The 119,285-nt window shown below is 41.3% G+C and overlaps 6 protein-coding genes across 9 annotated transcripts; 4 read left to right on the top strand and 2 right to left on the bottom strand.

Moving 5' to 3' along the window:
- The first annotated feature begins 5,509 nt into the window (after positions 1–5,509).
- hpse2 (heparanase 2) lies at positions 5,510–59,603 on the top strand. The gene is made up of 12 exons (XM_071904493.2): positions 5,510–5,796; positions 8,234–8,388; positions 8,899–9,060; positions 36,856–37,029; positions 38,409–38,580; positions 41,675–41,722; positions 47,786–47,879; positions 49,436–49,542; positions 49,807–49,921; positions 54,210–54,355; positions 56,650–56,796; positions 59,441–59,603. The coding sequence occupies exons 1-12, from the start codon at positions 5,510–5,512 to the stop codon at positions 59,601–59,603; spliced, it is 1,770 nt and encodes a 589-aa protein (XP_071760594.1).
- A 5,681-nt stretch (positions 59,604–65,284) lies between these two features.
- Positions 65,285–74,329, top strand: hps1 (HPS1 biogenesis of lysosomal organelles complex 3 subunit 1). 3 transcript variants are annotated; one of them, XM_071904447.2, is made up of 18 exons: positions 65,285–65,360; positions 67,702–67,892; positions 68,067–68,201; positions 68,738–68,880; positions 68,981–69,089; positions 69,614–69,774; positions 69,967–70,069; positions 70,166–70,256; positions 70,492–70,547; positions 70,669–70,836; positions 71,143–71,322; positions 71,601–71,677; positions 71,774–71,914; positions 72,150–72,215; positions 72,530–72,674; positions 73,220–73,333; positions 73,450–73,532; positions 73,616–74,329. In XM_071904447.2, exons 2-18 carry the CDS (start codon positions 67,776–67,778, stop codon positions 73,776–73,778), a joined length of 2,052 nt encoding a protein of 683 aa, XP_071760548.2. In that variant the 5' UTR covers positions 65,285–65,360; positions 67,702–67,775; the 3' UTR covers positions 73,779–74,329. The 3 variants fall into 3 exon arrangements, with proteins under 3 accessions (XP_071760548.2, XP_071760541.2, XP_078144864.1); XM_071904440.2 differs by having other exon boundaries at positions 72,524–72,674; XM_078288738.1 differs by having other exon boundaries at positions 65,304–65,367; positions 72,524–72,674.
- A 448-nt stretch (positions 74,330–74,777) lies between these two features.
- st3gal7 (ST3 beta-galactoside alpha-2,3-sialyltransferase 7) lies at positions 74,778–77,024 on the bottom strand. The gene is made up of 7 exons (XM_071904505.1): positions 76,876–77,024; positions 76,654–76,777; positions 76,226–76,563; positions 75,905–76,091; positions 75,644–75,784; positions 75,003–75,152; positions 74,778–74,864 (listed from the first exon to the last, which is right to left on the bottom strand). Exons 1-7 carry the CDS (start codon positions 77,022–77,024, stop codon positions 74,778–74,780), a joined length of 1,176 nt encoding a protein of 391 aa, XP_071760606.1.
- Positions 77,025–78,698: 1,674 nt separating this feature from the next.
- ankrd2 (ankyrin repeat domain 2 (stretch responsive muscle)) lies at positions 78,699–81,939 on the top strand. Its single transcript, XM_078288613.1, has 8 exons — positions 78,699–78,767; positions 80,260–80,409; positions 80,526–80,633; positions 80,791–80,889; positions 81,018–81,116; positions 81,335–81,433; positions 81,526–81,624; positions 81,814–81,939. The coding sequence occupies exons 1-8, from the start codon at positions 78,699–78,701 to the stop codon at positions 81,937–81,939; spliced, it is 849 nt and encodes a 282-aa protein (XP_078144739.1).
- A 1,588-nt stretch (positions 81,940–83,527) lies between these two features.
- morn4 (MORN repeat containing 4) lies at positions 83,528–90,333 on the bottom strand. 2 transcript variants are annotated; one of them, XM_071913979.2, is made up of 5 exons: positions 90,299–90,333; positions 88,618–88,694; positions 86,304–86,418; positions 86,108–86,217; positions 83,528–85,995 (listed from the first exon to the last, which is right to left on the bottom strand). In XM_071913979.2, the coding sequence occupies exons 2-5, from the start codon at positions 88,682–88,684 to the stop codon at positions 85,847–85,849; spliced, it is 441 nt and encodes a 146-aa protein (XP_071770080.1). In that variant the 5' UTR covers positions 88,685–88,694; positions 90,299–90,333; the 3' UTR covers positions 83,528–85,846. The 2 variants fall into 2 exon arrangements, with proteins under 2 accessions (XP_071770080.1, XP_071770079.1); XM_071913978.2 differs by having other exon boundaries at positions 88,618–88,691.
- A 1,801-nt stretch (positions 90,334–92,134) lies between these two features.
- Positions 92,135–111,187, top strand: LOC139923252 (ligand-dependent corepressor). Its single transcript, XM_071913981.2, has 7 exons — positions 92,135–92,231; positions 102,806–102,871; positions 104,377–104,456; positions 105,162–105,294; positions 107,094–107,414; positions 107,563–107,659; positions 109,835–111,187. The coding sequence occupies exons 1-7, from the start codon at positions 92,135–92,137 to the stop codon at positions 110,871–110,873; spliced, it is 1,833 nt and encodes a 610-aa protein (XP_071770082.2). The 3' UTR covers positions 110,874–111,187.
- Positions 111,188–119,285: the final 8,098 nt, after the last annotated feature.

Raw genomic sequence — 119,285 nt, 5'->3', positions numbered from 1 at the left:
ATCATGACCTGCTATCAGGAACATGGACTCAAATAACACACAGGAAAACAACTCCAGTAATCCAATAATACATTATAGCGTCGTTTATAGAAGGATATTCTACAAATATCACATCATAAAGAGTAAGATTGTAGGAAAAAATAATACGATGGGAGATAACAAAAAAAAATACCATAATTTACGATAAGGTTACTACAAACGCACTATTTAGTACCACAAAAGCACTAGAATTCACTATAGGGGTGTTATAGTGATTTTTCATTATAGGGAAGGGAGTGTGATTGTGTGTGTGTGTGTGTGTGTGTGTGTGCGTGTGTGTGTGTGTGTGTGTGTGTGTGTGTGTGTGGAGATGCTGACCTTAGATACACACAGCACAACATGCATACAGAGAGAAACAGAGAGAGACTTGCCTTGCCTTTTTTTTTTTTTTTTTTTTTTTCTGTTTGAAGTCTCCACAAGATGGCAGTATTGTCACCTGTTTCAGTCATGGAGGTATTACAGCTTCTTCTGAAAAGTAGATGTGGACTTATTTACCACAAACGGGCCAACCTGTGTTTTTTGGTCATACTAGACCATTTTCATTGTTTTCAGTACTTTTATCCCTTATAAAAATAAAACAGCTTAACTATAGTGATCCCATAAAACATTTTAGAGGGATACTACTACAGCTTTAAAATGTTAAATAATTAAAACTTTAAAATATCATAAAATATCATATACAACATAAAATGAATACGACTGACTAGGAATACCATTGGAAATAAATGTAGCCTATGACATTAAGTACGATAAGGTCAGTAAAAATTATGGTGTAAAAAACTTTGGTATACCACCGACACACAAGTCGGAGGAATATTATAGTGATTTTTCATTAGCGATCACTTGGTATGCCAGCTATCTTTCCAATTATTATTATTATTAGTATTATTTGTATTATTATTGTGTCCGGAAAAGTTGTATTACTCACGAGGGGAATTGAACAGTTAACCTTCCACAACGTTAAAGACATTCACAATCTGCTCTTAAATTCCTAGCCGTCATATGTCGGAGCTGCAGCTGAGTTTTTAGTTACATTGGGAAAGTCCGTTAGATTTACGAGGAGGAAAACCGAAGGTGAGAAACGTCTTGCCAAGTCTTAAACACTTAAACACTCTCCTCTGCTCTCCATCACCCCACACCTCTATAACTTTTGGAGAGGGAGAGCACACACAAAAAAATCACTTCCCTGTGCCTCAACCCACATGTCAATTGCATAAGCCAGTGGCTCCCAAATTAGGGTCCGGGGACCATGAGGGGCCCTTGAGGGGCTCTCGGGGTCTCCCCAGCAAAATGACGATGAGTTTATTTTCACTTTTATTTCTCTCCCTATCGAAAAGCACAATGGGAGAATGTATAGGATGCTATTTTGTTGGCACCCGACCTACACGTGTGTAATGGAGTCATATCCGAAAACAAAAATCTTCTCAAGAGTTTACTTTGGGACAAAATCAGATGGGGGTCTGCGGTCTAACGTGTGCCCGTTTGCGGGTCCTGGACTTGAAAATGTTTAGGAACCTGTCATAAGCTACAGTTTCAGAAAACAGCGTGAACTCTGCCAAGTAAACTGATTTTTTGGTGGGAAGTTGTGTTCTCCTGAAAGTCTTCTACTCTCCCCCCATGGTTTCAGCCCGTCTGCCCAGATATTGTAATAACTATTTATTTAGCCTAGATATATTATTGAACCTATTTATACTGTTAAATAATGCGCCAGATGAATTATAAAGACTTAGAAGTAGACAGTTAAAATTTACTGAAACACTATAGGCCTAGTATTTCCCCAACGAAAGATCGCTATAATATTAATAATGTTCTATAATATTCCTGTAGGGACTTGCAGTGTGTCTGTGGTTTTCAATACTGAGTTTATACTGATCTTATCTTCCTTTACGGTATTTTTTAATCCCCCACCCTATTATACGTTCTTTTGTAGTATCACTTTTTGACCCGTAGTAGCTGCGTGATATTTGAAAGTTTTGCTGTGATATTTGTGTCGTATCTTTCTAAAATCTATTATTTCGTATGGATTTATTTATGAGCTACAGAATTTGCCCAAGCCAATACGACAATCACACACCGATAGCCTATATTTATAGGTTATATTTATAAATAAAACAAATATTTTTTATTATTTCTATTTTATCATTAAATGTATTTGTATTATTTTATTTTATTTGTATTTTATAAATATAGGCGATTTAGGTAAAACCATAAATTCGCAGATTGAATAGCATACTTATCAGGTAAAGGTAATCATCGTCAAATCAAAATTCTACTTGCAGGTATACACAGCAGGCCTACCTGGGAGCTGCATATGAAAAGTTCCAAAGTTTGCCTTCAGGTTCATTAGGCCTCATTACCCTGCATGTTAGCGCGAGGAAACATTCCATCTTCAGAGGATTAACTGTTAAAGGTTAAACGAAGCACCGTGGTCTGGTTATTCTTGCTCTACTTCACTTGTTCACTGCTTTGGAAAGTCCATCGTTTTAGTTCCTGCTCATGTTTTGTCCGCTGAGCTGTTTCATCAAGATAAAATCAGCTCTTTGGTAACTACAGGGAGTTTTTACTCAATACGCCGCTGGAATAAAACATCAAAGTTGCCTGAAAGTGAAATACTCGAGTAAAACATGCCGACAATAATAACCTCGGTGTTTATTTGACTTTGTTAAGTTGGCTTTTTCTCCATCCAAGTTATTGTTAAATTAGACCTTACTGTGCATAGACTAATAAACTCAGTGTGTTGTTGGACTTTGATAATTCCTCCATTCTCAATAAGTTATTAATCCCTGCAAAAGAATTAGTGATCCTATAATAAGGTTTAGAATATCACAGCAAAACTTCAAAGTACAAATAATAGGAATATTATAACAATAGTGTAGTGATTGCATAGGACATCAAAAATACCATCAAGCACAATATGGTCACTGTAAACTCACTATTGAGTATCACACACACACGCTATAATTCACTTAAGGAATATTATAGGAATATTAGATTGATCTTTCGTCGGGGTAAAGTTTTTTTCTCACTTCAAAGAGAAGAGTTTCAACATCCAAAAGTATAAGTGACATTTAAGATGGCCCTTAAATTGGAAAAAATAGATTCAGAAAATAAAAGAAACTTCGAATTTAAACAAAAACAGACTGACGATATGGATTTGAGACAATATGAGTGACGCACATAAAACAAGGCATATCGTTCATACATGCAGTGAGTTTCGTCTGTGTATCACAACAATATTCATATAGGGACTTACAATGTGCCTGGTATTCAATAGTGACTTTAGAGTAACATTGTGTGGTGTTTTTTTTTATCTGCTGTAGTATGGCTATAATATTCCTCTCTGGAGACTTGTAGTTTTGTTGTGATATTTGTATAGTGTCCCTCTAAAACAGGATAAATGTAGGACTTGATTTACTATAGTTCTTCCTCGTCAGGGGGAATTCACCGGCTTCAACGTTTAGCTGCACAGTTGCGTTTCCATTTTGTTAGAATAGATTTTACAGATGCATCATGACAAAATAGGCCTATAGCCTAACTATGGCATGGCCTTTAATGGGGGGTTTTGTGCGTAAAACCTAAAATTTGAAGAACATCTTAAATAGGTTAGAGTTCAGGTTGTATTTATTTGTAAAGGCCTGTGGTGGCTGTACTAAAATAGGTTAACTATTATCGTACTGAGAATAACTTTTTCCCCCTAAATGTATTCTGATGTAGCTCGGTGTTCATCTGTGAGACAGCAGTGACCTTAAACGACCAGTTCTCGCAACACTGACCGCCTGAGGAGACTTTGGCGCACGGAGCTCTGGCGAAATCATCGCTGAGATAATAGCCTGCGCTTTGTTTTCTGACTTTCTAACTCTCGACTCGCCTCCAAGAACATCTGGACAGAAAAGTCATATAAAGAGTTTATAGGTGAGTTCCATGTGTAGGAACTTATGTCCCAAATTGGTTTTGAATGTTTTTGAAAAGGGGCCAAAATGTTCATGTTGCCATCTCCAGGTTTCACTCGCCTCATAAAACGAGCAATGAATCAGTTGTTTGTCAAAACAGCTTCAGCATCTACAGTACAGTTTCATTAAAATTAAATATGGCGTTGGTAACTATTTTTTCAAGGTTGATGGTTAACTGTCTTCCTAGTTATCAGGCCTCATTCCGTCCTCTGGAGTTGTAAAGCTCGAATATCCTTTTGGGCCTGTTAGTAACATTCATTTCAGTTACAGTCAGGACGTTTAACTTGAAATATAGGCAGTGATGTAGGAGTAAAAGGTGGGTAAATATGTCCTCCAGTCAGTGATCACTACTTACTATGATATACACTATGAATTTATATCATCAAGATTTAAAGACTGGGTAAACTGAGCTTAGGCTAAATCTATTCTAATTTCTCAGTGTGGTTGTATAGGATGTGGCGTTTTAATATCTACCAAAGGTTATATTTTTGTTATTTTATATTAGCCTATTGAACCTGGTTGTGCACAGTGCAAGACCTATAATAAACAGTTTTTCCTTAACAAAATAATTAAGCTTCATAATTAATTCAGTTTTAGTGGGTAGTTACTCAGTCAAAAACTACGCCTGTTTCTGTCCATTCTGAAGTGTAACTTAGTAGAAAAGGTGTCATCCTGGCTCCTCCCTATAAAAACGGGCTATTATATAAGTTATATAGGTTATATAAGTACAAAAAGAAAAGCCTACAGGAGTGTCAGCAACATGCAACTCATTCATTTTTCCAGCTTTTCATCGACATCATAACATATATAACACATGGATATGCCTTGATAGGGAGGGAGCAACATTGGGTCATCTTTTAAAAGTTGGATTCGTGTTTTGTTTTGTTTTTTTCGTGTTGCTATTGATTTCGACAGCTGCATAGTTATACATTATTATTACAAAAAATTATGTTCACTTTAACATAAAGGCCTGGCCTGTCTATTTGCAGGCAACAGCGCGCGTAATTCTGGTCTCCAAAGTAATATTTTGTGACATCCTAGGCCTGTTTGAAATTAGTATGCATCTATTTTATAATTACAGCATTTACAATTTTTGTGGGCTTTTTTTTTTTTTTTTTGGTCAACAGATCATACTGTGCTCACCTCTAAAACCTGGACTCCTCTCCATATGAGCTGCGATGACTAGTTCTGCGTTGTTTGCCCTCATACCTCAGAGAACCTTAGAGGGGCGGTGCTGCCTCCTCTCCTCCGCCCAGCTTCTGGCTCTCACAACCGGGAAGGCTGGCCAGGGGCGTGCGCTCTTCTCTGCAGCTCCCAAAAAATACTCTGAGGGGCGGGGGGCAGAGGGGTGAGACAACTAGACAGGAAGACAAATCCAGATCTATGAAAGTGAGGTAAAGACGCACCATCGAACTACGCCACAGCAGTGTTGTTTTTCTGCCTTTTTCCCACATTACCTCTAAGCAGCACAGCAGGGCCCCGTTACGCGCATAGATCCTCCTGCTCTCCAAACCAAGAAGATGCCCAAAGCGTCACCGTGCGTATTCCCATGGTCCTCCCTGTGGCTGGCATCTTTGGCTACTTTGGTAGTGCAGTCGGGGCTCTCTTCCTCCTACTCCTCCTCCTCCGCCTCCTCCTCCCCATATCAGAGACCTGTTGCCGGCGGGAAGCGGCCGGGCTTCATGGAGAGGACGCTGGTTCTCCTGGACGTCAACACCCGCAGTCCAGTCAAGGTCCTGAACGACAACTTCCTCTCCTTACAGCTGGACCCCTCGATCATCAAAGACGGGTGGCTGGACTTTCTGAGGTAGAAACGGCTTCTTATCAATTATATCGATCTTCAGCGGTGTCCACGTCTGACTATGCACAGCGGTATTGGTTCTGTTCGTTACGCACGTCGTAGCCATGTTGTTAGCATTTTCACAGAGTGGATCAAGACGTTTCTGCTTGAGTCAGGGAACTGAATGGTCTGATGAGCCCATATTACTGAAGGAAGGTTTTATTGAGAATGCCAAAGTCTAATGCTATGAGGTAATTTAATAAGGCGACCTCTGGAGACAGCGAGTGGTTTAAAGCAGACCCATGTGGGCTCTATATTGGTGTCATCATACAGTATGCCTGCTGTGAAAATATGCTGTGTCCCTTGCCTGTATAGGCAACACTGCAAAAAATGTCTATCTTGACTAGTGAAAATGTTGTGTTTTATCTTATATCTTAGAGTCATTAAATCTTATTTTTCTGAAAACAACTACATATCTTCCAATTGGGTGAAATAATTTCACTTGGTTCCTTTTTTTACCCAAGTGTCATTTTCTTGATAGTGGAGTAATTGGCTTATTTCTAGATATTTTCACTTGTTTCAGGACATTTCTCAAAACAGGTGGAGATCTATTGGAAACTTTTTTTTTTTTTTTTTTTTCAGATTTTTCTACATGTTATATAAGCCGAGAATTTTAGACTCAATGTTGGCATGAATTACTTGTTACATTGACATTTTTTGCAGTGTACTAAACCCTGTAGCTTGTAACAAATGAATTGTGTGTAATGTCAAGAAAAGGTTTCTTTCAGGGCTTCAGTACACAGGGTGACAGTTTTGCAATCAAAACGACTCTAGTCTTCATCATGTGCTGCTTTGGATCTTATTTTGAAGTAGCAAAAATTGTTACTCAGTCACATCGTAAGCCACACTATAACCTAACATTGTCAGAGAGTTGTAACTATGATGCAAAACAATAGAAAATGTAACACGTGACATGTTGTTATATAAGATGAATGGGCCTACTACATTAAGGAATCGGAAATCATTCATTGCCAAAAAGTGATGAAGGGGACGAGAACATGTTAGTATAATATTATCTATCCAACTCTATAGCCTATTCCTCTCTTCATAATAAAAGAAAGCAACAACAATATTTATACAGTATGGTGTAGGCCTAGTTCAGATCATCCCATACATCCATATGAGTATTTTTTAATTTTCACTTTAGGATTCACCGCTCACCTTTTTTCCTTTTCGGATTACTTGCATATGAACTGTTGTACTAGTCTATATGAATTAGGCAATGGTTTGTTATTTATTATAATCATTGTCTGCAATTATTCATTTGATATAAACACATAAATACAATTTAAGTTAATCCAATCAACTAGTTTTGGTGTTTAGTATACAATAAACAAGTTGTGCAGGCCTCTGTAGGCTCTACTGTATTTTATAGGCCTGTCACTTTCTATTTTTACACCTTATGTCATGGAAGTCAAGCCGGCGGCCACATAATTAAACAGTGATTTACAAAATATAAAAATAAAAAATAAATGAAACACCCTTTTTTCAAACTCCATGTCCTTTTTATTCTATTTCGAACCACCAAATTTTCCCAGTTGCAACCTTAACCCAAAGCTTTATCACCTCAAGCTATATTGCTCTTCTTAGCAAAATCACTGGGTGTAATTACACGGTGTTTCAGTTTGTACATTCAGCCTATTTTAAATTATGAAAAGTACAAATATAAAACAAACTAAAGAATCTCGATTTCACCCGTGGAATGAGCAAAGCGCAATAATTTATCTAGGCCTATTATTTAAAGTGATATTTGTTTTCAGCGCCAGGTCACTTGGGAAAACCCAGTATGAAATGTAATATCCATTTCATATCTAATCACGATCAGTGGGAAATAGCAAACTCCTTCAAATTTAAAATGTATTGCTCTCAAATCGTCTCTAAACAGTAGAGATGTGTGTTACGTGCCCCCTTCAATCCCCCGCTCTACAGGTTACACCACAGTAGCTGCTGCTTCCTAAAGCTCTTCCACTGGATAATAGATGATGCTGAAGTCATTCACTTGGTAGCGCATTTGTTGGGTCAGCTGTTGTCGCAGAGAATGGCAGGTTTTGCCCTGAATAAAGTTTTGTGATACGGTGTTTTGACGCTTTTTTCCCCTGCTATGGGCTTAAAAGCCGTTGCAATGCAAAAGTTGTCATTTGTAAATTCATAATTGAGTGAAGAGACAATATTTAAATAGATAATAGGCCTACCTATAACATGTTGCTGATGAAACAGTAAAGTAAAAGTTGTAGATAGAGGAATAACAGGCAACAGGCTTTTCTAAGTGGTTTCTGTGACGCGCTCTCTTTCTTGTGTTAGTGATTAAAATTTGGACCCAGACAATTTAACAATATTTATTACCACTCCATTTTAATTGTGAAGTAAATTCTGTCGATGTTGAGGGTGGTTTTGCTTTGTCCAGCTCGAAGCGGCTGGTGACCCTGGCGCGCGGCCTGTCCCCGGCCTTCCTGCGCTTTGGCGGAAAGCGGACGGATTTCCTGCAGTTTCACAACCTGAAGAACCTCGCCAAGTTCAGAGGACCCGGGCCAGACTACTATCTGAAGAACTACGAAGACGGTGACTAGACAAACATTCCTCTTTCACTCTGAAATATTGCGCTACGATACCGCTACATTTTATTTGGAGCTAAACTATGTAGCTATGGTGTTCCTGGTTGGTTTTGTGCGTGACGTTGTCTTTGTGTTGTGAGTCTGACTCTGTCTTTGTGACTATGACTTTATGACTTTGATTACAGTTCATTGCAAAACCAAATTCCTTTCCACTGAAGGTTAAATTGGTTGTTATTTAGTTTAAACAGCGGTCATTTCCAGCTGGAATATACTAGGATTGGACTAAGAATTTGAATAAAAATTGAAAAAATAAAAATAAAAATTGACCAGGTGTTTCTAATTTGTGCTTTGTATTAAATCTTGATGAAGGAAAGAACATAACAGTGTACAAATTGAAATATGTTGCCCATAACAATGCATCAGCAAAAATATAATTTCAGATAGTCTTCACTTAAAAGGTACTCCTATGATTTTTGATTGAAAGTTTGCTCATGGTCTCATCTGTGCCGTCCTGCAGACATTGTGCGCAGTGACATCGCTCTGGACAAGCAGAAGGGCTGCAAGCTGGCCAACCATCCTGACATGATGCTGGAGCTGCAGAGAGAGAAGGCTGCCACCATGCAGCTCGTCCTGCTCAAAGAGCAACTCTCCAACATCTACAGCAACATCACAATAACAGGTAGGAGATCACACACACACACACACACACACACACACACACACACGCACACACACACGAACACACACACGCACACACGAATCACAATTTGTGAAATTAGGTCTGTTTTGGCGTGTGCTCATACCCTAAACTTAAACAAGCGTATATCCCCACAGTTGACATAACACGGTATGCACAGTGTGGGTCATGCACACTGCACGTGCACACACACACACGCACACACACATACATGCACGCACACAAGGTTCAAAGCATGCCAATGTAAACCATCAGCTTTCAGAATGACAAATGTAATTTGTAAAGAAGGAATGTGGGGATGGATAGAGGGGTGCAGCAGCAGAGGCTAGTAAACAGAGCACTGACATTTTCACTGGTTACAGTTAACTCAACCTGACCGCAGAAGGAACTCTGGAGTCTTGCCTTTGGGTGGGCTGCATTTCTTATCTATTTCTGTCATTGACTAGTGTGGAAACTAGGAACTCTATAAAAAAAAACTGAATTTTTTGCCTGGTGAAATAACTGCAATCGGTAATGAATCAGCCATAAAACTATGCTTGGCTCAGTGAAGTCCATAAAAAGAGTGACTGTGTGACCAGAATTGATCGATTACCATCGACTGTGTGGCTTTTATACGACTGAGCATAGCCCTCTCAATTAAAAGTATTGTTAAGATAATCAAGAAGATGATTAAGCTACAGAATGGAGTCTCCAGAACTTACCACAAATAACATTTTTAATGTATTGGGGAAACGAAGAGAAAAAAATGCTTTTTTAAAGGGACATTGAATAATCTTATTGACCTCTATTGGCGACCAGTAGAAATTAAAACATTGATAGAACCATATCTCCTCTTACACAAGTCTGTGGTACAGGCTCCGCCCCCACCTCCCGTCGCCTTAAGTGTCTTGGGTGGGAGTTTTTGTTCCAAAACAGAGTACGGGCCAGCAAGTGAGTTTTGAAAGAAATCTCAGCTCCTGGTGAAGTAATGGTTGAGTCATTGGTTTTGATCAACAACCATATCAACCCCCCACATATATATCATGGTAATTTTGTGCTATGGGGCAGTAAAAATCTTACTTATTTCCCCTTTAAATAGTTACAAGGTCAGACATGGGAATGTACACTGCAATGAGGTAATTGTAGATCCAGAGAAACACTGAAATTTTAGACATTAAAGAATGTATGCAAATATTCCAATTCCACTTGTGGTGAATCCAGGTGAATGTGTCACCAATAAGTCAGTTCATTATATATGCAGCATCAGTGGACTTGCACGAGTGGCTCTGCTATGTGTTTTCCACATTTTCAAAAGGTCTTGCTTTCCTGGAATGAAATGACCCTGTCTGTGTTGCCGTATGAATTATAAAGGAGGATATGCACACTATGTATCGGCTGTGTATTCTCAACTAGTCTCAAGGGCAGCCATCAAAACATGCCCTTCTTGCATCTATCAAAGTAGGGAAATATGGAGGAGAACAATTTGGACATACCGAAAGGCAGTAGAGGGCCAGTTCACAAGTTCAGGAGTCACCTAGTATAGCAGCCTGTCATTAGTTTTGTCTTGGTGCGACTGGAAGTGCACTAAAGCCCTTCACTCTTTGTTGGTTGCGTGTAATTTTAGTGCTGTAGAAATTTAAATATGCTATATGTAGCATTATCTTGGTATAATTAACGAGACAATTGGTAGTCTCTATCTCACACCAGTGGTATAGTAGGCTACTAGTGCAGATTTCCCGCCAAATCCGACCTGGTGGCACACAATGTAAAATGCAGTGTAGAGGCCAGTAGAGACAAGGCCGCTGCTCGGGCGCGTGAAGAGTGCGGTCGCGCTTTAGGGGGCCTCACGCCAGACTGGGAATCTCTCTCTCTTTTTCCCTTTAATAAATGTATAAATGTTCACACATGTAATAATCATATTTATTAATATCAATCATATAGGACTACAATTTAGCATAATGGTGATTTTTAGCATAAAGCCTATGTGACGACATTAGATAGATTTGTAGAATTGTTTTTTTTTATATGTGACCTTACATGATACGTCTGTTTTTTGGGCACATTTGACACATGGTGTATTTGTGTGGTGCAATTGCGGGTGCTAAAATGATGAGAGAACAAGACAGAGGGAAGGAATTTGAGTCAGGGGCTAAAAAAAATAAAAAAGAGTAAAGGAAAGGAAGAGTTCAGGGCCTCGCTGAGAGGTTCCTTTGAGAAATTTCCTACAAAAACCAGCGAGGCGGCCTCCGAGTCTAAGACGTTAGCAAAGACGGCGATGAAGCTAACGCTACATGGTGAGAAGCTAGCACTAGCGTCAGCCGGGGAGAAGCTGGCACTACAGGCGCAGCCAGGGATTGTTGCGGCCCAGATCTTCGGGAGAGGTGATGATGATGCGGAGGCAGAGGAGGGTAACAGTAGCCGTCACGGTTGCCATCCTCTCAATTGAAAAGGACATTGTATCCAAATTGGATTACACAGACATTATTTCTGAGTTTGCTGCAAGGAAAGCCAGGAGGAAAATTCTCACATAATTCTGCTGCTCTATTTGGTGAGTAACATACCGTAACTGGATTCATGTCAATGATAGCGTGGCATTATTCAGTGTGGGGTATGACTGCTTTATAAATCATAAATCCTAATATAAACATGGTTGTAAACTAATCTAAATACTAGTAGCCTAACTAGTATTCTATGGCTCAATATCTGTCAGCAGTACATGTGCATGGTGCCAACTTCGCACTGGGCCTCGCATATCTCCCAGATGTCCCTGGGCAGAGGCTGCCAATGTTCTCAGTGATGATCTCGTTTGTTTACAGTAATTATACTAATGTCTCCAAATGAATGTAGTAATAATTTATTGATGTTAAAAGTCTACACATAGGGCCTTTAAGCTTATTCTACTGTTGCACTGATTGTAAATTGCTCTGGACAGGAGGGGTGGCTAAATGCCTGAAATTTTAATATTAAAAATTATTTTCCAGGTGGAAACAATGATGAAATATACAGTTTAAATGGTGCAATAACATATTTCTGCTAAAGAACCAATGAATGTTATTTTTCCCAGATGCTAGACATTTGTGCATCCCTGAGTTGATTGATTATGACCCTGCGGAGGGCTCTGTCTTCCTAAATGCTGGCTCCTGGTGTCATGGTTCCTATTAAGGGGCAGGAGTAGAGTTGTGAGACAGAGCGTGGCGGCATGCTGTTTTTGAGCAGGTGCCATAGTTGTTATCAGGCTAGATGGCGGGGAGGGGAGACGAAGCCAAGCAGAGGGACTTTATTTACCTAAAGCCGATTTACTGTGCAGTGTTCTCACAGAAAACCCCCATTCTTCATCTCAAAGCACAGACACAACCTCCAGGGCCGCCCTTGGGAAATGTTCCAGAAAAGTCTGAGGGAAATTTATCAAAGATTGTTTGTAAAGGTGGTGCTGCTGTTTTCATTCTGTCCTGCAAAATGTACATGAAAGGAAATGAAAAGTTATTACCAATAGAATTTAACACATACTGGATGTTTTAGAGGGCAAATAACTAACCAAAATAAGCATTAATAATGCTGATAGAGACATGGAAGACTAGTGTGGCTCTGGATGTGTGTTTAAATAATGGCCTCAGTATTATACTCAGTTGAACTTCAGTCCTTTCAAAAGAACTCTAAGCATGTTGCGTATGCATGTTGCATACTGTAGAAACCTGGATCTGTGCATGGACCTCTCATCTCTGAGAGATGGAGAGAGTAATAGGGCTACAGAGGCACTGGGGAGGTGTTTAAATAGGGTCTGGTAACAATCAGCCTAGACCTACTCTGTGTGTGTGCGCGTGTGCATGTGTGTGTATGTGTGTGTGCGTGCGTGTGTGTGTATGTGTGTGTGCGTGCATGTGTGTGTATGTGTGTGTGTGTGTGTGTGTGTGTTTGTGAAAGCAGGTGGTGTTTAAAGGTCCTTTAACAGTCTCACTCCATCCTTTTCCACTCACCACTGTCTGACCCTTGACCCAGGCTTGTTAGAGCTATCAATAATGGGGCCACTCCGAGCCAACACACACTCACACGCACACGCACGCACACACACATGCACACACACGCAGCGGGGGAATTACGCTGAGAAAATACCCCAAGCTCAGACAAGGCAGAGGTCATGGTCACCCTCATCCAATGTCTCTCCCCAGGAGTTTGCCTTCATCACAGGGGGATCAGTTCTTCATTTCTCCCCTCTCTTCCTCCTCTCTCCATCAGTTCCCCTGCTCCCTCTTCTCTGCAGCTCCAACACCTCTCCCTCTCTTTTTCTCTCTCATGTTTACTGTTAGCTTAGCTGTGTATATTGTGACTTCATGTGAAAGTCCTGTGTTTATTTGACACTTCAGAGAATGAGGCCGTCAGTCCGTTCAACTTGTGACCTCAAAGGCCTAATCCGTGTGTTTAAGGCTTAAAGGATAAACACCACTCAATTTAGGAATTCCTATATTATGTTATTCTTATGGTCTAAGACAGACCGATCAATATTTGTGAACACGAACAAAAAGAAAAATCTTCCCAAAGCAGAGAAACCGGAGAACCAAGATTCAAACTTAGGATGTCATCCGTTATAAGGCCCGGAGCCACTCATGAGACAATGAATTGGAGACTTGTTTTTGGACTCATAACGCTTGTTTGAGTTTTCATAGTGTTGTCAGTTCTGAACCAGAAATGAAGAATGTACCTTAATGCCCAGAAAATCCCCTGGGTGCTCTCCCAATCACTCTACCATCTTTGCCAATTCATTCTCTTTGGAGATGCTCAAGACTTTATAACTGATGGCATCACATGTTTGAACTTTCTACTCGAGTTTGAGCTTTACTCTTGGTTTTGGCTTTGGGAGAAAACTGTTCATGTTAAAAAATACTGATTGGACTGCCCTAGACTTTAATTAGACGTGTACATTTTAAGTTTTGTGAGATCTTGTTTTGCTATTTCTATACAAACCATCAAGTATTGGTCTTTGAGACGTTTCTTTCTAGACATTTCAGCGGAGAAGGACAGCAACACATGTGCACAACTGAAAAACAAATGTAGTGAGTTCAGCTGTAAGAGTGAGAGAATCAGTGTTTGTCAGAGTGTGTTTATGTGTCTGAAGCTTGCATACAGATGGGAATACCTGCGACCAGAACATTATGTTGACAGAATGTTATATGGTAGGAGAAATATGTAGAGACATATGTATGCACCAATACATTACTTTTAACATATTTTAGGTGAGCTGGAGCTCCTACAGACTGATGTAAAATAAGAAACAGAAGAATAACTTGCTGCTTATGTTTCATTGGAAATAGCCTTGGAATAAAGCAAGAGACAATGAATAAAATATAAGACGAATAACTAGGAAAGGATAAGAGATGGAAATGGTAGCTGCAAGGAACTGGTTCTAATCTGGGGTTTGTGGTCGAACCATAGTCTGGATGGTGAGGTTGCCTTGAATCATTGTTTGTGGGACCAGGTTTTTGAATTTTGGACACTTGCAGATACAGTGAGTCAATAGTGGGGAGGGAAGTTGGGAAGAAAAGCATTCTGGATGAGCTGCAGTGGCCGAGTAGAGTTGGGAAATAACCAGGATTTAAACATGGACCAGAGTGGAGTTCCTGGAGAAAAGAAGAAGGCACACCTTGTAAAGTGCAGATCTATAGCATTAGGCTCAGGCTAGAATGTGAGTTGTCTTGAGTCACGCTGATATTCTTGTCCGTCCGGAGGAGGGTCACCATCTTGTCGTCAGTGGTGATGGAAAGCCTTTAAGGTGGTTAGGATTTTGCCAGCGGAGAACCGCAAGTGAGTCTTGAAGCCTGAAAAGGTGGACACCCATGTGGATATGTCAGCCGGACATGTAGGAATAAATGCCTTTACCTCTTACCTCTTAGTTTCTAAGATCATTTCTGAAACTGAAACAAACATTTTAATAGGTATACAAAAGCCCTCCATTCATTGTCTTGACTGCTCATGTTCACAAATACTGAATGGACTATCCTACACCAAAGGAATAACATATTGAATTCTAAATTGGAGTGGTACTTCCCTTTAAATCCTAGTTTCCTAAATAGTATACCAAATTACACTGCACACAATTCAGAAATCAACCTGTCAGTGAGTTTTTAGGAGACTTTTTTGAATCCAACAACTAGGTGTATAAGGAGGACAGTGGATAGCGAAACAGCCGACAGAGGAGGGCGGTAGGTTGGTTTGAAGCCAGGCTGTGTAAGCTGTCTTTGTTTGATATTCTAAGTATTGGTTAGAGGCAACACACTCAAGAGTTTTGGAACAAAATGAAGGGAGAGATAGCATTGTTTTTAATGTTAAATGAGTCAAAAGTTGGCTTCATGAGCAGCGGTGTAACTGGCTGATCTGTAGGCAGATGGTATGTAGCCTGACGTCATGCACACACGTGTATGTGCGATCTCTCATTCTATCTCTCTCTCTCTCTCTCATTCTACCTCTCTCTCTCGCCTTCTGTTTCTTAGTCTGAGCTCACATAGTATCAAGTGGCACAAACGTTTACAAAGTCTAATCAATTGTTAGGCCTATAGGTAAACACTGCTGTGACTATCAGACTCTAATACCTAAAACATTCTCTTTGAACTAACACAGGAGTATAGCAGCCACAGGCAGAAGGCCCACACTGTGAGATCTGCAGGGCTCCATCTAAAGGAAACATGAGAAGAATGACAATATAGAAAGACATAAGACACTTGAAGCAATACCCATGCAATATAATGGCACACACAATAGCATAATAGATAAAATACTATTTATGTCACTCTTGTTATAAATCGTGTCGTTGACAAAATGCATTTAGTGGCTAAAACTAAGCCACTAATGGGAACGTAAGGCAGGAGTTTGAAAATCTGGAAACACAAATATGAGGAGCAGACACTGAAAGGGGAATTTACTGAACATCTGTGAATGGCTTGAAAATGTTTTCATCAAAACAAGTTGGCACAGCTGTCTATAGTCAGAGGGGCTCTAGTTAACTTTCTGTTTTTACTCATTTGAAAATCAAAACACATTTTCTTGCAATAGTGGGAAACATGCTGCTTCATCCTTCCTATTAGTTCTGCTATATGACTCCTCCCAGCCTTTTATCCACTCTCTTCTGGATCTCATGTTGTTTAAACTGCTTTTGTATAAAAGTATTGTTGCTCCAGCCTTTGTCTTATCACTTTGTTTTAAATTTCCTAAGTAAATACACATGCACATACACACACACACACACACACACACACACACACACAAAAGGCCATGAGGGAGGTATGAAATCTGATGGATTTTAACTTTTGGTGCTGTAGCTGCTTCGGTACCCAATCCATCTCCAGCTCAGTACTGGATGCAGATTTGTGAGATTCTTTCCTGCCAAGTTTCACACTGTAACACTGCAGCATGGTTAGTTGCCGTGACAGCTGGAGAATGAATATAATCTGGTTTGATTCTCTGATATCCATAATGATGTTATTGGGTATGAACTGCCAGTTGTGGATCTTGGATAGACCAGGCGTTGAACAAAGAACATTAAAGGTTCATTTGTATGTTTTTACACACTATGGCTAGCCTGTCTGGACTGCCAGCAACTGAAGGGAGTCGAAACTCATATTGCCGGTGTTAGCAGACCACACAGTGTCCTAAAAATGTCTTTTACACAAACAAATTATGCATAAAAGAGACATAATGTGGTGGAGCACCAACTAACGCCCATCAGAGTTGCACAATTCAGAACTATAGATCTGATAAACTTTTCTTTCTGAAATGTGAATTGTCTACACAGTAAAAAAAATAAATAAAAAAAACCTTTCCTTTCCTCCTCTCATAATGGAACTTTACCTTGCAGATTGGTTCTTTGAAATATACAAATGAAGCAATATCTGTGAAATGTTTGTTTTGAGGTGAGATGTTTTTTTTTTTTAAATAATATCCATGGATTGTTTTTCATCTCACCTGCAGAAATTAGTAATCACATCTCTTTTTTTCTGTTTTTTTCTCATCTCATTTTAGTTTAGCACTTTTAGTCACTTTGCTTCTACATTTTATCACTGTTAAACTAAATTAAACTAAACTATTTTCAGTTCAACTATGAAATAATGCCAGTAAACAACAGACTGAGAATAATACAATAAAAACACACTAGCCGTGATGCTGCTGGCATGAATCAGGCACAACTAGCTGAGCTCTTGGCATGTGGTGAGGAAGAGCGATGTCGCTCTCTGGGTCGGGCAGTTTGAGCTGACGCCCTCTGGCTGCTATAAGAGCGCCAAAACTCAAGTAAAAGAAGAGGGATTAATTTATCACCACTGCAATTAGATTGCTTAATTTGCACATTAAATAATGTAGTGCCTTATGCCTGTATAAAAACTTAATGTTTTGCACTGGTGAGTCACTCTTTTCATCACTTTATTGAACTATTGTTTCCCTCTAGTCTCATTAACTGTGTGCATGGTGCATGATGTGCTGATTTGCTGTGTGGTTTTTATTCAAAACCATCTCTGCAAACTAAAATTACTAGCAGTTAGGTTTCAGTGTAATATATGAATGGTTTTCTAGGATTTCTGCATTTATCCTCACAACCACCATGGCACCTTATTGTGCATTTTTTCAGCCAAATTGTGTCTTAAATCATGTTTGTATCATAGCATATTTCTAAAAGAAAACAATATAAGCTATTATTTTTTATAATAATTACAATTATTAGCATACTAAAATTTAACTGATATATTAAAATATGGTATGTTACTGATATATTAAGAGTTTGTAATGTAATGTGATTTAATGGAGGATAGCTGGAGAAGCCTTATTTTAGCATTTTGATGAAAATGCTTAATTAATTAAAAAAAAAAAATTGCTCCATAAATACTAAAATTCAAATGTATTTTTTGTTTTTAATTGTGGTTTTTGATTTAGAGAACTTGAATGGCATTTTAATGATCATTTAGAGTCAAAACACTAACAGGATTAACATTTAGCCCTTTGCAATACCCGTTGTCAATCTGTTCTCAATCTATCATAATATAGAACAATAATAATAGCCAATTTTATTTTTAATAGCCCATCTAAAAACAGAGTTTACAAAGTGCTTCACATAAAAACAGAAGAAACAACACAAAATAAGTAATGAAAATAAATTAAACTAGGCACAAAAGAAATTTAAAAAAACATATAAAAGACAAATAAGATAAATTACCACATCAAAGCCATTTATGAGTGTTGAGATCTCTGAGCAGAGATTTAAAAGACGATACTGATCTAAAGCCAGCCTGAGTTCCTCAGGTTGGCTATAGATCATTGTTCCACAATCCAAGAGCCCTGATGGTGAACAGCCAGTCTGGTCTTGAGTCTAGACTGAGGAAACATCAGAGGAGCCCGGCCAGACCTCAGGCTGCGGTCGGGTTCATAAGGGGTTAAAGGGTTGGTAGTAGAGCTAGGATGCATACCTAGTCTTCAAATCAGTTCTAAACCTGACCAGGTTAAAGATGCTAACATTGGGATGATATGGGCTCTTTGTTTAGCACCAGTTAAAATCCTAGCTGCTGCATTCTGTACAAGGTGAAGATGTGATATTGACTTCCGACTGAGGCAGGAGGTGTAAAGGGAGACGATATGAAATAATCAGTGACTTCCAAATTGGCAGAGGATTAAAACTTCGTTCACTTCATTTTTCAGATATTTCTCAATTGACACAAACAGGAAGATACTACCCTTTTAACCTGATCTTCAAATGTCAGATCATTGTTTGTTTGTTGACCAAATATAATTATTTCATGTTTACTGACATTGAGTTTGGATCATTGGGTTTTAACAGCAGATATAGCTGGGTGTCATCAGCATAGCAGTGAAATGAAACATTCTGCTTACTGCGTATTTGGCCAAGGGGGGGCATGTACAGTGAAAAGAGGTTTGGACCAAGAATTGAGCCTTGCGGCACGCCACTGTAACCACTAAAGTTTCACTCATGGAAGCAATATCTACAGGGCTTGAGGCTCGCTCAGAAAGTGAACACATACACGTTGGCATTATTACCTACCTTTGCATTTTGGATAAATTGAATTTATGATAGGCTGATTTTTTTCAGTCTCACCTGTCAGTTTACAATCATCAGCAATGATACAAGCTCAGCATGACAAGCTCTTGATTGCCATTGCCTGTTTTATTTTTTCCTTTACTCTTTCCACATGGCCTACACACATCCACAAGTTTCTGTTTTTCCTTGGTCGGAGGAATACCTAGAGTGTTTAAGTCACGAATGGACATAACATGTAATTCCATGTGTTTGCAATATGCCCTGAGACAAGTGCCAGCAACCTGCAAACGAATGTCATTTTAATAGCCTCATGCATGGGAAATGTTTGAAAGCACTCCTTCCTCTCCTGTGATCGTTTGGCATAACCCCCAACCTCCACATTTTTTTTTTCTCAGAACTCTAGAAAACATACGTTTTGTGTCAAATTTCAAATCATGGCACTGTATTCTTGTCTACACCAGCTTTTACCAACGGGATGGACATGTAGCAAGAATGCCAGTACCTGTGTGTGTGTGTGTGTGTGTGTGTGTGTGCCTGTGTGTGTGTGTGTGTGTGTGTGTGTGTGTGTGCCTGTGTGTGTGTGTGTGTGTGTGTGTGTATGTGTGTGTGTGTGTGTGTGTGTCAGCTCTGTATGGGTCCAGATGAAGTTGTTATCCTGAGGGGAAACATGCCTCCTTCATTACCAGCGAGACACATTTTATTTCCTTAATTTGACTCTCAGGCTGTCAGGCGTTATTTATGAGATTGCCTTATGTGGTGTGTGTGTGTGTATGCGCATATGTATGTGCGTGTGTGTATGTGTAAAGCATGACTGGAAGTAAGGGCTAGGAAGCTGTAACCAATGTTTAGGGAGGTGATTTGACCCGGTGTTTAAGAACGCTACACTAATGTCCTCTTCTTTCAACTACTTACACTGGAATTAAACACACTCATTAGAGTCACACAAATGTTTGTGTGTGTTTGTATATATTTCTTCTTGTGTGTGTGTGTGTGCGTGCCTACGTGTGCGCGTGAGTGCGCATTCCCTCAACTCTTCGGCTTCATTTCAAAATAGATCTGAGCTTGATCCGTGTGTTCAGTATGCTCGAGATTATGGAGATAAATAGATAGCATCCTTCCTCTTCTCTTCACCCTCCTCATCTGGCTTTGTGCTATTGCTGCGTCCATGTGCCTGGACTGGATGCCTCTGTTGAGCTTTCTATCTGTGGTTTTCAATTACACATTAACTCTCCTAGTGTCTGTCAAGCCAAATGAATATCAACAGCCCCTACGCTCACTTGAGCACACATCAACAACAGAATCAATATTTTAAAACTGTTTCCTGCTGAAAGAGAATAAATAGATTGTTTCAAATCCTTTGCCTGGATGTGTAAGTTCACCTACGCAACTGAGGAACTGCCTTCCACAGCCTGCCAGCTAGTGTTCATGCTGCACCACAGGGGACATCAATCTCTCTGGGTCCTCCTCTGCTCAAGCCCCATATATTAAACTCCCAAAAAATGTAGCTTGCATAAGAGTTTGGCATGTTTCTGCTTTGGCCACTTGTGAATCCTCTTTAATTCTGTTTTTATTCTCTCTGAGCATATGTCTGCTTGGATTGTGTTGGACCTTGTCAGAGGCCATCTATCACTCCTCGGTGTCCTGCTGCGCTGGAGATTCACAGAGCAGCTCTCTCTGGCCTCAAAATGAGAAAACGAGGGGAAGAGGGAACAAAGATGGATTAGGAGAGAGGGAAGGAGAGGAAGGAAAGGTGGAATGGAGGGAGTGAGAAGTGAAATGACAGCAACAGAGGGATGAAAAAAGAAGGGAGGGGGGGAATACAGCAAAGGAAGTATAGAAAGAACAATAAAACACCCAACTCAGTACATTTCCCCCCTATATAAGACCAACAAAGATGGTTTTCTGTGTGGTTTAGCAGACTTTCTCTCAATCCAAGCTCTTTTTTAACATTCCAGCGCCGGCATTTTAGCGCTGCTCCCTCCCAAAGGTCCATCTGACACCTGCGGAGTAAAACTGTGCCTTCAAGGTCGGATCACTGGGCGAGCCTGTCAGTGCTCGGGGTTCAGCGGTTTCACACTTGTTAGACTTCCCAAAGGCCTCATAGCGCAAATTATATCTTTAGAGTTCTCTTAAGAAAACATCTTCGATATCGAGGGTGTTTCCAAAAACCTTTCACGAGCCACTGACTTTAAAATTTGTTGTGTCAATTTCTGGTTACCACTGACACCCACTCATGGAAAAAGGAGTAGCTCATGTTGCATATTATTTTCCTTCCATCATTAATTTAGTGCACATGCCGAGGTTTAATTAATTATATCGTTGTGGTTCCTGGTACATTCATGTTGTAATATTGTTATTAATATATTTAGATACGATGAAGTTGTGACCCATTCCATTAAACAGTAAGATTTCCGCCACATTCTCTACGAGAAGACAAAAAAAATACTACTAATAATTGAGAAAACATGTGTCCGCCCTTGTTGAAGGGTTGAGCAAGAGACTGAGCCCCTACCTGCTCCGGAGGCAGCGCTCCTGGCTGCTCCTGACCTCTGACCCCCTGGTGACATGTGGACATGAATGTGCCTCAGAGGGATACGTGAAGAAGCTACTTCCTAATTACACCGTGTGTAAGATGGTGACTGAAGAGCTCTAAAAACATCTGGCTGTTGCTTGTTAAAAACAAATCAAAATTAAAATTGCAAAAAAAATCATAGATGATCTTGAAGGCCCCAAAACGCTTCACTTAAAAAAAAAGAAACTATAAATAAAACCTATAAATACATTTAAATAAAAACGGCCACACAGAGTGAAGTGTTTGTCTGCATTCGTTTAGATCATTGTCAACACACTTTCCTCAACCGTACAAATGACTTGAAGGAACGTCTGAACTTTGGCAAACATTAATGAAATAACCACAGTATTTCTCAAAGTCTTGTTCATGAATTTTCAAGATCATGCACTAACGGAAAGAACAGCAGCATCAGCATGGGAAGAAATAAAGCAGTTTTTAGGCTTTTTAGGCTCATGAATTTCCCTTCTTGCTCACCTTCTAGCTCATTAAACCTTTGATCTGATGTGTCTATCTACATGCCAGATAAGGGGCTGATATCCTGTTTGGATTGCACTGAGTTTTTTTGTTTACCCTTGTTTTCTAGTGAAAGAAAACCTGCCTGGGTTGTAAACTCCACTTGGGGTAATGATGCAGAGGCACCATGGGCTGTGTGTTTTTTGGTCAGATGGAGCTTTGAAGAACAGTCTCTTTCAGTCAGAGCCCACATTTCTGTCAGAGCCTGGCTATTTGTTTGTTTATAAATCTAAAGAATGTGCCAGAAGCCTGGATGGACACATATGGAACACAGTTTAGGTTTGGCTGTGAGGATAGTAACCTACTTTTACTAAGACCAACAACAGATAGTGGTTTGGCTACATCCTAAGATCAGTCACCTCTGAAAAGTTTATTGGCTCATTAGAGGGGTAATAGAGGCTTAATGTTAGACGTGTGACCAAATTGTTTTCTTTTTCTTTGCCAAAGTCTGTCTTTGTTTCTGTTGTTGTTAATTGGCTTGCGTATCCAGTAATTGGCGCTTTGGGATTTTATTCGGAGATTTAATTAGATGCTGGATGATGTATGGTCACAAGATTACAGGCAGAAAATATATAAACTTTTTTACAGCCTTTTTTGCTTAGGCAGCACAAGACAACTGAGATGTATTTGATATACTACTGAACTGTGATATAATTCCATACATGCAATTGCAGTTTAAGTTAAGATTTGATTTGTATCAGCTAACAATGACCAGAGTCTGTTTTGAATTCAAGTTTATCTTAGCATGATGAATGAATGAATGAAATAGATAGATAGATAGATAGATAGATAGATAGATAGATAGATAGATAAGACTTAGCTTGACTCATGACCTGGGCTCATGAGGTTTAGACACTTTACCCTTGAATCTGCCCTCCAAGCCCTGCACTCCCACTGCTGTTTGATTCTGAAGGAACTTCGGTCTACGGGATACAGCGCTATGTTATTGAAGGAATTTTATGAGTTCATAAGTGTGTAATGAAATTTGCCTCGGTCAGAGAAGTGAAGCACGGAAAGGAAAAGTGGAATTGAATTTTCGGTGGTATTTTCCTGAGACCTGCATCCCCTTAGGGAGCGGAGGGGACTGCTTTCAGTGGCCCAGGCAAGAAGAGGCCAAGTGAAACCTTTCCCTGAGGTTTTGAACCTCTGCTGTGAATGGCAGGAGCCGACACCTCTAACCAGGAGCAGATGTTTGGCTGACTGGGTCTGGCCCGGTCCTCTCCCTGGCAGAGCAGGAAACCAGCGGTCTGACACAGCCAGCATGCCCTACTCGCACAGCTAATAGCCTGGCCCAACACTGCTCGCTCCCTGCTTGGTGAGCTCCATTAGCTTCATAATCAGCCCGGTCCAGAAAAGAGCTGGGAACAGAGCCACGTCAAGAACTGCTGTACAACAGCTTCAATACTGCTGACCTAGCACAAGGATAATGTTGCAGATGATACTGTTGTACCGTTGAACAAGTGATATGTCTTCTGTTTTTGTTCCAACTTTACCAAGTGTCATTTTTTCTTCTCTTCCTATGTGTAGTTGTTAGCAAGCTGCTGTGGAGGTTAATATTTGTGACTTTGAGTTATTAATCATATATACTTTCCAAAAGAATATTCTGCACCAGGTGCGTAGGCATGCTTTGGCAAAGATGGCAATTTGCCATCCATTTTCCTTACATTTTGGAAATTGCATGGTGAAAAGGACTCCGATAGTGAATCAAATCATTGTATTTCTACACAAGATGCAAAACAAACTTTTGACCAATAGAGCTTGACCTTCACTTTTGATCAGCCAATGACTGATGAAAAACACAAAATAACTACAAACAGTATAAAACATTGCTTTCTTTAACTCGTGAAAGTGTGAACCCCCTCTGTTTCAGCCTCATGTGTGGTAGTTAGCTAGCACCAATGTCTAAACAAAGTTCTCTATAGAAATGTATCCAAAAAAAAAAAAAAAGAGCCTCCTCCAACACCTGCCCCAGTTCTAACGATTGATATCTTACTCACCAGATATGACACAACATTTTCTGTATACTGACCCAAAAACATTTGAAATGATCAAATGAAAATATTTTGATAAATTGGCTTACAGCAGTATCTTTTCGTTGCTATCTAACTATCTATCTGCAGACCTATTTAGGCCTAATTGTTAATTTTCTGCTGCTTAGGTTACCTGGTTACTGGCCTGTGGCCTTGTTTCATGCTCTTAGATTTAATGAAACCATCCAATTACAAAATCCTGGCTACGCTACTAGTCCGCTCACTTATTTTGCTCCAATCAGGTAGTTTATTATTACCTAAGATGCAATGTTTTGAGCACCAGCTCTTCATCAGAAATGAAAACGTATATAAACCGACACTGTGTAAACATCCATCATGCCTTCCTGGCCAAGTGATGTGATGCATCATCTCACCACAAACATCCTGAGGCAATGTATGAGATATGAAAATGTATACAATGTTTTTCACTGTTACAACCCCAGTACAGATGGGTCCAAAATGCTGTAGAATGTAAACAACAAGTACAGAATCATCATAAAAGATGGATCATAAAATAAATAAATAAAAAAAAATTTAATTTAAAATGTGACATATATTCCTTTTAACTGTTCTGTCAAACCTTTGAATTTGAATCAGGATCAGACTGTTGGCTATTATTTACTCAGTGTGGATTATGGTTGACTAAAGAATAACCAAGTATTGAGACTTGTAACCTAAAATCATAACAGTAGTAGTAGTAGTGTCCTCTGCCTATTTCCCTTTTATCCTCTGGGAGGAAATTTGAAGAACCACACTGTAATTAGTAATTTCTTGCACAGTGGGAGTGGGTTGATGGTTTACTTGGATCGTTCCTTCAGAGCCTCAATACACTGGAGTTCCATTGGTCAGTTGTGTTTGCATCATGTCAGAGTTAAAAAAAAATAATAATAATAAATGAAAAAGAAATGTAGGCTATACAGTACTCTGCAGTAACGGCGTACTTTTATGAGGTTCTCAACAAAGGGTGCCAATGATTTTCCTCCTCCAAACAGACTAGTTAACCGAAATGTAATAAAACATACAAGACTAGAAGGCACTCAGTAGAGCGCAAACCTCCGCCAATGCTGAACAATTCTCTAACTTTCAAAGCTGCAGCCTCAGTAATGGTTTGTGTTTGTTTATCGTTTGTCCCACTGGTTTGTTTTTCCGACAGAATAGCACGTGACCACAATGCTGTTTAGCGGCCGGCTTGGAAGAACCGGATGTGGGACTTTCCACCAGTACATGAATGCAAGATAATAGTTACGGCTAAAAAATGAAAATTGTCCAATGGTGGAAATCCCAGATCTGGATCACCACCAAAATTGAATCAACTGATCCTTGGGCCAAAGGCTATCTGTCCACCAAATTTCAGCCAGATTCACATTAGTGAGGTTGGTCTGTATGAGATTCCTGTTTTAAAACCTGTGACCCTCCAGGTGCGTGACAGACTGTGTGAGCAGGAAGAGCAGACTCAGAAAGTCACTTCTGGCTCGGGTAAAACCAGCAGGAGCTCTGCAAACACAAGACTGATGATATGATGGCTTGAGACCTTGGGAGATATTTGTGGAGGTGAATGGTTGGAAAAATCCCCATCCCCTTTGTCCAGAAACATCTGGCAGAAATATCCATCACAGCACTGGGACAATTCCCATCTTATAACGGGTTGCTACATAAACCCAAATGGGACTTAAAACTTAAGACCTCTTGGATTTTGGGACTGGCTGAGGCAGGTGCCCCCTGCAGTGTTTGGCCTCACATCTGCCAACATCTTGGAAGAGTGCTGTGGCTGTTTCTTTTGCATGGTTTCCTAGAGCACCAGAGTCTTTCTTTTACTTTTGTGATAACAAAACATATGAGTTATATGAGTATCAGTTATTTTATACTTTGACCAAACTAAAGCCTTGAAAATTGCTCTCTGGTTCACTTGAACTCCATGTTAAATTAGGAGTTTCAAATTGTCAGCTCAAGCTTTGGGGGGAATTCATTACATGGCATCACGGTAATGTGAATTAAAAATATGCAATTCATACTAAGAGTACAAAGATACTTGACAGCGGATGTTTTATTACATTTTAGTGGATATTTTATGGATTACTTATTATTAAATGGTAAACATTATATACCTCTTTATGTCTCACATTCAGTGGCAAAATTGTGCTAATGTTTGTATATCAGAGAATCAAACTGTGCAATTTCAACTGATTTTTCCAAATGACTAGTTATTTCATAACTATAGACAGCTTAGTAGGTTTCAGTTTTTAAACAACTTCCCACTTTAACAGTGACCAGCATCTGATATCGTAAATGTAGAATTACCACTAAAACATATGAAATGCAAGCCGATGATCCTCTAACTATTTAATCTGGCTCTGCTCATTCAGTTGAAGAGAGAACCTGCAGTTTAACTTTAGTGTAAGTAATGTGTGTGAATATAGTTTTAGAGTGGGAGATGATTGCTGTGATTATAGTGATTATTCTAGCAGTGAAAGGGAGTCTGGGATACAGTGTGTTTGCTTTGGTGTCCTGCTTGGGATCTGGTCTTCATAACCCTCATCCATCACACGGCCTGGGATCAAAGATACGCCTCTAGAGCCGGGAATGTAGCAGATGTTCTAAATGCCCCGAAACAAATGTAATGTTTGCGCTTAGTTTGCCACTCATATGATTTTTAGACCATGACGAATTCCGAGGTGTTAAAAGAGGAATTTGTTGAGTTGAGCAGTGAGTTGCCTAGGATGAGTATGCATGCGTTATCTGTGGGTTTAATAGGTAATTTGTGCTGTGTTTGCTGGTTAAGCAGGTGTTTTATGGGAAGAGCTGCAGGCATTGTTTTAAGCCCAAACTCTTTGATGGTGCGGGGGCAGCAGACCCCTGGGCTAATCTCTCTCTTGTTTCACTCTGTCTGTCCTGAGGAGTCTTGTTTCTGTGCAGTTACAGAGCAATCAGTGCTCAATTACAGCATCAGCAGAGGTGTGTGAGGAGATGGCTAAGCAGATAAGCGCTGGAAGCTTTACAACCAGCCTCTTTGGAGGTGACAGTGTTACTAATTTCCGGCAGTAAAAATGTCAGGCGTGGCTTTCACAGCGCTATCTTCTGGGGCTCTGAGTTGAAGAAGCTACATTATTCTGACACTGTAATCAGATTATTTCTTTTTTTGTTGTTTTTTCAGCACTAAAGAACTGAACTGCTGCACAGAACAGCTGAAAATATAGTGTTCAAACTGAACTTGAGGCTGTTTTTGTAACATATATCTATAAACAGAGTTACAGGTAGACTCAGACAAATTCCTTTTGGGGGGTTTGGAGGTCCTATCTGTATATATTTAATAACTTTGTATATACTGTATAACTTTAGCCTCTCAGTGTTGGCCATTAGAATGGTAAAATGGGCTACACAGTGCCAAGATGTTGCACATCTCGTCCCGTAATGAGATCACACAAGTTAACTGAAAAACAGCATTGTTTTAGGATCCTATCATGCCTTAGACAGACATAAACTTTCGGTTTATTATAAAGGGATCATTCATAAACAGGCTTGGCCAGTGGAAACAACTGTAAAATGCTTTTTCTTGTTAGTGCTTTGGTTGTGGTTTGTAGGTAGCTCCACAACGCAAACAAACAAAAGAGACATCATGATGTTTCTCTCATGGGAACTAATCCTTTTCCACACACCTTGTTCCTTTACAAGCCAAACACAGTGAGTATTTAAAATAAAAATTTAAGATTAGTATTTAAAAGGCGTAGTTTTTCCATTAGGAAGTGATAGATAGTATCCATTGCCAAACAGATGTGAAAACCACTCACACCACATACACATTTCCCTCACACTCTGTTCCCCCAACAAGTGGTTTCAGTTATTTGGCCCAAAGCCAGCAAAAGGCAGTTGATGTTACTTTGTCCACTTCTCTGTCTTTGATTTTATGTCTATACTATGGCATGTACTCAGGTCTGTGAACAGCACTCACACACACACACACACACACACACACACACACACACACACACACACACACACACACAGGAGAATAGAAAGTGGATACACTTTACATCCAGAGCAATGTGTTCAGAGATGTTAACATACCACTCCACTCACTCACTGGCTCTGTCGACTTGCTCTGCCTCTCCTTACACCGGGCGCACAGGAGGGGGCCACACGCAAGTCTAGTCACAGCAAATTCTCAGATTGAGATAATCTCTCTCTCACACTCTTGTTCACACACACACACACACACACACACACACACACACACACACACATACACACACACTGGTCCCCCTCAACCAACTGAATTGAAAACAGGTGCCCGCCACATATCTTGCATTCTTCCAAAACACAAAAGTGGTTTGACCTGAATGGTTTAGTTGGAGTCGAGCCACCCTGTATGAAAGAAGAGTCCATGTGGAGATGTGTGTGTGTAAACATGGAGGCGTTGGGTTCTGTGCAACATGCTAGTGGAGCAGCACAGACTGAGACAATATTGGAACCACATTTCTCCCTCTGTACAACCCTAACATGCAGTGTCAAGTTAACATCAGGATGAGTCGCAGATACGCCATGTGAACATAGCATACCACCGCATTTAATAGCTTTCGATACAGCGACCACAACAGTATACTGGTCCGGCTTTGACCGATATGGATGAACGATCAAAATGCATTGCGTCGATACCTCTTGGTCCTTTCTTAAACTTTTGACTATCTTTAAAAAAGTTGCATTGGAAACGTCAGTCACAGAGATGATCTTATTTCAGTCACAGTGTCTCTCTCTCTGTGGCCACAGAGGATCTGGTTAGTATAGGAACTGGTCCAATGAGAAACAGAAGGCAGAGAGCTGCTAGCTGCCGCTATGGACGAACCACTGGAGCTGGTCAGATGAAGGGGAGAGGAACGACGGTATTCAACATTTGTCTTAAAACGATGATTGAGGAGTTGATGAAAAACGTACTGCAGTTGGGTTTTCTTGGGCTTTTAAGCAGTTTACTTTAGAATCTTTCATAACGGATCATGGTGTATGTCTGTGAGTGTGTGTGTGTGTGTGTGTGTGTGTGTGTGGTGTGTGTTGAGTATAAAAGTTGAATTACTTTTCAATCCATCTGAATAAGAGCTGAACCACTGTCATCATTAATTGTCCTCAATATGTTGAGTACAGTTTGATTGATGTATTATCTGGGAGGAGGCGTTTCTACAATGCTTTCCCCACTGTGTACACAATGCAAATTGTGTGTGTGTGTGTGTGTGTGTGTGTGTGTGTGCGCACGCGTGCACTACATACTGTCCAAGTCGATGTAATGTGAGTTGTTACAGCTGACAGAGAAAATTACAGCATCTCTGCTCTTACATATGGAAACGTTGCAATGAACATGATGTCATTTCATCCACATGTCCTCCCCCCTCAAAACCCATGCTTTTAATCCATAGAATATGAAATTATTACCATATACTCAAGGTCTTTATCTAGTAAGCCCATATTTTGAGCCGTATTTTGAGATCATGTTCATGTTCGTGAGCACATCAACACAGACAATGTCGACACACACACAACACATTCACACACGCCTAAGGGTTCTTGAAGCTTGAATGCAACATACACATCTTTAGATATGGAAAAACATATTGTATCCATAAACAGGAAAAAAGTTCAGAATTAATTTCTCTAAACAGCCTTCTCCCCTGTCTGCAGATGTCTCTTGTGGATTGGGTTTTGATTTGGCTTTTAAGGCGAGCCAGAACTCAGCTCAAGTCTCTTTGTGTGTGCGTGTGTGTGTGTGTGTGTGTGTGTGTGTGTGTGTGTGTGTTTGTATGTTCCAGACTGACTTTGATGGGACCAAACATCCAAACTGACATTCGCTGTGGCAGTAAGCTGTGTCTGGCAGCAAATCAGTATATTTCTGGATCGAATAAAACCAGAGACAGAAAACAAAGTTCTCTCTGCGCTTCCAATTTTTTTTTCGTCCCAAGGCGTAAATGATAGCGAATAAAAGAATATATATATAAGACGAGAGCATCTGACTAAGAATGTGAATTTGGCTTTGTTTTCACTGCATACCTGTGGTACCATTAGGCTGTTAAGGTGTTAACTTCCCTCAAGTGAAGACTAGATTAATACATGTTAAGTCACAGCTGATTCCCCAAAACAAACAGTACTGAGGAAAAAAAGAAACACTTTACATAGTTTGTAGGTTCATGAGATTGACAGTATAGGGAAACTGAATGATTGTTGTTACCATTGGGATGCGGGGACAAAGTTGAGTATGTCTGTATCCATTTGTCAGCTTTGGTGAGAAGGAGCCTAAATTGTTTGAGGAAAGTCTTTCACAATAGTGCTGGGCCACCGCCGCCAGAGCCACGTTAACGCGTCCTGCATGGGGCCCTGGGGCCCGGGGCTTAAGGACTTCAGGGCCATTTAAGACCTCCTCTCTCTTGTTCTGTATACACGCAACAACAACAACAACAACAACAATAATAATGCAGATGTTCAGGCCAAATGAAGTGCAAATCCATCCTCGACTAGCCAATATGGAGAGAGCCAGCAAACAATATCATAAGAGTAACTTAGCCTATCAGCACCACAGCCAATATCCAAATAATGTGTTGAAAACAATGACCTGACACAGCCTGCAGTAGAATAGAAGTGGAAAGAGAATATCTTGGACAAACACAACACCACAAGCAGAAAAACACCACAAATTAAAGTCACACTGCCACATTTGCAAGTAGAAAAACAGTATAGTCCCATTGCAAGCAGTCAACGCTGCACAGAAACACAAGAATAGACTACAACCAGTTGGCGCTGCATTTATCACATTGCAAACATTCGGCACAGCACAGAGAAAGTTAAAGTGCCATCATTGATTGGAGGCTGCCAATCAAGTGAGGTTATAGGCTACAATAGTAACATACTGACCACTCAGTGCTTTGTAAAGATTAAGGACTTATGATATTGCGACTATTAGCTATTCTATATGCAACTTGGCCAAAACTCACTACCATAAAATGGTAGTAGTAAGTAAAGTAAAACAATCCTCAATTTATAACTGCACTAGGCCAGATCGTCATGTAGAGGTACACCTCTTTTATCAGCCTACAGTAAATTGTGATTTACTGTAAGCTGATAAAATTGAGACCCTGTAGATTTGCCCAAATGGAAATCTGGTATCAGGTATGGGCACTTCACCCACAAATGTAAACTTAAGAGTGAAATACAAAAAAGAGAAGGCTTGACTCACCAACGTTAGATATTTTGCCTCATTCATCTCTTTAGTATCCTTTGATATAAAGCGATGTTAGACCGGCTTGGTAAACATGAGCATGCTGTGTGCAGTTTACTAACATCACATTATATGATTTCCAGGTATTAAAGTAAAAAATGTTTACCTCTCAATGCGATGAACGTGTGAAGTTGCCTATAGTGCCGCTTTAATTGAACAATCCACATTGCGTGTTCATTGGAAACATCAGACAGGGCGCCGGTTCATGTGGGTGGTAAAATATGGAGCAAACATTGTTTGTGTGGGTTCATACAGGCACAATGTACATAGACCTGTGTGTATCTGGATGTTTGAGTGAATGCAGAGCTGTAGAAATGAGGCATAACGCTGACTGATGCTGCAGGCCTCTCTGCTTCACAGAACTGGCTTTTCTATCAGATAGACAGCTTGACAATATCCAGACCCCACTCTTTCCGTTACACACAAACACACAAAGGCACGCCAACACAGACACACACACACACGCGCATGCATGTACACGCACTGCTTTCTGGGTTTGTTCTGCTTGATTTTGGCTGGACTGTTTGTAAGATGAAAGAGAAGTTTGTTACTGAGCGAGTACAGTAAAGTCAGACCTCTGGGATGCCGCCTCTCTGACAGACCGTCCTTGTGTTATGAAATTGTGGTGGAGATTTACACTGTTCATTGAGAATTTTGTGAGTCATTTAAACCCTCTTGCAACATGAGAAAATGTCATTACTTAAAAAAAAATATTGAGCAGACTGAAAAATAGAGGGCATTCAAAGTTATTGGCAATGGTTGCGGGCTTAATACTTCTAACAGAAGCAGTATAGGCAATTTTAACTGGGTTTGAAGACGTAATGATAAACATCTCTCGCTATGTGTGTGTGTCTGTGTCACAATATATCATTTGTGCTGTTCCCACTTGGGCGAATGATTGTCCAACAACAATAAGTGCTGACTTCCAGGGATCTTGGCTATTCCGCCCTGAATTCACCATTTATCTCAATATCTCTATGAATCCTACTATATCATTCCTCTTCAACTTTACACAGATGTGCCAGTTAGCCACAGCAACTCACACATACACACACACACACACACACACAAAACACACACAGAGATTCAGGGTGTCTCGGTAATGTCATTACCTTGGTATGACTGAGATCGCAGAGTTGTAGCTTCAGGGCCTTACTAGTGTCTGTAAGGGATTCTTTCATGTTTGGCCTCAGTGAGCTGCAGATTTCCTGATGTATCCAGCATCTTTTTCTCTTAGGTAGAAAGGAACTGATGCCCCGCTCTAGTTAGGCCATGGATGAGAGCTCCGCCACGCCGGGCAGCAGTGTTGGGGAAAATTTCTTGTGAAACTAACTAGTTAGTCTTTATTGAAAGTAAATCATTGGAGTACTTTGAACTTACTCACGCCTTTAAAATCTGTCTTCTGGTGATGTCCTCACTCTTACACACAATCTGCTGTTATCTAAAGAAAACACCAACCTTTGGAAGACAAGGTAGCTTTCATACATTGAAAACTACTACTCTGAGCGTTACCCCCAACAGTGCTGGGCAGGAATGCTATACTTCCTCCTCAGACTAGTAGCTATAGTTAGTGCAACCAAAACGGCATTAACACTTAGACATTGATTTAGTTTAGTTTAGTTTATTGAGTTTATTTATATCAGGGACCATGTGCAAAATACATAAATCTCAAACAAAGAGAGAAGATGCTTTGTACCAGATTTAGCTGCTAGCTAATTTCCATCTGTAGTCCCTGGGCAGGTGAACAGAAACAATAAAACACAGAGCAAAACCTATCATCTCCACTACAAATGGACCAACAACCTATTGACATCCACGCAGGCATATGTGCACAGACACACACACACACACACACACACACACAATAGCACATTTCATAGGAATAAATACAAAGCAGAATACAAATATCAAAGTATTACATGCATATATCCAAAGGTATAAAAACAGGTCGTCAAAATGTCAAATTAATGCTGACAAGACTGGTTACTTAAAATCAATTTTTTAACTTCACGGGAGAAAATATGGAAATCCAAAAAAAGAAAAAGCAGATTGTGCAAAGGCAGAGCCTCGTTTAGGGACGCTACAGTCTCCCCTTGAAACAGACCTTGAAGCTCTGCTCATGTGCTCAGAGTGGAGCTGAACAAAGTTCTTCAACGGTGGAGGAGCAGCATTATGGATTATCTTATGCACTAAACGGACATCTGAATACAAAATTGAGTTGTCAAAGCTTAACATTTTATATTTAACAAGTATATCACAATGATGATACTGTCGTGATTTCCTGTCCAGGACTTTCAGGGCTTGTTTATGAAGTGACCTAATTGGTTTTAAGACAGACTTGTTTGCCTGAGACCAACATGATATGCAGTAATGAAAATAAGAAAAAATCATTGCATTCAAATATGTCTTAGAGGCTTCAACTGTTAACGAATTCCTAAGAGTGGAATCTAGAGTAACACCTAAGTATTTAAACTCATCAACATTTTTTATCTTTTGTCCATCTATATAAATATTTGGAAAAACCCTTTGTGTTTGTTTATTAAAAAAATACATGGTCACTGTTTTCTCAATATTCAGAGACATGAGTAAGTGAGCCACTTTGCAACTTTTTCCATTGTTGTTTCCATTTGATTGTACATGTTGCGATTAAACTTAGTAGCTGAAAAATGCCATATTTCAGCACCTCGATGCGCCTCGTGATGCCTTCAGGATGTGTGTGTGTACATAGAGACCACTCTGGACTCCAGAGGGTTTCTGGGTTTGGAAGTGAGGCTGGTAATCTGCTGCTCAGATCTCAGGTGAGGAAGGTCTGGAATCACTCATCCTGACAGCCACATCTGGCGCTGCTTTCTTTGTCCTGTTGCCCTCAACCCTGCTCCTGCAAACAGACACCACTCCCGCTTTAACCACAGAGGGAAGGAGTTATCATAATAGCAGTTATGATAATAACTTTATTGGTGGTTATTAATGAGATGGAGAACAGACAGTTTACTCAGGAGAAATAAACTCTATTTTTTCTTCTCACCCATTAATAGTGTCCTTTGTATGCTGGAAACAGAATTAATGCCAGGTGTAACAAGCAACCTTTATGTTCTCTCTATTTGCTTTGTGGATTACACATAATCGCTGCTCTATAGGAAATATAGGCTTACAGTAAATGCTGGATAAGAAGCCACATCTGATCTGAAGCACTAGTTTATCAGGATTGTTAAGTGTTCAAATGTGTTCTGACACTGACGTCAGACCAGACGCCCCCCCTCCCCATGTCCGTCTATTAACTATTAGAACATTAGTCTATTTATCTTCACACCCTTCACACCATCATAACAGCTTTGCATGAATCCAGAGGAATAACCCCACCTGCACTGTTCTGTTATCTTTCTTCATTCCACATTGGACGGCATTATCAGTTGGCAAGCTCAGCTGGTCCCAAATCTGCAGTTGAGGGCAGATTGTAGCAGGAACCAGACCCGCACACAGTCCTCATCTGTTTCCTGTTGGCCCTAGGAAGTGAGGGTCAGAGGTCAGGGTAATATTTATGTTTATGGCATGGCTCCAAACATATCACATTTCAAAACAAGAGCCTGCGGTATCCATGAGTAGTCCGTGATATGAGTTGCACGTGAAAACATAAACACTCGCATGCACAGATAAGCACATGTGCATCAGCCCATTCCCCTACGCATGCACATTACGCATATTCATGTAGGTAATGCAGGCATGCAAGCACGCACACTTCTGACATCCTTACCATGTGTGTCAGGATCAGTGGAAGGCCCTCGTCCTTCCTGCTCAGCTCCTCGCAGTGTACGGACAGAATAATGTGTTCTGATGGAGTCAGCGGTCATAAATGTGAGCGCACAGTCAGCTGTAAAGGAACAGAACAGATCTGTGCTCCCTGCTTTGAGGAGCGCAGCTCCACAGGAGTCCATGATGGGAATATCAGCCTGTCTGGATTCTCACTGAAGGTTGCTGAAAACAGAGACTCTGTTGACATGTGAACAGATGAACACACACGTGACAGATGAACACACAGACAAACACACATGCATGCACCCATGCACACCGTCACTCAGACAGAGTTGAGAGTTCAGATAGTGTGTCTATGTTACAAATTACTCATGTTCAACATTCATGTTCATGTTCAACATGTCCTCTTCTTCAATTCAAATGGGACATGGGATAAAGCAGATGTTTGAATCCACACACCCATTGCTGTACCATTTTTTGGCATACTTTACCATTGAGAAGTCCATTAGTTTGTATGGTCTATGTCACACACACACACACACACACACATGCACACACACACACACACATAGTGGGACAGTCTTCTGGTAAACAGATGGAGCATAGACATTTGATGCATTACTGTTTTGAAATTTAGCAAAATAGAACCTGATCACCAAATTATTTGTCTGAGAAAAACCAAAGAAAGATCCTTTTTTATTTTTTATTTTTTTTTTGTGTACTGTAGATGGGAGATTACTGGTGTGGAGCAGCCTTGTCTAAAAAGGGTTTAGTGATTTAGTTTAAAGCTCAAGTGTTGGTGGCCAAGAACTACTTTGTTTAATCCATAGCTATTTAGGCTCCTTCTGGCCAAAAACACAGGCAGCAGCTGGGTATACAGTAGAGATGCTGCTTTCTACCCCAGAGAAGAGACCATTTCCCTTGGCTTACTCTTCCTAATGTTTGGTCAAGCCTAGTGGGGACACCACATTTCTCATGATACGAGAATACCAATCATTCTGTTTCGTTCATGTTTTCAGCACCAACAACTGACTACTTACAGAATATCTGAGCAAAGCAAACTAAAAGCACACATTTGAGTAGATGCAAAATATCTTCACATTTTTCACATGAGCACACTGCTTTGAACTGCTATCTCTAAAAGATGGCCTGACGATGCACAGATGTCACACATGCCGCTAAGTGCCTGCTAAGGGATTTTGTTATCATACAGGTATCTGTTTTCCATAATCACTTTCTTAGAGAAGATGGTGGTTTGATGAAAGAAATTGAAACACGATGTAGAACTATGTAGGTGTTGAAAGACAGGGTCCCCTACACAGGCTAAAACGAACTTGCCGACAGACTGAACCACTACGATGCTGCATAATTTGTACGCAGCAACAATCACAATCAATACGTGACTTTTTGTGTTTTTACTCAAAGTGAGTGGGGCAGTTTGTGTATTTTCTCTTTATTTAGACAAGGGAAAAGCAGAGAGGGTTACAGAGACGGGTGGTGTAGAGAGTGCCAAATATTGAGTCCCAGCCTTCATACATGGATATGAGAACCAGTAGATCTACGGACTCCACCACATGGTCTCACTCATGTTCATATGATGAATTGCCAGATGGGTAAAAAGAATCAAAGTTACAACTGCTTTGTGGGTTTCTCCCAGCCAGGTCTTTAGACAAACTGTACAACTTTGCCGAGTGTGCTGGTCTGCACCTGATCCTGGGGCTCAATGCACTGCACAGGAACCCAGACAACTCCTGGAACTCCTCCTCCACCCTAAGCCTACTGAAGTACAGCGCTGGCAAGAAGTACAACATCTCATGGGAGCTGGGCAACGGTCAGTACAGCGACACACCACACACTGCATACTAAAGAGTACTGATGGGGTACAGTCAGCAGTACAAAGTAGCTAAGTAAATTTACCCAAGCATTGTACTTAAGTGCAATTTTGAGATACCTTTCATTTACTTGAGTGTTTTCATTTTCTGAGACATTATAACATTTCTGTGTCACATGAGGTTACTAATTACTTTCCAGATGTTTTCCATATTAAGCGTAGGATAAGTTGTTAAAGTGTTATACATTATCAAAGTCATCCAACTGAAAGAGGGAGTAGTTAGACCTAGCACAACTTTACATGTTAATGCATGGACAATTTAATGCTAAATACTCAAATGGGAGACTGTCCTTTGGAATGAAAGTCAAATTTTGAATGGAGGACTTTCACTTTTACCAAAGGAACATTCCGTTAGGTTTTTCTACTTCTACTTATGTAAAGGATTTGAGTACTTCTTCCATCACAGGGTACAGTGCTCTAAGATGCAATCCACTGAAACCAGTTGATAAACATTTTGTTCATTTAACATTTTAATGGTGGTTTCAAAGGGAACATAGCAGTTATTTAGAGAATAAACTGCCAAGTGTGTGTCTAGCGAGTTAAGGGTTAAGGCGAGGGTTCATTCAGGGATGAAAAGAACTGCTAGTCTTCATGTCATCCTAACCATCTGTGTTCCTGGGGAACTACAGGGCTCTGTTGTGTTCCCCGCTGCACATCACTTCATATTTTCATTTCATTTCATCTGCAGTAAAGCTCACAATAGAAACGTCTTTATGCTGGCCAAAGCCTTTAAGAACCATGCAAAATCCATTGATTGGACCATGTGTAGATTTAGTGAGGAATTGAACCGTAGCAGAAGTAATCATTTCAAGTGAGTTACCCAGAGAGTGCAAACAGGAGTGAATTTGTAGAGGTTGAGTGATCCTTCAAAATCTGCTGATAACATTCTCATTATTGCTCTCAGGACTACAGCATTAACACAGGCTATGCAAAAATACATGCCACACATACACATTGAAACTTTTTATATTTTTTATAGTTGAAATGCAACTTGCTACAAATGCAATCCTAATACACTTTAGTAGAATAGCAGCAGTGGGCGTGCAAAAGTTTAGTTTTTCTCCTTTTGGGAAAACTAGCGCTCTCGCTCTCTTTGTGTTAGTGAATCTGCGAGGCCACCCTGTGCGCTTGGACCATTCTCCTAACATTGAGTCCATCTGTCAGTGTTACTGCGAATTGCTCAATTATCCCTTTTACTACTGGCTGTTGGATACTGTCTAGGAGGGCAAGATCAGACTACAACAATAACAGTATTCCCTGCCACCTCCCCACTGTTGCTTGTAAAAACCGTATCTCACCGTTGTATCTCCTCTTCCCAGAGCCGAACGCCTACCGCAGCATGGTGGGCCGCGCGGTCAACAGCACCCAGTTGGCTCAGGACTACGCCACGCTGCGCACCCTGCTGCAGTCCGTACGCTACTATCACCGAGCCCACCTCTACGGCCCCAATGCCGGACGCCCGCGCAAGAACGCCATCCTGCTACTGGACGGGTGAGTCAGCAGATCAAATGTGAATTTTTGGGGAGGATTTCTGTCCGGAGTGTGATGTTGCCATGACGAGCCGTTGAGAAAAAGAAGTGAGGTTTCCACTCCATGTTAGGTTATCCAGCTGGAAAAAGGGAAGGTAGTGGAAAGTACGTGACAGAGGATTGGGACTTTCACTGTGCTTTACTGTGTTTCACTGTGCACACGTACATGCACGCGCACACACACCACACACACACACACACACACACAGAGTAGTGGTGTTCAGTGTTTATGGAAGTTCCACTGTGCAGGTTCCAGGGTCTCTGCTCCAGTTATACTATGTCAGCCTAAATAAAGTGTCACCCGATTGATAGTGTGGCGGCACAATGTCCCACCTGCTCGCTTTACCCTCTCCCCCTACAGAAGCTCCACCACTGGTCTGAGTCTGCTGGCTCATCCAACAGCCTTCTCACAATTTCAGCCTGTTCTCTCTTATCTCTCTCCACCTACTGTCTCATATAGTGCATCTATCCTACATCATATTACCTCAACACTGCAAAAAACATCCGTCTCCACAAGGCATTTAAGCTTCATATTTACTGTTAAAATCGTATTTTCCTTAAAGCCGCGGTAGGTATAAGTTTGAAGAAAAACAGGAAGAGGAACGCCCCTAACTCCCCCTCTCCCCTCCCTCCACTACCCAGCCAGCCAGTGGGGAATGAGCGTGCAGGTGATTGACAGCTCAGAGTGAAGCTCTTCTTGCTCTAAAGTTTACCTCAGTTGGCCAGATGCCCAAGCCACAAGATTTACTTTGAAAGCAAATAGGATTACTTGGCTTAATTCAACCAAAATGTCAGCTTATAAAACTTACCTACCGGTGCTTAAAAAGAAGTGCAAAATTCTGCCAGTGGGGTGAGATATTTTCATATTTTCCTGATGCTTGTTTCAAAAAGTGTCACTATCATGAAACAATACAGAAAAAGACAGATCCCCCTACTAATATCAAGAACATGACACTTGATTCAAGAAATTTACTGAAGCAAGTTTATTTGCACTGGGGAAAAAAATGTAATTATCTCATCTCATTTAGCAGATGTTTTCACTTGTTTTAGGAATAAGTGAGTTTAAGACTCAGTACAAGATCAAATGGCTTATTAAGATGTTGCCAAACACTTTCATATGATCTCCCATGTCTTTCTTATGACCTCACTTGCTTACAGAAGTTTATGTTTCATAGACTTTCTTGTCAAGCATATATATCTCTAACTCTTACCAAATTATATTATCTAGTCTTCGCCCTTAACATATAGTCTATCCATTCTAGTTCAAGACTATAATGTGCCTAATAGAACATTTTACTTGCAGCAAGGCATACAACAAACATCAAACATCAAAAATCATTTAGGATCTGATTCAGACCTTGACTTAAGTGTTTTTTATGCACCTGGCCCACTGTACTGACTCCAACCTTGAAGTTACATGTAAAGTAAAACAAGAACTCTGCATACTCCAAAGCCATCAAATGGGATATAAATAGTTACAAAGAGCGATTTAGTCAAGGTCTGAATCAGGCCCATAGTGAGGACAGGTTTCTAGTATAGGGGGGCTGCTACTGCTAATGAATACAGGAGAAACACAGCTATGCACTACATGATTTTTGAGTAGACAAGGAGTCCTGTGCAGTAAACCATCAACGATAAGCATCTTCTTTGTGCTCTGTGTGGTCAGAAGGAAGCTGTAATCAATGCTCCACTCATCTGCCAATTTATAAAGCATGCCTATACACAGGTACGAAAACAATTAGTAGTGACGGGGGGGGGGGTGTACTGCATACCTCTGCCTTTAACTAGCATTGTTAAATAAATGGGCAACAGCATTCCTTTCAACCAAAATAGAGTTCATAAAATTAAACTCTTGCTTGCTAAAATTACAGAGCTTTTACACATACACACACACACACGCATGTGCGCATACACGCACACACACACACACACACACACACACACACACACAAGCACACTCTCCTGCAGTTTACTGTAATGTCTCAACGTATCTTAGCCTGAATCTTCTCTGCAACAGCACACATTTTGACAGGTAGTTGGATGACATAATGGAAAAGTATAATTTGATATGGGTCTCCCTCGAGTATGCACTTCAGCTACTTACATCAATGAAACCATTAGGAATTGTATCTCAGTGGGTACTGGCATTTCTAATTCAATCATAAATAAAACGAGTGGGTGGGTGGGTGTGTGTTCGTGTGTGTGTGTGTGTGTGTATGTCGTATCTACCACCTGATTGTAAACGGGAAAGATTAATATGGCTTGTGCTACAGACAGTTTGATGAACAGTGGGGCTTAGAGGAGAGGTAGGATGTGGAAGATGAATAGTAAGAAGAGGAGGAGTCAGGAGTAGGAAGATGGAGTGGAAGAGAGCTGGAGTGTCCGTGGGTCACGGGTGTCACATTTAACGACGAGGTGATTCTTGTGTGTTTGACACTGTTACGGGGGGTGGCTCTTGTGTTTGACAGCCTGACCACTCTGCTGCTCTCAGGAACCCAGATTAAGTGGACACTGGACTGCTTAACGGTCCAAATATCAGAGGCAGACAGACTAAACAAGCTGGAGCGGTGAAAGTTGTGTTTCTGTGACATGCTGTTTAGAGACGGGGATTTGGGCATGTCTGACAGGCGGTTACCCCCAAATAAGGAGCGCTTTGGGTCAGGTAGACTAGGCAACTGCACACACACACACACACACACACACACACACACACACACACACACATACAAATGCACACATGCACAGGCTCAGGAGGAAGGTCTGTTTATGGGTCAAATTTGTGTTTGTGTACAGGATGAGCCAATTTACTCTAAAAGGGCAGACTTGGTTCTCAGCATGTTTTTTATCTTCAAGTGATGTTTGGGGTTTGAATTTAACCAACTGAAAACACATTCTTTAGGCTGCAGAAACAGGTCAAATACATAATTAAAGTGCAGTTGTCCCAATGTTTTACTGAACTGTGGTTCATTTAATGTATCAGCACAGAATGAGAGCATTCAGGTGAAGATCTATTGAATGATTAATTCTGTTTTTGTTTTGTTTTTTGTCAATTTCAGGTTCATGAAGAATGCTGGCTCGGTTATAGATGCAGTTACGTGGCAACAGTAGGTATTTTACCCTTTTTTCTATCATATATTACTTTTTAGAGCTTAACTACACAGGGCATGTTGGTTTCCTGTGCCATCACCACCACACACTGTATGTGATACTGTATATGTCAGCAAACTATTTGTTTCATAACCATCATTAAAACTGTTACTGAGAGAGAGTATTAGCTGCATGATTGTACCATAAAGTGTAGTAGCTACTCTGTATTCTGCAAATACCAACTGCAGAAGAGAGAGCGAGAGAGTTTGGGTGTGTTAAATTAGTAACACCTGCCCCTCATCCATTGCACATAGGAATGCATATAAACACAATATTGTTTTGATCAAACAAAAGACTAGAAAAAGGTGCAACACCTTAGTCCATCAATAATGCTAAACTGGTGCTTTTATCCCAGAAATATGAAATGTATTCAGTCTTGAAGAATCTGCGCACTGCTGAACGCCAGGAAAAATTCCTTTTCATACAGACATAGATAGAATATATTACTTTTTATTTTTTATCGCTGATGCTCTGAATATGAAGTGCAAAGTGCAGAAGTGCTATACAAACTTGTGTCAAATGTTTACATTATATCTTCCTCACTGACACAATATCACATTGTTTTGATCAATATATATATATATATATATTTATTTATTTTTTTTTTTTTTTTCATATTTCCTCTGAATCTTTAGTTGCATTCCGCACATTCGAGTGCACACACACACACATACACACAAAATGTGTACAAACACAAACCTAAACACAGTCGCGCCCTGTGTGAGCAAGTGAGTAGTCATTAAGGCCAAGGTCAGGTCTAATTAGAAGAAACGGAAGGAGGAAGGGGTGTCAGTAAGGCTTAGAAAAACACCACCCACACTGTTAAAATCAAACCATATGCTCTGGCTCATTCTCTCTGTCAATTAGCCTGTTTTACACTAGAGAACTAGATTCCAGTCTAACCAGACTGCGTGACAGAAACTCTGACCTCTACAAAACAAGCCAAGCTAATAAAAATGGAGGCCACTCATTAACACGTCTACTACATAGGTTTCCCTCCACTGCAGCTGGCTAAAGTTGTTTTGAATCAAATTGAGTGAGTTGGAAATGCAGCACTCATTAAAAACTAGTTTAGAGGAGCCCAGGATTTGCTAGACAGTAAGTCTGTGGCTCAAGGTTCCTCTAAACTCAAAGGTGTTCTGTTACAGCTCGTCATGGTGAAACATGCTGGTTTTGTGGTGAAATGTATCTATAGATCATGAGAAATTGATGTGTGGTTTGCATTATCTGTGACAGGTTTTATTTTTTTCCACAATGTTTAAGTCTCATACTTACAGTGTCTTGTCTCAGTTTCTGCTTTCTCCTTTGTGAATTCGTTGATCAAACAATTACAAGTTATTTCAGCATCATCTTAAGTCTGTCTCTCTCTGTCTCCATATATCTCTCTCTCTCTTTCTCTGTCTTTCAGTGGTATTATGTTTTCTCTTATGAGGTATTTCATCAGCGAGTGTGTTCACTTGACTTCTTTTTCTAAGTGCTATCATATTATTCATATTATTTCTTTTTCAAGAGAGAGTTTTTACACCCGTATACACACATCTAGAACTTTTTTTTTTTTCAAAGCATGTTTTTTTGTGATTGTTCCAGGCACTTCGAGTTGGCTGCTACCTTCTGACCTAGAAATATTTTTTATTTAGTAAGTCAATCATACATCTAACCTTAAACACAACCAACACATTGGATAAATGCCTTGACTAACCAGGGGTGGCAGCAGCTTAATGGTGAGAGAAGTAAGCCAGTGAGTGCCAAGTGAGTGACCAGAGTGTTGCCAGTTTACATCCTGGCTGGGAAAATATGGGCAAGGGAAGTGAATGAGACACACCTAACCCCCACAGTTGCTAATTAGATGCCCCTAAGCAAGACACATAAACCCCAATTGCCCCAGTAGTGCTGGATTGCTGCTAGGTGTTAACATCTGTAACTGAAAGAGTGTGAAGCAGGGCGATGATTAAAAAGCAAATCTTCCCTGGGTAAACAAAGTTAAATAGTGATAGTAAAAAGTTCTACTCTAAGTTTTATGATCACTGATTTTGTAAGTTAGGCCTGATTTTGTAAGTTGGCCAGAAAGTGAATCTGAAAGTGTTTTTACTTTTTCAGCAAAGGGGGCTGCATGCTCGTCGGTGTCGCTTTCCGTCAACTGACCTATCAACATTTTAAACGGGGCAGAATGATGTCTTGTACTCACGTTCTCCCTGTTCCACGCACGTCAGATTGAGTGGTGACAGCAGTGATGCGTGCCAGAGCGCACTGGGTGCTGGTTATTTACAGCTGGCGAGAGAAAGCAGAGATAATGGAGATTTGTGTTCTCCTCCTTTCTACAGTCCACGTGTCAGTGGGATTGTAAATTTCGTTATGGGATTCCCCCGAGGCAGCTACATATCCTTCAGCCGTTTAGTATAGACTGATCTGATGATAACCTGCTGCTCCACATCAAGGAATACATCACTCCTTGACACTTCATGTGCCCTCCATCCTTCCCTGTTCTTCTCCCCTCTATACTTTTGTTATAATCTCTTCTCTTCTCTTCTCTTCTCTCCATTCCCTTCATTGACAGAACTCATTCATTCACCATCCCTTCTCCTCCATCTGGATACTTTTAATGATTTTTGTAGCTTTAGATGTTTCACTCATTGGATTTAGCTATTTTTCCAGTCTGTACGGTATTTATGTGTTAATTTGGTGCTGAATAGTTTTTTTTACTGGGTGAACCTTGATGTGGTGCTGGTGGTCAGTGAGGGTTGTGTAAAACAAGCTGACCAAATGGATCTTTGTCTGCCAACGTGGGAACATATTGCTCATTAAAGCTTTGCATTTGATGGGATTCTGGTCAGTCTGGCTGCTACAGTTTTACGTCTGTTTTTGTACGCACAAAGGGAAAAGTCGTAGTTCTGCTCTGAGCTTGGCTTGGAGCATTTTTACGAATACCATGCAATGAAATACAGTATACTAGTTGAAATATTTAAAACAGGCCTCTGTGTCCTGTAACAATTATTTTAAAGCGTTTCTTTATGGGACTATCTGCTCTAGTGAACTACCCAACTTGTATTTTTTAATAAAGAAACCCTGACTTGTCTTGTTACTTAGTGCCTTGGTGGACAAGCCAAAACTCCCATGGTACTGATTTCCAGTCCAAGATAGCTATAACTACTGTCTTTTAATATGTTTCCTCCATATATGAACTGGTATTTGTTTCCCTGGGATCTGGACTTGAGAATTATTATGAGCCCTCTGGATAGATGACAGGATAACCAAGTCAACTGTGTAGAGCTATGGCTTAACCTTTGTGTTGTGTATAGTGTGAGGCCAGGAGCTGGGGGCTATTCTGACACTGTCACTAAATATTCAACAGTGTTCAACAATGTGGCTAAGATTGCAACACTCCTTCACCCCATGTCCTTGAATAAAATTCAGCCCTCTTCTTGGCAACTTCAATGGCACATTTGTTGTTTTTACAGACTATTCCAAATACTTCCAAAGGACATCATCCTTCTTATTTAAGGGTTTCATGGTTTGTCCTCTGTTTTAGAATTTTATTTTGTGTTATTTTGTTTTTATTTCTTCACACCATGCCCTTCATAGTCTGCCGCAGTCTTGGAAATGCTTTGCCTGTATATCTTAAAGGATAAGGCCGGTGTTTTTTTAATGCATTGCTTACCGTCAACAAATCCTATGAAAATAACAAAATCAGCAATGATTTTGTTTTGCCAACAAGTCTCGTCCATGTAGCCGGTGCCCAATGAAGCCATGTCCCAGCAGCCATAGAACTCCATTGTATTAAAAAAACGGTTAAAAACACGTCAAAGAGCCATGCCGTTGCTCTGGGCAACATGTTTCATCATCACGATGCACCGGGCCGGCCGACTTTTTCCTCAAACAACTTAATAAGCCAGCTGTAAACACTTTGCGATCTCAGGAAAGTAGTTCCGTAGCACCGAAAATAGTCCCCGCCGTAATGAAGAATTTGTTCCCATTTGAATTTGATTTGGTAATAACTACAACAGTCTGACTTTTCATGGTAACAGTTAGCGATTTTTAAAATTGAAACTATGTCTTTGTGAGCTGTATTTCAAGGTTTTTAGCTTACAATTGGAGTCAATGACTTCCGGGTTGACGGCTAAAAACGGTACGTGGGAAGTCAGAAAGTAACGGGAGTAGAGCAAACGCATTGTTGATTTTGTTATTTTCATAGGATTTGTTGACGGTAAGCAATGCATTAAAAAACACCGGCCTTATCCTTTAACTACAAAAAAATCCTCCTGAACCACTGGCATGGTCCCTACTTTAAAATGTTATTGTTGAACTTCTCCTTAAGAAACCTACTCTTGACCAGCATTCCCTAAACATATTTCAGACAAATCTCTAAATTACCATTCCCACCCAAAGTTTTGGAAAAAAAAAAAATAGTAGCTAACCAATCAATTACTTTTATGAGCAGTAATGGTTTCTTTGAGAACTTTCAATATGGTTTTGGAGCTCTTCATAGTGCTGAGACAGCTCTTCTTAAAGTGATGAATGACTTGCTTTTAGTGGCTGATGTGGGGAAATCTGTTTTAGCCCTCCTAGATCTTTTTTGACACGGTTGATCATTCACTTCTACTTGAGCGCCTCAGACACTGAGATCCGTGGTTTCACTCTAGAGTGGTTTTCCTCCTGTCTGTGGGACAGGACATTCTCTGACGCATTTTGTTGATATTGTACGCTGTTCCAAGCGTCTGAGTCATCATGAAGAAACTATGTAAATTTCTTGTTTTATATTGGTGCTGTTTTTTAGTAATGTTGTCGCAAGCAACTCTTTATTCCGTGGCAACTGGGAGCAGTACTGGTAATACATGATTGCTCATTCTTCTGTTTACTTATTGTAAGTCACTTTGGGTAAGAAAGTCAGCTAAATTCCTAAAATGTGCACCTCAAAATACACCTTAACAAGTTGTGTAGTCTCATGTTTAGTTTTAAAATCTTATTTCTCTTTAAACAAGTGAAAAATTCTAGCAGCGGGGTGAGAGAACTCCACTTGTTTCTTATGTTTCAGGAATTTTCTAATAACAAAAGTCAGTATCTCAAAACAAGTCATTCTCCAGAGAATGACACTTGAAACAAGATGATTTGCAGTGAAATCATCTCATCCCATTGGCAGATTTCCTTTTCATTTGTTTTAAGCAAAATAAGATTTTAAGACTCAGTACTACTTTAAATGACTTTGGTTAAGATAGATGTTTCTGCTGTATAAATATGATGTCAATGTATTTCATGGTACCTGAAACATGGAGAAGAATATGTGGTGTTTCCTCGTTGTGCAATGTCCTTTGGAAGCAGCCAAGCCTCCAGCTGTAGAACGTAGTGATCCTGTTTATTAGAAGGGCAAGTCCAAGCTGCTGTCTTGTTTTCCACTCTCTCGGCCTTTTGGAGAAGCTTTGTGTTTGCCCAAGGTGAAGCTCTTCAGCCCCTTGGCACAAACGCTCGGTAACTCCTGTTCTCATCATCCTCTCTCAACATCATCTCTCATTATCATCTCGCTCACTCAGTGTCTCTCACCGGCTCTGTATCACGCCAACACCAAAACAAACACAAGCAGACAAACAGGCAGACACACACACACACACACACACACACACGGTCTCCGCAGCTGGAAGTCTCACTCATTCCGTCTGAATTTGGGATCTCTTTGTTTCCAACTCTTCACTTATGTAATCCCGCATTTTGACAAGAAATTGGATTGTCAGTATGAGAAAGTATAATTTAATATGTCAGTCCCTGTTCATCATAGTTGTTGTAGTCAAATGATTTATTGTGTACTACATCTATGAAACCACTGAAAATGATACTTCATGATTTGGATTTTAAATTTTGCCAAATAGAATTTAAGTTATGTAGGATCAAAATGAAGGTTATGTATTTCGGTTTGTTATTATTCAGCATCACTCCGCAGTGGGACTGTAATATGCAGCATATGTTTGTTGCTCACAGTGCTGTAGACTGTGCACAGAGTGTACATTGACAATGCTCTGGCATTTCCCTTACAGTTATTACATGGATGGCAGAGTGAACAGAGTGGAGGACTTCTTAAAGACTCGTCTGCTGGACACACTGACTGAGCAGATCACCAAGGTCATCAAGGTACTGAAACTATCAACTTCCACTCCTAAATATTTACAATATATCCAGTTCATCCAGTTCTGAAATGGCGCTTCATATTCCATTCTGAGTAAAGTCAGTCCACACAGAAAAATAAAGGTGCGAACTGGAACCGAAAATGGTTCTTCGGAGCGTTGCCATAGAAGAACCATTTCTGGTTCCACAAAGAACCTTTCAAGGTTCTTAATTCTTATAGTTATTGGATGGTGGGTGATGGCATAAATGTGGAAAATAACCAAATCCCTCCATAGTATATATTGTGCAGTTCCAAATGAGGCTATACAAGGGCAGATAAACAAAAACACAATGCAGGTGTCTAAGCAAAGGAGTGCAGAAATGCTTCTTTGATGAATTTTGCTCTGAAAGGTTCTTCGTGGAACCATAAATGGTTCTTCTATGGCATCACTCCGAAGAACCATTTTCGGTTCCAGTTCGCACCTTTATTTTTCTGTGTGTTGATCTGCAGACACAGTATAAGCTGAATGTAAGGTCTATATGTCATAGTTTATATCTTAGTTCATAAGTCTTATCCCTGTCTTGCATCAGGTGAAGCAAACCGCCTTAAGGGAGAATGTGGAGAAATGGCTCATTTTTACACATCTTGAGATATACAGTATATTCTTTTCTGTAGATTCTGCCAAGTTATGTATCAGTTTATATCTCGGCTTGCTTTTGTGAGCATACAACCACATGTGCGAAGCGCAAGTGTAAGCCCTCAGGGCGAGTGGGCCGTGTCCACAATGAGGTAATATTATCAACACTAGCTGCTGTGGCAGACTTGCTGAGTTTCAAGGGACGATCAGTGCCAAAGTGCTCTCATGCCTTAGGACAAAAGGAGTGATCATTCCCAAGAACTTTTACTCCCAACACAAAACATTCAAAGAAATACAATAGCAATGGGTTTTTATTAGATGGTCAGCCAAAGTCTATGAGGTCAGGTTTTTTTTTTGTGAGTCTGTGTTTGTGTTTTTGTGCGCGCATGAGTCTGTCTGTGGATATTTGCATGTGTATAACTGTTTTGTTGCCAGCTGTAATGGCTTGCAGCCAGCTACCAGAGCCATTAAGATTCAGTCGGTGTCAGGCAGGACTTCAGAGCAAGAAAAACAAATCCTCAACACAGTGAGAATTTAACTGGGTTACTCCTAGAAAATCAATTCTCCTGATGGTCCTTGAAGTGATTTAGAATGAACTAGAAGGGCACTCGGAGAGCGCAGACCTCCGCCAAGGTACGTGCTATTATTGCTTGTTCGTGAGTCGGATCCGGATCCCCTCCAAAATGTAATGGGTTCTTCCTTGGCCCACGCTACACCCTTCCACGAAGTTTCATGAAAATCGGGCCAGTAGTTTTTCCGTAATCCTAAACATCTAAACAGACAAACAAGCAAACAAACGGCACCGAAAACATAACCTCCTTGGCGGAGGTAATGAGATGTGTTGAAGTCGCTTGCACTGAGCCGAAAGGCAGTGAGTGTGTCACAAAGTTGATTTAAGCATGGATTCTGTTGAAACACTTTTTTGCTCCTGTCCTCTCATCACAGGTAGTGAACACACATGCTCCTGGTAAGAAGGTGTGGCTGGGTGGAGTGGGGCCAGCATGGGCGGGAGGCACCAATAATCTCTCTGACACATACGCTGCTGGCTTTCTGTAAGTACTGTTACCATACCTGAGCTTTTAGAAAAAGCACCATACCTGTTAAGAAAACTAATATTGTAATATCCTCTGTAAATAACCTGACTTGATAACAATGAGCTAAAAGGTTGCATAAGATAACTAGCACAATTGGTCAGAAAAACATATTTATTTTCAATGTATCATGTATTTTACAGGCATAAACATGTGTCACAATCACAGGCACCCACTGTAGCACTGCTAATTAAATCTTCTGTGTGTATGTGCTTTATATTGCAGGTGGATGAACACGCTGGGTATGGCTGCTGTGCAGGGGATTGATGTTGTCTTACGTCACTCGTTCTTCGACTACGGCTACACACACCTTGTGGACCAGCAATTCAACCCTTTGCCTGTGAGTCTCGCCAGTCTCTCTCATTCATTTCAACAAGGGCTAGAATGGTTATCGGTTCATATTCCCAGTGCTCACATGTACGTCTCGAACCCCGATGAACTGATGTGGATCTGACCTGAGCCTGGGTTGCAACCCTGTTAGGCTCTGGACGTTTTCTCCAGCCTGGCTCTCTGGCACCTCTCGCTCTTTCCCGTGGGAGCTATTAGCTGAGATGAAAGGCGTTTAGTGGTGTTGAGTGGCTAGATGCGGGGGCGAAATGCCATGTAACCTTAGCCCTTTGTCAGTAGCTCAGGACAGTGTCACTGCTCCCCTCATCCCCCATCACAACTGTGTGCTTCTCTGTGTGGAACGGTCGGCCGGTGAGAGATCTGCAACCTGAGACGCCGATACGCACAGGCATGTTAGTAAAATCCCCTGCAACACTGTGTGAAATGGAACTGGCCAGTCCTGGGTTCCTCTGTGGCTGGGACTGGACCATGCTGGGACAGGGGTGCAGCAAGCTTAGTCCACACTATCAGGCACCTGAAATGGACATGTAATGCTAATAGATATAATGCAGCCTAAATGAGAATTGGTTGCTAGTGACTTATCTGTCTCTTAATCAATGTTAAGTGCAAGCATTGTTCATTAACTGTTCATTATCCTGGTTTTACATTATCAGCATAACCTGATGTCCTAGAATAACTGAAATACATGTGTTAGCCCTGGGCAGGTATGCAGAGGCATAGAAGACAGTTAAATGAGAAATATTTCAGAGAAGCTACTGTTCTTCTATTACATTCAAGGTTGGAACAACATGGTCATTGGTTATTTATGTATTTTAGAAGTGGGATAAATGTTTTAAATCATGTCTTAGTGCTTAACAGATTTCATTTGTGCTGGAAAAAAGAAAAGTACGATAAATGAAAGAAGGACCTCATCTTGGATGTTGCTTTACTATCAGTTGGTCCAAGGTGTGAGAAGCAGCGATAAAATGCTACCACGTGCCAAGTTCATAAAAAAGATTTATCACACACAGACTCGTGGATGTCTAAAGAGAATTGCGAGAATGTTTTAAAGTCAAGCTTGAACAGGGCTGGGTGGTTTACATTAAACACACCTAAATCACTGCTCCCACACTGCAGGATAAAGATGATGGAATCAAGGCACATATCTCACACTTGTTGTTATTATAACAAGTGTGAGTGTTATTATTACTGGGATTTCTTTTATTTTTATTTTGCTCAAAAACAGCTAATAGAAGGAATAGAAGGAGCTTAGGCAATGACATTCTTAACCACTAAAGTAATTCTGGTCATGCAATAATCACTTCTGAGAAATCTGTCAATAATCTTTCACAAAAGTCCTCATTATTACTCGCCGGCGTATGTGCTTTCTTCTGTCTCACTCCACCTTTGAGATCAAAAAACAATCAAGATGGATTCATTTTTCTTCCCTCTTCCCTCTTCCTCTCCATTATTTTTCCGGGGAATGATGGCCTCCCGCTAGGATCACAATGCTTTTAACATGGCTGGATGTCTGAAGGCTGCACCAGCCTACCTGCTGAGAGAATTCACTGCAGGGCCAACCTGTCCTCCGCCTGGGAAATTTATGGCCTGGCCCCTTCCCCCTGGATCACTCCCCATTGGTAGATGTTGAATCCAGTCGAGCCCCTGACCCACTTCACCGACTCCACCACTTCGCCTCTTTCCACTATCCTTTCATCCCTCCTTCCTGGCCTCCTACCTGGCTATTCCATCTCTTCCGTCCCAATCCATACTCTCTTTCCCCGTCTGGCTTTGTTTTTGTCCCTGTCCCTGTCTGTGTCTCCCCCCAGGGGCGGGTTGTAAACTCTGAGTGCCAGCTGTCCCTCTCTGAGATGGCTCCTTCATGCTGCGAGGGTTAGAAATGCCAGTATTTTGTATATGGCAGTATAGGAGAAGGCCTATTGTTCATGTCTGAAAAGAGACTGCATGCACATCCTTGAATTTCCAGTACTTAAAGAAAAAAAAAAAAAAATCTGAGACAAATAGAATAATGTTGTCTAACTCTCACAGACACTAAACAATGATTTATTGGTCAGACACAAAGTGGGAGATGGAACCTTAACGCTATGTTTAGCTATGGCTGCGCTCATACATCTGAACGTTATGGTTTTCTCCACGATGGCCTGAGTCAGTCAGCACCGGTTCGGTTCCCACAGCCATCTCTCACTACCCATCTCAGGTCCTCTGCCTTGCAAACACTCAACATGACCACAAGCATATGGTGCGTGTGCTTGTACGTCTTTTTACCACGCTACCAACTAGACGAGTGTTTATGTCTTCATTTTTTACGGCTGTTGTCTCTTTATTTAATTACGGGCAACCCAATTAGAGCATACTGCACATTGTTAACCTCTTGAAAAAAAATTGAAAACACTGAAAAATGTCTTACCTCCCACTGGATCCAGCCTAATGATGTAACCTCACACTTTGATCTTGGAATGCTGAGGAATTAACAAGGTCTCAACCAGGCAGACGGACTCATTTATCCTGTTTAGCTAGATGCTAAAGGTTAACTGTTCACTAGTCGGTTTGATTGATCTCTGGTAAAAGGTTTGTTTTTTGGATCCCTTGCTTGTCCAGGTTCCTAGTTTACATGGTCTATCTGTCTAACTGTCTAGACCACAGACATTTGATTTAGGAACTGAGAGTGATAGTGATGTTGCTCTGGTTGTGCCTGCATGGGATGTCTTTCTGTCAGTCTATCTAGTAAGAAAGACAGAGAGAGAGTGAGAGATGAGAGATGAGCAGGCAGACAGACAGACAGACAGACAGACAGACAGACAGACAGACAGACAGGCAGACAGAGAGACAGACAGGCAGACAGGCAGACAGACAGAGAGACAGACAGGCAGACAGACAGACAGACAGACAGACAGGCAGACAGACAGACAGAGAGACAGACAGGCAGACAGACAGACAGACAGACAGACAGGCAGACAGACAGGCAGACAGGCAGACAGACAGAGAGACAGACAGGCAGACAGACAGACAGACAGACAGACAGGCAGACAGACAGACAGGCAGACAGACAGGCAGACATACCGTTGAGGTTTTAGGAGCTCAGCTGATATTTCACAGCGCTGCAAATTTCAGTTTTATGCCCCGCAGATTGCTGTTCCGGTCAGGGATTTCGTCATGGCTGCAGTTTAAAATGTGTCCAGATAATGATGATATCTCCGACTGTAGTTTTGAAATTTGAATACAAAGCCAGAGTATAGCATCGCACCGTCCATCTTGCACAAATAAAACTTCTGTTCCTCCAGACTCAGAACTGTTTTTTGTTTCATACAGTATATAATAATCATAGATCACAGTTCTGGCCGTACATTCATCCATCCATCCCTCTGCCTGTGGCCTACACTATACAGTGCTATACTGTGCTCTGCTCTCCGATGCCTGGGCAGCAAATTAAGTTAAAGCCTGCATGGAAAAAAGAAGCCCTTAAATGTTGCCATATGCAGGATTGCATGGGAACTTCCTGAGGAACACATGTTGTTCCGAGCCTCTCGGAGAGGTGTTGAGTCTGTGTAGTCTATGGAGAGAGACACAGTATGGTGGACCACTCAACAATGATAACATAAAACAGCAATTCATGATGGAGCATAATATTTTGTAAAAATGTCATATTTAAGGCCTGTCAATTCTAAATGGGTCAACAGTTGTTAGATATCATGTGGCATATTACATGGCACAAAAAGCTACAACAAAATGTTGGGTATGAAAATGTTGACATAAAATTTGGACTTCGCGTTTGTGTGGACTTCACTTTTCTTTGGCACCGTATCGTAGTCATGCCACAGACGAGTTGCTTCGTTGGCACATTCTTAATTCCCACAGTTTGTGAAACTTTATCTGTTTCTAAAATTGTCAGGCCATTCCATGGCTGAATAAACAAAGCGGAGATTTTAGCAATATTCCCTCTCAGTGGAATCCCCTATTGCTGTATTAGGGGGTCTCTTTCAATAAAAATCCTCACATCGGATTGGCTCTTGCATTTAAAGGCACAGTAGTAGGCAGTGCTTTGAAACTATCTCCTAGCAGTGAGACTGGCCCAGCGGTCTTTCACTCATCCTCTGCTTTCCAAACCTGTTTTTGTGTTGTGACTTTAAATGCATTACCATGATATAGAACTAGACATTTGCAATCCACTGGCATACATGTCATGGCAAGTGTGTGCGTGTGTGTGTGTGTGTGTGTGTGTGTGTGTGTGTGTGTGTGTGTGTGTGTGTATGTGTGTGTATGCGTTGCTGTTGACCTTACAGGATTACTGGTTCTCTCTGGTCTTCAAGCGGCTGGTTGGTCCCAGGGTTTTGGCTGTGCGGGTGGCTGGACTGCAGAGGAAACCGCGTCCGGGCCGGGTCATACGAGACAAGCTCCGCATCTACGCCCACTGCACCAGCTTCTACAAGTAAGCAGTTCAGCCTCCATGGACTCCACAGTATCGTCTGAAACAACATGAGTGTACATTATATTCTATGATCTGGTGAATATAAACGTGTTATTTGAGGCTGACGGTCATCTCCAGAGCGACTTACAATGCACACGTCCCATTAGCCCATTAGTCATGTGTAGCAATGCTTTGGGAATGGCCCCGAAGATTTTGACAGAAAGCAGACTGCTGTTTTTCTACTCCCTGTGTCCTCCTCCAGGCACCTGAGGCTCAGTGTCTGGTGGATAAGAACAGAATACCCAGCCGGCCCATTCGGCTTCCCATAAATAACCAGACTACAGACACCCGCTCATTCACAGCGCAAAGCCTATAAAATTTAACGGGTATCACTTATCAGGTGCGTGGGGGCTGTCTCCTTGCCGTCAAAGAGCCGCTGAAAGGTGTGCTAGGCCTTTATCCCGTCTCGGATTGGCTAGAGGGGGGCATTTGGGGGGGAGGGGGAGGGACAATAAGGCGGTCTGTGCAGGGAGAAGATAAAGAGTGCCACCATGGCCTGTTCAAGGTTATCGTTTAACCCAGGCCGGTGGCTGTCAGCACCGGGCTAGACTTACGGCCTCGCTCTCTAGACGGGGCTCGTTTACAGGTGGAGCATCTCTCAGATAAATGGTGGATAGATGGGCAATAGATGGCGAATGAGCAAGCGTTGCATAACCAACACACACACAGCTGTAACCTAGTGATGAGGCCCGATGACATGAATGCAGATATTTGAAATAGTTCATAATCAACAAGTGTGCTCCCACAGCCACCTGGCAGGGTGAATGTGGGAGCTCGGAGTCGTCCATGGCGTGCCATGCCACTCAGCTCGCCTCAACATACCAATCGGCCCCAGACTCATATGATCAGACAGTTGGGCACTTAACCAATCTGTCTTGAATCCAAACCCACTTTGGCTTTCATTATTTCTGCCACTTAGCGGTTTTATACAGTGAGCCCTTAAGTGGACGGACCATTGTAGTTTTTGCGGTTTGACCGTAATAGATAGCAAACACAATGAATGTGCTTAATAGTCAGTGAGCGGTTTGAAAGCAAATGAGATATGTGCCCTTTTACCCCATTTAGTGGTTTGCATGGCATTTTTTTTCACTCTCCACCGATGCTCCAACATCAAACGGCATGGAGACTTGTTTATGTTCCTGGTTTGGATGCCTTGGAACCTCATCATTTGAAATGCCCGCGAGGTCATTATCTCTTCCCCTATCTGACCATCTGATCTATCACTCGGAGACACGGTCCGTGATTCTCAGAAACGGTGGCTCCAAGAGTTTAACACAGAGCCAGACGCGCAGACTTTTTCACCAACAATGCACTACTTTATTTCTCCCGGTAACAACATTGAACACGAGCAGTCCTGCAGGTTTAATCAAATACACGGCTCGCCCTGTGCCCGAAAGAGGAAGAGATAAACATCGAGCAGAAAGCCAGGACTGTTAGAGATGTGAGAGCGTGGAGGTGGTAACTGGGAGAGATGTCTACCAGATCGTTTAGCCGACTCGCTGACCCTGAACACTGAGGCAGACATGTGGTATTCACTACAGCTGTGTTGTTTTTGTCTTCATATCTGGCCCCTTATTAGATTTTATCATGTTTGCCTTATCTGTCTCGCTTAGTTATTTACCTTTGGCCAATATCCCTATCAAGTTGTGTCCCCAGCGCTTTGCTCTCGGGAAAGGGACTCAAACACTGTTGTCTGTGTAACTCAAGAAGTGTTGTCCGTCCTGTTCACACCCTTCATCTGACCCTTGACTGCACAGCGACAGGTTTTACTATTAGATACTGTAAAAGTGAAGCAGATTGGCTCATTCAGCTAGGCTTATAGGGATGATAAGGGCGTCGGAATGGCGATTTAATATAGTTCATACTAAATATAGATGATCATGATAAAGGACAACTCGCTGCTTAATGGAATTTCCATATCGAGCATGCTTTATCTTACTTTATTAATTTTATGTAAGCCTTTTGATCCGGACTAGATCAAGGAGCTGCGGTTTGATTCTATCACAGTGATATGTGATAACAATATCAAAGACTCTTCTTTCTTTGTAGTCATCTTTAATTATAGAGAATTTTATTCCACATGGCAACGTAATATATAATGAATCCCCATTAACAGATGTGGAGAGGGATAAGATTTTTTTTTAGTTGTGTCCTTATCTCTTTTATGACAGTAAAGGAAAATAAGCGTGTTCATCGATGTTGTTCATCAAGCTGTCGTTTTTTGATTAGCTTTTTTTTTTTTCTCCATGTCCCAGTCACAACTATGTGAGAGGGTCCATAACAATCTACATCATCAATCTGCATCGATCACGAAAGAAAATCAAGCTGGCGGGAACTTTACGGAACAAGACTGTCCATCAGTACCTGCTGCAGCCCTACGGCACCGACGGACTGCGAGCCAAGTTAGTCTCTCTCTCTCTCTCTCTTTCCCTCTCTGTAATACACACACACACACACACACACACACACGTACATATACACAGACACGCACACTGGCATCGCACAATTGTTTTCTATCCAAACAACAATGTGGTCTTCTTATAGAGTATCCTGTTCCACACACTGACCAAACAGCACAACTGCACTAGTGAAAGACCCAGGTTACCATAACAAAGTCCTGTCAATGCAAAAAAAAAAGGAATGAAGGATTTTCTCGAAAGAGTTTTGATTTCCCCTGTGAACATGCTCAATAATTATTTTGCAAAGGCCTGAAAGATATTGAGATGAGGAATAGGGATTCGGAGAAGTGCAACAGTATTGATTTATACAAGGCTGTAAAAGTACAAGTTCAAAAACAACTCTTCAATTCTTTTATTTTCTCCAACTCCCTTCAAAATGTTACAGTAAATCAGTTTGGCCAAGCTGTAAGAGGCTCATGGCTTAGCTGCAAGGACAGTGATTGGAATTGATCGATATGATTTACAAAGAGTTGGCATCATCCGCGCCCACACACACACACACACACACACACACACACTCTAGATTGTTCTCAGAGAATGCCTTGATGGCAACGTCTCCTCTTCCTCTTCTGTCTGATCTACATCATGCATGTCTGAGTGCACTGAACACACACAAAGAATACAGTTGGCAAACCCTAAACGTCACTTTCACCGCTGCAGTTAAGAACCATTAAGTCTAACTATTCATTCAGACTGTCATAATATGTTGTCCTGGTTTATTGAAACTGAAACTGGCCAACTAAGTTATGATAAGAAACATCCGCTGAGCCCAGAACCCTTCCCAGAGTTCCAAGGAGTTTGCTTTCCCTTGTAATACGGACCTGTTTTTACAGCCCAACACAGATGTTTTATCAATGGCTATTCACTTCTTTTTATATTCACGCCATTTTACCTCTCTATGCTGTCGTCATTTTCACTGTGATTTACACCTTATGTAACAAGGCAATATAAGGCCTATTTCCTTAAATGGTCCCTTAAAATAAAAGTTTACACCATCTGTCTCTGCCCCTCGCCTCTCCTCTCTAAACTCCCGGCCTGTTATTCTGTCTCAGGCCTGAGCCTCAAATCCTGGAATAACAGCCTAATGACTGAGGACTGCATGTGTGTGTGTGTGTGTTTGCGTTACATGACACCTACACAGGCCCTTAATGGAGACTCAGGCGTGATCCTTCAATAACAGCGTAATGATGAAGGATGTTGGAGGTGTTAGAACAGGATTGCAGGGTAATTAATAGGAGAGTAAAGTATGAGGCAGAGCGATGGGCCTGTTTCAGGCCCTAAGTGCTTTACCTTACCGCAGGCAGTGCAGTACTTTTATTAAGAATTTAGCAACACCAGATGTCTATAAATGTGTGAACTGAGTAGTGGGACTTCCTAAATGTGGCCAAGTGTATAGGCCAAGGTATGTTATGGGAAAGCTTTGAACATTTCAGTGGAGCAAAACTGCATACTTGAGTTATTAGTAATTTCATTATAGCCCACAGTATTCACCTTATTAACTTTGATTTTATTTATTTTATTTCATTTGAGGTTTACCTAAAATTTTACAGCCCACAGGCCGTAAAATTGTAAGAAATGGCTAATGAAGATGTTAATGTCCTAATGACAAGCAGCAGCTAATTCTCTTCACCAAGGATGAGAGAGTGGAAAGTTTTGCCTCCTGGAATCAGACAGCTGCATGTCAGCATGTACTTAACAAGCTGTTGTTCAGGTTAGCAGCATTTTTCAATTACCCCCATACAGCATCATCTAATTCAATTAGAAATTCATTTTCCGCCCAGAGTAAATGTTACAAAAATGCACTTGGTTTTTAAAATTGTTTCACCCTACTTATGTTGTTTTCCTGTTTGGTTTTTTATGGTGTGACACTTTGGCATTGAAGATAAATTATTACAGTGTTGTTGCTCTCAGACAGCGGCCACCTGTGTCACAAGCAAAGGCCATTTTAAGGAGCATGAGGAATTATTATTATTATGATGTTACAATTTTCTATCTGTAATTGTTTAGGTTTTACTGTTTTGTGCATTTGACTAAATTAAAACCATTTATGGAGGAAGTGTTGCGGTTTGACTATTGATGGTTTGCAATAGACATTCCTGCTACATCAAGAGAGTTGCAATCTTGAAATTGCAATTTTGTAACTGTAGCGCCCCCAAGTGTACAACCTGCTGCATCGTAAAGCTTACAGAGAGGAAGAGCATGAATGGATTTGGATTTGTCGTCTTTTGTCCAGTGGGACTAGTCCTTTCCTGTCTTTCTCTTTCTACATAAAAGACCCTCTCACTGTGCCATTAGAGGTTCAGAGAGCTGTAAGCAGTGTTCTTCATTTGAAGTTTGACAACCAGCACTGATGCATTAGCACCTCTTAGTATTGGGAATGATAGTTTTCAATGATAGATTGAAAACTCATACATAATACACACTTTAAGCACAGTTAATCCACCTAGGCACATTGTATCTCACTCAGCTGATGCCACGTTGACTCAAATGGAGTAAGAACCAGCTCTTTCCATCTCTATAGCTTTGTATCTTGTTTGTGTTTTCTCTGCCTGTGCGGACTGTATTTCCCATGTTCTTTTCTTTGCAGACACATCCAGCTGAACGGGGAGAAGCTGCTCATGGTGGACAATGAGACTTTCCCAGAGTTGAAGCCTAGGACGTTGAGGGCTGGACGGACAATAGCGATGCCTCCCATGACCATAGGCTTCTACGTCATCAAAAACATCAATGCGTATGCCTGCCGAAGATAATGTTGACCCTTCACCCCTGACGATCAGAACCGCCCAACCCCCACCCACCCCCAGCCACCCCCAGCCACCCATTCACCTGATCTACATCTGTATTCTCAAACTCCAGCTTGACCCAATGCCCAATAAGAGAATCTACCCCTAAATAAAAAAAAGTAAGTAAGGTGGATGGCTTGAACACAGTCCTCTGGTTGAAGGGTCTCTTTAGGTCATCCTGCCATTCCTTGGCTTTTAATGGTAGATCCTTTAACCTTGAAGCATCAGTCCTGAAGCCTCTCACACCGACCCCCATCTCATCACCGATCACCATCCCATCCCATCCCATCACATGGCCGCCATTTTCACCAAAGCAGAGCAGAGCCCAGCTCCTCCCCTCCTCTGTTCTCTGCTCCAACACAGAAAGACTTGCCCTTCGCACATAACAAGGGTTGCACTGAACACCTTTTAATTGCTTTCCTCAACTATTCCTCATATGCTATAAGACTTGTATGGACAGTAATGGTTTTTTGTATTGTTTTGTACCTTTTGTATGAAGTTTGTGTTTTGTAGTAACAGAAATGCAATGTCAAAAAAAGGCCACATCCTCTTTTTCAGTTCGGCTTTATTTTCTTGTCTTGGATCGTCAAACCTAGGATGGGTCACCTCTATGCCAAGAGCATTCCTTTTATGCAATCTTTTTTTTTTTCCTAATTTTTCACTGACCGACAGACAAAAAAAGAATGAGAGAAAACTTTGAACAGAATAGCTGAAGCATAAACAAGTCAACTTGAGTTTGACTTGATCCTTTCCACAAAGAGAAAATACCGTGGTGTGTGTGTGGTCATGCCTGGACTAAGTGAGTGTTTGTGTGTGTGAGTGTGTGCGTGTGTGTGCATGTGTGTGTTTGTATGAGCATGTGTTTTATTGATAATGCTACTGATGTGTCTGTCTAGTCCTTGTTTGACGTGCCGCAGAAAGGATTCTTTCCTTGCCGTATCAAATGGCTTCAAGGGAAAATCTGTTTTCTTTATCAGCTGGTTTCTGTGTATCATTGCTTTTTTTTTTAAGTGCAGAGTTGGAGGCCATTATGTGTCACTGGTGCTGTTTTGCAGCGATGCATAGCCGAGGAACAATGTGAACCCATCCACAAATCCATCCTCAAATAGCTAGTGTTTTGAAAGAATCTGGGTTTTGGATCAGAGGCAGACATTTGAAAATCCCAGTTTCTCAGGTGTTTTTATAAGCTCTCTCACTAACTGTTCAGTGTGATCCCACCTTTAATAATCCTCTTATGCTGCTAGCTTTTTTGTTTTTTTGTTTGTTTGGTTTTTTGCAAAACATACACACATTATATATTTTATGTATTTTGTACAGATTGGCTGTCATATCATGTTATTAGATTATGTAATGTACATAAAAGGAGTGTTAAAGATAAGATATGCGAGCTTAATATGTTTATTTACATATACACCTAATTTATATGATTTAATACATTGTTTTATTTCTGTTGTAGATGATTCAGTCACTTCAATGGTACTGAAGCCCCAACTCAATCCAAAAGTAAAGTGAAGTTTAAGAATGTGTTCTATTTGGTCTGATATAACTTTTTTTTTTTTCATAGAATGAAAGTTAATGGACACTGTGTTTGTGGCATTGTGTTTTGCCATGGGAAAGGAATAACTTCTAGATGGTTTATGGTTCATAATCTACATCTAACATCTAACTAAGCTGCATTTACTTTAATTTCACTTTTTATTTGAAGAAGAGCTCTTTATTCAAGTGACTGAAACCTCTGAGTGGGTGGAAGCTCTGACTGGAGAGATTCGGTCACGTTGTTACTGCTCATTAAGTGTTTTGACCTGAGTAAGGAAAGCGATGAAGGTTAGGAAGTCGTATGACACTCATACATAAGTGGCGGAGGATAAGCAGGAGTTGATTCAGTGCCTGAATGTGTTAAATATTAAGAATATTTGTCCTCTGAATGTGTTTATAGTTAATGTAGAGGTGTTCATATTTCTTTTTGAGAGCATTATTTTATTATGTAAAGTGTGCTATATTATTTTTTGTAAAAAAAAAAAAAAGTTTACAGTGATAATAAACACTTTTCAAATACTTAACTGTCTGCAATGTGCTTGTATATTCCACAGTAGCCTGTAAAAAAGTGGAACATATTCAAATTCCTAATGCCACAAGCTGCACTACAGAAAACAAAGTAGGCTCAACTAAAAGTAGGTCAGCAGGTCTCGTGTTCAACTGCACTGCACTGTGCCTACAGCATAAAGTCAGTATACTGTGTGTGAGAGAGGATTTGGAAGTAAGTGCTATTTCTGCATAAAGAACTAAGTCCCATCATGTGAACTAACATTGACCAGTGCAACCGGTTTCCACAGCAGGGCTTAGAGTATGACCGGGCTGTGTGTGTGAGCGGAAGACAAAGAAACAAAGAGATGAGAAGATGTGATTTATACCTGCACAGGAGCACAAAAAAAGGGGAAATAGCCTGTCGCAGGAGGAACCTATAAATATTGTGTGAGCCTCTCTCCTGCAGCACACACACTAAAACCTGCCACCTCCTCGCAGGATCTTTATATCGCTCCACAGTCAAGCCATCAAACAGAAACACTGAAGCATCAAAGTCGCCGCCCTTATAGCTCAGGTCCCCTCATTTCATGTTGCTGCACACACACACACAGCCTTTCTCTCTCTCTCACACACACACACACGCATACACAAACTGTTACACTCTGTGGCCCCAGATGTGAAGGCAGCTGGAGTGAGTCTTTGTAGTGGGGAGAGTGCTGTCTTGTCACTGCATGAGGCAGCTGCTGATGGGAAACATGAAGCCAGGCTGGGCTAAACCTCCAGACCTCAGCTTTGGCCCAGACAGACTAAACCTGGCGCAGACCTGGCTCAGTGTCTGCTGATGCATAGACAGCTGGGATCTGCTTGATAGGATGATGGTTTAGGGGGTTGGGAGGATTGGGGGGGTGGAGAATAGTACATAAGGCTGTGGTGAGCTCGACACTGTGTGCCCCAGACTGTACCGGCTCCTTTGATCCTCGTTTAGGGGACTTCTCCCAGCCAAGCATGACTCGAGAAAACTGCAACGCAATGATTTCTACATGCTATAGAGAGCTATAACTAGCTTGAACCGTATTAAAAGTTTCATGACAGTGAAGCATTACACTGGCAGCCCGTCAAGAGCTGTGATCCGAAGCAGGTACCTTGAATTATACTATTGTTTCAAGTTCCATTTGCGGGAAATGGGCTTTTGCTTTTATATAAATAACATGACTGTTTGGTCCCAGAAATGATCTTCAAGAACACAGTCTCCTTTTCACATATGGTTCATTTTAAACAGGCCGACATTGTTGACTTGTAAACAGTGTGCCAGGCTCGTTCACACTTGGTCCATTTAGCCAGGGGTCCAGTGAAGAGGAAGAAACATCACTGTATTTGTATTATGAAGGCCACAGTTTCATTCACAATTAGACCACCCCACAGTTAGATTAATACGCATTCATATTTCCATAAGCACATACAGACGTAGGCATACAGAGAGAGAGAGAGAGAGAGAGAGAGAGAGAGAGAGAGCAGACATGTTGACAACTTGAATTGGACTGCATTTTCTCAAGCAAATTACTTCAAATGGGTGTCAAGGTTAGTTTAACAAGTTCTGAGGAGCTCACTTGTGTATGACGTGCTTGATATGTACGTCAGAAAATTGAATTGCGTGCCTGGACAAGAGCAAAATTAAAACGTATAGTCAAGTCAACTTTATTTATATAGCGCTTTAAGTACAAAACCAGTTTGTCAGAAAGTGCTTTACAAAACATAAAGAAAGAAGGAAAAGAAAAAAAACGACAAATATAGAACACAGAATCCAAATATTGGCTGTTTAAACTATAACTCAACTTACTAACCATAGAAATAGAACAGAGTCATGGAAAAAAGGAATAAAGGTCTGTTATGCTCAGTCAGTAAGTAAGTTATGTTGTGTACAAGATAAAACAAGGTGCTCGTTATTATGGGAAACTGAACTAAATAACGGAGTGGGAGGGTAAAGCCACATTACCTGAAGTGAAAAGGGCTGACCTCTGCAGAAAAAGACACACTTCTGTGAGGAGGAGAAAGTCAAGTAAATAGTCAGATAGTTCAATAATAGTTCAAAAAGTGGAATGCCGACACATTTCAGCCTGCTAGGTCTTTATCAGGATATTTGAATTAGAGTTATGTTGTTTGGTGGATAAACTGAGTGACTCTGACCTGAGGAATGGGTTAGGAATACCTGACAAAACTAATATCTATGGGTTACATCGAACTAGGCCTTTCAAATAACAGTGAACTTGCTGACATTCTGGCGCTGAGCAGGATCTTATCAAGCCAATTCATGGAAATGGCTTTGTTTGGCCAACGTTGGCTCTTATAAACCAGTACCTTGTGATAATAACTGCTGAGCGTCACTTCCTCGGACAAAATCTGATTGTGTTGTGGTTGAGCAGGACTGCAGCGTGTCTGGCCACTTCTGCGTGACAGTGCCTCCTTAGTGGAGGTAACTGTTACCCAGGCCTGCCTAGCCCTGTTTATACTCAGTGATCCATTTTGAGACATGCAAGGCCCCCTTGCCCTGTTAGCAAACACTGAGGATTTTGTGATGTTTACTCTGTATATACAGGAGTCAGCTTAAATAAGAGTTCCATGAACGCTGGGTCCCCAGAAAACTGATGGACTAGATTAGACCTTGGCCCACAACTTGGAACTCTTGGCATTTTGGACCATTTTGACCCAAGCAAGGTTAATAAAACATAAATATTTATGTTACTATGGCTTTCTTCGCTCTGCCCAAACAAATGGATGTCAGAAGCCAAACATACATTCTGCACCGAATATTATGATACAACACAGATTTGTTGTAGCCATCAAGGCATTCTCTGAGAACAATCTAGAGAGAGTGTGTGTGTGTGTGTGTGTGTGTGTGTGTGTGTGTGTGTGCAGATATGTATACTTCCTGCAAGGTGTTCCCCTGATGGAAAATCACTATAACATCCCTATAATATTCCTACAGGGATTTATTGTGTGTGTTGTACTATAGTGAATTTGTATGGAATTTTTGATCTCTAATGGAATTACTATTGGGTTTTCTGTGGTATAACTCAACCTATAGCATAATAGCTGCATGTTATTTTAAAGTTCTGTTGTGCTATATGTATGATATAGTATTTTGTTAAAGTTTGTTATAACAATATAGTTCCTTTTCGTCTTTTGTTTGGATAACATTCATGTCTACCAATCGCAATCCAAGAAATAAAGAAGAAAAAAACTCTAATCTCAGTCTAACGACCCTACAGCTGAATTCCACAAATACCTAACTATTGTCTACCATCCAGACTCAGAGTCATGTGCCCCAGTTTAGGCACCGGCACATGACTTGTTCTTGCCTCAGTGATCAGCTCCTGGAAGGGCAACCCGCCGTTAAGTAAAGCCATTTGTAAACACTGATCCAGGAGCAGTCTTGCCCGACGCTCCCCAAATTGGATCTGCGTTATGGCATGAAAATCCCATCTGTTTCGAGATCTGTGGTAAAAAAAAAAAAAAAAAAATTCGCACCGCGGGCTTCCTGCTCGTGAAGCCCTGCTGATGTCACATGACTCGGTAGTGTTTGTTGTGTGAGCCGCGGAAGCGAGCTGACAGTCAGGAGCCGCAGTGAAAATGTCCGCAGGATGCTGAACTGCAGCCGTATTGGACCGAGACGCCCGGGTCGACCGATGCAGAAAACATGGAGTAAGTTGTAACATAAGTTCTTTGAGTAAATGTGTTCTCTGTGCTGTAGGTGGACAGTCAGTACGGATCAAGGAAGTTAAAACTTTGGTAGGGGTTTAGGTAAAACCCGGAATGTGAAGGTGGATCGCAACGGCTCCAGAGAGTTAAGATCACATTAATATAAACTCCTAATTATTCATTTGTTTGGACTGTAGCCTACAGTAGGCTATGGCATCGCTACAAATGCGCCATGGGACTGTACAAATAGGATCTGTACTTGTCTAATGGTATCACAACTGTCTGAGTGCAGAAAGTTGTCCCAAACATTGTAATCTTTGGTATTGCTGAAACCTCAATAGATGTTTACCGTATGTACATTTACAGCTTACCATTACTTTACATACAGTAGAGATCAAGTTGTCATTATTTTAAGAAGTTCAAATGCCAATTATAGACATTTCAAAAGGGTCAGTATAGGCGTGGGCAACTTTGAGAGTGGTTAGGGATTTTAAAAAAAATCTGTAAACAGTGTGTGTGTGTGTGTGTGTGTGTGTATGTGTGTGTGGACATGCTTGTGTGCACATGAATTTGAAAGCCACTAAGAGATTAACCATATATGTTTATGATGTGTGTCACTGTCACAATATTTTCTGCCTTTTTAAGCTGGTGAAAGTAGACCAAAAAGGTTCCATGTTTATGTTTTGCTTTCCAAATGATAATTTGGGATTTTAAATTTCATGTTTTTCAAATCATGCAAATCATTCTGAGCATGGTGATATAATTCTCAACTGAAGAAAAGTGCATGACTCTACCTTGTAAAACGTTATTGCCCTCTGTGACATGGAGTCACACAAAAGAAAGTCCAAGGCAATCTGCCATTTATTCAATATCTGAAGGCCTTTAGGCTTTGGGCATGGCAAGATTAAAACCAAATAACCAAATATTTAATAATAACCAAAGACTTTTCCAAAGAGCACCTGCAGATATCAGTCCTACAAATAAGACCCGAGCAGTGCTTCAGTCTCCCTATTCTTTATAGTGAATATGTAAATGTTTCTAAAAAATTACCTCTTGAAGACAGTGAAAATGAAAACTGGCATCAGTTGTTATAGAAGCTACAAAACAGCAACTTTTAAATGTGAGAGCGCTGCTCCTCCATATCTGCTGTGACTGATAGTGTCCTGGAATCTCCCACAGTTGTATCTGTGACCTTACCAGAGGTCACAGATAAAATATGAGCCGCTAAAGAGCATTTATTTTAGGTAAAAAGGCGAGGGACTGTGGGAAAAGTTTAACTTTTAGGCTAATTGCTTCACTGGCCACTGTGTTCACAAGGCAGAATTTTAAGTAGGCCCAAATCAAAAATAATTTCCTCATCTTTTCAGTAATGGCAAATTCATGCACCTTAAGAGATGGTTAAATTTTAATGCTCACATAAATTGATTAGCATTGAGAGCGGGTGTGGAGGGAAATGTTTCTGGGATGCCTGAACTTACTGTTACCTACTGGCTTGGATAAGTCTATAAGTCCTCTGGAGGTCTTGTGAGTCGTATTCAATGACACATCTGTGGTGGGAAATACCAACTTGATAACCCCAACGAAAAACCCACTCCCACTACAGCTGGACAAAATTAATATCATGATAATCATAAGAAATTATATCAATATTGATATATAATGATATTTGCTTACATGCAAAGCCATGTTAAATTGATGCTCATCGCATTGAACTGCATAGTAATATAAAGTATGATAAAAAATGTAATTAGTATTTGCTTTTTTTTTTACCAATAATTTACACAATAGATTTGTATATCACAATAACCTGAAATCATTATTTCATCCCAATATGATTCTATTGAAAGACGATAAATGATGTTATTGCCCAGCTCTGCTCTCACCCATCTTTTTCCTCTAGCATACATATGAGGTTTCTATGTAGGTGCGCTTCCAAAATAGCACAAGGGACGGTCACATCAGAGTCTGTGTATTTGTAAGTAGGTCCTGAAGTTGTGGCTGCTCCGATTTTCCAACTCACTCCCGATATACAAGTGCAGGAATTTCAGAAAAGCAATACGCATTTTATCGGGGATTATTTGCGTAGTGAATGCCGTTTCATCATTCTATCAGAGATCCCCTGTTGGCAGATAGTAGTTCTGTCTTTCCTCTCTGCCTTGACATTCAAGGTTTTACCAAGATCCCCCTCAGCTGTGACTTGTAACATTCCAGACCCAGAGTCTTCATAAAATCTCTCCCCAGATTCAGGGCTTTAGAAAATCCATTTCTTCTTCTGGCATCCGCTGTGGTAAAAGGTTGTTTTACTCTTGTTTTACTTCTCAATGCTTTTGACCTTTCTTTATAGCATTGCACATCTGGAATGGTTGGAGTGAATAGGACACTACAGTGAAGCGGGACAGGAGTGCATCTGCCGTCCAGATGAAGTGCCTGCTGATAGCCAGTGAGAGCGCCGAGGTTCTCTTCTACTGGACTGACCCAGAATTTCAGCAGAACGTCCAGGAGCAGTATGGGGCGTCCCAAGAGGAGGGCCAGAGGGTAAGGAGGAGGAAAATAACATTTAACAGATACTGTACATGTGGATTTTAATAAGTCTCTTAGGTGTTATGTAGCCCTCCAGTAAACCTTAGACTATTCTGTTATGAGTCCAGTCAATAAGTCCTGATCTCTAACTCCAAATCCCGCTTTTCTTGGTACTGTTTGTGTCATCAGCTTCCAGCCTTTGAGGACAGCATCAACACTCAGTTCGCTCCCATCATCATCTCCTGCAGTACCATGGTGGACCGGCTGGGTGACAGCTACGCCTGCTTCACCACAGAAAACAACCACACCTATGTACTGCACCAGGTAACACATGACCCACCCCGAGAAAACTAGGTTGTCCTGACACATGTCCATAGTGAAAAAAGGATTTTGCTCTGAGAGGGGTAGTATTGAGAGAAGACACACACACACCCCAGGTTTACCAGTCAACTCCATTGGCCCTATCCCTTCTGAAATGCCCGTGCTGTATAAAGCAAAGCATTGTGATCTAAATGCCCCTTTTACAGTGAAGCTTCACTTTTCTCATGTGAGTCTTGTTAAGGAATGAAACCAGGCTTTGTCCCTCTGCACCACATGATACAATGATGTCGTCCAAACACTTGACATGTTTCACGTCCATTCGGTTTGAACAGCCGACTTCCATTTGGCCTCTCAGGTCTTTCTCACGCACTTAATGTAGTCCTTCAGAGCTCATAGTGAGCGGGGTTGAAAAATGAAACTCAACAATAACGTGTTACTTTCTTTCGTGCAGTACAGCCATTTTCATTTTATTTGTCATTTTATTCACGCGCTTGGGTAGGTAGATACAAACTAATCGGGGCATTTTGTGTCCATTCCAGTTTGACGAGTGTCTGTACATTGCTGTGAATGGAGATGGGGAGGAGGGAGAGGATGATCTGAGGAGGAAGATCTATGTGATGAAGAAGATGATCGAGGTCCTGTTTGGCATGGTCACCCTCAGCAGTAACCTCCTCAGGAAAGAGTATGTCATGTTCCCTGGTTGTGTGCCTCATATCAGTTAAATTGAATGTGGTATCTGATGGATATTAAGAGTCCTAATGAAGTGTGTTGTTTGTCTCCAGACTGCGACCTCAGGACACGGAGCAGAGAGCCAGGCTGTGGAAACATCTCCAGAGCCTGCTGGAGACCTACAGCCACCTCCGAGAGAATGACCAGAGCTTCTTAGTGGAGGTGCAGTACCACTGTGTACAGCAGTAGTCGTCACTTTTTTTAAATTAAGGGCTGCCTGTCATTGTGCATGCAGAGAGTAGTAAATACTCATACCAAATTAATCTTTCTGTTTCTTTGTAATTATTGGAGAAAGCCTAAAAACACATTAAGAATACTTTTTTCATATTCTGTATTTATCTTAGCCCATAAGTTGATTTCTTGGGAATCTTGGGAAATTTTAGGAGTTTAATTTGGTTTAATTTGGGTGGAATTCCCCTTTAAAAGGCCAACATTTCAGACCATATTGGGATTAGTCACAATCATTTTATGGGGAGATTTATAAACTTTCTTTGAAATTGCGGAGTTCCTTCTTTCATAGCCTGCCATAAATCAGCCGTGCCAACTTTCCGGCAATCCTCCTTCCTCATTCCAATTTGAAAATCCAGTGTGTACATGTGCCATGGCAAGTATGATTTATCTTCAGCGCTCACGTCAGACGGCCATGAAATCATCATCCACACTTCTCTCCTCTCTCCCCCTCTCAGGCGGTGGAGAGGCTGATCCACCCCACGCTGTGTGAGCAGTGCATCGAGTTCCTGGAGCGCCGCTTAGTGCAGCAGCTCAACAGCAGCGTGGAGAGAGCAGGGGAGGAGGTGCTGCACGCCTTCATTCTGGTGCACACCAAACTGCTTGCCTTCTACTCCAGGTACGGTCCATAGAGATGTTTCCAGAAACCCTTCCATAATTTGTTCCAGAAATAATGTCGACTGCTCTTACTTTGCTTTCATGCTTTGCACATCCACTTCTCATTTGTAACTATTTTTGAAGAGTTTTTTTTTTTTTATTTGATTTTATCTCGTTCCTTCTCTTTCTTCTTCCCTTCCTCCACTCCCTCCAGTCGCAACGCTAGCACGCTCGCCACCTCAGACCTGCTGGCCCTCATCATCATGGCACAGAATATGTATCCTAGCAACATGGACCTGGATGACCCGGGCCCCGAGGTAGGAATTGCTGACGGTCGCTCTCGGAACACTTTTTAATCGCCTCGTGCGCTCTCTGATTGTCTCGTGTGCGTGTTTGCATGTGTGTTTGTTGAGGATGTGGAGAGCACGTCCGGTTCCGGTCCTGAAATCTTCTACACCCCAGAGCCTTCCCCTACAGACCGAGACAGAGACTCCAGCGGTTCAGGTAGGTTGTGCAGAGTCTGTGTATTTGGTTATTCCTATTTGTACCAAGGCAAACAGCTTTGTGCGTGTTTTAATAGTCCACAGTCATGACTACACTTACTATACAAAATATCCTCAGAAATGTTATTAAATGATCTTCCAATAGAGTTGAAGCCATTTAATCATGCAGTTACTGCTTTTGTATGCCAGTATAGCTGTGTTTCATTGACTCGTCTTCCTTTTTTGTGTGTCACCAGACAAGCCAGGCAGACATGGTACTCCTGTGTTTGAGTTTGTGGACCCAGACATTCAGGTAAGAGTGCGATTCAACGTCTTTCCTTAAAAGTTGCTGTGGATGTATGATCTGCAATACTTGACAAGAAATCAAGCATGTGCCTTTGCCCTGGACTAAGACCTGACTGTTGTGTCTTCAGATGGCAGAGGACAGCTTGCAGACTCTGGAGGTTCCACCCCCCGACCCTTCAACCCCACGCAGAGTCTTCTTAGAGGTCTCGCTCAAGGAGGGCCTTTATCCCATGATGCCTCACTCCATGTACTGTCTGCCACTGTGGCCTGGGATCACTCTAGTGCTGCTCACTAAGGTTTGTGGATAACCTCATACACCCACGTGCGTAGGTACTCGCTCATTCACGTGCTTACACACACACACACACACAGTCCTCAGTCATTTTCCCCTCTCCCTCACTTTCTCAATCTCAATTTATTGTTTTACAGCCAGCAGGGGGCACACTTATATCATCTGTAATCATGCCTTTATTAGATCTCATCACTGAAGAGAAACACAGTTATCTCGACTTGTTTAACTAGTACCATTTTATGCAATATTCATAGCATCTAAGTATCTTCCCATGTTTAACCGCCCCACCATCTCTCTCTCTCTGTCTCAGATTCCCAGCAGTGGAGTGGCCATGTCAGTGTATGTGTTCCTGGAGGCCTTTGCCAAGCTGGAGAAGCGTTTAAGTGAAGGCCAGGAGGGTTCTGCTGCCACGAGAGGCCAGCCTGCTATATACGACCTCCGCAGCAAACTGGATAAGTTCATCAAAGTCCTGGGGCCCAGTGACATACAGGTGTGTGTATATTTATATTGTCCATAAAGTCCTTCACTCCGCTAAATTATTTTTTGTAGGAAAGTGCTTTATTTACCCTCATCTTAACTTAAAACAGGACTGAAGATCCAAAAAAAGAGAGGTACCTAATCTAAATGATCCCCTGCCCACCCAAAATGGCTAAAAGGTTCTGTGTGTGCAAGTGTTATTGGAATGCAAGTGATTGATGAAAGAGTATTTTCAGTTTTACAGCGGACCGTCAAAGAAAATATGCGTTTGCTCCTCTCTTTTCCCTCTAGTCCGCTCAGCTGCAGAACGTGTGGACAGAGTTCAAGAACCGTGCCTTCACCAGAGGAGGACCAGGCTTCAACAAAGAGTAAGTCCGCCACCGCCCTCTACTGGCCGGGATGCCTCATGGCAAATCTGCCGGGGCGAGCCTTCGGATGATTCTGTACATATGTGTTTGTTTCAGGCTGATCCCATGGTGTAAGAGTATGAAGACCCAGCTGTGCGGCGTGTACCGACAGTGTTTCCTCAATGAGAACTTTGGACCAGCGGACGTTCCCCAGCGCCTCTCCCCCAGCCTGCAGGAACGAGCTCAGACTATGGTGCAGTGTGTATCAGCCCGCTTCACTTCTTATTGCACCTTGAATGTGTGTTTTTATCTTATAACACCTGCTATGTCGCATAAGGCTGTCTATATAAAGCTGGTCGTAGCAAAAAGACGTCTCTTCATTCGCCTACTGCACCAAGACAGTCCACATGTGCATCCTTTATTGTTCCTGATTGTCTGTCTGTGCATCTTCTTTCTCCCTCTCTCTCTGTCTCCCTCCCTCTCTCTCTCTCAGGGAGAAGCTGATGGACTGGAAAGACTTCTTGTTGGTGAAGAGCAAGAGAAACATCACCATGGTGTCATATCCTGTCAGCTCAATAATCCTGTTCCCTGGGATGCCATGTTGGGGTCCAATCTCTTTAGATAGCAGGGGACAGCGGATATACACCCAGTTATAGCTAAGGATGCTTCACTCAAGATTAAAACTGTATCTTAATATAGTTCCTCCAGTGCTCTTCTGTAAGAGTTACGTAGTTTAGGGGGTTCAACAAAATATGGTGCATGATAGGCAGAGATCAAGGCAACTGTTTCACTGATTAGGCCTAGAACTGATGAACTTGAAAGCTTTAAACATTGTCATCCTGAGTGTATTGATCTTGACCTAGTTACTCTCACTTACCTGGAGGATTTCCCAGGCCTCATCCATTTTGTCTGTGTGGACCGATCCACTGGCCAAATGATCGCCCCGTCGCTCAACATTACAGAACGCACCACCTCTGAGCTGGGGAAGGGGCCGCTGACACACTTCATCAAAAGCAAGGTCAGGCCTTGTGCTCATCTTAGAGCCATTCAGTATTGCCTTGAATGGCTGGTTGATGGATAAAAGCACTGCAAAAGTGTCTTAACAAGTAATTTATTTTTCTTGAAACAAGTGGGAAAATCTGCCACTGGGATGAGGTAACTCCATCTGCTTCCAACTTGTTTCAATAGTTTTCTTGAATCGAGTGACATTATCTTGATACTAGTGGTGTGATCTGTCATACCGCAACATGTTGTCACTTCTTGAAACAAGTGAAACTGCTTTGGTAAAAAGTGCAGAGTTCCTTCTTTCATAACCTGCCATAAATCGGCCGTGCCAACTTTCCCACAATCCAAACAAACAAAAGTTATTTCACCCCATTGGCAGAGTTTAGAAGATTTTAAGACTGACTACAAGACTACATGAGTGGTTTAGAAGGACATTTGTTTGCAGTGTAGGCTGCTCTTTGCAGTGACCAGGTATTTGCATTGTTGGTTCTTATGTTGCATTCACAGTTTTGTCCATGTGCAACATCTGTCTTTCCTCTGTATTGTGTTGTACCGAAGGTCTGGGGTCTAGTCAGTACGACACGCCGCTATCTCCAGAAGGGTTACTCCACTGTCACATTGCGAGATGGAGACTTCTACTTCTGCTACTTCCTCTGGTTTGAAAATGAAACTGTAAGTTACTGACATGTGATGTTTTAGTATTCGGTGATAAAAGTGTCAGTTAACTACCCTGGAATGGTGTTCACATCAAGAGCGCAGCATCATATGACTGTGATCTGATCAATCAGGGCTATAAGCTGGAGGCGGTGGAGCTGCCCATCCTACCTGATGACTCCGCCCCCATCGGCATGCTTGCCTGGGACTACTACAGGTAAACAACTGCGCCTTGCAAAAATACATGTAATTCATCCAAAAGAGAGCATTGCAGACTATACAAAGTGATGTGTCCTGTAGGAAGCTGCTGCGGTACTACAGCAAGAATCACCAGGGCGAGGTGGTGAAGTGCTACGAGCTGCTGACGGTTCACCTGGGGGTCATCCCCACCGAATACATCCTGCAGCACTGCAGACAGCTGGCCAGCAAGCTGTGGGAACCCTCCAGAAACCCACTGCTGTAGACTCATCCACACACTTGGACTGAGCCGTGGCGGCCAAGGCATGTATTTGTTGCATTGCCAAGAAAAAACATATATACTGTAGTATATTGATTTTATATTGTCCCATGTGTGAAAATGCCTAATGATGTCTCTTACAGTACAGTTATGTACATGTATGTATTCCATGTTTCAATACTTCCATACTATTGGGTTGTAAATCCGTGGTAAGATAACTTACCACAGTGACTGATTTTAAGCACTCGAAACCTTTTCTTTAACACCTTTTCTTGACAGTATCACACTTAAATGTTTTGTAAATTGTAATATATTTTTGAATTGTTTGGTTTCCTATTTATTAGTAATATATGGATTTCGAAGCTAATACTGCCGGCACATTTATTCGCCACTGGTACTCCTGGTGTCACGACTAGTACGACTTTACCACTCATCTGTTTTGTTCCAGCATGTTAGTTTTGATAAGAGTGAAACATGCAATACTAATTATGTCTTTCTCAATATTGATTTGCATTTCAAATATGTATTTTTTTTGGAAACAAAAAGTATAAAAAGTGTCACATTCTGTTCTTTATTGATTCATTGTAAACAGAAATTGAAACAGTTCAACCATTGACCATGTGCATTTCACCAAACCCAGCCAGTCACCATCACTGAGATGTTCCTGTGCACATATGTGTGATGATATAATTATTCATCCATATGACAATTACTGTACTTGAGTGAACAGCTGGTGATGTAATGAGCTGCTTGATGAATTCAGAGGAGAAAGGCTTACGTTAGCCTCTCTTCAATCATGAGCTTGTCTACTCTCTCACCGTGTCATTTAATTTGCTCATTCATAGCACCATGTGCAGACTGCATGTATTTTAAAGGTCAGCCAGCGCTGTGTAGCATTCTTCCAGCAGGATACTGCGGTAGGTGGGGGTCCCGTCACACAGGCTCACAGTGAGAGGGAGGAGTGCATGTAGAGTTCATTATATTATCAACCTCTGCACTGCTGACTCACAGCGCTCCTGTGAGGTCGGTCACAGCTCCTGCAGCCACCAGGTCCCTCAGGAAGAGTTTCTCAGCACTGATGTCATGCACCACCTGGTAATCAATACAGGAAGCCATGAGACAATCATTGGAACCAATACATGAGGTTGTTGCCCCATCTTAAAGCTTGCACCAACATGTTATTTTTTAAGAGTTCCAGTGAGCTGAAACGGTGCCCTAACCTAAACTTACCTGAGCCTTCATGGCATCCATGCGAATGGACTCGTAGTAGTGAAGCCTGGCCTCTGGATGCTGCATATCGTACCCAAACCCAGCCAGGCTCACCTGGTCACACAGTTGCAAAGCCATCACCACAGCGCTAGCACCTAGTGTCGGCACCATCTGCATGGGGAGAGAAAATGCTCTTTTATCTTCCTGCTTCTACAACCAGTATAAACATCACCCATTCAGCAGAGGACAGTTTTGTTCCAAAATCAGATGTCCGCCTTTTTGAAAGTGTAACACCAGCTCTTAGTGGGTAACTTAAGTCCTTGGTTGACAAAATGAGAACACTTCATAGGCTGGACATATTGAATGATGAAATTCAGGTAATATTTTTTCCACAACAGGCATATAGGATTTTGGAAATGAATCATTCTTCATGTATCAGTACTGTGTCTTGGTATTTGGTACTCAAGAGCATGAGGATAAAAATGTAAGGATTCATCACTACTCTAGAAATAGAACATTTGGGTCAAATTAACAGAAAAGACAAAGCACATGTGAGATACATCCTTGACAGATACTTACATCCTAGACAGACTGAATCCAACAGGTAACAGAATATAATATAGTAGTATAGTATGTGTCCACATGAAAAAAGGACAACTGACCTTTCCCTGGTTCACAGTATAAGTCTGTAGGACCTGGCCTGTCTTGTGAATAATCTCTGGGTGGAGGATCCGGAAGTTCTCTGGTCTCAGTGGAATATCATCCACCACCTCCCTCCAGAACCACATTTTGGACCAGAAGCTCTACCCAACAGAACACAGGAGACGTATGAGAGTGAGGCATTGAATAAATACATGAGTTGCAGTGGTAATTCATGGTAATTCGCATTTTGGTTTTCAATTTGTCCTGTGATTTGGGCCCACCAGAGGTTGTTTGGTGATGACAGAGGTGAGCCAGTCCAGATCCAGGCTCTTGAAGACCACCAGAGCCACCATGGTGGTCTCGCTGTATTCATGAGGGGAGTGGGGGGCTCCCTCTGGGTAAAACAGGCGGATGGTGGTCCTGGAGCCGGCATCTCTCTCAAAGCCAGGCACCGGAGCATTGTTCAGCCTGATGACAAAGAAGAAAATATTTGTATGAAGTGATGGCATGATGTAAACAAATCATCTGGCTTTGTTTGAATAGATTATATTGAGTTGATACAGTGGTCAAGTTGTGTCTGTCCCTGACACTGTCACACATACCTGATGATGATGTCATACTGATCTATATGGGGCCCAAGATGGCTCCTGTGAAGAACCCCTCCGCTGCCCACCACCACACACCGCCTGCAGCTGCCCTCCTTCCCCAGTGAGGGGGGCAGGCCAGGCTGGGGCAGAGAAGCGAGAGCCAGGGCCAGATGCTCCTCGCTGCCCTGGAGCCCCAGAGGAGGGGACAGGTCCCAGGGCACGGGCCTCTCCTGCTGGACAAACACAGGGATGTCCAGGAGACCCGCGGAGCAGGACAGGGACCTGAGGTGCTCCAGACACCATCGAGGCTGACAGGGGCCTGACAGCAGGGAGGCTGAGCGGTTCAGTAAGACCTGAGGAGAGGGAGGCAGAGAGACGGGACGAGAGAGGTTGGATGAGGCTTAAAGTATGATGTAAAATGATGCAAACACATGCATCCATACCAAATCTTTGGGCTGCTGGTAGTCATTGACAGCTGTCAGCTTATCCAAGGGGAGATAGGCTGGAATCAAAATAGCTGAGTAGCATCCGGTCAACAGCACCAGACTAAGGGCCAAATTCTTAGTCCTGTACGAGAGAGAGAGAGAGAGAGAGGGGACTGATGAAGCTGCTCTAGGAGCTTAAATAACAGACACTCACACAAACAGACACCTGCAGAGGCGTACCTGCTGAGGAAGAATTCCCTGGAGTCTGGCTTCCTGACCTCTCCTGGTCTTTGAATGACAGGCGTTGGTGTGGAAGTCTCTGTAGCCTCAGGCAGCAACGGAGAGCCATCGCTTGGGTCCTCCACACTCAGGTGATTCAGCGTCACCATGGCAGCTGCACCTCCACCTGACACACACACACACATTAATGGACTCATGGTGATAATTATAGTCTAAACCATTTTACAAGACAAATATCACCAACTGATATTGCTTCTCTTTAAATAGAATGACTGTAAAGACTATAAAGACTGTCTTTGTAAAGCCACGAAAGCAAATATTTCTAAAGGTTAGAGGAAGAACCTTGTAAACTCTCTCACTGCCAGATATGAAAAGACAACAAACACTGTCTTTTGAAACTGTGACTACAGATTGAAGCATCTCGAATGCAAATCAAGAGGAACATGAAGCTGACTGACATGAACAAAAATAACTCACAGCCAGCCTGAAAGAGATTTCAGCCGATAGTTAACAGTCTGTTCACCTGCGCTCCATGGTGGAGAGGGAGGCAGCAAGATGCCTGTTCTGCTCAGCTAAAATGGCTGCTGCTGCTTCCTACCCTGCTGAACTCTGCCTCTTCCCCCGATAACATGGATTAACCATTAACATGAACAGGAGTGTGTTTGTGTGCCTATTCATCCAATAAAAAACAGAGAAAATGAGCAAGACATGGGAAGTGAGAGAAAATGTTCAGAGTGTGCTCAAGAAACTTTGGATGGACCCTTAATGTGTATTTTGAAGGATCTATTGATATTTTGAATAGGAGAATAGGAGAATATGTGCCCATCTGAGCATGTTTGCATACATAAGCATGTAACAGTTTTTCCATGCAGTCTGATATAACACACACATTCTGATTGGTGTGTATTTTTATCCACTGAGTCTACTGTCCATCTCTTAATTTATATCCAAACTGACTCACTCAGTCAGATTCATCATATGCTGTAGTGTGGTTTTGCCCTTCCTGGCTCTGTGACTTTTACATATGGATCATGTGCGCAGCCTTTGCTGCTTTACACATTCATGAATTCAGAGAATATTTCACCTACATAATGTTAAGCTTCTGTATTTGTTTTGTGTGGATTTACTTTAAAGCAAGTTCCCAAAGCTGGACAGTGATTGATTGACAGTGTGGTATGAAACAGGTAGGTATTTACAAGGTGTCACTCCACAGTAATGAAACATTTATAAATAACATAATCCCCCAAAACAGTGTGTTTATGAGGGCTGTACTCTTGTAAAATTGAAGTATGCAGTGCTGCCGCAACAGGAGTGAGTAAAACCAGGAGCCATGTGGAATGAATGCACTCTTAGCTCATGACCTGAGCGTGACATGCCTGGCGAGTTGGATGTACGTGTGTGTGACTGTGTGTGTGTGTGTGTGTGTGCCTGAGAGAGAGGGGGAAAGCAGGAGAGAGAGAGAGTAGGGCTGATGTCACTAGCAATTACACACAAACATACATGCACACACACACACACACACACACACACACACACACACACACACACACACACACACACACACAAAGTGCACACACACCTGTTTGCTGGGGTGACACAATGTCCCACCATGAACCCAACATTCCAACTAGGAAGCCTAAGACCACTGGACTTGCAGCACTGCTGTTTAGAGAGACTCACAGTCAACCCAGTTATCTGGCACTTTTCATCTATTTGTTCTCGCTCCAGATTATTAATAACTGTTACAAAACCTTCAGCTGTTGCAAAATCATAGTATTGCCTGTTTTTTTCTGTGTATCTCTGAACAATTCATGCAACCAGGGATGGAGGAGGTTGTGCAATGGGCAACTAATGTGGCCAACAAGAAAACAGACATGGAGAAGAAAGCTGAGGTAGGTGAAAGAAATCCTGCTAAGTGCTGCCAAAGGTGACATTTGTGATGACAATCTATTTATGTTACAATATCCCTTATATTAACTATGGCTGTCTTAGAATAGCAATCACTAAATGATATCACCACAATGTGCAGACACTCATCATTTTGAAAGTTTTTGTTTGCTTTTTGGCAGTTTATAGCACACTATAACATATGTTATTTGAGACAGAATTCATGGTAAAATTATTATTTCACAAAATACTTTACTGGTGTCAGCATATGTATAGGGATTTTACATAATGACATAGGTCTGTATTTTATATTGGTTGTTATAATCTATAAGGTATGTCAACATACAAGTCAAGCCTCCATGCCTAAAGAAGAATCATCAATGAGTATTAAAACATCCATGAGCAGACACATTGAAAAAAAAGATCAGCACATACAGACACAAATCAAAGGTCTCTCAGTGTAGCTACTAATGCTGAAATAGCTTGTAGCTTGTTAACTGTGTTTACCATCCTGACCTAATGTGCTGGACCTGAGTTACATTTAACTTGACCAGATCGTTAACTGTCAGAAGTTCTTCAATAAAACTTATTTTTAGGACATTAAATAGACAAGGAATTTTTACTTAAAGTTGACTTAACAGTTTTGACTCCTGACCATATGCTTTACCATTAAAATGCATGTACATAACATTCCTATTCCATTGCATAGCTCATACATTGAACTTTATGCATCAAGATGTTGGGGAAAGGTTATCGGGATTCAATGTGTTTCTTAAATCTTGCCTCATATTTTGCAAATGTCATATTGTGAGTCCCTTCTTGTTGCCATACTAACTGACTGTTCCCCTTTATTATTGTCTAGCATTATTACAACTAATCTCATCCAGCAGAGATCCAAGGTATTTTCCCATGGCTTGCTGCAATGAAAACTTATTATAGACACATGTTTCTGGTGATCAAAGGGTTTTTATCCACCATATGTTTAGCCTTTCACCTGGAGTGGGACAGGTATTGTGCACCAAATCCAAATCTTTGTGGTTGTCTTTATTCATTTGATCTTTGTTTGCATGTTTATTTGTTGAGGGCAGCGTCACAGGGCAAGGGCACAGACACTTGAACAGAAGACAGAAACATCAGGAGAGGAGGATGAGAAGAGTGAACCCAACAACCAACTTACTAACATCAAGGTAAGGCAGAAAAAAGAGGAGATATCAGTTGCTCCTCCAGTCGAAGAGTTTGCTACTGAAAGACAAATTCCCCATGTCATTACATGAATTATCAAGAACAGTAGTTTATTGGGAACATTCCCTTATAAAATGACCAAAGCCTAGATGGCACTATGCTGTGAATTTAGCTTGACATTATCACCAGCATTGCCTGCTCTCAACACCCCTTAGCCTACTTGGCACCTCTGCTTTACAAGCCCACAGCCCCTCTCCCATCCAGGCAGGCATATGGTTCTTTTTGTACTTCAATATTGGCCATGTCATTTCCCAGGCAGATGAGAGAGTGAGGAAGACCTCCTCAGACCTACGTCGTGAGATTTTGGACCTGGGCGGAGCAGAGAATATCACCGAGCTGTGCAAAAGGAAGAAGAAGAAGACCAAGAAAAAGTCCTCATCCAGGGTGTCTGTGGAAGTGCCTGTGGTGAGCTGGATTCTTACAGAAACCTGATTTTCATCTGTACAACAGAGAGCTATAATAATTGAATCTCTCTGTCCTACTCCTCTGTGTTTGCATGTGTGTTTGTGCGTGTGGGACAGTTAGGGCCTGTGGATTCTGCAGAATTCATGAATGCAGCCATTCAGGGCGAACTGAAAGTGGTAGAAAAATATCTGGCTGATGGTGGGAACCCTAATGTCCACGATGAGGTATACACTCCCTGTGTGGCAGCAAAACAGATACATTTTACCCTGCTGCCAGGAACAGTACATTCAAAACAAATGGTCACCCTTTGCCGGACAGCATGTCAGTGTTACCATATTTATAATAATTTATAATGTACTTGTAATGTATTTCTCTCTCCAGTTGAAGAGAACGGCGCTGCATCGTGCCTCTATCGAAGGACACTCCGCAGTTGTCCAAAAGCTTCTAGAAAAAGGAGCTGATATCCACTTCAAAGATCGGGTAAGACATGTAGGAGTATTGCTTTTTTTTTTTTTTAAATGATGATGCAATTGGGTCATATTATCTTCCAGCCAGAGGTTTGGAGTCAACACTGCTAACGAGATGGGGGCCATCCTACTGTGTTTCAGCTGGACTCCAGGGCCATACACTGGGCCTGCAGAGGGGGAAGCCTGGGCGTGGTCACAGCTCTGCAGAGCCACGGGGCTGACCTGAACGTTAGGGATAAGGTGACTGTGTGTGGGAATTTGTTCATGTGTCTGCATTTGTGTGTGCGGTTGTGTGTGGACACGAACCTGAGCATATGTCTCATACTGATGTAATATTCAGATAATAGTCCTGTGTGTGTGCGTGTGTGTGTGTGTGAGAGAGAGAGAGAGAGAGAGAGAGAGAGAGAGAGAGTGTGTGTGCAACCCAGTCTTAGCATATGTCTGCGTCTGACCTGCAGTTGTACAGCACTCCTCTGCATGTGGCCACAAGGACAGGCCACACTGACATTGTGGACTACCTGCTGTCCTGCGGTGTCAAAATCAACTCCAGGGACAGGGTAGGCAGCAACTTTGCAGTGTGTTTCATACGTTTCATCATCTCCATATTTCATTTCTGTCATTAATATATCATGATTGTCTCCATATCCAGGAAGGGGACACAGCCCTGCACGATGCAGTGCGTCTCAACAGATATAAGATAGTGAAGCTGCTCATAGTTGCAGGAGCAGACACAAAAATCAAAAATCATGTGAGTTTTTACACCTGCTGTACAGTCTGGTGTAGCGTGAAGATGGTGCCGCACGGTGCTTATTGATTAAATATAAGAGGCGAATACATGCTGTGGCTTATATATAGGCAGGTGTAACTCCACAGTATATCTCTCTATATGATCCGCGTTGCTAAGGAACAGTGCTAACTGTGTGAGTGTGTGTTACAGGAGAGAGTGACGGCGGTGGAGCAGGTGAAAGAGTGGCAGTTTGACACCATGGAGACCCTGGAGAGACTGGAGCAGCTGAAGGAGGTGGGACTGGTGCCGCCTGAGAACACGGCAGGAGAGGAGTGATCAGTGCAGCAGAAAGCTAAAGAACAATACTGTGCATATGAGACGCTCATACAATGAAAACTCAAAGCTTTCCATTCTCACTTTCTATGACTGTGTGATCTATTGTCAAGGTAACTGCTTAAAATGGTCCCAGGTTCGTAGCGTATAGTTCACTAGATCCTGATTTCTCAAAATACTTACACTCTGTAATTCCACTGTAGGTCTGTGTAAATCGTATTTGAGTATGCATCATCTTATAGGCATGAAGTGAAAAAAAAAATCTGCCTTTCTAGGGCATGGCTGTTAAAGCTCTGAGATTAGTGTGAACTCTGACACTGGAGAATGTCAGCCTGGATGCAACTGATTCAAGATGATCTGCTTAGCTTAAAAAAAAAAAGGAGAAAAAAGCATGTCAAAATTCCTATGAATGAGGGAAGCGCTGTTGAATTCCTCAAACCTTCTGCCATGCGTTGGCTTTTGATATTCCCTTTTAAAGAGCTTTATGATCTGCAGAGCTCCCTCGTGGATGGTGACTGCTTGAGATTATGTTTCATATCTGATCTACGGTGCCTCCTTAAGCCGCATAGTATTATAATTGATCGTGCTGTAGAGAAGTTGCATTTGAATATACATGAAGAGCTCCTTGTTTTATACAGGCTACAGGCAAGCCCAGAACACACAGTAGCATTGTATTTGAGACTTCAACCGAGGATAGCAGAGATGGCTGGTATGCCCCCAGTAAAGTCAGGGATTCAAGGGAGCTCAGTGGACATATTTTCCCTCTATCATCAGTGGCTCAAATGTTCCTAAGGGAGGTTGGTCATTCACTTTGGGACAACCAACAACTTGCTTCCTTGCTCACACTGTGCTTGTTTATATGCCGTTTGTAATTATGCATCATTCATACAGAATGTAATTGTCAGCACATCCTGCTCAGCAAATATTGTGCTGCTGCTCTATTTATTATTTCTCATATTGTAAATGTAAAATACTGTTTTTTTTTCGTGCAGTCATGTTAATCCTCTGTTAAAAGCCTTAGTGTTTGCTATAGATTAACACATCACATATCAGCCACACACCATATTTCCTGTTACCAGCAGGGTCATGTCAACAGTTATGGACTTAATCATATCACATGTCAGCTGTGTTATCTCCCATTCTGTCAAACTGACCCCAGACAAGAATATCATTCATCAGGGTTCATGTATGAGATGGAAAAACTGCAACACTAAAACAGACTCCTCTCTTCTCCTCTCTCCTCTTGGTTGGGTTCATACATGTTTTACAGCTTCATCTCTGCTACTTCCAATTCCATGAGAAGCCAACAGTAGCTGCTGTGCTGACATGTTGCTGCGGGCTGGGGTACGCTGCAGAATGGGAGGGGGGAGGGGAGAGCAGGAGGGAGCTACTTAATGCAGTGTAGCAGCCAAACCAGAGGAACCTGTTAATCCACAAAACAGTAGTCTTTCCTACAAAATGTCTTGCATTTCAGCCTCTGTGTTGGAACATCGGAAATGGCTGCATTACCCTTTCAATTTGAACTATTTACTCATAGTACCAATTCCAGCGCTGTGCCATTAACAAAGATGCTCCTTTTTCCACACAAGGTTTTATTAAACACGTCAACCTTTTACCACCGATGTGATACATAATCAGACCTATTTCAAGAGAATGAGTAGATACTGTGCAGCAGTCTTCTATAAGAGCACTCAAAGCAACATTATATTGTTACAGCAAAAAAAGGTAACCATGGTAATGCTATTTTCCAGGCAGGTGAAAGGTCCGGACAGGCACGCTGTTGAAGCACCATTTGTTTTCCTGTTGGATTCTAGTATATTCCATCCCATTCAGGCAGGAGTGTGTAGGCAAAGAAGGCTTGAGCAGGTGCTGTCAGTTACATAGTGGAAAGGACAAATCCCATTACATTTTTTTGAAATACGGCATATCAAACACTTTGTACATACTTCACAGCAAACATCAAGTATCGTCATGTGCTTGTGGATAGTTGTAGACTGAAGCATGCACAGGTCTGCTTTTCTGTGTCTAATATTCTCTTCAGTTTCTCTGATTGTACACTGCAGCAGACTGCAGTATCAAGGGGGTCTTCAAAGCAAGCAACAGTACTGGCCCACAATATTGACTATTGATTTTTTCTTCCGAGAATATAACGATGAAAACCAGTGGCTGCAAGAATCCAGCGGCAGAGGCTGAAAATTAAAATTTGTGGGTTTTTTTTTCCATTTTGCCTCAGGAATATTTACAATGGAATCTCATACTAATTCCCTGTTCAATCTTCTGGCCTTTTGGTTTTCTACACCACAAAGGCCCAGGGGATTGTCCTTATTGATTTGTCTTTATTGTTCAACTGTAAGGAATAACAAATGTTACGCTGGATGGATGACAGATTAAATAAACCCAAGGCTCCCTTACCTATAATATCAGTGGATTGTCTTTGGTTGAGGCTCTATAGAGGCAACCCTAGACAAGCCTCGTCTACGAAGAAAGACTCTGTAAGGCCTATTAACTGTTCAAGTACACTGAATTGATTTGGTATCACATAATAGCTGTGATTGGCTGTCATGGTTACTAAATTTTTAACATCTCACAATACCCAACTACACTGTCATAAATAACTCCAAACCATTATGTGCCCCTAATGACCAATAATAACAGTAGGAGAGTATTGTTGGTAAGTCAGTACAAACACTATCATTATCATTGGATAAATATACACTTCACAGAAAACCAAATAAATTGGAATTAAATACTCTTACTTATCTGATTTATCCATTCTTTCATTCAGCTGCCTCAACTAAGGTCTATGTCACTAAAACAATGCATTTTTTTCATCATTATCATGATTATTTAGCAGGTGTGAGGATGTCCTTTGAACCAGATCCCTCAGTTTGCACAGAGTCAGATGCGTGACAATTATCCAGCAGAGTCGGATCTCCTCCCCGATGATTTCCACTGGGAGAGCTTTATTGGAGTGAGGAGAGCTGGACTCGTGAGTGATGGGAACTGTGACTCGTCATCAGCTCAGCAGCGTGTCTCTTAGTGTGAAGGCAATCTTCAAACATACCACTGCGCCTCAGCTTCATTAGGATGACAGACCTCCTTCCTCCCTCCTGCTACTCCCCCTCAGGGCAAACGATGAAGAGGAGGGGGGCAAGAGAGGGCGATGAGCATCTATTGATTTTGAGACACTCTTAAACCGTTACTCCCTCACCAAATCTTCTTTAAGGCAAACGTGAAAATTGATCTTCTAAAAGCAAAAATACCATCCGTAAAATGCATTCATTGAATGATACAGTTTGCAGCAGCACTGTTAATTGAGATGAGATATTAGAAAGTATCACTCTGCTGTGATGGATTGCAGCATTTTTTGTCAAAAGTGAATTTATCTAAGTAGTGACTAATCATCTCCAACATACAGACTTAGAACTGTACCTCTCAGCTAATGCAGGAGAGGACCTGTCTTTAAAGTAGCCAAGATGTGCAACAACGTGGTAACGAGGTTTCCCTTATAGTCAGTAAAATGAGAGAAAGCTAATTATCCTACAGCAATACACTAAGACACTGTTTATGAGGACAAGAAGCAGAATGAGAGAAAAACAGCAGCAGCATTTGCTGCTTGCATGATTTCTTCAGTAAAACGGTGTGCTTCAGGGCATTGTGCATTTCAAAACAGTCATACAGAAATCCGCTGTTTCGTCACATTGCGTGTGAGGTGCATTCCGAGCCGCTGTGAAGGCTGAGCAAGGAAGATGCAGCGAAAGACAAGAGAAAGTGAGAAAGAGAAAAGAGAGAAAGGCGCAGAGAGGCGCTGGAGGGGGGTGGGGGGTGGGGGGGTATACAAGTACACATCCCTGAGGCCCTGCTGGAAGGTGCTGGAACCCTGACCACGTCTCCTCCTGGGTCACGGCGGTCATAGTGCCAGACTGCGAGCGTTGGAGGCCGAAGCCTGCGCCCGCTGCACCACTCCCGCACACTTCTCCCTCTTCTGCAGCTTGTGGTTTTCGAACAAACCCTCATTTCGTGGGACACCATGAGCACCATCTGGGAACGTCAGTAACCCTGAAGGTGCGGAGACAGGCACAGGATGAAGGATACAACGAGCAACCACACACACAGACACACAGAGACAAAATAAACATCGTGACGGATGAGCTGCTCCAGACAGACTTACCGTATCCCTCAACACGCCCGCTTTTGAATTCTCCCTCAAACCTCATGCCGTCATATCGACTGAAGACTCCTGTACCTTGGAACTTTCCCTGTGCAAATTCTCCCTCGTACCTGATGTAGTGAAAAAAAAGAGTTAATAAAGGTGTGGTGCCGGTGAAATTTGGCAAATTCTCTCTCTCTTACACACACACACACACCTCGATCCATCTGTAAAGAGTAGTACACCAGAACCATGGAAGAGTCCATTCTCGAATTGGCCCATGTAGCAGGTTCCATCCTGAAACTTGAGCTGGCCAACACCATGCCTCCGACCTGAGAGAGACGCACACCGACAGACTGTTGTGGCTGAAACTTCAAACTGAGGCGTGAAACACAACAAATCCTTTCAAGGCCAACGGTCATTTTGTCAATCCTAAAGATCTTCCTTCCATTTGCCCCTGGACTGTCCTTTCCACACATGGGCGTCATCGTGCTTCATCTAACCACTCAGCCTCTTACGGATTAATCTCTCGTAATAGTATGTAACACATACATGTATGGGTCTACCATCTGATCAGATCATTTATCAGAGTGGAGGGCATGCTATTTCAACCTGCAATGCGACTCAGGGTTTCATATTCACTTGATACTGTAAAGCCGCTACATATGTCACATGAGTCAGTACGTGCTGGGATTTAAGTATCCTTCCCCCCCCCTCTGTCAGCTAAAGGTTTACTACTGAATTAGGAGTCCCATCTGCCTCCTGCGCGGTGGGAATTATAGCGCTCTAATCCACCAGATTTTTTAGCAGGGATTTCTACTTTGGGATCTAGACGGTAAAAAACATGCAAGGAATGTATGTATGTTCCTCTCCTTGCTGCCTATGAAGCTGCTGAAGCTTAACCATGTCAGAATGCATGTGCCTGAACCCTTTTTAGGCAACTGCTAGAACTAACACGCACCCTCAGTTGCTACACCTAGAAGAAGTTGTGGAAAAATACAACCCAACTTCAAATCCCATTGATTGTTAAGTGTGCAGGAAAACATGGGCAGTTAAAATGGTGTGAACATTTGTAGTGACCTACCAGCTGCCGAAAATCATCACCAATCACACACTTGTCAAATACAAAATAAAAATCATTGGATGCTGTAGTTCCTTGTGGGTTGATTGGTTTGCTTTCCCAACAGCAGCTGACGGAGCACTCCTCTAAGATTTCCTAAAAGAGTCCAAAGTCTAATCCTGAAGATTTGACAAAGCCAGAGCTGGTAAATCTGGCTGTGTTCGTCATGGGTTGCCAATGCTAGCTAATTAGGATTTGGCTTAATAGCTTGAGCTTGTATGTCAATAGCATCACTGTGTGTGTGTGTGTGTGTGTGTGTGTGTGTGTGTGTGTGTGTATGTGCTAAAGCAGTAAAAACTTCCTTGTAATCTTTGCCACAGGTGAAAACCTTGACAAGATATTTCCCTTTCACAGAATAATTTCACTTTTTTAGTATGCATACCTACATGTACGTTCATTGGCAGTAATCCACCGACATATGGTGCGTCAGGGATTTGTAGTTACAACTGGTGTTCAGACTTTTTTTTTTTTCTCGTGTCTCTATATTAGCAAAAGGTGAACTTAACTTAAAACTGACTTAAAATGAATGACCATGGATGCAGAAAAATAACAATCACGTTGCACATTACTGCACTTTGTATGTGCAACAATGTAACGTTTAGGCAAGACTTTCAAAATGAAGACACTTCACTACACTAGAGTTCCCAGCTGGTAAGTAAAACGCCTGGTCTTATCCTGGGCTGATGATTTAATGAGCACCAATGCCTTAAGCGGGCAGAGGAGGTTGTTACCTTAGCTAATGGCACGAGATTCACTCACTCAAGCTGTTACCGTTGCTAATGGACGACGCTCTTCCTTTCATTCTCCCCAGTAATGGCTGTGAGATTTTCCATTTAAACTCTTATAAAATATGGTCATGGTCTGCCTGTTCCTTAAGTGCACACATGAGGCCATGTGAGACACTGATGACAGTCAATATTAGAAGTCGATGTAATTGTAGTGATGTAAACTAGTGTAAAGGTATTTGTGCAAAATATAATTATTTTACAAAAGGAAAAACATTGCGTTATGAATTCTTGACACAGATCACCTGCAATTACTTTTGCAGTAAATATACATTATATCTATATACTATTTTATCATGAGTTGGTACCTGAGCACTGTCACATGCAAGAATATCTAGCAAATCTCACCCTTAATCCAAACTATCTGTACAAAACATAGAATGCATTTTTCCAATCTCTCTGTCCCCCTTCACTGCCCTTCACTCAGCTCAGATTATCCCTGATCACTGATAGTACTAACCCGCATTAGAGAGACACATGCAGAGAGTTAGATGATGTCTTAGAGACACATATAAAGGCTGGATGTATAATGCTTCCAGTGAAAGCCCGTCTAATCTCAGTATCTGAATTGGTGAGGCTGACAGACAAACTTCATTTAAAAAGAGAGAAGGGGGGGACTGTCTTGCCTTCTTTCCACTCGCCGTGGTACTCTTCCCCACTGGCATAGGTGAAAGATCCTCTGGTCAGAGTCATGTCGCCCCTGCTTTCAACACACCAACACACACACACACATATTATATAGATACAAGAGAGTTGAAGAACAGATCTATATCGCTGACAAGCAAACAATATTTAAAGATAAAATCCACCACCCAAAAAATGAACGCTATATTCCTATGATGTTGACGAGATCAATCAGAATTTGAGAATTTGTGTTCATGGCGTCAGCATGCTCGGGGGTGTTGGGGTGGTAGGAGAGGGAGGGGGCTGTTTCTTCAACCAGAGGATAAGGGTTCAAGCCAAGCCCCTATGTTAGTAAGCATCTGCCCTCCTGAAGTGTCCTTGAGCAAGACACTGAATCCGGGGTGCTGTGGACCCTGACCTCTGACCTCACTGTAGAGGGGGGCAACTGAAAATAGAACTTACCCACAGGAATCAATAAAATATCATATTATTAGTATTAATACATGCACATATCCCTGACACAAATGACATGGGTGCTGTCACAGTGTCCACAAGATCAGCGTCCATGGAGCAGCAAGAGAAAGTGTCTTTGGGACATTACCGGTCTTTTGCTGATCAGGTAAAACTGCCAGTATAGCCAGGTATTCAGCTACTACTTACAAATGAACAAGCTAATTGACACATCTGTGCCAAAAGCAGCAATACCGTGCTTTTTGGGGTGTTTAGAACACAAAAGCATAATTTGGCATTCAATTCAATCAGCCAAACGAAAGAAGAGAGATGTCCGTGTTGTATTTCTAAACCTGGAAAATGCATTTGGCTCAGTATCACACAATGTTATGTGAGCAGCATTTGAAGTACCAAACGTCATCAAAAATTTGCTCAAAGCCTATTTCCGGGACATCCAAAAATGAGTGCCTCTGGATTTTCAGCATGAGCAGTGCGGAGAGCCGGTACAGAGTGGTTCTGGGAAGCCAGAATTTTAGTGTTGAGCCTTCTGGAGGTGTCCAATTCACTGAAACATCTGTGATGAGAGCTGCTCAGTTAATAACCCCAAGGACGTACCCGTTTTCACTCATCCCCCTTTCCTCTAACATTCAAGCCATGTTTCTGTGTTGGTGTTCATCCAGGTTTAACAGCACAGGGGGATAATTACATCAGATCCTGTGTACTGTTAATTGTCAATTGTGAATTCAGTTTAAGGGTGGATGTCCCCTTTAAAAACACAAAGTAACCCAAGCACTTGCAAAATGCATGAATATTCTGTGACTGGAAAGACTGGAAAGCATGACTGCTGCATGGCTACACACACATACAGAAAACCCTATTGCTTAAGTGATCATTCATTTTAAAACGATGATTAATAGCTGCCATGCTTTCTAACGTAGTAGTAATGCCTGTATTTTAGAGAATGGCAGTGAGATGTAATTGTACCCATGTTGCCGCCCTTGAATGAATTATTCATCAGCTCACATCAAGACTAAAACAGTGACTGTCTACTCCATCGTAAATGTCCAACTTGTGAATAGGCCTAGCTGTCAATATGTCACGATTAGTGCAAAGCCTTTACGTGTGGCTGGAATATCGCTTCTACTGACTATCTAATCGATTGTAGCCTACAGCGGACTAAAGCACAAGTCTGATAAGCAAAAAGAAACAATGCCCAACAAAGCTATCATTTACCTGTGCGCTACGTTTGCCGTGTCTGGAGCATGGAAACCACCTTAAACGAGCAGAAGGCGTAAAAATGTGAACATACCGGCTGGGAAACGTATGCTGCCTTCAAGTGCTCCTCGTAAGTTCCTAACTCCGAGTTCAAAAGTCATAAAAAATGGCTTGTCACACATTCAAGTGCCTTTGGTCGGAAATGATAACAAGATGGACCCTGTGACAAAAAGCCTTTTTTGGTGGCTGTCGTTTTATTTTAGATATCAAGAGGCACAGCTACCTTGTGCTGCAGCAACAGAATGAAAAGGAGCAGGCTAAGTGTCACCAGGCGTTCACTTTATGTTTTAATTCATTTATTAAAAACAAAAATATATGAAAACTAAACGTTAAACAAAGAGTGAAAATAGACACATACAACAATGCTAATTTATTACACCGAGAGCCAAACAATAACATATATTATTGCTTTATTTGATTGCTATATTGATGCTTTCCCATCATTTGTTGCTCTCCGCCCCCTAAAAGTCACAACTCAGCAACTTGGGTGTCAGAAAATTACCTCTATTTACTACGCTTTCACGTTCGCGTTTATGCGCTTTCAGCTCATAATTGCAACATTTCCGACAGCACCTGAAGGCGGCATTACAACAGCATCACTGCACCCTGACCGCCGCGCTGTTTCATTGCATGACTGTTGTTGCCTCTCATTGAAAACTTACTCTGATTGGCCTAGTGCTACAGCACAGAGACGGTGGCAGACATATTTATAAAGGGTAGTAAGGGAATTTTCTGAACCACTTGCATAATTAGGCTATGAAGCAGACTTAGATCCATCATAACAGCCAACAGGACCGGTGTTATTAACTTTCATTATTTGATTACAGCTAAGTGTAGTCTAGGGCACATTAAGAATAATGTATATAAGTATTGTTAGGGGAACTGGGTTTCAGCAAACATGTTTACTGGCCAGGGCTGACGAAGAAGATAGACATAGAGGTTTTGTTTTGCTCAAACACGACTCCATTTTAGCTAAAACAGACAAATTGGCTTGAATGGACTATACACTATTTACAGTCTTAGATTTTTTTTTTTACTTAAGTATTGGCCTAAGTATTGTTCAAATCTATATAGGCTATTGTCAAATAGCCTACGTCTGAATGGGAGTACTTGTTTAGATTGCACTTTTCACTTGAGTGAACAGCAAATAGGCTATTTAAAGGGACATCATTATGAATTCGTGCATGCTTCAGAATGACTAAAATCTTATTCAAGTAGCCCAAAACATATAAACTGACAGGCTTAGCCTATCCTAATGTGTAATCTACTCAAATATTACAATTACAATTACAATTTGCCATTTGGCAGACGCTTTTATCCAAAGCGATGTACACATGATATTTTAATACAACACAAGCAAGGATTTATTGTTGCTGGTAGGGTAAACCTAAACTCAATTTACACACATTTTTATTGCAGAATAGCTTAGCCGCGTTTAATTTTGACATAAATCTGTATGTCATAAATTCATACCATAGCCTACTTCATAGCCAGTGGTATCAAACTGATCTAAGTGACGGTGATATAGGGAAAAGGCGTCTGAAAATACAACTGTTTTGTTTACATTGGTAAACAACTAGATGCCATAGTTTACCGAGCCTTTCATTTCCCTCCACATTAGGCTACTCCTCTCCATCTCTGGTTATTTTGGTTATTTCTGAATGACTGTGAAACCTGTGAGCATTTCCCTCCGGAGTGATTTCCTACTCGACTCGGGAGGCGCGCGCGTTCATGTTACAGCTAGAGCGCTTCCTCTTCCCAAACGTGAACGCGTCCAGAGAAGGTCGGTAGAAAATGGCGAGTCTGTGCAAAAGGCAGCAATGCACAATCGAGAGGCGCGGCTTTCGGCAGGAACTTGACTCGTGGCGACACAAACTCATTCACTGTGTAGGTAAGGAGAATGTCAATTGCACGCTGAACAAATTTATGGTTTCAAATCCGCCGCTATTGGACGTTTATGGGTGTAAATAACCATCTATAACCGGGCTCACCCGGGGCATCTCCGAGCGACTTTTTGTCCTCAACTGTTTCCTTTTCACGGCAGCAAGCCTGAGCCAATGAGCGGTTAGTAAATGTTGCAGTTTGTGACAATTTGGCTCTACTTCTTGGGGTACTTCATTGTTTTTATTGATTCCATTCCGAAGTGTAGCCTTTCGTTGTTTACTGGCGTAGTTTGTTTAAAGGGCACAGTGTTTGTTTTAAAGGGAGTGTCAAACAGGAATTAGGCGTTGCGTCGGCCAAACTGCGGACCCCGTTTGCTGAAATGCGCGTCCCCGTGTGATGATAGCCTACTGTATTTTGGATGGGGGAGGGCGATGCATGCCCGTGGATGTTTTCAGTCAACATTACTCGTGTTTCTCAAATCACCTCCCGTGGGCGCGCAGTACTGCAATGAGGAAGTCAGAGTAACTAAGACCCCCTTGGAGGAATTTCCTTTCTTTTCGATTTGCAGCCTGTGCTGAACTTCTCTAGCGTCCAGTCCCCCAGCCCCCTTTAAAACAAACAAAAAACGTTTCCGTAAACCATGCAGGTTTTTATTTGTTAGTCTACAAGCTAAAATATGTATGAGCTAGCTGTTTGTGTATGTATGTATGTCTGTGTGGGGGTAGGGTGGGGTTGGGTGGGGGCTGAATCTAAACTAACGTCGTGGTAGAATCTGAATATCAAGGCACACACACTTATCAGTGAAATGGCCAAAGTAATAACATAGCTTTTATAAAATACTGAGTTGGGACCCAGTGGTGAATCACAGAAAGATTTTTCCATATGTACCAGCAATGTAAGGTTCCCTGAAACACTGTAGCCTACCATACTAGCCCTATAACATGTAAATATAGTTAAATAGGTGCAGAGTCATTTTGAAATGTTTCAGTGTCCGTCTTGGTTAGGCTTGCCACCTTTAATGCTCAGTTTGGAAGAGTGCTTTAGCCAAATCCCCTATGGTCTCCTGTTCAGTATTTGCTGTTTAGAGCCTCCATGTTCTGCTGCTGAACATACTATGGGGTGAAATCAAATTTAACATTCCTCTTCATGGATGACAAGTAGGCATGACCTTCCCTTTGGTCCTGCTTCCAATACACGTAATGTGAATATATATTATAGAACTCTAAGCCAGTTAAAACAGAATACTGATTGCAGATAAAACCCAGATTTATATTTTAAAGTGTTTTATATTGGCAAAAACTCTTTCGATTAACAATAACAACAAAAATATTGAGGGCGGAAAAGCGTTAATCAGTGCAAAACAGCAACATTTCCTTTAAAAGTGGCCTTTTACTCTTACCCTTATTTCCCCCTCTGTTTCTAAAGTGCAAAATTTAAAAATGAAGCTCCAAAAGCCTATTATGTGGCTTGTGAAAAGTGCAATACAAATAAAGCTAAACTGAATAGAAACAAAACTAGTTAGAATAATCCTCTCTCTCTCTCTCTCTCTCTCTCTCTCTCTCTCTCTCTCTCTCTCTCTCTCTCTCTCTCTCTCTCTCTCTCTCTTTTACAAATGTATGACCTGTATGCATATGCATTTTTTTTATGAATATTTACATTATCATTAATATTTACTGGAATCATTTTGATCATTCATCAGATTGCATCAATGACAGATTGTATACAATATAAGTAGCAAAAATGTTGCAAACAGCACATTTTCTGCAATAGACCTAAATAGTAGGCTATGTAGCACTTTCATTGTGTAGTACAATGATATTATAATTAAATAACCAAATAGACACCTAAAATCCTGTTTTGTTTTGTTTTTTAGAGCATATTCCAAACATAACATATAAACAGACAAGTGTTCAGTTTCAGGTGATTCCTGTGGTAGCAGAAATTGTGACATTGCTGCTTGAGTCTTCTGGACGTTTGTGTTTTGACTATGGCTTTTTCCTGAAGCATGTGACCTAACATCATTTACCTACATAGGCAACAGAAAATACCCTGCAGTACACTTTGCAGTTCGCCTTGTATTCATTCTCTCACATTGTCAAGACATAGATGTTTTTTTACAGTCTCTTGCGTTTGACAGAGGGGCTTGAAGAACAGGAAGAGGCCATTTTTAAATCTCTGTCCGACTCCCGCCGCCCCCCTTCTCGTGACTCAGTAACATAGCAACAGCCAATGCGGACACACACACCATCACACACAGAGTGAGCAAGCACACTGAGGAGGAGAGAGGGCTGCCTGCTGGTTCTAGTTTTTGCTATCAAATTTGCTCTGTAGTCATGTTTTATTATGAAACGGTTTAAATTAAATTAATTACAATATAATTTTTTGTGACAAACTTAGCAGGCTGATAGTAAGATTAATGTAGTTGATTATTGCCAAACGATGGCTCTTTACTCACTCCAGATGGTCACTGTGCATAGGTGTGCAAAGCTCTGTTGCTGTTGAAATGTGTGTTATTTATGTACAAGGTGTGCTCTGTGTGTGTGCACAAAGTACTTGACAAGAGTAAAAAGAATGGCTTTTCAAAGTGCGTTGTGAGCGAAGTTCAAGCGGGCTTGAATTAAACAATAAAGGTAATCAAACTTCCCAAACGTTAAGATTTGTGTGGTGTTGTAATAAGTCAGTGCATTCAGATGAGTGGCTGGCTCTGCCCTCTGCATCTTGACTAACAAGAGCAAGTGAAACTAAACATTTAGGGGGAGCAGCTGAAGCTGACAGTCTACTGCTCTTGACAGTCTGTTGCAGACCAGTTTAACCCAATTTTAGGTTCAGTATTATGTATGATGCTTTAGGCTTCCTGTTTGAATGGACATCACATCCTTGGTTGTAAGCACTACTTATTTAACTTGAAGGCAAAATATTAGAGGTAGGCTAAATGTAGGACTTTTAATGTAGGTTAACTACAGCCTATCTCAGACTACAAGGCGGTTCAAGTTTTGCTCCATTAGGGCAGTTCAAACGAAATGCTTGCCGTCTGGTTGGGAAGCTGTTCACACTACGCGATGGGACAAAGTTGGGCGTCACACACGAAGACGAGGGATCACACACTACCTGATTCTGTCATTCAAAAACATTTTCCCATTTGTCCAGAACAGTTCACTGTAAACACAATTACAGAATAGCTGTTCTATCATTTCTTGCTCCATGGTACAGAAGCTGCAGATTACATTTACATTCCACATTACATTTGCACTGTCCGCAGTGTCGAGCCCGTTCACACTACAGGATAATGTGTGTCAACCGTCCAGCCCGAGTGTCCCTCCCCCAACCCGACTAGCCCAGATTCAAAATGGGCTTAGAATCAGCGTTAAAATCGTGTAGTTGGACCTAGGCTTTATAATACAGGGTAAACATTTTCCAGCTAAGCAGCCTACAGTACTAGGTAGGCTATCTGCTGATCATTAGAAAGAAAATGGAGAGAGAATAATGGCATTCTGGCTAGTCACTATCCCAGGCTCTGGACCATTCAGTTAGGCAGTTCTTCCTCTATGATTGACAAATGTCCCTTGTTCCCCAGCTATAGTTGTAAAGCTGCAAAGTACATGACAACAACATCAGCCTGCTTGCTGTAGAATGGCATATTCTGTCCATGACAACAAGGCCATACTTTTGTTTGGCTTTTTGGTGGAGAGGGCTGCACGCCACCACCACCCTGCTGACATTGAAATGGACATTTTGTCTTTGTGTATTTAATGTGAGCAATAAAACCACAGGGCAGAGAGTAGGGCAATTGTCCCACAGAACAGCAGAAACTATTGTCTGTATATTTGTCTGTACATGTGTTCATGGTACATCAGCCCCCAGATGCAAACTATGTAGCTGAAAATGTGTACTCTGTCCTGATTTGGGGAAATTTTGACTTCCAAACAGTGTGGAACAGACTGGGCTAACATTGAGAACGCCTGGAATTTCAGTTATTCATGCATGTATTTGACATGTGGGCGAGTTGGATTGAGGATTTACTCAAACAGATGACAAGCAAATATTGACAACAGGCAGATTGTGTTGTTTTTAATTTTAACTTTTACACAGTCCATTTTCTGTTCCTGCATGCCCCTTCTGATGGGCTTTTGGTCTACATTTTTTAATTTGCAGAAGGAGATGGCTGAGGTTTGTTGACATTTTGCGAAACATGGTATTTTGTTGACAGACACAACTAGACCAACAGCTTTAGTGGTTTCACATGAAATGCACTGTCTTGACTGTGTGTGTTTGCGTGTGTGTGAGAGAGAGAGTGTGTGTACGCGCCCACATGTTTTTATGTTCGCCTGTCATGGTGGTCTCAGAGTTCTGTTATTCAGAGTTTTGCTTTGTGCAGCATTACACCATTTGAGTGTCAGTTTGCATCATATCATGTTAAGTATTCATGGAGTGTGTTTTCCGCCTTAGATCTTGCTCAAAGCTGTCACCTCATTGCCCACTGTATAGCCTGATGCAGCTATTTTGCTTGCGATCAACTCAATGTGTTGCAGCCAAATTACATTTCAAGCACTGCTTTGCTTATGCCTGTGAAGGTTGTAATGCCTTAATAATATTAAGCTTATTTCATGTTTGTTTGTCTATTGACCCACAGCATGTCCTTTTTGTGGGTAGCGTTGTGGGCTACATGCATTTCAAATGGCTAGGCATTAAGCATTAGGCTTAGTCTCGAGATATGTGATGGGCCGAGTTAAGATGAAAATAGTCATGTACTGTAGCTCGACTAATTTGTGTAACTTTGTGATCTCTCCCCTTCAGCCCTATCCTACGAAGCCATAGAGCCTTGCTCAGGCATGTCAATGACCCTCTTTGTACAGAATGAGAGTATGATCCGCTTCACTATGCGAACATCATATGATTAAATAGATGATATAATCGTAAAGGATGAAGGGATTTAGGATCAATTAATTTATTGATTACTTCCGTAGGCTGCAACCAAAGATACCAAATCCAACTAGGTCTATTTTGGTTATGCGCTGCTGTGAGCTGAGAGAAGCTCCCGTTCTGAGAGCTTGTGGTCTCTCCCCCTGTGAGTTGTACTGTAGTGTCAGTGGGGGATGGGTTGAGCAAAGGTTGATGCAGAGCCATAGACCCTCAGAGCTAGAGCAGCAGAGAGAAGGGTGGGCCGCCCAGCGCAAAGAGCACTGCAATCTCATGATGAAATGTTTGCATTCTATTAACATTTGAGGAAAAGCTGCATCAAGTCAGTGTTGTTGTTTTTGTGCTGCCTCAATCATAGAATTAGCATAATTGCTAATTCCATGAATTGGCAAAGTCAAACCTTTTTTCCAGTGATTGATTGGTTGGTTGTAGGAATACAGACACACACGAACACCCTCAAAGTCACTTGTGTGTTTATATATTGTCTTACTGCTGCCTATCAGGAATTTAGAGCCAGGAATATGGGCTTGCCATTGTAAAAAATGGTAAACTCTAGCCGAATGTCTGGGAGACCTAGTGGGTGGAGGCTTTTTGCCTGATTAATATTACCTTTGATTGGAGACTATGGTAGTGCAACTGTGGTAGCAGTGATTCGACTACTACAGAAGATGTCCTATTTGGGCTATATTTAGAGGAACTTGCATTGTACAACTGAAAGGGATGTTAAATGGGAAGTAGGGCATGTTATTTTCAATTGCTTGATTAAATCTTCTCATACCAAACAAGTGACGAAAGTAGTATTAGTAGTTCACATTTCTACAAAAAAAATATTTTTTGAAGAACTAGGCTATTTCAAAATACACATTGGGTAATAGATTGCAAAAGCAAAGAAGATTTTCCAACAGTGTATGAGGAAGAGAGAACGTGCAACATAATTAGGAGCTTCATGAATCCAAATTAGGCCAAATTGAAGGCCTATGTAGGTGGACTTAATATCCTCCTACCATCACAGTAGGTGGGGCATTGAATAACAGTACAATGGTTCTAGGCAGTAGCAACAGGTCATTGAGCGCATCAAGCATTGACATTAGGAAATTAGGTTACATGCCTATGATTTAAAACTGGCATGAACAACCAAGTATGTTTTGTATCACCTCTTTGTGATTATTACACGTTTCTTGCCTTGAACATCAGTGTTCCACTAAACATGCTCAAACACACTTATGCTGTGCCATGCACTTGCACTGCACCCCGACATTAACAAGGGGCTAAGCCTTGTACCAAGGCTAGATTACCTAGTGGTTCAGTGTTAGGCCGACCTTTTGGCTACACTACCAAGCAGTACAGTATCCAAAAACTTAAAGGCATAGCGTTACTAGCATCTAAGCAGTAAAGAGGGTTTTAGAACGCATTATGTTCAGTTCTCAGTGATTTACAGTGTAGGTTAAGGTTAGGATTTAGGGAGGTTAAGCTGATCCTAGATCTGTGCAGAAGAGCACTCAGAGCCCCCTGAAAGGGGATTTCTCCTTCTAAGTGCTGTTGGGAAGTACAAGGGTGTCACTCCAAATGTCTCCTCTCTTCCCAGCCCTGATTGGTTGGAGATGTAGGTCAGAAGAAGACTAAGACAGATCGGGTAGGGTTGTTACTCACAATGAGCACACCGAGCTCCATGGAAAGATCATCTAGAAAGTGCCTAAATAGACTGGGCCATGGTCAGGTTTTGTGGCTCATGTGTGGCTTTTTATTTAGGGAGCCTGCCTTGGCCCAACACATTTTGGTAGCCTTTATGTCAACTTACCTTTATGAGTATAGGCTACCTTTTTAACAAAGGCTGTTTACATTTATTTTTACATCAATTACAATATTTGGCCTATCTAAAATTGTATAGCAATGAACATGAACCAAATATACTTATGGTCATCTATTTGGTGAAGTTGGAATACATCTTGAGTATAGAGATTGCCTGTAAAGCGTCTTGCCTCGTACAGTAGAAATCTATCTGCCTCTTTCCTCGTTAGGCAGTTTGTCAGGGTGTATTTGATATTGGCCTGTTCATGTTGTGAACACACAACCTACAGAGTCTAGGCTGCATCCAGATGGACAACCAGCCTCATGGACCTCAAAGCCATGAATCTGTTTATAATAGAGAGGTGATTATGCTGTTGCTGTGGAATCAAGATCTAGAAATCACTTGGAAACAAATCACACATCTTTCTTATTTTAACTCTGAAGAATTGGCCTGTCACCTAAGTGTAGCAGAATAGCATTAAGCAGTGTGAGTCTAAATATCTCACTTGGCCAAGAGGAATTTCTCTCCAGTCGGCTGGTTTACCTGCATGGCAAACATTGATTCAAACCTAGTCTCTTACAGTGGTGCCCAATTTGGGACAGGTTTCACTGTGGTGCGAGGACCACAGTGGTTGAGCATAGCGATGTAGTCCTGCCTGTTAGTTTGCTTGTAGGGCTACAAGCACACCTCAGACAAGCAAGACCAGTCCAGTAAAGAATATGGCTGAGACTGGAGATATTACTCTTATTTGAATTGGCTGCTAAAAATAGACAAATCTCTGAAAATTGTTATGATAATGGTCTCCAACCATAGGAGTGTTGGGGGCGGGTGGTAATATTGCATTTGAATGTCATGCCATGCCAACAGTTGCTTTAAATAAACATAATGTGGTGAGAGTAGTACTGTAGTTATACGGTTTTAATTAACTAATTGGACATAATAGTTTTGAAATGATACAATGAGTATGCCGTCAAAATACAGATTGTCAGCTTCAGTTTGAGGGGATTCAGTTTGAAGCCATGTCAGATGAACAGCTAAAGAACTATACTCCTTTTTAGTCATGGTCTCCCATTTGATTAAGAGATTAAAAAATCCCTGTTGTGCAGTGACTTCCTAGTGTTTGAAACCCATAAACGTCACCAGACTTGCTATTTTATTTCATGCTCTCTTTCCAGCCATTTTGCAGTTCAGCGTACCTCTATGAGGAATTGAGCTGTGTCTTCACTCGGCTCTTAATTGCCTCAAGGCAGTCTGCAGTATGTGGTCGGAGAGAATGAAAACACGCCAACAAGGGTCTGAAATGTTTGATTGACATGAGTGACCTTGCTGGCTGTTTCCCCACACAGGCGTCGCCTATAGATTTCAAACAGAAAAACAAAGAAAAAGGTAGTTACTAACGACTCTGATAAGACTCACTTATATGTTGTCGACTCAATAATAGGCGTTGGATGAAGATTACCAGCCTAGTTAACCTAATATCTTTGTCTTGGATGTCTTTCGTTACTGTCCTCAATAAGTTTCAATAATCTTTTGTGGTAAGCCCAGTGGCACCTAATACTGGGCTTCTTTTGTCTTTTTCTTATTATCACTTTGTTCCACACCTCTGTACCCCATGCTTTATATTGTATCTTGAGGCTATCTGATCACTATACATCAAGCCAGATATATGTAGGAGCATCTGAATGGTGGCCTAATTCCTTCTCCAGCATAATTAATTGGCTAATGTTCCATCAAGCAGGCAAAATGCTTAACACACCTTATAGGCTGAACACTATCTTACTATTTCTACATCCCAAAGCCCATAGCTTAGGGTAGGGTACCTATAACTAAGCATAGGACAGATAATGCAGAAGTTGGTGTTTTTTTAATCCGTTTTTGTTGCATTTTAACCATGCCCACTGCTCACTGTTTTATACACTCATTTATTTTGTAGAGCTTACATGGCAGCAATACACGTTATCAATATTTTATCCGTTGCACATGTAGGCTGCTTGTTCTACTCTAGTGTGGTTTAAGCCTAAATCTAAGGAGCTGGCACCAAAAAATGGTTTTGTTTTGAAGAGGCTTGTGTGTAGGGACTCTTTTCATCAGCCTTCATTCCACACTATGATCTGCCAGCAGAAATGTGTTAATATTGCCTCACTGTTTTGCAGTATGACGCATTTTTAAATGCCCTAAACCGAATTCCTGAAGAGTAGTTTGATGTCATGGCGCTGCTCTGTCAAACGAAAGTGGATGACCTACTTTTCTCCCCTGCCTCTGAAATATTTCAGAAATAGGATTGGATAGCTGCAGCTGAAGTCCTGTGCACTAACCCAGAAACAGACTAACGCTGCAGCTATAGGCAAGACTATATTTCACCACCTCATTTTTCCCCCCCCTCTCTCTCTTTATGTTTGGCTCTTGAGAAGGGGGTGGGAGTTGTTAGGGAAGCTGAGAGAGAGGGCATTTTAACAGATGACAGCTTTTGATTAGATTCACTGTGAGTTTAGGAGAGTGGATGGCAAGAACTGATGAATATTTTTTCCTTGGCTTATTGTTGTCAACTGTGAAGACATAAGTAAGTAGGCCTTTAGTGTATATCTCTGTAGTTAAATAGACTAGTGCATCACATTTGGCTAAATTTGCTTTTGCAATAACCTATTTTTATTTGTAGTTCTAGGCCTATATTATACTAATGGTAGTGATGCACAGCTGTCTTAGGTTGAGCAGCCTGGTTTTAGTGTATTATTTTTAGTGCTACTAATGAATAAAGCTTTTATGTAATGTTATGTAAGTTATCACACATTTAAGATATCAAACAGTAGTCTGTTGCCATCTTTTTTGTAGTCAAAAATATTTGGTTAATGACTTTTAGCGTGCTAGTGTCAAGCAGGTTTGGAATAGCGTAAGCTCTTGTACTCTCTCTGATTTAGGATCCAGTTCAGCAGACAGATGTTACCTCTGACCTCTTTACCGCTTGGATTAACACATGTAGTAGTTTTGGATCTGGTATATTGACCCCATGGCAGTAAGCAGACATTGCATATTGTGTTATGCACTGTTCAGTGAAGTCCTGTTCAGCCAAACATACTATGTCCTCTGAACAGCTGGGACTGTAGGAAACACCCGTCTCATGAGTAAGAGAAATATGCTTCTTTCTTTAGTTTATATATGATATATGGGTTCTTGTAGCCAGACTTTGGTCAGCTTAATTGGCATTTCCCTAACTGTAAACTGTGTTTAAAACTATGTTTAGTGGATTTTGTAGATTTGGTTTTGGTTGAATTCCTCATCTTTACCATTGCCTTGATATGAATAGACAATACCTGACTCTGTGACATGATACTTGTGCGATACTTTGACATCATCACCTAGCCATCTTGTTTCTGGCAGTTTCTTTTTAATGTTACAACATGCAAGTGCTCCTAACTCTGTAGTTGCTTCAGTTGCTTGGCAACTGGAGGATGGAGCGCATGTATTTACCATTAAAGTAAAACCTGGGGTGAAAGCTGATAATGTGTGTTTTAACAGGAGAAGAGGGTTGCTTAGGGGGGTTGTCAAGATGAAATGAAAAGGCAAAGACAAGCTTGGTTGTATGGATAGGGCATGATCACACAAAATGTCAGCAATGTGTAGTAGGCTAGGCCCTAACTGATCTTTTTTTTTTTTTTTTTTTTTTTTAGTAGAGCAAATTAATTTGGGCCCTTGGGCAAATTGGGTTGTCTTAATCAGTAACACATTTTGAGTGTGTTCTGCAGCTGTTGGTTTCAGGACCACGCCTGAATGAAGAATAAATCATTGCAAATGTTTGGTTGAAATGTACACATTCTGCTCACTGTTTTATGATTGCCATTGAACATTGCATACTCATTGAATTTAATTTCTTTCATCAGGGTTTGAGAGCATTCTGGAAGGTCTGTTTGGTCCAGAGCTGGTAGAAGACCTAAAATTATTTCACGGTAAGATTTTCACAACAAACAAAATAAGCTGAGCATATCTCATTCATCATAATTGTGCTCTTGGTCAGGCTAACAAACATGCTTTCGAATGACATGTAAGAATTTTGTGGTTTGAATGTAGTCTATCTGTTATCTACCCATTATGACAATGCTGCTCCATTGTACCATCTGGTACCCCTCTACATTCACTCCTCTCTACAAGGCTGCCCTTCTGGCTGCTGAAGAGAAGATGCCTTGTGTTCCTACAAAGTTGGTGTTTTGGATGGCGTGGGGCCAGTGTAAAAGTCTGCAGTTTCCTTCAGACATTTTGACAATGCATGATGTTAGTGAGACAATAGTGGGCATTATTTGGGTTTTCATGACCTTTGCAGTGACTGTAAATGTCTAAGTAGGGTTTCTACAATAGCAGTTGGTAAGGAGGGCTGCTGGAAATGAAGTTGAACTGAATCAATCCATTCCTCATTCAGTCAGACGCTGAGAATAAATGAAAATGCTTTTTGTCATGGCCTATGCATTCATGTTTAATTCATTAATAAATTAATTCATTCATTCATTCATGTCTATATTAAAAACATAATTAACAATAAATTGCGCTAACCTACATGTAGACCCATGCTCCCTCTGTGTGCAGGAAGAATAATATATTAGCCTGGAATATTATGCTCAATAGATTCAAAGTGAATTTAGAACACTGCAGGTTTCAAATAGAACCTATTTTTCATGTTGCAGCTCGCAAGCCACTAGTCGGTGAGGTTGTCGAGTTAATGAGAAAAGAGACAGAACCTAAAAACAAAATGTGCTATGATGTAGTCTCTCAAGCAAGCATAACTGTTGTCCTTGGTGTGATTTTATTATTGTTGTTATTATTTTAAGGTTGGAATTTTGTTTAGGATTAACAGATGTCACAGATTTTGTTAATACTGATATAATGCTGTAAATCTTGATTCTTCAGCCAGTCTAATACGTGCTCTATAATGTTTTCTCAACGCAAGACCTTTGCCCAGCTGAAGGTTGGGCCATTTGAATTTATAGGAAGCAACTAGATTTCCATGGCAACTACCTAGTGCATGCACTTGTACACTTGAGCTGAGATCACTGAACACAAGGACATTTTATGTTCCCCTCACCAACAATTGTGTGAATAGCTGTTCATTGTAATGATGTTTCTGTTGAACATATATCCCTGTTTCTCTTTGTGCTATTTTTGTCACACAAATATCCTCATGTGGCATAGAACAGCAAAATAACTTCTGTTTAGCCCCCATCGTTTTGTTTTTATTATTCACCCATGACTTGTGTTCAGATAAATGAAAATGGAAGTGCAACAGAATTTGGTGGTTAGTAATCAACCTAAACAATGAACTGCAGTGAAGCCCTCCTTCATGCGGAAACAGCACTCCCTACAATTTTTAAAAAACAACTTTAGGGTTTCTGAAAATGTTGTTATACATTTGTGATTTTCAGTGCTTGTCATCTGAAATGTGTCTTTTGTTTTGTGTCCCTAGATTGTGAGCCTGAAGCAGTGTCTGATTGGTCATTCGATGAAAACTGTCTATTCTGCTGTTTAAGACGAGACAAAGTCAAGGTAAGCTTTCTTGTTTTCTGTACTTCTCTCTTTACATTGCTCTGGCGCCTCATTTCAACCAGTGGTAGGGGAAAAAACAGTCTAAAAGCAACAGAACCTTCTTTCTTTAAGACAATCTTTTGTGGCCTTCATGCTTTTAAATAGTAGACTATGGAGAAAGAGAGAGGAAAGGACGTGACAAAGGTCACAAGCCAGATTTGAACCCTGTTGTGAGTCTGTACTATGTGCCTTTGCCCTTCGAGCCACCAGGGTTTTATGGCGGAAACACTTTAAGTAACTTGAATATGTAGAGCTGGGCCCACTTGATGGTAACTGGGTGAAATTATTCGACTAATAGTTATATCTGAGAGTGAAACCAATACAAATTGAACCAAGTGCATTAAGATTGTCAAGGAAGTGAATTGGATTACAATTTGTACATCAGTCAGTAACAAGCTGCAACTGTTGATCGTGTTTAAAACCAGATTTATCTCCACCGAAGTATTTCCCCACTGAGGCAAGCTTTTCTTTTTCATGTTATTTTCTCACTAAATTATAGGCCTCACACAGAGCCTTGTATGACTAATGCAAAACATTGTAGGGCCCTTTTAAGCAAGGCAGTTTTTTTTACCAAAGCAACATTATTTCATCTTCCCATACATTTTGCTCAGTCCATTAGTACCCTATTTGAGTATGAAGACCTGTTTGTGTTTTGTCATTTGACAGGAACACTTAGTTGGCTTAAGCAACCAGGGCCTCGAAGATACACCCAAGGCGCTCCTGGTTAAAGACCAGACCAAAATCAACAGACTAGAGAAGCAAGCTGAGGAATTTCTCAATGCAGTTCTCTGCAGAAAAGGTGAGTCGCTGGGTCAGGGATGACTCTGGAAATGGGTCACTTGTAGGGGTGCAACGGATCACAAAACTCACGGTTTGGATCGTATCACGGTTTTGAGTCACGGATCGGATCGTTTTTCGGATCAGCAAAAAAAAAAAAAAGGGTTAGGGTTAAATTAATTTAAAAATGTGCTACTTTGGCTCTGATGCAGCCGCCTCTCTCTGTCTGTAGTCACCAATCTGTAGTCTCGCTCAATGTCCCGCCCACAGCACTGATTGGTTACACGTCACAAGTAATAGCCTATCAACACTGAAGGCTATGCCACAGACAGGCAAAGAGACTGGAGCTTCTCCGAGCGGAGCTGTGTGTCGAAGGGAAGGCAGCATATTGCCGAAGTTGCAATAAACATCACAATCTTGTGATCTGTTTCAATGATGACAAGCATGCCCAGTTTCCCAGTTACACCACTGAAAATGCCCGAAGTCATAGCCTACGGGATTTCACTCAATGGAGGCGAAAGCGACGGCTTTTAAATCAGTCGCTCTTCCTTTTTTTTTCTTCCCTAACGCAATCATTGCGCTTCAGAGTAAAACACAGCACGCATCTGTCTTGTCTGTATCTTTTCACTGCAACTCTGCATCGAGATTTAGGGAATTATTACTTTAAAAAGTAACACCGGCAGTAAAACTGTATTTCACACTATGATGGTTAAACTTTGCAATTAATCCGCGGTTCACATGCGTGCCGAACCGTGGGGGGGGATCCGTACGGATCACGGATCAACTACGGTCAGTTACACCACTAGTCACTTGCATCATTGTCTCTCACTGTTATGACACTAATTAAGCTTGGTATGTTCTTATTAAAATGTAAAGAAAGTGTTTTCAGCATGACTTGAAAGTGTTGCAGCTGTGTTTATAAAAGTATTATAAGAAAACACAGCAGAAGTGTTTTTGAAAGCGACATTGATGTTGATGTTGTGCCTCCCTTCTCTAATTACATTGGATGCTAAGTGACACAATTATACACGGTGAAGTGCAAACTGTTATCTTAAATTTGAGGGTCCTTTCAGCCGCATCAAATGAACATTTAAAGAACTGCAGAGAATTTGGGCAGATTAAGTGCAAGGTTGGAATAAATGGTTGGGTAGTTGAAAAAAGGCAGCAGAGGCCTGAGTTACCAATCAAGCTTTGAATCATTAAGTTCTTGCTACAGAGAAGGTTGGCATGGACATTTCTTGGCATTAATATTTGATTTAGCATTTTCTTCTTTGTTTTTTCTTTTGAACCATATGGGAAGTTTATTGGGGAGATAAAAACCTGCTAAAGTTGCTCATGCCAATTTTGAAGTTCTGCTGCACAAGCATGACGACTTTGAGATGGATTAACATCTCAAACCCATGTGTACTTGTTCTGTTTCATCTCAACCATGAACTACATGCTGATGCAGAGTAATGTAGAGCAAAGAATAATTACTGATAAATCATCAGAAATACAAAATGGATGGAAGGACATAATTGTCATTGTACACTAAGGATTTTTGATAACCTATGAAATATGACGATGATATTTTGCACTGGGGGTAGTGTACTGAAAGGGCTTTTGTTCTTTCATTGTTCTTTGAATATGGCTGAAAATGTCCTCAAATTATAGCAGTCGGACAATCTGCACTTTAAACTCATAGTCATTGTGTTATTACACAGCTGAAGTAATAAGAGATGGAGCCAAAACCTCAAACAAGGTGTCACTCACTGGCACTGGTGGATCTCACAGAAGAAATATATGCTTAACAATTTTTTCCTCCATGTTTTTCTTTCTCAGATGTGCCAAGCTTCTCAGACCCGCACATTCCAGTAGTGGCTCGAGAGATCATGCAGAGAATGATCCGCCAGTTTGCCGCCGAATATACCTCAAAAACCAGCTCCCCTCAGGATAGTGGCTCAGATCCCCAGCCTTGCTCTGACCAAAGCTTGCCGCGCCCACCCTCGTTCTCAGGGGCTCCACCTTCTACCAGCCCTGCTGCCACTCTGGCTGCCTCCGCACACAACCAGAACCCCGTCCTCAGCAAGCTCCTCATGGCCGACCAGGACGCCCCTCTCGACCTCACCGTCAAGAAGCCCCCGGCCGAGCCCAGTGAACAAGGTATTGTGAACTTCCACACATCCTTAACAGAGCAGCTCATTCCGGACTGAACCAGCACACCAGAGATGGTGCAGTCTGAATGTAAAATTGGAATTCACTGAACTGACTCTTAACCTGTGTTTTTTTTGTTTTGTTTGTTTTTTAACAGAGGGAGTCCTCGACTTATCTCTCAAAAAGAACCGCTACAGCAGCAGCCTGCCAGCCCACAGTCCCTACCTTTCTCCAACCACATCCACACTCAAAGGGTAAGATAAGTTTCTCTCTCTCTCTCTCTCTCTCTCTCTCTCTCTCTCTCTCTCTCTCTCTCTCTCTCTCTCTCTCTCTCTCTCTCTCTCTCTCTCTCTCTCTCTCTCTCTCTCTCTCTCTCTCTCTCTCTCTCTCTCTCTCTCTCTCTCTCTCTCTCTCTCTCTCTCTCTCTCTCTCTCTCTCTCTGGTCTCCAGTCCTTGAGCACTGCAGTAATGAGTTTTTGTTTTCTGCAGATCTGCAATAGCATGGTCCAGTAAGACTGTGAAATTAAATGCAAAATTAAGCTTTAGTAACTTAATAACTTATTTCATTTCTTGAACAAGGAACCGTCTTGTACACATTGAACCTTCCAATCCACAGATCCATAGTTTTTAATTGTAGATCAATATAACCGATTCCAGGATAATTGAAACCACACGAAACTGCTCCTTGAGGTCTGAAACCCTGCAATACTGTAGGAGATAATAAGTTAAAAAAAAAAAAGATTATTTTAGGAGTTGCCTCAGTGACTGAAGAGATTCCCAATGACAGTCATTCAGTAGTAGAGGTGTTAAAAGTCGTACTTTCACAGTTACTGCACTGCATGTGATGTTCCTCTCCAGAGGAGGAGATATAGCATGAAAGTGTTCTCACTTCAGAACATTAGCATTTCCAGTACCTCCATTATCTGGCTGGTAACACTAGTAGTTTCCTCATCATGCATGCTTTTCATCAACATTATTTTTTCCTCATGATGCCAACTTTTGCCATAGAGCATATTCACTGATGATATCAACTCTCTAAAATTATAAGGCATTTCCTGGAATGAAATTTAGCCAAACCAGAGGGCTGCATTCCCAGTGTAATTACATTCTCTGTACAAACAACTCCCATTTTACTCTGATCTTCATTTGAATCAAACATTTGGATCAACATCTTTTTTTTTTTTTTAATCTAAAAAGTATTTGAGTCTGTTTGTAGATTGATTCTGTTCTGTTTTCCTTGAGGGCAAAGCTTGATATCATCATACTATGACCTGGATGTTAGTGCATTTGGAATTGATCATGCCTGTAATTCAATTTTAATTTGGATTAATTAAGCGCCAGTTGCTTTGCTACAGCTTCCTTCGCTGCTTTGGGAGCTGATATGATCTAAAGTGATGATCATTCCTAGCAGAAAAAAGCTGCCAGTGATTTTGATCTTACACTGCGCATGGGCTATAGATGCAGAATTTTATATCTATAGCCTTCATTCACCATATCTTCAATTTGATAAGTGGTATCTAGATGAAAACCAGTTGCATCACAGGGCTAGGGAGTATTAAATGAAGAAAAGCAGAACTCTGTTATTAAGACTCTTAAGTAAACACTTTTTTGAATATTAATAGGTAAAAGGGATATTTTTTCCCCAGATAAAGTGTATTTTATTGTTTGTTTATTATTCTTCCTTCACTTAAACACTAGTCAATCAGTCAAACATCAACCACCTTAGTGAGAGAGAATCAACTAGTGCATCCCTATTCACTTATGTTGAGTGTCAAATTTACATTGAGTGTCTCCATAACAATGGACATTTTCCTTTGGTCAATATTTCTGAGAATTTTTGAATATGGTAAACCAAACAACCCATTTCTGCTGGCTTACTCTTTTATTGCTGTGCTTGTTCAGTGGTAACGTCACACACAAAGGGCCGAGGGCTAAACTTGCATTAGTCACTCGTAACACATAGTCAGTGTGCCCTGCTCCGCTGCTACATGCCAGGCTGCTTTACTGCAACGACAAATGTCCCCTCCTCCTTCTTCTGGCTGTGCTTTTTTGAGCCACTGGAATACATACATCTGTATGTGTTCCAGTATATATCTTTTTCTTTTCTTTCCTTTTATTTTCTTGGTTTCTTTGCCCTTGGTTTTCCTTTTGTTTCTTATCTTATGTTGATGCAAAATTTGTAAACAGAATCGTCAAAGCAAACAAATAAACAAATTGTCAAACTTGAGCCTTTTTGTTCTTAAAAGCCACACACACAACCACACAGAGACATTTGTTCAAAAAAAAAAAATAGTGATGTTACCAAAGCAAGGTCATATAATAAAGGAGTGGCCAACATCCTCCCCTCCCCAACCCATCCTCCTTTTAGAAAAGAGAAAAAAGGCACTGTGCAAGCTCTGCTTACACCCAATTTCCTTCCATCCAATCAGGCGATCCTTGAGAGCGGACGGGCAAGTCGGGCTGTTTATGAGGAGCCTACAGGATGGGAGGAGGAGGGAGAATATCGGCCACTCCACCCATTATAAGCCTTCCCAGCCTCTTGCATACTCGCTGCACATCAAAGAGGAGGTTGGTCTGGCCCAGGAGAGCGACCCAGAGTCACCTCCCAGCCATAACCACAGCTCCACACCTACTGACCTCTTCAGAAATGGATCTGCATCCTGGAATACCAAAACTCATTTCGGGGCTCTGCTCAAACTCAGAACCAACAGTGAGGCTAGCGAGTACCTTAAAGACTTACCCAGGTTGTTGGAAGCTGCTGGGCTTTTCTCAAAGTCGCTGTCGTCTGATAAAGGAACCATCCAGGAGGCCCGCGGAGACCAGGGCCTCTCCCTTTCCCCTTCATCATCTTTTGACCTCAAGATTCCCCGGGTGCGAGGCTTGTCCACAGGAACGGATCAGTCTTGGGGTTCCTTGTCCTCTGAGTTTTCTGGATCGCTCTGTGAGAACGGTCTGGGAAAGAGGCTTCGTTCTATTCTACCCAAGCACGGCCGGAAAGGGAGCAATGGAGGACTTGACGGCCCGGGTGCGGAGAAGGAATACTGGGCTTATGACACAGACCGCCAAGCCTTGGGGGGAAACTATCCCGCCTTGGATTCAGAGTCGGATCTAGGTAACAAGCAGCCGAGGAAGAAAAGAGGGCGTTACCGGCAGTACAACACTGAGCTGCTGGAAGAGGCGATTGTGGTGGTGATGGGCGGGAAAATGAGTGTGTCTAAAGCCCAGTCCATCTACGGGATTCCACACAGCACCCTGGAATACAAGGTTAAAGAGCGACTGGGGACCTTAAAACATCCTCCCAAAAAGAAACTGAGGCTGCTAAGCCAGGTAGAGGAACAGGATGTTTCGCAGTTCCCCGAGGGCCATGGACTCCAAAACTTGCAGCACAATGAGTCTGAGAAAAGAGAGTGTGCGTCCACAGATTATGGCAGTGAGTTGTTTGATGCAGGCCTCTCACCAGATGAGTAACGTAACAATGTAACAAGGTGCAGTACTACTAATGATGTACTTTTAACCGGTTAACAATAATGTTGCATTTGCTGGACAGTGGCAGTGACAGAGTTGTCTTTCCATCATACCCAACTAGTTGTATAACAATTAATTTAAAAAGCACTTATTAATGAATAACTTATTTGACCTGGTCATTTTTGGTCGTTAATACATACACATTTTTGTCTACTTTAAGTGGCTGCCTGTCTTCAACACTATAAGTGTCCCACTGCACTACATATTGCCCCCAGAAAGCTCCCTTGTGCTTTCTTAGGAATTTTAACACACATGTTTTACAGTATTTTCAGTTTTTGCTTTTAAACTGAAAATGGTGATCCCTGGCTTTATAAATGTCTTCTTAATAATCAGAGCCACATGGAATCATGTCTTGGCAAGTGGCGCCCCTTACTGTCCTCTGTCAGTACTATATATTTTCTCTTAAAGAGCACTTGACCACTTATTCAAACTAAATTCATATGCGTCATGCAATTATGCATGTTGAGCACTGTAAATATTAGGTTAATGCAAATTTTCTCCATTGTATAATGCATTTGTTTTATGGATGACATGGAAAGTTTCTGTCACTGTTTTGCAAATGCACTTCTGAGATTGAAGTGGACCACACAGCACCAAGAAAATATAGATGCAAGGATAAACTGTATGTTCCAGCATGTTTATATCCATTTTTTTTTCTTTTAGTGTGTTAGAATAACATGGTCTCTTGTCCAGAATTTCACCTCCCTTTTCAGTCCAAATCTGAGAGCTAATCCTCATAAGCATGGCATTATTTCCACCCATAAATGTGATGCAATTTTGCTGCGCAGTTTGAATCGTGATAGTTTTCTCTCGTAGCCTTCAACACACCTCAGGATAAGTTCAAGTTGGGGTGCAGTATTTGTCAGTGAAAGAAAATGTTCTCTATCAGGAAAATAAGAAAATATAGATAATAGATTTCTATAGACAGACATAAACATACCTCACTTTAAGATATCCTTACTTACATCAGTGCCTCATCGTATTCAGTCATCTCTAAAAGGGGGTAACATGTCATCCTCAGATACCCTTTTGAGATAACATTTTAAGATGTCTTATACTTACTGACAAATATGTGCACCCTGCTATCAGGTGTCTTCACAACCTACCTTAACCAGTATCAGTAGCATTTCAGTGCCAGTGTAAGGCTTCTGAACGTTTTAAATCTATGCGGTTTAGGGCTTGTCATTTACAGATTTCAGGTATTGGGCACAGTTGTCTCTGGGACGTCTTTCTCTAAGACATGTGACAAGGGGAAATGTTCATTCTGAAAATATTTTATTTTTTTTTATTCATCAGAACAATGCAAAAACCTCACCATTTTATTTTTTTTTCCTGCACACATAGTTTGGATTGCAGTTGTATATCATTACATTAATTGAATGCATGTTTCAAACAGGTCTTGCTTGCCTGATGGCACATAATACAGAATATTCTCTTCAGGTCAATAGTGGCACACCAGGTCATAACAAAAACAGTTGGGTCATTACATTACACTACATTCAGTCCAATATTATGATGATGCCACATTCTGTTAGCCTCGCAAGCCAGACCAGACTTACGAGTTGATCACACTGCAACTTGTGAGGCTAACGCTCTGTTGTAGTGATGTCAGCATCTTCATACCTGTATTGACCCATAACAGTCAGTAAAACATGCACCAGCTAGCCTCTTACTTAGTAGTCTGGATAACTCTTAATGCTACACTCCAAAATACTTTGTAGTATTTTTGAAACTGGCTCCTGGGAGACAAAAACAGAAAATAAAAAATATCAATCCTGTGCTTATCCAGAGGTTCAAAATGAATCAAATCTAGGTGCAGTATTGGAATGATTTAATCAGTAATGCATTGCATCCGGCTCTTAAAGAATGACTGTGTTTATATATGTCTCTTGCATTATCAACCGTTATACCTCAGGACATTCCATAATATGGGATCGTACACACGTGATCCTTTTATCAGGTTAATATACAACTCTAGCAAATCTTTATATATTCATTTTGCAGCTCTTGCAGGCTTTTAGACGTAGACAATATTGCTTTTGTGGTATTAGATGAAAGTGGGTGTTTTGAATACAGAATGAGGACATGATATCTCAACAAGTACCTCAGATATTATATTTGCAGAGATAAAGTTCAAGAACATACATCTAGATTGTAAACACTGATTTCAAGTGAGAGTTGGTTCTACAGTAAAATGCATAACAATATGTCAGGGACCTGCACACGTATGTTAATAGCATCGTACCAATAGAACAACTTTATTTTATGTTAGATGTTAAACTTATCAAGCTATCTTGTTTTACACATTAGTATGTACACTGCCACTTTTAAGCTATTATGGAAACAACTCCAAATGCAGGCATGCTTTAGATGTATTACATGGCTTTATTAGGTTTGGATTGCCATTGCTCTTACTCCAGGCAACAATGTTCATTATTTGAAATAGGTAATCCATTAGTGGGTTTGATAGGCCAAACCCTTTACTCTTAATTGCATGACACATTTACACTAATTCACAAAATGTGTGAATAATGTTTGTCTAGGTTGCAAAAATACGATGAAGCAGTTACTTCAAGTTGACTTGCATCATAAAGTAAAAATGGTCACTCTGATTCACTTTCACTAATTGGATTATTCTTGCATCGACAATCATCCAGTGTTACACATAGGTCACGCTCTGCTTCAACATTCAGGGCAGATTTTTGAGCAAGATCCAACATTTTAATATATAAAGCAAAGTTAGTCTGTTAAACACATTAGGCTTACTTTAGTGTAGTAATTTTTTTGTCATTTGTGCCGAATAGGCATTTTGGGCTTATGGACAGATAAGAAATGTCAGTGCCCTCCTCAGTGTATATTGTAGCAAATCTAATGGTTTACTACCTCATCTAGGAAACTGATATCATAGTCTACTGTCCTCATAGCTATTTTATGTAGCTATGTCTCATGTACCCAAACACAAAGCTTCTGTATAAGATAACGTTTGTTCCAGTTGATTCCTGCTAGTAAATAGCTTAGAAGAAGAGCTGACATGAGACAGCAGGGGAAATTACTCAAAATTCAACTTCTGGGTCGAACCATATGTAAATATTTCAAAGTATCCTAAAAGTTATATGCACCCTGCTTGACTTTGAGTATTTTAAAGGTGGGGGTGATAATTTTTTATTGTGGTCTTTGTTGTTGGTACAGTTGGTGTATATGATAAAAACATTTTTGATGATTTCTTAGTTTGGAGTAACATTTCCATTCCTACAAATGGGGACAAGGTTTGATTTTGCCTCCCCTTCTATAATAAATCAAACAGATGATCTGTTTGGATATGAGTTATTTGGTTAATGCAGTATTTATTAATCAACCTATTTATCAGCAATTAAGTATCCATGAATGTAAATGGCTTTAACAGTAGACAAAATGTTATTCACACAAGATTTTATGGACACATAGATATATATTGCTTATAAGGTATATTTAGTTGTCTCTACGTGATAGAAGTGAAGGGGTAACATTTCAAGTTGTACTTCGCTTTATGTCGACACCAGTTGGGTGTCCTTATAAACTATATCATGCTTAGCCAATATAATGTATCAGAGCAAAGGTCTTCGTGAATTTGATTGCACAACTGCAAATAGTGTCACTCTTTAAATGACTAAAGCGTTTGCTTGTCCGTAAATAACATGTACAATTTTTTATGTTTACTTTAATATTTACAAATGTACAAAGGAATGAATTTGGGTGTATTTTGCATGATTGGACTAAAGCAAACATGTCACTGGGAAACTTGATGTGTATGGTGAAGTTTATCTTTGATTGAGGATGTTTTATTGAAATACTGGAGTGTAATCAGTGTATGTAATGTCAAGTCAACAATGTGTCAAGTAGATGAACTTTGAGACCTGAAATCTCATTGAACCCATTTTAAAATCTGCTTAATGGATCACTGATAATGTATGTAAAAAAACTCATACTATAGTTTCCTAAAATCTGATAGATTATTTATATCCCTACTGTACAGTCAGATGAACATCATGGATGCATTGACACATCCATGTTTGTGTGTTTGTGAGATATTTTTCCCTCATGGAATTCAATTGTTGTAATTATTGGTTATCTTCTGCTTGTTAGATTGGTTATATCCCTCCTATTGAAGAAAAAGGCATGTGCCTTGTGTCAGTTCTTTAACACAATGCTAAGTGAAACGGAGAGCGAAACCCTCAGGGATGAAACACTTGCCACTCACTATTCAGGTACTCCTCTTAAACCTAGCCAGCAGGGATGTGAAGTTATTGAGCATAGCAAAAAATTGGTCAAGTTCCGGTTGCAGCAAATGTTATTTTTCAATCTGTAAAGTCTATTTTGTATCTCTCTCTAAAAGTTAGATTTGAGATATTTTGGCTTGCTGCACAAATCATTGTAATTATGTTGGGAGCCAAAAAAATATTACTACACCTTTTCACTGTCTATTATTCTTATTTTTGTATTTTGATACACAATGAATGTCAATGTAACCTCAGTTCAGGTAAGGTGTTCGCCAACGGGGTTTTTAATCAGCAAGTTTCTCTCCAGTTCACAGTGCCTCAAACAGTATAAATGCATCATATTATATTGATTGAAAATGGTTAACGTACCACATTCAAATCCCTGAGCATTTCAACAGCAAAAAGTCATGAACTCTTCTCACATGACTGACATGCTTTACTTCATACACACCTCTTGCTACTAAGGTTGTGTAGTAACCACTGAGATTTAATCATTATGTCTAACTAAAGTACTAGTAGCATGATATTTGGAAATTAAATATTTACTTGTAGTTGTATACAAATATAATTGACCAGTTTAGTTGTTATTTGATGAGTTAAAACAAATATTACACAGCCTTGTGACATGCTGTTTATAAAGGGGATCACCTCAGGAACCCAGATGTGACTTCACCCGTTGGGTTGTTTCCCTTTTAAAAGACCACAGTATCCACTTGTCTAGTTAAGGAAGGACTTATTTTTACAAAAGAAAAATAAAAGAATCCTTTGGAATTGGATATGAAGACAAATCTATTTTTGGCGTAATGTGATGGTGTAAATGCTCCAAAGGAATATGATTTCATAGTAATAATAGGCCTACCTCACTGACATAATTTTAGTCAAAAATCCAAAAGAAATATGGCCCCCAATAGATTGATTTATTGATTTGCAGGGACACAAACAAAACCTCACAACTATTAGTATTATTAATTTTGCAAACATTTTGTCACACTTGTATCATGTCTTTTCATGCTGTAATTGATTTTTTCTTATTTTTACTGAAGTTAATTTGTCTTAAGTTGTTTGTTGTTGAGCACTTGTCATTAAATGTTATGTTGCACTAGTTGTTTAATACAATTTGGAATTGACAACTTGAGAAAAATGGCATATATGTTTGCCCCTAATGTATTCACTCTTTGAAGTGGTGAACATGATTTTGAGTTGTGTTTTACTGAAAGTGGAGCACCATTACTTAATGTCTTGTGCATGTGTAAAAATTTTATTGATGTATACTGTAAGGAAAAGCACCACTTTGAAAAAAAGAAAAAAAAATGAATTAGCTGTAACAGTGTAATTGGTCAAATTCACTGGATGAAAGAATCACTTTTAAAATCACTTATTCTTCTAATAAATATGCTGTGAAAACACATGCTGTTTGTGAATTATTTTTACAAGAAACATTCAGTTTCACATTTTTTGACAATTATATCAGGAACTGGCATGGATCTAGGAAGGAGGTTGTTATGTCTTAACATATGCATCATATTGTTGCACTGAACTGGTAAATGTGACTTAATATTGCAGCTGCTGAATGTCTGATTATACTTAATTTGTCCTTTTGTTTTTTTTTCTCAGTGAGTCTCCAGACTTGAGTGTTACAAAGGCAAAAGACCTGCAGTCCACCTCCACGCTGGAACAGTTCATGGCCAAACTCTGCCCCCACCATCAAAGACAGATTGTAGATGCCCTAGGCTTCCTACAGACAGAAGTCAAAGCGTTAGCATCTTCCAGTGCATTGCAAGCCTCTAACTCTACCTCTGGGATCCAGGGAGCCTCATGCTCCAATGCAACATCCAGCCTGGACAGCCCTGAGAAGTCATGCCCTGAGCTGAGGCTTCCCATTGCATCCACTCCCAAAGTTCCAGAAACGGCGATTTCGCTGAAAACATCCATTATTGCTGGCTCTCCTTTGGATCTTCGCAGACCTGGGTCAGGGAGTATCCAGGCTTTGGTCACTCCCATCCCCGATACACTGGACGCAGAGAACAACCGTCACAGTGACCATGCCCCTCTTAAGATGAAAATAATGAAGACCAGCAACCTTGCTGATGGTAAAAAGATGTCATGTGTGCTTACAACCTCTCTTTTAACTAATTCTGGCACTTTGGAGGAGAGACAGGGTAACCCGGATTCACCTAACAGAACAGAGGCTCACAGTGCTAGACTCAGCTCCTCCGTGAAAAGACACAGTCAGTCTGGTCACGCACATCAAGCCAGACAGAGAGACTCTCTCGGACACACCAAAGATACACCAGCAAAACCATTTTCAGTTCACAAGACCTTCAACACCATTCCTCCAGACTCCCCCCGGACTGCCAGAAAGACCATCAGGGGTTCCTCCGATCATCGACCCAGGGACTCTGCGTGTAGGGTTATAGCGGACCCTGATCTAGGCCACTGTGACATTGTTTATATTGACAAACCAATTACAGAGTGTTTGAGGGAACAGCAGCGCCACATGCTCCCGCGCCGCAATGCCAGGAAAAGCACTAGAGGACATATGTATGTAGAAGAAATGTGGGAGTTAAAAACTGTCCGCACCTTAGCTGGCCGTAATGAGAAGGGCAACTGTCCTAACCCAATGCCAGAGCTGATCACATTGGTCACCCCAAAACAGGTGCTTGCCAAGCCTGATGGCGTACCACCTGTGGATATGCCCTTAGCTGGAGGTTGCGGGGAGACAATTAGTCAACAGATGCCCACAGAGGAGTCAGATGAGAGGGAGATACCAGGAACAGGAGATGTGGTGGAGGCAGCAGCCAGTGAACCAGATCTTATAGTTGAGACTAGTCAAACGGATCAGTGTCAGAGCAAGGAGCAGTCTGCCCCTCCATCTCCCTTAAGCTCCCCAACAGAGAAGATAGAAACGGATGTGAATGCAGATGTAGTGCAAGATGTAACCACAGATTCTGGGCAGACAGGGGAAAGTGGGGAAAGTGTTGATCAGGCTCCATTTGAAGCAGAAAAAGACAACCAAGAGCCTGAAGAGGCCTTGAATGAAAGTACTGAGCAAGTAGTGGCAGAAACAATAGTGGAACCATCAGAGATTGATACCATAGATGAAGCTGAGCCCCAGCTTGTTTCAGCTGAAGCCCAAAGCAGTGAGTCTGAGCAACACCAGAGTGACACTTTGGTCCCACCTGTGGTGAATACAGTTGAGGAAGAGACCGAGGAAAAGACAGGAGAGAGCAAAGAAGATGAGCAAGCTCAAGAGCTTCAGCTAGAGACACAGAATGACTCTGACAACTTTGAAGTAACAGAAAAGTCTAGCACCACAAGTCCAGCAGAGGAGGAGATAGTGACGGGGCAGGAAATTAACACAGTTGAACCAGTTAACAGTGTGGCGCCTGTACAGACTGAAGATGATGATGAAGGTGATTGTGATGATGGTTATGATGTGTCCTCAAAGACACTTGAGGCACTCTTGAATGAATTACCGCCCTGGCGTAGAAAACGGGGTACTATAATTTCTCTTCCAAAGCGATTAAGAGAAACAAAAAAGGTGATAGTAGGATATGTTAATGGTAGACCAATATCAGCTTCTGACAGAAGTCTGCGTCGTCGATCAAGTAATAGCACCCCAGCACCCAACAAAAGCCCAGTGAAATCTAGTCAGAATGTTCCCAAAAACACTTCTGTTGATCCATCTGTTGAAAATAGACCTTTGATGAAACATCTACCTGAGACACTCGCACCTGTAAAATCTACAGAGAATACAACTGCGATTCCACAAGAGGCAGAAACGTCTCCTGAAACCCCATCAAGCCCATCTAAATGTCCCTCAAGGTCCCCCCTGAAGTTAAATAAGTCGGAACCAAGAACCAAACGGACCCCAACACAAAAAAGAGTTCAGAGTGTTCAGGATACTGTGCCTGCCCTTCCTCCTGACCATCCAGTTGTCTGTCCCCAAAGCACTGAGTCCAAACGCCCCCTTAGATCAGCCAGACAGAAGCCATCCGGATCTGCTATATCACCACCCCCTGCGAATGCTGTCGCTTCCCCTGCGTCTCCAAGCCCTACCACTACCCATGCTCTTCCATCTGCAGAGCATCCCCCCTCC

The sequence above is a fragment of the Centroberyx gerrardi genome, chromosome 15 (assembly GCF_048128805.1).
Source record: "Centroberyx gerrardi isolate f3 chromosome 15, fCenGer3.hap1.cur.20231027, whole genome shotgun sequence".
Lineage (NCBI taxonomy): Eukaryota > Metazoa > Chordata > Actinopteri > Beryciformes > Berycidae > Centroberyx > Centroberyx gerrardi.
This window is presented reverse-complemented; position numbering and strand designations above follow the sequence as displayed.

Excerpts from the sequence above, each read along its gene's own strand:
- hps1 (XM_071904440.2), top strand. The coding sequence starts at position 67,776 with ATGAAGTGCCTGCTGATAGCCAGTGAGAGCGCCGAGGTTCTCTTCTAC. Across the intron at positions 67,893-68,066 it reads CCCAAGAGGAGGGCCAGAGG|CTTCCAGCCTTTGAGGACAG; the intron begins GTAAGGAGGAGG and ends TTGTGTCATCAG. Across the intron at positions 72,675-73,219 it reads CACACTTCATCAAAAGCAAG|GTCTGGGGTCTAGTCAGTAC; the intron begins GTCAGGCCTTGT and ends GTTGTACCGAAG.
- st3gal7 (XM_071904505.1), bottom strand. The coding sequence starts at position 77,024 with ATGGTGACGCTGAATCACCTGAGTGTGGAGGACCCAAGCGATGGCTCT. Across the intron at positions 76,564-76,653 it reads ACCAGCAGCCCAAAGATTTG|GTCTTACTGAACCGCTCAGC; the intron begins GTATGGATGCAT and ends CCCTCTCCTCAG. Across the intron at positions 75,153-75,643 it reads ATACTGTGAACCAGGGAAAG|ATGGTGCCGACACTAGGTGC; the intron begins GTCAGTTGTCCT and ends CTCCCCATGCAG.
- morn4 (XM_071913979.2), bottom strand. The coding sequence starts at position 88,684 with ATGACTCTGACCAGAGGATCTTTCACCTATGCCAGTGGGGAAGAGTAC. Across the intron at positions 86,218-86,303 it reads CTCTTTACAGATGGATCGAG|GTACGAGGGAGAATTTGCAC; the intron begins GTGTGTGTGTGT and ends TCACTACATCAG. Across the intron at positions 85,996-86,107 it reads CGGGCGTGTTGAGGGATACG|GGTTACTGACGTTCCCAGAT; the intron begins GTAAGTCTGTCT and ends CCGCACCTTCAG.
- LOC139923252 (XM_071913981.2), top strand. The coding sequence starts at position 92,135 with ATGGCGAGTCTGTGCAAAAGGCAGCAATGCACAATCGAGAGGCGCGGC. Across the intron at positions 104,457-105,161 it reads TAAGACGAGACAAAGTCAAG|GAACACTTAGTTGGCTTAAG; the intron begins GTAAGCTTTCTT and ends GTCATTTGACAG. Across the intron at positions 105,295-107,093 it reads TGCAGTTCTCTGCAGAAAAG|ATGTGCCAAGCTTCTCAGAC; the intron begins GTGAGTCGCTGG and ends TTTCTTTCTCAG.
- ankrd2 (XM_078288613.1), top strand. The coding sequence starts at position 78,699 with ATGGAGGAGGTTGTGCAATGGGCAACTAATGTGGCCAACAAGAAAACA. Across the intron at positions 78,768-80,259 it reads ACATGGAGAAGAAAGCTGAG|GCAGATGAGAGAGTGAGGAA; the intron begins GTAGGTGAAAGA and ends GTCATTTCCCAG. Across the intron at positions 80,890-81,017 it reads ATATCCACTTCAAAGATCGG|CTGGACTCCAGGGCCATACA; the intron begins GTAAGACATGTA and ends ACTGTGTTTCAG.
- hpse2 (XM_071904493.2), top strand. The coding sequence starts at position 5,510 with ATGCCCAAAGCGTCACCGTGCGTATTCCCATGGTCCTCCCTGTGGCTG. Across the intron at positions 41,723-47,785 it reads GATGCAGTTACGTGGCAACA|TTATTACATGGATGGCAGAG; the intron begins GTAGGTATTTTA and ends TTTCCCTTACAG. Across the intron at positions 54,356-56,649 it reads CACTGCACCAGCTTCTACAA|TCACAACTATGTGAGAGGGT; the intron begins GTAAGCAGTTCA and ends TCCATGTCCCAG.